General features: G+C 50.0%; 3 protein-coding genes across 19 annotated transcripts; 1 reads left to right on the top strand and 2 right to left on the bottom strand.

Moving 5' to 3' along the window:
- The first annotated feature begins 10,170 nt into the window (after positions 1–10,170).
- Tmed1 (transmembrane p24 trafficking protein 1) lies at positions 10,171–12,741 on the top strand. The gene is made up of 4 exons (XM_052754173.1): positions 10,171–10,385; positions 10,961–11,058; positions 11,200–11,383; positions 11,867–12,741. Exons 1-4 carry the CDS (start codon positions 10,206–10,208, stop codon positions 12,083–12,085), a joined length of 681 nt encoding a protein of 226 aa, XP_052610133.1. The 5' UTR covers positions 10,171–10,205; the 3' UTR covers positions 12,086–12,741.
- A 23-nt stretch (positions 12,742–12,764) lies between these two features.
- Dnm2 (dynamin 2) lies at positions 12,765–104,625 on the bottom strand. 16 transcript variants are annotated; one of them, XM_052754074.1, is made up of 22 exons: positions 104,295–104,622; positions 71,071–71,144; positions 61,893–62,042; positions 59,706–59,909; positions 56,147–56,245; positions 53,314–53,474; positions 51,285–51,427; positions 48,004–48,139; positions 43,516–43,583; positions 42,824–42,962; positions 40,316–40,402; positions 35,236–35,306; positions 34,058–34,087; positions 31,350–31,401; positions 30,432–30,443; positions 26,911–27,024; positions 20,194–20,303; positions 18,428–18,539; positions 16,798–16,962; positions 15,583–15,815; positions 14,579–14,830; positions 12,765–12,878 (listed from the first exon to the last, which is right to left on the bottom strand). In XM_052754074.1, the coding sequence occupies exons 1-22, from the start codon at positions 104,453–104,455 to the stop codon at positions 12,839–12,841; spliced, it is 2,613 nt and encodes an 870-aa protein (XP_052610034.1). In that variant the 5' UTR covers positions 104,456–104,622; the 3' UTR covers positions 12,765–12,838. The 16 variants fall into 16 exon arrangements, with proteins under 16 accessions (XP_052610034.1, XP_052610074.1, XP_052610083.1 ...); XM_052754021.1 differs by lacking the exon at positions 12,765–12,878 and adding an exon at positions 13,173–14,003; XM_052754037.1 differs by lacking the exon at positions 12,765–12,878 and adding an exon at positions 13,173–14,000.
- Positions 104,626–108,584: 3,959 nt separating this feature from the next.
- Qtrt1 (queuine tRNA-ribosyltransferase catalytic subunit 1) lies at positions 108,585–116,857 on the bottom strand. 2 transcript variants are annotated; one of them, XM_052754153.1, is made up of 12 exons: positions 116,444–116,857; positions 116,211–116,279; positions 115,981–116,119; positions 112,446–112,524; positions 112,227–112,342; positions 110,423–110,477; positions 110,188–110,255; positions 109,929–110,067; positions 109,517–109,592; positions 109,334–109,443; positions 109,171–109,258; positions 108,585–108,825 (listed from the first exon to the last, which is right to left on the bottom strand). In XM_052754153.1, exons 1-12 carry the CDS (start codon positions 116,732–116,734, stop codon positions 108,673–108,675), a joined length of 1,383 nt encoding a protein of 460 aa, XP_052610113.1. In that variant the 5' UTR covers positions 116,735–116,857; the 3' UTR covers positions 108,585–108,672. The 2 variants fall into 2 exon arrangements, with proteins under 2 accessions (XP_052610113.1, XP_052610120.1); XM_052754160.1 differs by lacking the exons at positions 110,188–110,255; positions 110,423–110,477.
- Positions 116,858–118,461: the final 1,604 nt, after the last annotated feature.

Below are 118,461 nucleotides of genomic sequence, written 5' to 3'. Positions count from 1 at the left end.
CCTTTACTGGAGGGTCGTATCCTTCTCAACTCTACAGCCATGAGCTGTGTGACTAAAACCGGTAAGCTGCCTGCTTGGGCGGAGCCTGGACTCTTGAATCTCATTTGCAGAAGCTTTCCTTTGTTTTTGCTTTTTAGGAGCAGAAATTCCTCAGGCCTTTCCCCTTCACAAGTCCGGAGTTTAGCTGGCTGGGGTCTTGTCCTGAGGGGCACTTTCCCTGACTGCACTGCGGAGCAGGCCTCTCTCACCTGGATCTCTGGTCTCTTTCAGCCCAAACCTTGGCTGTGACGCTCTTTCCCTCAAACTGCACATTTACAGCCTTTCGGCCCCTTAGCTCTTTATCATAGACCTGAATAAGAGGGATTACCAATAGCATGTGATGGAATCAAGATGAGGCCATCCTGAAGTCCCTTCCATCAGAGAAATTAGTCCATTATTTTCAGCTGAGCTTCAAGCAAGTTCTTAGGACAAGGGTATAACACAGGCACATTTTGCCAACATGACAGTCACTAGTCTAATTGCTGGTACTGTTCCCGTGGAGCCTGCTGCGCGGGGCCGGCACAGTCCACAGCTCTCAGAACTGCTGTCGTCTTCCACGTCCCTGCCAGGACGCTTCAGTAAGGTTGCCTCGCAGCATTCAACTGCCTAACTGCTTTTTTTTTTCATTCCAAATTCCCAGAGTCTTCCACAGCACTCAAAATAGCAAACAAAACCAGAGGCGCCGACATGGTCAGACTCTTCACAGCAGCAGCCCACTCCCCGACTCCCTTCTGTGTTAGTGACTTTTCATTACTGTGATTAAACACCGTGACAAAGGAACCCAAGATGAAGCTGCTAACTGGGCAGAGCAAAGGCGTGCAGGCAGGAACAGCTAAGAGCTCAGATATCCACAGAGCAAAGGCAGAGAGACCATGGGGATGGGTGAGGGTCTGAAAACCGGAAGCCCACCCCATGACACACCCTAACACTTCCCAAAAGCCACCAACCGAGGACCAAATATCCAGATTGTAAGCTTGTGGGGACTCTCACTCCAATCATGGGTGTGATCACAGTGTGGAAAAGGCTGACTCCCCGTGATGACAGTCACTGGTGAAGGGGGTCACCGTGGTGACAGTCATTGGTGAGGGGGGTTACCATAGTGACAGGGGGGTCACCGTGGTGAGGGCCTTTTCTCAGTTCTTAACGAATACACGTTCTCTGTGCTCAAATACACAAATACAAGTCATATTCTCTCCTTTTAAAAATTGTCTGAATCCGCCGGGCAGTGGTGGCGCACGCCTTTAATCCCAGCACTCGGGAGGCAGAGGCAGGTGGATCTCTGTGAGTTCGAGGCCAGCCTGGGCTACCAAGTGAGTCCCAGGAGAGGCGCAAAGCTACACAGAGAAACCCTGTCTCAAAAAACCAAAAAAAAAAAAAAAAAATTGTCTGAATCCTTTTTATTCTGACAGGGATCATCTGTTCCCACTGTCCCCACCAACGCAGGGTATCTGAGTGAATTCGAACTGAATGAAGGCAGCCCTGGCAGTGTGCACGCGAGGACCTCACCAGGTCCGTGTGCAGGAGGTGGCTGCCAGGCTCTGGCCTTTGAAGGATCCAGTGTCCCAGCTGCCGACCTCCGTGTCTCTGGGAAGTCTGGAGATTTCCACTGTAAATAATCCTTCAGAGGTTTGCACAGGAGCCCAGTCAGAAGCCACCGTTCCAGATACTTCTGTGTTGATCTGTCTGCTTCCCAGAGGAAGGGAGCAGACATTCCAGCCTGAGGTGGAGAGAGAAATGAGAAGTGCCCGCTGGTGGGCAGCTGTGAAGGGGGCTACTGACCTCAGATGTCCCAGACAGGGCCCAAGCCTCATTCCACCCGGTCTTCACAAAAGCTAGCTGACGCTATTGTTCTTATTCATGGACAGGGAAACTGAGATCCAGTCGGGGGACTGCCTCATTGAAAGGTTTATCTTTTCATTGAAAAATTTTTTCATACAATATATTCTGAACATGGTGTCCCCTTCTCTCATTTCCTCCCAGACCCTCTCCACCTCTCACCATCTAACTCCATGATTTTGTTCTTTCTCTCTTTAGAAAACAAACAGGTAAACAAATAAAAACAAGATAAAACAAAACAAAATAAAAAAAACAAAGAAAAATCAGGAGCAACACACACAAACCATTAAAACATAAAGTCAGAAACCATAATATATAAACAAAAGGCCAGGAAGGTGAAAAATGCCCAAATATGAGGCAAAGGAAAGTCTAAAAGTTCCATTGAATTAATTTTGTGTCGGCCATCTACTGCTGGGCATGGGGCCTGGCCTTAACTGTGGTTTGTGTACTCAGGAAGACTCCACTGGAGAAAACTAAATTTTCCTTTGAGTGGTTGACACTTGGAGACAGCTTCCGGGTTAGGGATGGGGCTCATGTCCACTTCCCTCTCAGTGCTGGGACCCATCTGGCTTGAACCTGTGAGGCCCCGTGCGTGCGGTCAGTCTCTGTGAGTTCACACTTGGGTCAGCCCTGTTGTGTCTAGGAGACCTTGCTTACTTGGTGTTCTCCATCCCCTCTGGCTCTCCACTCTTTCTGCTGCCTCTTTCATCGTTTCCTCATCCCTGAGGGGAGGGATTTGATGGAGACATCCTATTTAGGACTGAGTGTTCCACGGTCCCTCCCTCTCTGCACACTGTCCAGTGTGGGTCTCTGTATTTGTTCCCATTTTTGCAGGAGGAAGTCTCTGGGGATGACTGAACAAGACACGGAGTGACCTATGGGTATAGAAGGATGTAATGAGGAGACGTTTCGTTGCTACATTCCTTTAGCAGAACAGTAGTGCTTGGTTTTCCCCTAGGCCCATGGCCTGTCTAGTCTCGAGTTCTAGGCCACCTGAGCAGTGACAAGCACGGGCTCCATCTCATGGAACTGGCCTTAAATCCAATCAGAAAGCAGTTAGTTACTCCCACAATTCTTGTGCTATGGTTACACCAGCACATCTTGCAGTCACCTGTGTAGATCGAAGGGTTTGTAGCTGGATTGGTGTTCAGCTTTCTCTTCTGGTAGCATGAAGAGAACCTTCCAGTACCATGAACTCTAGTCAGTAGGGGTGAAGGCTCTAGGTAGGCACCAGCTCACATATCTCCATGTTCAATGAGATATGTGTTGTCTTCAAGGCCTTCCCAATAGCTTTTGAAGAGCAGCCTTGGCAGTAGCCTGAGTTTCTATGGGGCTGTTTTGGCCAACAACTCAAGTAGATGTAACTGATTTCTGACACTGGAGGTTTTACCTGGTGGCAAGAGATGTCTGGTTGGAGCTTTGTCTCCTGTTATTTGGTGACTCCATTTGGATCTCTTTCATGTGTTTATATTTTAAGAAACTTCTATTGTAGTAGGTTTCTGTGTGACCCCTCAAATGGCCCTCAGTGTTGGTCACCCCTCCCTGTCCTCACACCCATACCACCTTCACCCTGCCCCATTTAATCCTCCCGTTCCAGTCTCTCCATAACTGTATATTCTATTTCCCCTTCCTTGGGAGATCTCCGCACCCCAAGTCCCTTACGCTATACCTAACCTCTATGGCTATATAGTTGTAGCATGCCTACGGAAGGCTTAAAAGCTAGCAGTCATATAGAAGAGAATATATACCACATTTATCTTCTTGGGTCTGGGTTATATTTCACCTTATTAACTTCCATCATTTATCTGTGAATTTCATTATTTCATTTTTTTTTTTTTTTGGTTTTTTGAGACAGGGTTTCCTTGTGCAGCTTTGCGCCTTTTCCTGGATCTTGCTCTGTAGACCAGGCTGGCCTCGAACTCACAGAGATCCGCCTGCCTCTGCCTCCCGAGTGCTGGGATTAAAGGCGTGTGCCACCACCGCCCGGCTTATTTCATTTTTTTAATCAGCTGAGTAATATGCCACTGTGTAAATATACCACATTTTCATTATCCATTCATCTGTTGACAGACATCTAAGCTGTTTTCAATTCCTGGCTATTGTGAGTAGAGCAGCAATAAACCTGGATGAACAAGTGTCTTTGTTGTAGGATGTGGAGTCCCTTTGGTATAGGCCCAAGAGGGGTATAGGGGGATCTTAAGATAGATCAATTCCCTTCTTCCCAGATTCCCGGGGAACCACCACACTGATTTCCATAGTCGATGCACAGGTTCTCACTCTCAATAGCAAAGAATGAGTGTTCCCTTTTCCGTACATCCTCACCAGCATAAGTTGTCATTTTTTTTTTAAATTGTTCTTGGCCATTCTGACTGGTGTAAGATGAAATCTCAAAGTTGCTTCCATTTGCAGTTCCCTGATAACTAAGGATGTTGAATGTTGTAGAATATTATTTTAAGGTGTGTTACTTTTGTTTATGTTGCATTTGTTTAATTCTGTGAAGCTGTGTTACTGTGCCTGCCTAAAACCCTTGATGGTCTAATAAAGAACTGAACGAGGCCGGGCGGTGATGGCGTACGCCTTTAATCCCAGCACTCGGGAGGCAGAGGCAGAGGCAGGCGAATCTCTGTGAGTTCGAGGCCAGCCTGGTCTACAAAGTGAGTTCCAGGGAAGGCGCAAAACTACAGAGAAACCCTGTCTCGAAAAACCAAAAAAAAAAAAAAAAAAAACTGAACGGCCAATGGCGAGGCAGGAGAGAGACATAGGCAGGGCAGGGAGAATATATAGAAGGAGAAATCTAGGAAAGAAGAGCCAGAGAAGAAAGAGGACTCCAGGGGCCAGCCACCCAGGTTCACAGCAAGCCACCGAGTAAGAGTTATAGAAATAAGAGAATGGGAAAAACCCAAAGGCAAAAGGTAGATGGGATAATTTAATGAAAGCTGGCTAGAAACAAGCCAAGCTAAGACCAAGCATTTATAGTTAAGAATAAGTCTCCGTGTGTGATCTATTTGGGAGCTGGGTGGTGGGCCCCCCAAAAGAGCAAAAACAACAGTTGAACATTTCTTTAAATGTTTCTCAGCCATTTGTGTTGCATTTTAAAGAATTCTGCTTAGTTCTGTACCCCATTTCTTTTTTTTTTTTTTAAGATTTATTTATTTATTATGTAAACAGGAGAGGGCACCAGATCTCATTACAGATGGTTGTGAGCCACCATGTGGGTGCTGGGAATTGAACTCAGGACCTCTGGAAGAGCAGCCAGTGCTCTTAACCTCTGAGCCATCTTTCCAGCCCCTGTACCCCATTTCTAACTGGGGTTATTTAATGTAAAGTTTTAAGCTCTTCATATAATTTAGCTATTAGCCTTCCATCAGACGTGTAACTGGTAAAGGCATTTCCCCATTCTGTACACTGTGGTTTTGTCCTATTGACAAAACCTTTGCTTTACAGAAGCTTTTCAGTTTCATGAGGTCCCATTTATTAACCCATTTAATAACCACTGATCTCAGTGCCTGTGCTAATGGTGTCCTGTTCAGAAAGTGTTGCCCGTGCCAGTGCATTCAAGCCTGTTCCCCACCTTCTCTTCTATCAGTTTCAGTGTATCTGACCTTATGTTGAGATCCTTGATCCATTTGGAGATGAATTTTGTGCAGGGTGATAAACATGGATCTATTTGCATTCTTCTATATACAGCTAACCAGCATCATTTGTTGAAGATACTGTCTTTTTCCAGTGTCTATTTCTTGCTTCTTTGTAAAAAATCAAGTGTCCATAGGTGTATGGACTTATAACTGGGTTTTCAACTGTATTCCATTGATCAATGTATCTGTTTTTATGCCAATACCATGCTGTTTTTATTAGTATAGTTCTGAAGTACAATTCGAGATTGGGGATGGTGATAGCTCCATCAGCCTTTATTATTCTTCAGGATTGGTTTAGCTATCCTGTTTTTTGTGTATACACACACACAGCATATAGATAGCTTGGGATATGTATGTATATACAGATATCATATTTATATATCTTGGGATATATATATATATACACACACACACACACACACACACATATATATATATATATACATATATATATATATATATGTGTAGTATTGTTTCCCTGATTTCTTTCTCAGTCTGTTTGTCATTTGTATTTTTGTATGTGTGTGTGTACATTAATTTGTATCCAGGTACTTTACTACAAGTGTTTATCAGCTGTAGAAGTTTCCTGGTGGAGTTTTTAGGGTCTTTTTATGTATAAAATCATATTGCCTTCAAATAAGGTATTTTGACTTCTTCCTTTCCTATTTGTGTCCACTTGGTCTCCTTCAGTTGTCTTATTGTTCCAGCTAGGACTTCAAATACTGTATCGAATAGGTATGGAGAGAATGAACATGGACAACCTTGTCTTGTTCCTGACTTTAGCGGAAATGCTTTGAGGGTCTCTCTGTTTAGGCTGATGTTGGCTGTGGGATTGCTGTCAATCACCTTTATGATGTTGAGGTACAATCCCTGCATCCCTAGTCTTTCCAGGACTTTTATCATGAAGCAGTGTTGGATATTTTCAAAGGCCTTTTTTGCATCTAATGAGACGATCATGTGGTTTTTGTCTTTCAGTCTGTTTATATGGTGGATTACATTTATCAATTTACATATGTTGGACCATCACTGGATCTCTGGGATGAAATCTACTTGATCATGATGGATGATCTTTTTGATGTGTTCTTGGTTTTGTTTGCCAAGTATTTATTGAGTATCTTGCATCTATGTTCATAAGGGAAATTGGTCTGTAATTCTCTTTCTTTGTTGAGTCTTCATGTGATTTAGGAACCAGGAAAATTGTAGCCTCATGGAAAGAATTAGGCAATGTTCTTTTGCTTCTATTATGTGGAATAATTTGATTAGTATTGGCATTAATTCTTCTTTGAACGTCTGGTGGGATTTTGTGTTGAATCTATTTGGCATTGGACTTCTTTTTTTTTTTTTTTTTTTTTTTGGTTTTTCGAGGCAGGGCTCCTTTGTGTAGCTTTGTGCCTTTCCTGGAACTTGCTTTGTAGACCAGGCTGGCCTCGAACTCACAGAGATCCGCCTGGTTCTGCCTCCCGAGTGCTGGGATTAAAGGCGTGCGCCACCACCGCCCGGCTTGGACTTCTTTTGGTTGAGACTTTTAGTTTCTGTTTCTATTTCACTAGGGATTGTAGGTCTGTGTCATAGGGTTGCTGTGACCATGGCAACTCTTAATTGGGGGCATGCTTATAGATCCAGAGGGTTATTTCATTATCATCATGGTGGGAAGCAGACAGGCATGGAGCTGGAACAATCAGTCAGCAGACAGAGATAAAGGACACTGGCCTGGGGTAGGTTTTTTAAATTTAAAGCCCATCCTCAGTGACACACCTCCTCCAAAAAGGCCACACCGAATCCTCTCCAAACAGTCCATCCACTGGGACTAAGCACACACACATGAGACTGTGGGGGCCAGGCTCACGCAAACCACTAGTCTGTTTAAACTGCCTATCTGATCTTGATTTAACTTTGGTGGTGGTACATATCAAGAAATTTACCCATTTCTATTATGTTTTCCAGTTTGGTAGAGTGTACAGATTGTTTTTTGAGACAGTGTTTCTCTGTTTAACAGCCCTGGCTGTCCTGGAACTCACTTTGTAGACCAGGCTGGCTTTGAACTCACAGAGATACGCCTGCCTCTCCTCCCGAGTGGTAGGACTAAAGGCGTGTGCCGTCGCCGCCTGTCTATATATTTTTTTAAAGTATGTTAAAGGTTGAGATTTGAACCAGGCATCCTTTGCTCTGAGGCCTGCACTCCTGACCTTGGCTGTATGTTCAGACTCCCCTTGTTTCTGTGGATGAAGCACCCTGACCAAAGGGTTATTGTTGTTCACAATTCCAAGTGCATTTAATCAGAGCAGGAAGGTCAGAGCAGCAGGAGCTTTGGACAGCTAGTCACATCACATCCAGTCGTGAACAGACCTATGCATACAGGCCTGCTCACTACTCCACATCACACCCACAGTCGTGAACAGACCTATGCATACAGGCCTGCTCACTACTCCACATCACACCCACAGTCGTGAACAGACCTATGCATACAGGCCTGCTCACTACTCCACATCACACCCACAGTCGTGAACAGACCTATGCATACAGGCCTGCTCACTACTCCACATCACACCCACAGTCGTGAACAGACCTATGCATACAGGCCTGCTCACTACTCCACTTCCTTCTGGAGTCTTACACAGTTCAGAACCCAAATCCTGGAACTTCCCACAGTGGGCATGTCTAAGCTCTCAGGTAACACAATCCAGACAGTCACCCAGGCCAACCTGTTCTAGGCAATGGCCTATTGAGACTCTCTCTTCAGCTGATTCCACATTGTGTCATGTTGACAAAATTAATTAGCATACTATCCTCTTCTGAGGGTTTGTTGGCCTGTATCTGTTTTGTGGTGCTGGGAGTTGAACCCAGGACCTTGCCCATGCTATGCAAATGCTCTAGCTCTACCACCAAGCTATATGCTCTTAATATACATACATACATACATATACGTATATACATTTAAATTTATTGAGACACAGTTTCACTCATTATCCAGGTCAGGCTGGCCTCAAACTCAGAGATTCATCTCCCTCTTCCTCCCAAGTGCTGGGACTAAAGGCATGCATAATGCCTGACCCAAAATTTTCTTTTTTTTATATTGTATTTTGTGTGTGTTCCAGTTTTGTTTCTGTTGCTGTGATAAAATCCATGATCAAAAGCAACTTGGAGACGAAACAGTTTATTTAGCTTGTGTGTCCCAATCACAGTTGATCAGGGCAGGACCCACGAGGTACAGCTGCTTACTGGTTTGCTTAAACTACTTTTTATTTTTGGTTTTTGAGACAGGGTTTCTCTGTGTAGCCCTGGCTGTCCTGGAACTGGCTCTGTAGATCAGGCTGGCCTGCCTCTGCCTCCCGAGGGATTAAAGGCGTGTGCTATCACCACCCTGCTGCAAACTATTTTTTTTAATTTATTTCATGTGCATTCTTATTTTGCTTGTATGTATGTCTGTGTGAAGGTGTGAGATCCCCTGAAACTAGATTTAATGGCAGTTGTGGGCTGCCATATGGGTCCTGGGAATTGAACCCAGGTCCTTTGGAAGAGCAGCCAGTGCTCTTAACCTCTGAGCCCTCTCTCCAGCCCCCAAACTATTTTTCTTCCACACCCCAGACCCACTTGCCTAGTCTGGCACCACCTAGATGGCACCACCCATCGTGGGCTAGGCCTTCCTGAATCAGTTAGCAATGAAGAAAATGCCCACAAGGCAAGAGAATCCCTTTTGCCAGAATAGTTTTTTTGTCAAGTGGACACAAAAAAGCTAACCAGCACAGTGTGTGTGTGTGTGTGTGTGTGTGTGTGTGTGTGTGAGAGAGAGAGAGAGAGAGAGAGGTCAGCCTGTAGGAGTCGGTTCTGTCCTTCCACCATGTGGGTACCAGGCATTGAACTCAGGCCATCAGGTTTAGCAGCAAGGGCCTTTATCCTCTGAGACCAAATAGATCCCTCATTTTTGAAGACAGGGTCTCTTCAGCCCATGCTAGTCAGGAACTATGTAGATGACGATGGCCTCAAATTCGAACTCTTCACAACTCCTACCTCAGCCTTCCAAGTGCTGGAATTACAGCTTGTGTCAGCACAGACACACTAGGACCTGGTTGTTGCTCAAACCTGCCTAAAGGTTTGAGAGCAATTGGATGCAGGGTGAGGGCGTGTTCTACTCACTACCTAACAAGCATCCCCAGTTTAAGAGACCAAAACCCTTATAAAGTGATGGTATAAGGCACAGAGGGAACGCAGCGGCTAGCGTTGAGTCTGGGGAGGCCACGTTCATTGAACTAGCGCCGCCAGAACCTACGGACTGGAGAACCTCCAGCACCTGGCACAGGGTACGCCAGCTTGATCAATGGGCGGCACGCACTTTGAATGGGGGGTAGGACAGAAGGCGGTCCCACAAGAGGACCCGCAAACCTCATTTAGTCATCTTAATTTTTGCCTGTAAAAAAGTGCTTCATCATTTCAGGTCTGTAATTTTCCCCTCCAACTCCAGTGGTTAATAACAGATATGGAGAAGTTTCACAAAACTCGCATCAGCATTACTATGCTCTCTAGCAGATGAGGCATTCACCCGGGCCGCTCTCCTCTTTGGGGTCCTTCACACAGCATTCCGCGGGTTTGCGGCCGAACAGAAGCTCCAGCCAATGAGCTTCGCCGAAATGAGAGGTGGGCGGGACATGTTCTTAAAGGACCCGCATCCCGAGAGGAGAGCAGAGGGTGACCCGGATAATGGCGGCCGGTGTGGCCATAGCCCTGGCCCTGTGGCTACTCCTGCCATCAGTAGGAGTGGGAGAGGCGGGGCCACCGCCCATTCAGGACGGCGAGTTTACTTTCCTGCTTCCCGCGGGGAGGAAGCAGTGTTTTTACCAGTCCGCGCCGGCCAATGCTAGTTTGGAGACTGAGTACCAGGTGAGAGGGTCCCGGACTCGGGATACAGCGTAGGACCAGAAGGGGGTGTGGCCAGCAGGCAGGAGGGGCGGGGACTGGGCGTGGCCGGGATGCCTACAGTCTTGCTGCCAAGGGGCTTTCTCTGCTGGAAGTTCTTTGGGCGGGTTGGTGCCCACTAAGCTCGCAGCTAGCTAGACGCCCACCTTGGACTGCTCAAGAGGGTGGCGGGATGGCCCGATGAAAGACCTCACCTGGTGGCGTCTTAGGGACCAGGAAGGGACCTTGCAGGTGTGGATGTGAGTGCTCAGATAGGCCCTTGGGGGCAGCCAGAAGGCTCAGTGGGTAAAGGAGCTTGCAGCTAAACCCGAAGGCCTGAGTTTCGTAACTCTAAGGTAGAAGTAGAGAACTGACTCCTGCAAGTTGTCCTCTGATAGCCAGTCACTATTCCCCTCCCCCAAACAAGTACGTTTTTGTTTTTAAGATAGGCTCCTGGTGGTCTCATGTGGGTCTTTTCCAGTTTGGTTCAACCCAGGCCTTCTGTGGAAGATAGGCTTGGCTTAAACCTGCCTGATCCCCACCTCTTACCTGCTCTTCAGGTGATTGGAGGTGCTGGACTGGACGTGGATTTCACCTTGGAGAGCCCTCAGGGTGTGCTGTTGGTCAGTGAGTCCCGAAAGGCTGATGGGGTGCACACGTGAGTGAAGTCTTGCCCTGTCTTGGTTCAGTTACAGCCCTGCAGCTCCCCAGTGGCCTCGGGTTACCATCCTCCTGGCTCCACAGACCAGCTGGCTGGTCACTCCAGGGTCATGTCTGTGTGTCTCGTCTGTCTGCCCAGGGTGGAGCCTACTGAGGCTGGGGACTACAGGCTGTGCTTTGACAACTCCTTCAGTACCATCTCCGAGAAGCTAGTATTCTTTGAGCTCATCTTTGACAGTTTCCAAGACGAGGAGGAGGTGGAAGGTTGGGCGGAAGCTGTGGAGCCAGAGGAGATGCTTGATGTCAAGATGGAAGACATCAAGGTGAGTTGGGCGGTGGTGGTGCACACACTTGTAATCCCAGCACTCAGGAGGCTGAGGCAGGGTTCCAGTGAGTTCAAGACCAACCTGGGCTACATAGCAAGATCCCATCTCACAATTCCAAAAGAAGCCGGGTGGTGGTGGTGCACGCCTTTTATCCTAGTACTTGGGAGGCAGAAGCAGGTGGATCTCTGGGAGTTTGAGGCCAGCCTGGTCTATAGAGTGAGTTCCAGGCAGCTAGAGCTGTTACACAGAGAAACCCTGTCTCGAAAAACCAAAAAGTCTTTACCTAAAAACCAGCAAGAAAACATCAAGGGGAAAAAATGAAAAACAAAACAAAAAACAACAACAAATCCCTGTTTCTAGGAGAGGATGTAAGACATGAGGGCCAGAGAGGCACATTGACTTGCTGATGGTCACTCAGTGAGTGTGACCAGTGAGTGGCGTGAGTGAGGATTTGACCCCTTCCTCTCCGTGTCCTGGCAGGAATCCATAGAGACTATGAGGACCCGGCTGGAACGGAGCATCCAGATGCTGACTCTGCTCCGAGCCTTTGAGGCCCGTGATCGGAACCTTCAAGAAGACAACCTGGAGCGGGTCAACTTCTGGTCAGCTGCCAATGTGGCTGTGCTGCTGCTGGTGGCTGTCCTGCAGGTCTGCACACTCAAGGGCTTCTTCCATGACAAGCGTCCTGTACCCACGTAGCCCCAGCCACAGAGCATGAACGAAACAACGGAGGGAACAGGCATGTGTGACTTGCTGGAGGCCGCCCAGACTCAGAGAAGCTGCAGTTGGGTCCTCAGCAGTGGCCCCATGTCCCCCTTCCTGGATGAACGGGGAGTGCAAGTGGATTGCAGACCCCTTGGAGGGAGGTTCAGCAACAGTGCGTGTTTCTTGGAAGCTGGAAGTGTTGGGCACTGCAGTGTGGGGATATATGGCTCTCAGATGCCCTGGTTTTCTCCTGAAATCGTGCCTTAGCTTCAGTCTTCCAGCTACCAGGATGGGGTCATGCTGCGCAGCTGTCCCTTGCCCTTTGCCCAGTGGGACACACCCACCCTCAATGTCCCCACTTGGCTCCTGGGGTAAGACCTTTGCTAGGGTCTGGGAAGGAGACACATCTGCAGAGTTCTTGCCAGGACAGTCACTTTTATTTGATAGGAAGGAGCCCTGGCCCAGAGGGGAGCCAGCTGGTTGGGGGATCTGGTAACAGAACTCCAAGAGGGGACCCCCTTCCTCCTCTCAGAGTGCAGGACCTCAGGGGGCTGAGGTGCAGCCCCACCAAAGCCTGCCTACGAGCCTCAAGGAACAAAGGGCGTCTGTCCTGGGCACTGGAGTCAATAAATTATGGTCAGAAAAATTAATAGTGCCTGCTGACTTGGGCTCAGGGAAATCAGCCTGGGACAGACCTAGCCTCAAGCCAAGGGCAGCCAGGAAGGCGGGAGGGCACTCCCACGAAGCTCAGAAGAAAGGTCGGGCAGGAGCCGATGGAGGTGGTCGCCTGGCACGAAAGAAAAAGATCATAAAGCAAAGTTGAATGGTGTCCCCTAGAGAGCTAGTGGGGGACCTGGAAGTAGGTGTGGCCACAGTGCCACTGGGGAGTGGCTGGAATTCCTGTTTCCTATGAGCACTGTGATGGGGGGACAAGAGGAATATTTGTCCCCATTCCTGAAGCGGTAGAGGGGTTTGGAAGAGATGACAGAAGACACACATGGAAATGAGCGAAGGGCAGCCCCAGGACAGGGTGGACAGTCCCCCTTTGGGCTGGGACAGACACAAAAGGCCCACACACAGCCACCAGCGGGGCTTCCCTTTATTTTAGTTTATTAATAGGATATACAGAGGCAGGCACTTAACAGTGGTCAAACCAAGCGGTGGGAACGGGATCTGCACAGAGGCACCAGGGCCCACCCTGTGGGGGAGGCCTAGCTGGGAGCCAAGAGGCCCTTGATGTCTCCCCAGCTCACACAGCCCAAACCACATTGGGGCTGACGAGAGTGAGGCAGGCCAGAGCTGAGGAACTCCAGGCCTAAGGAAGGCACAAAGGCACCTCTGGCTGTTGAGACTGGGCTGGGCTCGGCTCAGGTTGTGTGGTTAATATGGCCAAAGAAGATATATATACAACTTGAGCCAGGTGGGTGGCCAGCACTGGGCCTACTGGGCCTGGCTCACTCCTGAAGAGCCCTTAGGAAAAGTTGGACAGTTCCTGTACCCTAAGAACAAACAAAGGCTTACAGTCTGTGTGGAGAAGCCCCTGGTAGAGTTCCCTACACCAGCCTGGATTTTTCTTTCCAGATGGTCCCAAGGATGCAGTTCCTACTGCCAACCAGAGAGCTCTCCTTGTCCCAAAGTGCAAAGTCCCCATGTCCTGCTGTCTGGGGCTCCCACCCTTCCCCGTCATTGTCATGTCCACCAGGCTAGGGAGGAAAGGGTAGGGGCTGCCCACAGGGAGCCTGGTCCCAGCATGGGGGGCAGGGCAGTAGTGGGGCCCAGACCACCAAAGCTCTCTTGCACTGTGGGTGCACGAGGACCCCCCAGAACATTGCCCCCTGCAGCCTAGTCGAGCAGGGACGGCTCGGCTGGGCGGATAATGGTGGGCCGGCTGGGCGCAGCGGGCGCTCTTCTGCTGCAAAGAGAGTAAAGACATGGGGAGGGGGAGGGTAGTGAGGCCAGAAGCAGGGCAAGAGGAGGACCCAGCCCATCCAGCCCACCCAGGGTGCTCCCAGAGGTGGGGCACCAGGAGGGAGTGTATCAAATCCAGGTTTTTTTTTTTTTTTTTTTTTTCTGGTATCCCTGTGGCTTGCTTGGGAGGAGCTGGTCCTTTCCTTCCACCAAGAGGGTCCTGGGGACTGAACTCGGCACTTTTACTAGAGGACATGTCATCCTGCCTGCTTCCCTGTCCTTCCTGGAGCTCAGAAACGGAGACCAGAGTCTAGCTCACCAGGCATCAGTGACATATGGTGCCTAGGGTTAGGGGGGCATGTAACCTGCTGCTCAGGATAGGCCAGGAGCCCTGGAGTCTGCTGATCCACTCTTCTGTGGTGCTGGCTAAATGGGGTTGGCCACTCTAGAGCTCAGTTTCTCAGCACACAAGCAGGAATGCCTGTGCTACTCTGTCTTGTTGGGGCTACACCAGAAGCCATCAGAAGCAGGGAGTCAGTCACCACAAAGGGACCCCAGGATACAGGCTGTGAGCCTTACCTGGGCACTCCTGGGGGGATACCAGGGGGAATCCGTGCTGGCCGAGATGGTATCTGAGGTGGTGCTGAGAAGGGGTCATTGTTGGCAAACACGCTCTGTGGTCCAGGCCGGGATGGGATGGGGGGTGCCGAGAAGGAGGCTGCAGGCCCCACAGGCACAGGAATCAGGGGAGGCCCTGGTGTGGGACCCCGCACTGCAGGAGGCCGACCTGGTGGGTGCACGCTGGACACAGGTCGGCGCTGTGGAGTGGGGCTGTTGAGGAGAGAGAGGCTTTAATCCGGAGGATACTCTGAACATCCACTGTAAGGGACTAAGATGGGGGGCAGAGGCCCTGGGAACCACCAGCCTGAGCCACACCATTCCAAGTTCCTGGGGGTCCCTGTGTACTGACAGTACAGCTTCGAGGGGCAAGGGTGTCGAGACTGCTGTACTTGGACACTTACAGCCCAAGACCCTGCCAGAGCCCAGTCCTGGTCCCCAATGTGTGGCCTTGTCTCTATATGTGAGGCACCTGCTGCCCTGTTCCCCACTGGGCCTAGAGACCTGAATCCCAGGTCTGGGCTCTGGTCCTCTTCCTGAAGTCTCAGTGGGTACACTGCACTGACCTCCCCTTGACTGTGGCTGCTTAGATGTCTGTTTGCCTTCTAGAACTTCCCCTGTGCCCTTCTCTAAGATCTAGGAGGCTGACCTGTGGTGACTGTCCTGTCTCTGGGCTTCTTGCCCTTGGTTTCTACTTGGACTTAACCCATAGAGAAAGCACTAGAAGATAAAAAGGCTGGTGGGGAATTACAATGTGTGTGGTTTTCTTTACCCCAAGGATCTGGCTCAGATTGGCCCAGGGAAGCCATGGCTACCCTTGTGGCTTTAGGCAGGCCAGGTTCTCAGGTCTGTGTGTTGTGCCCTGCCCATCCTTCAGTTGTGGCCTGAGGATCTCCTGATGGGACTGAGGGAACAGGAAGGGTGGAGCATGTATGGGCACGTCGGGGGCAAAATGCCCTCCAGACCTGTGACCGCTGGTGTTCTGGAGCCAAGTGTCATCAACAGGTGGGGGCACAGGCGTGGACACGGTGCTGGTACTGATGTCCCCAATGATGTTGAGTGCTTCCTTGAGGGCGTGGTACATGCGCAGCATGTCGTCCCGCCGCTGGGCCTGCTCAGCTGACTCTTCCATGAGGCTGCTCTGGTCTGCTGATGAGTACAGGTAGGCCAGCAGCTCATGGTGGATGAAGGCCTTTGTCTGAGGACAACGGTGGGAGAGGTCAGATCCTCACATTAGCCAAGAACTCAGAAGCCGAATGTGACTAGAAAAGCATCCATCACAGGCTGAGGTTTAGCCATAGAGCTAAAATCAATCCCCCAGTGAGAAGCTGGTTTAGCTGTAGAGCCCCTGCCTAGAATCCCCCAGTGAGGGGCTGGGGGCATGGTGTCATGGTAGAGCCCTATCTAGAATTCCCTGATGAGGGGAAGAGGTGCAGTTCAATAATCCAGTGTTTGCCTAACATGCACCATGCCCTGGGTTCAATCCCCAACATTACAAAAACCAACTACCCAACAACAACAAACCCAACAACAACCAAAACAAAACAAAAAGCTACCTCAACAAACCAACTTGCTCTAACTTTGCAGGACTTATTTTAAAATTAAGTTTCTGTTGTTTTCCTTAAAGATTTATTATTAATGAATTTTCTGTGTATGAGTGCTCTATCTTCATGCACACCAGAAGAATCAGATCCCATTGTAGATGGTTGTGAGCCACCATGTGGGTGCTGAGACTCTCTCTCTCTCTCTCTCTAACAGGGTTTCTGTGTAACAGCCCTAGCTGTCCTGGGACTTGCTTTGGAGACCAGTCTGACCTTAAATTCATCCTGCCTCTGCCTCCCGAGTGCTGGGATAATGTTATGTATTATTACTCTGTTGTATGTGGGCATGTGGGTCATGGTGTGCATGTCAGAGGACAGCTTTGTGGAGTGGGTTCCAGGGCAAGTGCCTTTACCTGAGGCCTGCCTTGGTTTTGATTTCAGAGACAGGGTCCTACATAATCAAAGATACCCTCAAACTGGCTATGTGTCTGAGAATGATGGTGAACTTCTGATCCTCCTGCCTCCACTGTCTGGTGCTGGGCAGGCAGGTGTACTGCAAATGCCTGGTTTTTGTGGTGCTGTGGCTGGATCGCCCGGCCAGCTCAGCTAGATCTTGGCTACCTTGGAGCTTCCACTCACATTGTTGATCATGAGGTGCATGATGGTCTTTGGCATGAGGTCACGGATGGACTTGTTGATGATGGCCACATAGGAGTCCACCAGGTTTCGGATGGTCTCCACCTGCCGTTCCAGCTGCGGGTCCATGGAGAAGGTGTTCTCTTGTGCTCCATCCTCATTCTCTGCCTGCAAGGGACACAGAGGAGGTGAGCAGAGCGCAGAAGCTGGTGTGGAGTCCCCACTCTTGGGAACTATGTGCCTGCCCTGCTGATAACCAACCCGTTCGAGTGGTTCCTGATGGCCCTGTCAGACACCAGGTGGTCTATGCTGGGGTATACTGGTTAAAGCCAGGCTGGACTCTTTTCCCAGGGATGGGAGGGAACACAATGTCCCTTCGGATGCCCAGGATTCTGTTGGGACTTCACTGCAAGGACAGGAAGAGAATAGAAAACAAGGCAGATGAGAGTCCCAAGTCCACCTGTCTTGCAGGCCATGGATTCCGCTGGAGAACTTTCTGGATCCTAATGACAAACCGAGCCCAACTCTGACTCACTTGGTTTAGTGGATGTCAACTATGTGTCCTGTGTTTTTATTTATGTGTACATCAGTGTATATACCATGTGTGTGTGCAGATGTCCACAGAGGCCAGAAGAGGGTGTCAGATCCCCTGGAACTGGAGTTACAGACAGCTGTGAGCCACCATGTGGCCAGTGCCTTTATCTGCTGAGCCATCTTTCAAGAACAACAGTACGGAATTTGTGAAGCTCTTGAAACTTCACGAAGTTTGGCTTAGCTGGAGGAGGTAGGTCACTAGGGGTGTATCCCTGGAGATACCTTGGCCCAGTCCTTTCACGTCTTCCCATTTTCTGCCTCTGCGCCTCATTATCACTGCCATGATAGACAGCCTAAGCTGGGGCCAAGCAGGGAGCCAAACGGAACACCTCTCCCTTGGCTGTATGTGTCAGGTATTTGTTGATCTGTGTTCGTCTGTATGTATGTGTATGTGAGTATCATCCCTACAAGCTGTTCTTCGTATCCCAACATGGATGGGTCTTTCCTTATCCCCACTACTTCAAAATTTATCTACCTACCTACCTACCAACGAATGACAGGGTCTCTCCATGTAACTCTGGCTGTCCTAGAACTCACCATGAAGACCAGAGTTACTTTTTTTTTTTTTGGTTTTTCGAGACAGGGTTTCTCTGTGTAGCTTTGCGCCTTTCCTGGATCTCACTCTGTAGACCAGGCTGGCCTCGAACTCACAGAGATCCGCCTGGCTCTGCCTCCCGAGTGCTGGGATTAAAGGCGTGCGCCACCACCGCCCGGCCCAGAGTTACTTTTTGAGACAAGTCTCTCCCCAGGACCTGGGATGAAGATGTGACTGACTAGGCAGGCTGGCTATGGGCTTCCGCTGTGCTGCTCTCCCCGCCTCCCCAGCACCACCCCTGGCTGCTGTTCATGTGGGTCCTAGGGACCAAAGTCAGGTCTGTGTGCTTGTGCTGCAGCACCTTATCACCTAAGCCCGGGACCCTGGCAGCTATTTTTACCACAGCAAAGAAAAGATGACTGACACTTGTGGCCTAGAAATGACTGGTCCCTTCTCCCAGGGACCCTCTGGTATGTCATCTACGGCAGGAAGGTGGCTCCTCACCTGGTCCTTCTCTGGGTAGACCCCAGCTCGCAGGAACGAAGCCTTCCAGCTGTCCACGTCTTCCTGGGAGTCACATGCCAGTTCTATCTGTCGTAGGTCCTTGTAGACATTCCTGGAGTGGGTGGCAGAAAGGGACATGCTGACCACTAAAAGCATAGACTCTTGGCAGCGGGGGCTCTGCCTGACCTGGGCATAAAGTTGGTTCTAGTAGCATCCCCAGGTTGTTAAAGGACTTCTGGGTGTGCTGCCATGTATACTATAGCACCGAGTACCATATACACACATACCACACACTACCATCAGATCAAGCAAATCTGGCACAGAATTTATTTATTTATTTATTTATAGGGCAGTGCTTGCTACACAGCCAAAGCCAGCCTCAAACTTAGAACTTCCTGCCTCAGGCTCTTGTGTGCTGAGATTAGAGGTGTGTGCCACCATGCCGGACATTCCAACTTGGTATTTGAGCTCAGTCATTTCTTCTCTGTGACAGGTGGCTTTAATTATCAACTTGACATAACCTAGAACGGCCTGAGAGGAGTCTCCATGGGGACATGTCTGCAATGGGTCTGCCTGTTGTGGGGAGACCCAGCTCAGCCGAGTCTCACTCCTGGAGGGGGGGGCCGGGGAGAAGCATGGAAGCACTCCTCTCTGTCTGTGACGGGGTGTGGCGTGCCCAGCTGTCTCGGGCTCCTCACAGTGATGGGCTGTCAGGGTAAACTTGAACTCCTTCGCTCTGGAGTTATTTTTGTCAGGGAATTTTGCTTTTTTTTTTTTTTTTGGTTTTTCAAGACAGGGTTTCTCTGTGTAGCCTTCCCTGGCTGTCCTGAAACTTGCTCTGTAGACCAGGCTGGCTTAGAACTCAGGAGACCCACCTGCCTCTGCCTCCTGACACCATGCCTAACCCTCTTTCCTGTTCTTCTGCAGGAATGGCTGCCCACCAGTCCCATGTTGGGCATGTCTCATGACACCTGCTCTGGCTTAGGAGCTCCCACTGAAGTGTCTGCAGGGAAGACAACAGCAACCATGTCTACCAGAACGTCCTACAACAGCAGGAATATACTTAACCTGCTCTGTCTGGCATCCTGACAACAGATAGCTTACAACTTCTCCATTATTATGACAATGTGTGTGTGTGTGTCCATGCGCGAAGGCCATCTTCACATACACTCTAGGGACTGAACTTAGACCATCAGGACTGCACTTTCTACTTTCTGAGCCATCTTACCAGCTCACTGTACCACACACCTCCAGATTCTCACTGGCGGACTCTAGGCAGGCAATCTACCATGAGCCCCAAGTCGGGCTTCCATCACTGAACGGTCTCTATACAGGAAGAATGTCCAGGACAAATTAGCAAGTCAGTCTGTGGGCGTGGGTGTGTGCACGTGTATGCTGGAGTCAACCAGCTGCCCTCCTCACTTTCTGGGCACCTCCCTCTTTGAGACACGGTCTGCCTCAGTGGCCTGAAGCTTACAGAACTGGCTAGACTAGCTGGCTAGGGACCACCAGGGGCCCTCCTGTTTCTGCCTCTCCAGCACTGTGCTGGTCCTCACACTAACTCCATCATTTCCACCGTCTGTATCTATGGTGCTCTGCCCTCACCTCCACTACACAGAAATACCCCTGGGACGGTTCTCAACTACACTCCCTTTCTAGGTGAGACCCTGGGGCAGGGACTCATGAGTGAGTGCTCAGGACTCTGGAAACCTGTGAACAAGGCTGCTGGCCACTTAGACCTCCCGGGGACCCCACAGGCTCCTCACCTCTGCTCTGTGTTGAAGATGGCAAACACGTGCTTGTTGGACATGAAGCCCTTCTCCACATCCCGGATTTTGAGGTTGTCCAGCGGCAGCATGTACTTCTTCTCTTTCTCCTGAGGACAGAGGGCAGAAGCCTCACCTAGAGCCGGCAACCACCTGAAAGCTACTGCCAACACCTGACTTGGTGTGCTGAGAGCTCTGTCACCCCCTTGTTCACTTGAATGTTCCCTTAGAATTCCAGGTGTCTTATGTATGTCCAGGGCCTCTGTCCAGAAAGTTCCTGTCCCAACACCCTACATTGCCCCTTCCTTGCCTTCTTAAAGTCTCTGAGCAGAAGGGACCTTAGGGCTGACCCTATCCCACCTTACTGTAGACACTATGCTTATGACCTAGATGACTGCCTGGCTGACCCAGCAGATCCCAGATGGATGCCTGTCAATTCTGTTCTCCATCCAGAGAACACATGCAGTGGGTGCTCAGACTGCTCGGCCCTAACTTCCTGTGCAATGTGACCACTCTTCATTCCCAGTGGTCCTCCCGGCTCCTGGACGAATGGACGGACGAACTGACAGCACTTAGTTATGGTGATAGTCTCCCTCACAGGGAGGGAGACTGCAGCACCGAGAGGCCAACTCGGATGGCAGAATACCAGGCCACCCATGCCATAGAAGTGTCACTGGCTTTGTGAGTCACCGTCTCTATTCCACACTCGGAATCAAGCCCAGGCTTTCGTGCACGCCAGGCAAGCACTACCACTGAGGCCAGCCCAAGCCCTCTTTCTGTATAGTCTCTGGCGATGCTGGCAACGGAACCCAGGAACTCACTCATGGGCAAGCCCCCACTGCTGAGTGGCTCAGGAAGCACTCTTTTTGTCTCATTAAGTTAGCCAGGCCTTCTTTAAGTTCCAATCCTCCTGCCTCAGCCTCCCAAGGAGCAGCAATGTTAGGCCTGTGCCAGTTAGTTTCTTTACACCTCTCAGAGCCACGTGACTGGCAGCAGTGGCCAAAGCCTCATCGATCCACTCACAGGACTTTTCCTCTTCTGTCTGCTCGGAAGAGGAAGCTGGCTGTCCAGGGCACAGAGCAGCGGCCACTGTGTAACCTAAGTAAGGCTGTAGATAAAGTCAGCTTTCTGTGGGCACTTTCTGCACCACACAGACTTAAAACCAAAGTCTCACATAGCCCAGGCTGGCCTCCAACTTGCTATACAGCTGAGGATGACCTTGAATTCCTGACCCTCCTGCCTCTGCCTCACAAGAGCTGTAATGAATTACAGGCCTGATCCACCAATCACACCCAGCTCATGAAGTCCTGGGATGGAACCCAGGGCTCTGTGCATTCTAGGCAAAAGCTCTAACTGAGCCTCAAACCCCCACCTGGACATCTTCTGTGTGTATGCTGTATGCACACGTTAGGGAAGGGAGATGTTGTCACGGGAATCCAGAAGATGTCTATTTCCTTGAGACAGGCTCTTGTACTAAACCTGGAGCTAGGATGCTGGCCAGCAAGTTCCAGCCATCCTGTCTCTGCCCACTACAGTGCTGGGGTTCAGGTACCCACACATTTTCCACAGGTGCTGGGGATCTGAACTCAGGTAAATACTCTTTTCCACACAGCTAGCTCCCCAGGCTCAACCTAGACCTCTTTTGCGACTCTTTCTCATGTTTCTGGCCGCTGTGCTATCAACCTTCTGGAGTAACCATCTCTGAACTCACCAGCCGCTATAGTGCTGAAAGGGGAGGGGGGGACCAGCCTGAGCATCGTGTGTGTACTTGTGTTAAACTCACTCTGCCTTCCCAGGCTGTGAGCCTTAGGACAAGCTGCTTCTCCTGTGTCCAATCCCCACCTACCAAAGAGGGCTGCTGAGTCTCACCATGGGGAGGGTGGTACGGGTCTGGCTCCAGATTTCCTGTTGTTGCTCTGGACTGACTCCAGTTAGCCTCACTGGGTCTGAATGCCTGCCTGGAGCACAGGCAGAAGGGCTGTGGCCACGGAGGACGGAACACCTGCACACAGACGCTACATGCTGGGAGCCCCAAACAGGGAGGGCATCCCTGAAGCCTGCGCGGTTATAAGAAACAAAGCTGGGAATTTGGGGGTCCCCGAAGGAGCTTCTGTTTCCTGAGGGGATAACTTCCCAGAGCAACTCTGTGGCCCGAACTCTATGGTGTCATGAGGCAGGAAGCCTCCCACCAGCAGACCAGGGCCAAGTAACTGAGTCACAGACATCCAGGCTTGCCACATCTGGAACTGTTTATACGTGATTCTGCCCAGATCAGGCGGCTGCCATCTCACTCACACGCACATGCAGAAGCATGCGCATGTGTTTGCTTGCAGAGTGCACAACTGCACAGGGACCTCCTTTCGTGGCATGGGCCATCGACCCAAGCCCTCCTCCAGCCTGCCTTCAGATTTCCTGAAAACCCCAACTTTCTCCAGATGTGAGCCAGTCACCCTGGCCTTGCCACGTCCGAAGAGCACAGGGTACAAGTGTGAATGGAGGACCCTGGGAGAAGCAGAGGCTCCCAGGCCTGCACAGTGGCCACCCTGAGGACTGAACTGCCATCCCTGCCATCCCAGTGTTAGACTAGCTGTTCAGCAGGCTGTGATATGTACAGTAGTCTGCACATTGGTTAGGCTGGGCTTGGGCCTGCAGCGGCAGTGGGAACAGACGACCCAAGGGGAGTGGAACCCTCTGTGCTGCTGTCTCTACCATGGAAAATTCTAAGAGGAGGAAGAGGGTGGGAAAAGCGGCCCAGGACTGACAGAGCCCTGGGGCTGGGGAAGGATGTCCCCAGCTGCACTGGCCCTCTGCCTTGCTTTCAGTTGGCACGGTTCTCTTTTTATTCCTAAAACAGAGAAAAGGTGCCTTCTGGTCTTCACCAGAGGCTTTCAGGGATGACCGCTACCTCTGATGCTGAGGGCCCTGCCAGGATCCTGCACAGCCCTGGGCCCCAGCCTGCTGTATCTTCAGCACACAGGGATCCTTTCACTCCTCTTGCTGGTGCTGTGGCCCTGTCACAGGGCCAGTCTACAGTGAGGCCCATGTGCATGGTCCTTCCCAGAAAAGGAAAGAAGCTCTCAATATTCATCTTGTCAGCTAGGCCTGGGGCTAGGATCCTCTGTAAAGGCATCTCCATGACAGGACCCTGGACAACCACACACATACCCCCAGTCTGCCCAGCTGTCAGCTTGCTTTTCTTAGAGTTCTGGAGCTAGAACCCAGAAACTCAACACCTGGGTGCCTCACCCTGGGGGACACAATCCCCAACAGTTTTAAGTGCTACAGAGAAAAGACAGCCAGGTTACTATCCTGGGCTCACCATGGGGCACTGTGCAGCCTGGATCCCTGGATATCCTTGAGGCAGGGGTCACCAAGCTCTCAGATGCAGGGACAGAAAGAAGAGTAAATCTAATAATAGCAATAAGTAAAATAACTTTTAAAAACACAAACAGAAGGGTGAAGAGATGGGTAATTAAAAGTACTGCCTCAGGCCGCGGTGGCGCACGCCTTTAATCCCAGCACCCGGGAGGCAGAGCCAGGCGGATCTCTGTGAGTTCGAGGCCAGCCTGGTCTCCAGCTAGGACTGTTTCACAGAGAAACCCTGTTTCGAAAAACCAAAAAAAGTACTGCCTCCTCTTCTGAGGTTCAGTTTCCAGCACCCATGTGGCAGCTAACAACCTCTTGGAAGAAGTCCCAGGAGATCCAATGCCCTCTTCTCACCTCTGAGGGCTGTGCACACACATGGCAGACAGACAGATATGTAGTAAAACCACCCATATGCATAAAGATGTAAAAATATAAACAAACACCACACCAAACCAACCAACCAAACAAGCCCTTGGGACCCACGACATGTCCCTGTAGATAAAGCAGCTTGCCACCAAGCCTGATGACCTGGGCTTGATCGCTGACCACTCGGTGGAAAGAAGCAACTGTGGGCCACAAGTTGTCCTCTGACCTCCATGGGTATGTGTCCCAGGGCACATGCACACCTGCACACACACATACATAAAATAAAAAAGTCACCGTAAAACTTAAGAAACAGGCAAGAGGAGGTGGAGGGCAACCCGTACCCCACCACCTCAGCCACCTCAGTCACCGAGGGCACCTGCATCTACACGATGGCCACGGGAGGTACCTGCAGTTTTAGAGGCTTACAGATACCCCAGATAGGTCCATGGTAGCTCTTCTGAGTTCACTGATAGAGTCCCTCAGGTCCTAAAATCATCCAGAAGTAAGCGCATGGCCTCCCATGGAAAAGGGAAGCCGGCCATTATCTTCAAATACCCCTGAATAAACAAACACATCTGGTCTGGGTGTGGGAATGGCCTGAACTCAGGGCAGAGGTGTCCTTCAGACAGCCACCATGAAGTGTTCCCCCTTACAGGGACCCTTCCATATTCTGTGACATGAGGCTAGCCACCTTTCAAGGCCTCAGTTTCCCCACCTAGCCATGACAGCACCAATCCCAAGGTGGGCTTGAGCACTTACTGAAGGGGACGAGGACTTGAAAGGTGGCTCAGTGGGCAAAGGTACTGGCAGCCAAGCCTGCCCACCTGACTTTGACCACATGGCAGGAGAGATGATACATGGTAGGAGAGAACAGACTCTTGGAAGTTATATTCGGACTTCCACATACTCTGGCACAGTTGTGCACATACAACTCAGATAAATAAATGTAACACATTTAAAGTCTATAAAGAAATGGAGGCCGGGCGGTGGTGGCGCACGCCTTTAATCCCAGCACTTGGGAGGCAGAGCCAGGCGGATCTCTGTGAGTTCGAGGCCAGCCTGGGCTACCAAGTGAGTTCCAGGAAAGGCTCCAAAGCTACACAGAGAAACCCTGTCTTGAAAAACCAAAAAAAAAAAAAAAAAAGAAAAAAAAGAAATGGAGGATCGGGCTGGAGAGATGGCTCAGAGGTTAAGAGCACTGGCTGCTCTTCCAGAGGTCCTGAGTTCAATTCCCAGCATCCACATGGTGGCTCACAACCATCTGTAATGAGATCTGGTGCCCTCTTCTGGCGGGCAGGGGTACAGGCAGACAGAACACTGTATACATAATACATAAATAAATTAAAAAAAAAAAAATAAAGAAATGGAGGAGCATGCCTTCTGAATGCAGCCCTGCGTGGCCTTACCTAGTTTGTGAGCCTGGCACAGGATGAGGCCTCATGGGCATGCAAGCTTTCTTTCTGTTTTTGTTTTTCGAGACAGACTTTCTCTTGTAACAGGCCTGGTTGTCCTGAAGCTCTTCTGTAGGCCTTGAACTCACAGAGATCCTCCTGTCTCTGCCTCTTTTACCCCCATTTATGTGCACTGATGTTTTGCCTGCATGAGGGCATCTGTACCCTGGGACTGGAGTTACAGACATCTATGAGCACCGTGTGGGTGCTGGGAATCGAACCTGGGTTGTCTGGAAGAACAGCCAGTGCTCTTAACCACCGAGCCATCCCTCAGGCTCCACTGCCTCTGCCGTCCGGGCACTGGGATTAAAGGCATGTGCTACCTCGCCTCCTTTCAGCTGTGCGGCTGGCCCCAGTCCTACCTACTCCACCAAGCCTCCAATGTGGGGCACCACTACGTTTGTCCTCCCAAACCTCACAGCAGTGACCAGAGAAGCCTGGGGCTGGGGGGAGAGTGCCTCCTCCACACGTACAAAGCCCTGAGCTCCGTTCTTGCCTCATAAACCCAATGTGGTGGTGCATGCCTGTCATCCCAGCACAGGGAGGGTGAGCCAGGAGGATATAGTGTCACCCTGAGCTACAGAGTGAAATCAAACCCAGTCTGTGTTTAAAAAAAAAAAGACCAGTGAAGTCTGGCCTTGCCACTGAGGGTACTACTTCAGGGGCCAGGACACCAGCTGGCCAGCTTCTAAGAAGGGACAATGAAATGTGCAGGAACAGGTTTCCTGTCACATGTGTCCCTACCATGCTGAAGTCCCAGCACCCCTTTGGTACACTGGTGATGGTGGGGTCCCTCCTATATGGTGGCTGGAAGAGCCTACAGAGGTGACCACTGATACAAAACACTAGGGTGCATGCTGGGAGCAGGTCCTGTGCGAGGCCTGGGACTACAGTGCCCCCTCAGCTCCCTCAACAGTGGGAGGGAACTCAGGCCAGGGTCCACCCTTCACAGAGAAGTATCCGCATGATGAAGTTTCATGGCCGGGAACTCCTCATCCTGAGTGTTGGTATCACAGGCATGTACCACCATGCCTGCTTTATGTGATGCTGAGTGAGGATGGAACCAAGGCTTCATGTGTGTTAGCCAGGGAGTCTACCGACTGAGCTTTACCCACATTCCATTTCTTTCTCTTTCTCATTTCTCTTTTGTGGAGGTCTATGTACGTCTTATGTGTAAGCACGTGTACATGCAGAAGCCAGAGAACCACTTTGGGTGTCATTTCTCTGGCTTTCTGAGACAGGCCAGCAGACCCTGTGCCTGCCTTCCCTGTTAGACTATGAGCACACGCTGCACCCTCCTTTTCACGTAGGTCTGGGATTGGCGTCAGGTCCTCTGTAGCAGGACAAGCATTTCATTCACTGTCGGCCCCCGGGGCCAATCAACCTGGACAGGTCTGGAACTCAGCACATATCCCAGTTTTGCCTGTACTGCTTCCTAGAGTGGAGAGCGCAGCATGTAAAGTGTGGCCAAGGGGAGTCAGTCTGGATCACCTCCTCTCTCCTCACCAGGCCACCCTTGTCCCCAAGCGCTCACCTCCTCGTCCTTGTACCACGACAGGGACTCCGCCGTCAGCACGAACCAGTACTCCTTGGAACCGCCCTTCATCAAGCTGATGTTGTTGATGGTCAGCCAGCCCCTGCGGATTACCTGGTGGGGAGGACTCATCTGAGCAGGGAGCACAACCCTGCTACCCCACCCACCCCCTTCCTCCCCAGTAAGGATGGAAGCCTGGTTCTGCGGCAGGGATACTTCCAGCCCCAAGCCAGGATCCTAGCTCCATATCAACCCAAGCAATCCCAGCTGGGAATCAGACGGGGAGCTGGGACAGGTATGGGGATGGATGGAGATACAGACAGACAGAAAGCAAATCACTAGCCCAGGGACAGAATTGCGAGCTGGGACCCTAGAAGCCCCTCTGTGGTTAGAGTGATTTGAGTGACATACAAAACAAAATGCATGTCCTAAGAATGGCAAGGGGCTCAGGCCAGGAGGCTGGGAGTAGGTCACGTGGAGTGTGACATGAAGGAACTGCACTTCCTTGGGTCACACAAAGCAAGCAGAGATGCCTTGATGGAGAACCCACACCATGTGACTGGTGGCTGTCACTTCCTTCCTGGGGCTGAGGACAAAGAGAGCAGCCCAGAACACCATTTCCAGAGACCCTGAAAGAGTCAAGACTGGGACTGTGTCCCAGCTAGCTTCAAGCACAGCGAGCATACTTTTCTATGCATAACAACTCAGGGGTCTGGGCTCGGAGACAGTCCATGGAAAGGGCTCATTGGGCCATATGTCATTTGGATGGGGAACAGAAGCCAGGACAGCCTGGGGACTCACCTGACTGCTAGGCGCAGGCAGACTGGGGGGCCACGTTTTCATGTTCCCGTGATCCCTGGGACACGGAGGCACATGTAGGCCTGAGCCCCCCACCTCCTGACCTGGGGATTCTGGGGACAGTGGGAAGAAGGCAGAGGTGGCAACAGGGATGCATGGGACTAAGGCAGGCTGCAGAGCATGTGCTGAGCACAGCCATGAAGAGTTGGGGCTCCCAGGTAGGATGGAGTACAAGAACCTAGAACAGGTTCTCTGGGGGTCAGTCTGGAGCCTGGAGTTGAGGCTTCTTCTTCCCTATCCTGTTTGCCTCCAGAGCAGCCAAACCTGAACAGGGCCTGTGTCCACCTACTCCGCTACAGTGGCCACAGGTGGGCCCCAAGTACAGACTTGAAGGCTACAGCGGCCGCTGTAGTTTCAAGGATTCCTGCGAACTACTGAAGTCCCTTCTTGGGTTGGGGACAGCATAAGCTGCCACTTGACATCCCTCATTAAAGCTGAGGGTACAGATTTTTCCCTCCTTGGGATGTCAAGAGACCTCGGATTCCTATAGATGCCTGGAAGCCCAGGGAGGGCATTGTGTCCATGCTATGAACAGAGTGACTGACTCATACCAATTCATTCCAAAATGGCCTCTGGAAGTTCAGCATTCCAGGAACACCCCTGACGCCAGGCCACCTAGGCTGGCTGTGAGGTTGGCAAGGCTGATTGCTTGATTCTGGACCATCAGACAGTCTGAAGTAGTATAGCTGTATTCTGCCCTTTCACTTAGTGTTGGCCCAGCCTCAAGAGCTTTACTGGACTTAGACTCAGTCCACCACATGTCAACCACGGGAGAGAAACTTGGGCCCAAGCTGCCACTGTACCGAAAGAAGAGTAATGCCACATGGTAGGGTCTCTGTACTCCTGTATAACAAGTATGTCATTGTCCCTTGGAGCTCTGGCCCAGCTGCTTCCACTAGGGGTAAGGGCAGCCAGAGGGGTTGACTGAGCTTCAGGGCACACGGGCTAGTAAGAGGCCCCAAGGCACCTTCCCTTCCAGCCCCTGCCTGAGTAGATACCCCAGTGCAGCTGGAGACAAAACTCTCATCCCACGAGTACAGACACAGACTGACCCCAGGGAACAGGGAAAGCTGCCTCCTTATCTCCAAGGCAGACTGGGAACCCAGCTCATAGCCCTACCCAAGGACTTGGGGGGAGAAGGAAGCAGGGGAGAGGTGTGGCAACAGGAGAGGCACCTAGGGTTCCCATTTCTGGGGTACACAGTGCCAGGAGTGCAGGCACCCAGAAGAGAGGTGGCCCGTCCTCGTGGCTTGGGCAGCAAGGTGAACTCAGCAGGAGCCAGGATGGTCTCCTCCCTGGGTGAAGACCATTTGGAAGACCAAGTGTGGCTTAGGCACCCAGAGCCTGTGACCAGCCATGCTCATGGCCTTGTGGCTGCACATGGCTTTGTGGCCAGGAGAATGGAATCAGGTAGAAACAATGGCTATCTGGGCTAGAGGGAAGAAGCAGTACTTACTTGTCTGACTTGCTCCAGGCCTAAGGATAACCTGGTCCCTGGCCCCTCTTCTCTAACCCTGGACCAGGCTTCAACCTTGACCCAGCCTGTTTTGCCAGGCCCCAGGCCCATCAAGGACCCACCACTGGCACAGAACTAGCTCAACCTTTGCAAAGGCTCCAAACCCAAAGAATATCTTTGTAGAGAAGAATGTTCGGGAGAAAGGGGACTGCCAGGGCTAGGGGTCAAGCTGCTTGCAGGGAGTACCTCCACCTAGAATCAGCCCTCAACAGGGCTGGGCCTCACACCCTTTTGACACCCCAGCTCCCAGCCCTTGTACAAAGGAAAGATGAGCTATCCACAGTTAGGATGGCAAATACGATACACATCAAGTGACTGGTGGAGCTGCCCAGAGGAGTAGAGCAACAATTCTGAGCACAGCAGAAAGAAGTGCTGGGATCAGTTAGTGATCTCTGTCCCAGGCAATGGATAAGAAAAAAAAGGGGGGTGGGTGGAGCTGAATGTCCACACTAATCATCCTATCTCCCATGGAGGCAGTAGGCTAGAGCCAACCTGATTATTTATGTCCATCATGGGTACAGGAGTAGGATATCACATGGAGAAATTAAAAGAAAAAATTACTACAATCAGTTACAACAGCTACAGAATGAGGGAGTTGATGGTATACATACTAAATAAGAATGCCAGGATTGATTAGCAATGTCTGCCCCAGGCTCACTGTAGAGGAAAATCACAGGAAGGAGTGTTGGATCATTTAGTCATGCCTGCCACAGGTACAGAAGGCAAATTTCTGCATGTGGTAATAACACATGCTCTGGTCAGTCAGTGATGTCTGCACAGAAGGCAGAAAGGGTAAGGGCAGGCAGCAGCAATAATGAATTCCAGCAGGATCTGAGCAAACTCTTCCATGGCTAGGAGGCTGAGGGGGATGGAGGCTATGTGTGAACTGCGTATTTGCCATCTCTGAACTATAGGACACCAGGAGAACCTGCTAGGAACCAGGCAGAAGAGTGTGCCTCCCAGAAAGGAGCAACTGGGTTAGTACTTTTGTGAGAGCAACAGATACCCAGAACAAGAGGTCCAGTGACAGCGGTGGCATGTGGCTCCCAGGTTAGCTCATTGGTTAGTTTTTTGAGTCGAGGTGAAGGGTGGACCTCCTTTACTATGAGACTCTCTAAGTTAGCTTCCACACTAAGCAGGTACTTACCAAGATCTCCCCCTTTGAGAATGTAAAGTTAGGGTTGTGGGTCAATCAAGAAAGAGGGAGGAGGAGGAGGAGGAGGAGGAGGAGAGATGGAGGGACGTGAAGGGACGGAGGAAAAGCGGGAAAAGCACAATGACAGGAGAAAGAAGAGCAGAGGAACAAAAAACAGCAAAAGAAAAAAATTACATGCTATTAATTATATTCACGGTGTTAATATTTAATTCATTATCTTCTTCCAAACAAACAAAAAAAAGCAACAACATATGAACTACCTATGGCAAGCGCAAAAAAAAAAAAAAAAATAAATTCAAAATCATGCAATTGTTACATTTCTTCCCAATCTGGCTCTAAATCGTGCAAGATACAATAGCACAGCACCCCACCCTCACCCCAGCCTGACATGGGAAGGAGATTGGGGGGCAGTGGCAGAAACTGCACAGAAAAAGCCCAACCAGACATGTAATGCTGGCATTATGAAGCCATTCATAAATATGCAAGGCCACTGAAGCTGGGGTAGATATAAAGGAAACTTGGGGGTTCTCCGGGTGTGGAATTCAAACCACCTCCATCTTTCCTGAGCTGCCTGGGGCACCTTCCATGGCTTCTACCTACCTGATTCACTTCTGGGGCCAAGAGTTAGGAAACACAATCTGCTTGCACACACCTCAAGGTGACTGTTACACAATCCCCTGCTTTGGGGGTCAACTCTAACTTCCACCTTAGATGTCAGATGAGGCCTTTGGGTGTTGGAATTTGCCCCCCAGGCCCTGTGGGAGCTGTAGCCCTAACAGCTGTGTGGACCAGCAGCTGAGTGAGTGAGTGGCCTGGTACTAAGGGGTCAGTTCCCATATCAAGTGCTATGATGGTGCTCAGTGTGCTGCTGTCCCCAGAAGAGAATAACAGCTGAGGCAGGGGAGCTACCTGATTGGGTATGGCCCTCTTCTTGTTCAGCTGCGTGCTCCTCTGCTGGGCACTGTAACAGAAATAGAGAAGGCATGTTCAGGTGAGAGTGGGAGGGAGATGAAGAGAGGCCCTGGTGGCCCAGGCTGGGGTGTTTTCCCTAAGGGCACACTGACCCATTAAGGCTAGAGGCAAAGACATGGTCCTTGCATGTAGAGGCCAGCTAGAGCACATGAAACAAGAAAAATGTATCTGGCTAACCCTGGCTTCTAGAACTGTCTCATGAGCACTCCAGAAGCACCAGCTGTTTCCTACAAGTCACTGAACTTAAAGCCTCACAGAGCAGGTTTAAGATGCAGGGGATGGGACAGGGAGCTGGCCCAGGGAGACCTTAGCACAACATACCTGAGGTTTCTTCACATTCTCTTCCCACCCCTGACCCTACATCAGTCTGGAAGTGGCTCTCATAACAAGCCCTCCTAACTCCGGGGCTCACACTGGCCAAGGGGCTCGATAGAAGGTCCTGACTCAAGCCAGGGACTACCTAAACCCATTACAGGAGGTTTCTGCATGTTTCCTCATCAACAGTCACATTCTCCTCCCTCACTTTTTAAAGGGGGATGCAGCAGACACATGCAAGACCTCATGCATGCTGGGCTAGCTCTCCCCCACAGACCCACAGCAATTTTAGCTCCCTCTATCACTCTCTTGAGACAGGGTCTCACCATGTAGCCCTGGCTGTCCCGAATCTCACTATGTAGACCAGGCTGGCCAGGAACTGATAGAGATCTGTCTGCCTCAGCCTCCAAGTGCTGGGATTGTGCACTATTAGGTTTACAATCAGTTTTGAGATAGGGCCTCAAGCAGCCCAGGCTGGCCTCCAACCCTACATGTAGCCTAGGATGACCTTGACTCCTGATCCTCTTGCCTGTACTAACCTAGTGCCTCCATACCTGGTTTATGAGGTGCTGGGGCTGGAACACAAGTCTTTGTGTATGCCACGAAAGCGCTCTGCACCCAGTCCCTCTAGGCAGGCCACTATATTTCCCTCTCCTAATTGGTTTTGATATATGCACTGCTCTAACAATTACATAACCACATAACCACCTGAAAACAACTGTGTCCTGTTACTTCTCTGTTGTATTTTCTCCTTAAAAAAAAAAAAAAAATGTGTGTGTGTGTGTGTGTGCGCCTGCATGAATTTATGTGCACCACATATGTGCAGGTACCCCTGGAGGCCAGAGGCATTGGATTCCCTGGAGCTAGAGTTGCAGTTGGTTGTGAGCAACCCGATGTGGGTGCTGGGAACAGAACCCAGGTCCTCTGTAGAAGCAGCCAGTGCTCTTGACCACTCTGTCATGTCTGCAGCCCCATCTTACTGCTCTAGCTGGACACTGCAGAAGACACCAACAGCAACACAGCTTGGCTGCATTCCTTGCTGGCTGCTCTGACACTGCCTACAGCCCAGACCAGCTGAGTCTCAAGCGGCAGTTCACAGAGTGCAGGCTAGTAACCTGAGAGAGGGAAGCTAGGCAGAGCATGAGTCTGAGTTCAGGTGGCCTACACAGGGAGCCTGGGACCCAGCAACAAAGCTTCAGTCAGCAGCTGGACAGGCCGAGTGTGTTTGGAGGGGATAGGCTCCTTATTCTAGATTGGTAAGGACTGGAAAACTAAGAACTGATGTAGAGTAACACCCAGTGATCTTCCTGACATTATTATACCAGGGCTTGCTTTATTTTTAAACTTTTGTCAGTTTTTTGGGAGGCATATACTTGTGCACGTGGAGATCTAACCACTCTGCGGCTTGTACCCCAAGCACCTTTACCTGCTAAGCCATCTCACTGACCTACATTTTTTTTTTCCTGAGGGAGGGTCTCCTGTGGTCCTGGCTAGTTTCTACCTCAGAAATACAGCAGAGGGTGACTCTGAACTCACCCTTGCCTCTGCCTCTTGTGGTGGGAGGATGGGTGTGTGCTGTCAGGTCCCTTTGACCTGTGCTACACTTCCTGCACGCTAAGCAAGTGCTCGACCAAACTGGGCCACCCTAGCAGCCCTCAGGGCTTTTCCTCTGGGCCCTGTCTGCCATGTTTTGAGGCAGTCTGGAGCCTAGGACATTAAGCAAAGAAGAAACATGTCCACACTGAAGGAGATGGGACCAAACTAAGCCATCACTTACAGCAAGGCTGTGCAGTGACAAGGCCCAGACATAGTACATCGTAAGTGCTTTGTGGCTCCCCCAAACAGCAGCCAAGATGGAGACACCTGTCCCCGGCCCTAACCAGAGACTTGGGCACCATGGCAGGTCATCTAAACTCTTCTCCTCAGCCCGCCTAGAGGGTAGTCCTGGTAAGGGGTGTGGCTACCAGCTGCTGTGTCCACCCTGACTTACTGGCTGATGGTCCTGCCTCCTGGTCCTCCCTCCCAGCCTCCAGCTCTCAGGAGTCCCTGGCCTGCCACTGCTGTCATGACTTCTTTGGAAGGGCCCCTCCAGGTCTCATCTGCGGCTACCCTCAGCCACCCACTCACCCCCATCTGTGTGCCCTATGGGCAGGCACTCTGGTGTCTTACCCACTGTCCTCCTCACAAGGCCTGGCTGGGGCCCTGGCTCAAAGAGTGGCCCTGCTGTAATCCAGGGGCTCCTGGAACATCCCCCACAGGCTTGAGGCCCCCCAGGGAGGGCACCCCGGGTCACACACCAGGGAAAAAGGCACACAGCAGGCAATACCCACCCTGTGACCAGCTCCTCAGTATAGTAACAGCTGGGGATGTGGGAAGGCCCCGGAATCCAGAGAAAGAAGTGGAGTGGTCAAAGGAAAAACAGGAGAGAGTGTGAGAAGGAACTGTGGATGAAGTGTGAGAAGCAGAGACACTGAGGTGAGGAAACTGGAAGCAACCAATCCGGGGGCCATGCTGTCCATGCGTGGCTGGGAGAGCAAGACTTACAGAGGCTGCCTTCCCCAGCACCTGGGCCCCAGGCGACCTGTCCTCAGATCAGAGGGGCTTCTGATCATTCATTCACTCACTTCTCTCAGCCCCCATGTGCCCAGCCCAGAAGAGATGCTTCATCAACTTTGTCCAGAGCATGACATACACTTCAAGCCTTGTGCCCAGCAGGCCTTCCCTGTTAAGAGGTCTCCAGAACCCTAAGGTCAGGCCCCATAGCCACCCTCTGGACTTCAAGAGCCCTGAACACACTGTCCTGTCTGATTTTGCATAGGAAATTCCTGTGGGCAGGTGGACCTGGTTGGGATTGCTGACTGCTCCACCCGGGGGCCTGGCATCCAAGTACACCACTAGTATATAGATGGTGTGTGGTATGATCCTATTAGCCCCATCTAAGAGAACCCACACGAGCCACCAGAAAACCCCTAGTGGCACTCAAGTCTCCCCAGCTGGTCCAGTGCTATGGTTGACCCAGGACCAATGTACCAGATACCACACCTGGTTTACGTGGTCTAACCTAGGGCTATGTACATGCTAGGCAAGTGTGCTAACAACAGAGACAGACAAATCCCAGCCCAATGTTCTGATTTTCAATTTATAGTATCTATGTGGAAAGTAAAGTGTGTGAGGTGCTCTGATCGTGAAAAGGCCAGGATTCGGACGTATGTTGGCCCATGAAAGGCTCTGAAAGGCTCTGAGAAGTCCTGCAGGGTGTGAACCTGGCTGGCTTCCCCCTTCCCTAAGACTATCCACAGAACCCCCACTTTGTCCTTGAGATATCCACAGATAGCCTGCTGGGTGAGGGCACTATCACAGAAGTCACGTCACGATTAGCCCCAAAAAGCTTCAAGGTACTCTCAAATGGTTCTGCACTTTGCCCAGCATTCCCACCAGACAGACAGACGTTCTGGTGCTGGGGGTGGGAATGGGTGCTGCCCTTGTCACTGGCTGTATAAGTACATACTTGGCAAATCCAATGAAGTCTTCATGGTTCGTGTTGATGTAGGACTGCTCAATGTCAATCAGAAGAAGAATCTAGAGGGAAGCAGGGGTGGCTGTGAGTATAGAATACAGAACAGCAAGGAAGGCAGTAAGCACAGTGCTTTCTGTACACACACAGTACATACACGGTACACACATGGTGTACACACACACACACCAGCAGGCTCCTAGGCAGGAGCTCAGCAGGAAGGCTGGATCACCAGGACAAGGGTAGATCTGCATGCAGGTGGAAAGAACCCCACAGGAAGACTGGGTTAAAGGGACGGTACCTGGCAGCCCAATGTGGTGGTCATGTGTACAGCCTTGACGGCTGATCATGAGAACTTGTGTCTTCCTTTGACCCATGACCCACCTGGAATCTGGGGCCTAACGCTGCTAAGTTAGGGATGTGGACTGGGTTCATTCTCCTCTTTTTCTCTTTTACTGGTACTGCTGGGGTTGGAAGTCAGGACCTGATACATGCCAGGCTAGCACTCTACCAGTGAGGCGCACCTGAGCCGGCTTCCCGTACCAGTGCACTGTGACTTCAGACTAGCCTCTGATCTATCTCATCAGTGCTCCTCTCACACTGAAAAGCACACACACGCTTGCAGCACACCTCCATGACAATATAGGTACATATTACATTGAACACAAAATGGTGTGGACCACATGGTGACCACTGCTGCCTAGCAAAGTTCCAGCATTTCAACACTGCAAACCACACTTCTCCAGCACCTTTTTATTTTCATTTTTAATGATTCTCAATATTAATGCCTTTCCCTTTGGGAAATTTTGTTCCGGCCTTGGTAAAAGGATAAAAATGTGTACAATGGTAGTCTCTCTACACAAAGTAATTCTTTGGAAAAAAAATCCCTAGCCGGGCAGTGGTGGCGCACGCCTTCAATCCCAGCACTTGGGAGGCAGAGCCAGGCAGATCTCTGTGAGTTCGAGGCCAGCCTGGTCTACAAAGTGAGTTCCAGGAAAGGCGCAAAGCTACACAGAGAAACCCTGTCTCGAAAAACCAAAAAAAAAAAAAAAAAAAAAGAAGAAGAAAAATACCTGCCACCATGGAATCAGGAATCCCATTGTGCCCTTCTAATTACACCAAGGACAGGAAAGTTAGAGATTTGCTAGACACACCTGATCCCAAGGACGAAATTCCTACAATTCAGATACAGAGCCTAGAGCCATTAAGATCAAGAGTTCAGTTAGTAAATAGAGAAATCAGAATGTTGCGGTATAATGGAAAAGAGTAAGACATCAGGACCTTCCCTTTTGTTATGAGGGGAACAGGTCCATATAGTAAGACTAAGAAACTGTACTGGAGTGTCTGGTCCCCAGAAGACCTTTTCCCAAGGTCAGGCATTTGGATAAAGGTCTCCATTCCTTCTGGAGCTTGAGGAAAGTTCCTGCTTGCTAAAGTGGTCAGTCTCCTTATCTCTGGCAAGAATTGATGGCCCTTTCATTAACATATGATTGGTGTCTATTGTCAAGGTCAGTAGAATGCTAGATTCCTCAACCCCTGATCTCAAGCCATACCCCAGCTCACATGCCCCCTATAGGGTACAAAAGGTGTATTTTTTTTCCCAATTAAACGCTGTTGGAAGCCATCTTGATTCATCCTCAGATGGTGTCCATCTCCGTGTCACACACACACCCTCCCCACTACTCCACACATCCTCTTTGGGACTTGAATCCCCCACGGAAAGCAGGTCTTTCTAAAAAAAAAAAACAAAAAAAACCAACACTCACAGCTATATTCTGAGTTCAAGCCAGCCAGGGTAAAGCATTGCTCTGTTTTCTTCTTTCCTTCCCTTTTCCCTTCCTTCCTTCCTTCCTTTTGGTTTTATGAGACAAGGTTTCTCTGTGTATCCCTGGCTGTCCTAGAACTCACTCTGTAGACCAGGCTGGCCTCAAACTCAGAGATTCAGAGAGCCACCTACCTCTGATTCCCAAGTGCTGGGATTAAAAAAACGTGGCTTATGCGTAGCTCTGTTTTCAATATACTTACTAAAATTAAAAGGCTGGAGGCTAGGGAGAATGCTCAGTGGTTATAAGCATTTGTTGCTTCCCCAGGACTCAGATTCAATTCCCAGCACCCACATGGTGGCTCACAACTGTCTATAACTCTAGTTCTAGGGGATCTGGTGCCCTCTTCTAGCCTCTACAGGCACCTGACACGCATGTGGTACACACACACATACATGTAGACAAAGTATTTATTCCCATAAAATAAACAAAAAAAGTCGGGCTGGGGTTCTGGTTCAGAAGTAGGCAGGGCATTTGACTGGCATGAGGCTAGAACCCAGCACCACACACAGTAAAAGCCCAATCACATCTGCAGGAGCCGCTGTATGTTTACACACATCCACACCTGGGAAGGTAGCATTCTCATCAAATCTGGCAGACAGAGATGCCTTCAGATAGTCCATTGCCAACCCCATTATGACCCTGTGTGCTGAGATGCTTCTGGTCCTGGTTTGCACAGGCTGAGGTTGCTCCATGGATATCACTGGCTCAGGAAGCTTTCAACCCTGGTCCCCATTAAGAACAGGCCAGGATGTCTGGGAAGAGGGGCTATGGGTCCCCAAAAGGTTTCCTCTGGCCCCTCTAGGTCCTCACTAATAAGCAAGACAAAGTACACAGACCCAGGAGGTGGTTAGGGAGGGCTGTGTGCTGTGTGCAGAGTCCCTGAAGCTGCCTCTGTACGGCCTGAATGCTGTCATCCACAGCCAAGTTGAAGCCTGGCAGTGTCCACGGTGGGGCACCAGGGGCTGTGTGCACAAGACAAACAGCAGCAGCAGCCTCAGGAAGGATGATGAAAACCAACCACAAGTGCTTGCTTCTGGGGGGTGGACTATTTTGACTTTCTGTTTCTTTTCTTTGGAGACAGGGTCTCATGGAGCCCAAGATGGCCTCTAACTCACCACGTAGCCAAGAATGACCTTTAGCTCCTGGTCCTCCTGCCTCTACTTCCTGAGCAATCTCACATGCACCATGACTAAAAGGTTCATGAGGTGCTGGGGATGGAACCCAATGTTGTGGAATAATCTTTTTGTACACTGTGAAGATTTGTCACTTGGATTGGTTTAATAAAAAGCTAAATGGCCAATAGCTAGGCAGGATTTTGGGGCAGAGAGGATGCTGGGAGGAAGAAGGTTAGAGACAGGAGAGTCTCCAGCCAGAGACTAAAGAAGCTGGACAGCAGCATGGGCAGTACAGAGTAAAAGGAATAAAGCTACAAGGCAGAAAGTAAATGAATAGAAATGGGTTCATTTAAGTCATAAGAGCTGGTTAGAAACAAGCCTAGGCTATCAGCCGAGCTTTCATAATTAGTAGTAAGTCTCCATGTCGTGATTTGGGAGCTGGCAGGAGGGACAGGAAAATCTGCTTACAACCCAGGGCTGTGTGAATGCAGAAGCAGTCTGCCGTTGTTTTATTTCAAGACGGTCTCACTATGTAAGGTGGTCTGTCTAGCCTTGAACTCTTGAGAGTTCTGCTCACTCTTCACACTGTAATGATGGCGACTGCACCAGACCTACATCTCCCAGGCCGTGGAAGCGAATCTAAGAGGCCTGGTGCCAGATGAAGATTTAAGGACAAAGAAGCCAGTTTCTTTGCCGTCAATGGTAAAGGTGTTTCGGGGAAACTCACCAGAGAAATAAGCAGACACAATATGGACACTTGTATTAGTTTACATTTAAGCACCTGTAATGAGGTCCCATAATTATATATTTATTTTATTTTATATCTATGTGCATGAGACCAGCATGTATTGTCTGTTCACCAAGTGCATGCCTAGTGCTTACTACATCAGAAGTAGGTATGGGATCCCCTGGAACTGGATTCATAGATGGTTGTGAGCCAACACGCGGGTGCTAGGAACAAAATCTGGGTCCACTGACCATGTAACCAATGAGGCATCTCTAGCCCCCTACCTGAAGGATTAATGACAGCCCAGGATATGGAAAGGGACAGCAGAGATTCTGCTGCAGAGGGGGCTGCAGGTCCACTCTCCTCCAGAGAGTCCCAGTCATCCTCTGGGGGGCAAGGGCAGCCCTAAAAAGGTACAGTACATTCACCATAGAAAATGCCCCAACAGCTGGGCGGTGGTGGTGCACGCCTTTAATTCCAGCACTCGGGAGGCAGAGGTAGGCAGATCTCTGTGAGTTCGAGACCAGCCTGGTCTACAGAGCAAGATCCAGGACAGGCACCAAAACTACACAGAGAAACCCTGTCTTGGAAAGAAAAAACAAAAACAAACAAACAAAAACCAACAAGCCCCAACAATGGAGAAAGTCAACCTACAGACCCTACACATTGGGCCAGGGTCGAAAATTAGAGCCACATGGAGTCTCCCCAAAGCACTGTGGGGAAAGGCCCCGGCAAACAAGAAACCACCCTGGTCTTCAGTAAATGAATAAAGATTTAGTTGCATCATAGAGCAATCTAATCTGGAGCTGTACAAAGACATTAACATCACCTGTACAATCATGTGATGGGGAGGCTAGGGTACAGGCTGGTACTGGGAATGGTGCAGACTAATGAGTGGTGGTGAGGGGCAATGTCTCGGGCAGCCCAGACTGGTGGGTGGAACTCAGTGTGCAGTCAAGGGACGGCAGGAACTTTCTGATCCTCCTGCTTCCAGCTCCCAAGTGTAGGATGACAACCGTGCACTACCACACCCTGCTTACTGGGTGCTAGCGATGGAAACCAGGGCTTCAGACAGGCAAGTGTCAGGTGTAGGCAAGTGCTACACCAACAGAGCCATGGTCCTGGACCTCAGAATGCATCTTTGGAGCTGGTGAGATGGCTTAGCAGATGAGAGGCTTGCTTTGGAAGCCTGGTGACCTGAGTTTGACCCCCCAGAACTTCTACATAAACAGAGAAGGAGCGACCCAACTCCTCAGAGATGTTCTCTGGCCTCCACATGCAAACTGTGAAAAACACATTTGAAATGAACAATTATAATAATAAAAAAAAAAACGTCACAGAACTATACTCTCAATATTTCCTACACATGAACAGACAGAAAAAGGAACAAAGAACTGGTATAATACCTGGTCCTTGGTTCTCCCCTCTCGCTCCCTGATGTAGGTGGTGACGATTCGCTCTGTCTCCTCTCGCAACCGGGGGTAGGAACTGAGCTGGGGGACAAGTAGAAAGGCTGAGCTGGCAAGGTCTTCATGGTCAAGCCAGAGAGAAACATAAACCAATGCAAGGATGAAACAGGCAAAGACATGAGGGGCACCAGGTCCCCAGTTTACTCTTGTCTCTCAGCTCAGGAGCTGGGAGACAAGGGCAGGCCGGTCGGTCGGTCGGGGCAGGTGGGGGGGGGAAGGGAGAGCGTGGCCTTGCATGCTCAGAGCTGCTTTGCAAAGCCAGCGATTGGAGGTGGAAAGTGGCAGAGAAAGTGAGTGACATGCTTCTGTCACCCAGAAGTGCCAGACATCCCCCTCCCGCCCAGCATTAGGTGAAGGCAGGACAAACTGATGGCTCTCACAGAGCATTCAAATGAGCATGGTGCCCTGCTCCAGAATAACAGAGACACAGCATCTGGGTCATCAAGCTCAGGGAACCCTTTGCTGGAAACTGTCCCCTGATCACTGTGAATTTGGCACCCATATGGCCAAGCCTTAGACCCCCTCAGGGAAAGTGAATGATTGGAGCCACACGTGTGGGGAGCCACATCTTCCCCAGCTGCGGAGAGATGCTGCTAAATGCACCCTAACACGAAGCTGGACATGCAGTGGTCAGGGACGGAATCTAGGGGTGGGAACGGCTTCACAGTGACTGTGCTTGGACATGTCAAAGGGGACTCCACTGGACCCCACAACTGAAAAAGTGGGGCCCATGTGTGGTCTGCCACCCAGAGTCTGAGGTGGAGACGGTGACAAGTGTGCCTAGCAGGGGTTCCTTCCAGGCAGGACTGTCCAGATGCTCAGGGCTGATACCAAGGAAGAAATGAGGTGGGAACTGATGAGGGACAGGAGGAGCAAGGCCTGTTACCTTCTCAGCACACTTTTTAATGACCGTGGCTAGCTCCGACACCACCAGGTCAACACACTTCAAACTCGGCTCTTTGAGTTTTACAAGCTGTTTTTTCACGATGGCTTCAAAGGCCATGTCGGGGGTGAAGAGCCCCGTCCTGGGTCATGCGGAGAAGGGCGGGATGAGGTTGAGAGACACCCAGGGGTAGTGCAGGCCACACGCACAAACGCACACATAGGACGGGAGATGGGGAGAGAGAGAGAGAGAGAGAGAGAGAGAGAGAGAGAGAGAGAGAGAGAGAAGAAACAAGAATCAGCCGGTTAGTGCATGCGCAGAAAAGCCTGCACCCACATATGTCTTGGAAGCTGTTTGGGATCAGCAAGGCCTGGGAGAGCAGAGGGCTGGTCTACAGCTCAAGGCTAAGTGCTACAGGATACTGTCATCATAGGGCCATAGGTATGTGAGCGAATCTCAATTGGTCACTTCTGTGACAACGGCCCCTAGGATGACAATCAGCAGCCACTCTAGGTTCTGGTTTTTGAACCGGTCGTGGTCTCACATAGAACATGATAGCCTCCAACTTGGCATATGACTAAGGATGACCTTGAACTTCTGATCTTCCTACTTCCAACTCCTGAATACTGGGATCACAGGTATGAGCTATCCATACATGGTCTATATGATGCTAAGGATGGAACCCCGAGCTTCGTGCAGGCAAGCACTCTACAAATTCACCCTACCCTAACCCCAGCCCTTGCCTGGCTGTTTTTTGTTTTGTTTTTTTCTTTTGCTCTGTTTTCCTGGAGAAGCTGCGGAAGCAAGTGGGGACTGTGCTCCAGTAGAACAGGCAGTTCAAGCAGAAATTCTCTGCCATTTCAGAGGGCTAGGGACGTTGAGGTCCCACAAGCAGATGCCCTCTCTTCCCCCAAGCACTTCAGCTGCTCGGCAGGAGTGTACTGTCCTGAGAACTAGCCCTCCCACAGGAGCCTGGCGGGTTGGTCGGAACGGAGACAGTTGCCCATGGAGGGTAGGATACAGGTCTTCACGAGCAGGAACACTGAGTATGGATTTACATGGGAGGGGTGGGGAAGAAACATGGACAGCATAGGGCACACAAAAGCTGGCAGGGCCACTGTGGAGCCCAAACAGCTTTGTGAATCTGGGCACTGAGTTCACATTATGCCACCAGTTTTATGCTCTTTCCAGTGCCATGAGGACAGAGAAGTGACTCTTTCCAGAGAAGCCAGGCATTTGTCATTTGTCAAGGGGGACATTAGGGGAGCTTCAAGTATCTTGGCCTCCAACAGCTCAAGCGGGGAGCCCCAATCTGCTTCCCTAGCAAGCAGCAAAGCAACACAGCCAGATGATACCCCCATTCCACCATATGCATGCTGGGCTTGGTATCAGGGTCCCAGGAGGCCTATCACCCTCCAGCTGGTTCTCAGAAGCCCAGCATTCCCCCGCCCCCTCCTGAGTGGGTCCAGACTGACACATTCCCATCCCTTCAGGATTCTTGGAAATGAGGTAACCTGGGGCCTGATACCAAGCCTGCGGCCCCATGTCCGCGGGTGCGGTACCTTGCTGGTGCATTGCCTAACTGTACTGATAAGCTCCTGGATAACCAGGTCCACGCATTTCAGACAGGGCTCTTTCAGCTTGACCACCTGCTTTTTCACAATGGCCTCGAACGCCAAGTCCGGCGTGAAGAGCCCAGTTCTAAAAAGGTCCGGACCCAGTGGGGAAGCAGGGAAAGATAAGTCAGAGAGAAACAAAGGCGGTCAGCCACTTCCTAAGCATGGCTAGGTCCCTGACAAGGAAGGCCGTCCCATCAAAGCTGGGGGTGGGATGCTGCCTAAGAGTCCCTGACTGGGGAGCCCTCACGGTAACCCAAGTATCTTGGGATGCTAGACAGCTGGGTACACTTCATTGATTGTAATTAAGGAGGGGACACTGAGAGGCTCACAAGTGACCCTGACGAAACAAGATCCAGGTTCCCATGAGCACAACTCAACTCTGTTCCCACCCAACCTCTGATTGCTATAGATTTCACCAGGAGTGAGGTCACACTCATCTATGCATTTCATCCAGGGCACACAACAAGCCAAGAGACCCAGGATGGTCACACACTATGTCCTTGGAGACCAAGATGTTTACAGAGCACTGAAAACTACCATGAACCTTCTCACAGCCTCACTACCAGGGACTCGGAAGGGTGGGGGCCCACATGGGTGGAGGGGAAGAGAACATGGGGACTTCCCATGGAACTTGCCTGACTCCGTGGATGTTCTTAATAGCGTAGCTGATCTCTCGTCGTAGATCTTTCTCATCAAACTCCATCTGAGAAGAAACAAGCCAGATACATGGAATGAATTCCCAGGGTCACCTCACAGCATAAGCAGATTCTGGGACTATTCCTATTCATGACTGTATCTCACAAAGATGACCTAGCAGCTCAATGAAAAACAACGGAGGGCCACAGAGATGGCTCAGTAAGGAAGGGTGCCTGCACTAAGCCTGAGGATCTGAGTGCACCCCAGAATCCACACGGTGGAAGGATAAGAACCAAGTCCTCCAAGTTGTTCTCTGACCTCACACACTAAATAAATAGACCACCATCACACACACACACACACACACACACACACACACACACACACACACACGGACAGCTAAAGCTGGGTATATTGGGCTGCAGAGACGGCTCAGCATTGAGAGCACTGGCTGCTTTTGCAAAGGACCCAGCACTCACACAGTGGCTTACAACTGTCCTTCACTCCAGTACTCCAGGTCCATGGGATCCGGTGCCCTCTTCTGGCTTCTGCAGGCAATGAAGTATGGACATGCTGCACTTACACACATTAGGGAAAACACTCATGAACATAAAATAAAAAGCCTTTCCAGCCAGCAGGCACAGCCTACTGGTCACATTCCAGGCAAGTGAGAGATCCTGTCTCTGAAAAAGCGTGGCTGGACCAGGGCCGCGGCTCCGAGAGTTGAGTGCTTGCCACATATGCATGAACCCACAATACAGAATAAACTGGATGCGGTCATTAACACATGCCTGTGATCCCGGCACAGGAGGATCAGAAGGTCATCACAGAGAGGTTGGGGCCAACTTAGGCTACAATGAGACCTTGCCTTAAAAAATAAGAAAGAGTGATATCCGGGGGTCAGGAGTAAGACAAGGCTGTCCACTCTCCCCATATTTATTCAACATAGTACTTGAAGTTCTAGCTAGAGCAATAAAACAACAAAAGGAGATCAAGGGGATACAAATTGGAAAGGAAGAACTGAAACTTTCACTATTTGCAGATGATATGACAGTATACATAACTGACCCCAAAAATTCTTCCAGGGAACTCCTACAGCTGATAAACTCATTTAGTAAAGTGGCAGGATACAAGATTAATTCAAAGAAATTAATAGCCCTCCTATACACAAATGATAAAAGGGCCGAGAAAGAAGTCAGAGAAACATCATCCTTTACAATAGCTACAAATAATATAAAATACCTTGGGGTAACACTAACTAAGCAAGTGAAAGACCTATATGATAAGAACTTTGAGTCTCTAAAGAAAGAAATTGAAGAAGATATCAGAAAATGGAAAGATCTCCCATGCTCATGGATAGGTAGGATTAACATAATAAAAAATGGCAATCTTACCAAAAGCAATCTACAGATTCAATGCAATCCCCATCAAAATCCCAACACAATTCTTCACAGACTTGGAAAGAACATTACTCAACTTCATATGGAAAAACAAAAAACCCAGGATAGCTAAAAGAATCCTGTACAATAAAACAACCTCTGGAGGCATCATCATCCCTGACCTCAAGCTCTACTATAGAGCTACAGTAATAAAAACAGCTTGGTACTGGCATAAAAACCAACACGTGGACCAATGGAATCGAATTGAAGACCCTGATATTAATCCACACACATATGAACATATGATTTTCGACAAAGAAGCCAAAACTATAAAATGGAAAAAAGAAAGTATCTTCAACAAATGGTGCTGGCATAACTGAATGTCAACATGTAAAAGATTACAAATAGGTCCATATCTGTCACCATGCACAAAACTCAAGTCCAAGTAGATAAAGACCTCAACATAAATCCAGTTACACTAAACTTAATAGAAGAGAAAGTAGGAAGTACTCTTGAATGCATTGGCACAGGAGATCACTTCCTAAATATAACACCAGCAGCACAGACACTGAGCACAACAATTAATAAATGGGACCTCTTGAAACTGAGAAGCTTTTGTAGGGCAAAAGACATGGTCAATAAGACAAAAAGATAGTCTACAGAATGGGAAAAGATCTTCACCAACCCCACATCTGACAGAGGACTGATCTCCAATGTAAATAAAGAACTCAAGAAACTAGACATCAAAATACTGAACAATCCAATTTAAAAATGGGCTAAAGAGCTAAACAGAGAATTCTCAAAAGAAGAATCTCAAATGGCTGAAAGACATTTAAGGAAATGCTCAACATCCTTAGTCATCAGAGAAATGCAAATCAAAACGACTCTGAGATACCACCTTACACCTGTCAGAATGGCTATGATCAAAAACACTAATGACAGTCTATGTTGGAGAGGATGCGGAGCAAAGGGAACACTCCTCCACTGTTGGTGGGAGTACAAACTTGTACAACCACTGTGGAAATCAGTATGGCGGTTTCTCAGAAAATTGGGAATCGATCTACCTCAAGACTCAGCCATACCACTCTTAGGCATATACCCAAGGAATGCTCAATCATACCACAAAGATACATGCTCAACTATGTTCATAGCAGCACTATTCGTAATAGCCAGAACCTGGAAACAACCTAGATGCCCGCCAACTGAAGAATGAATGGATTAAGAAAATGTGGTACATATACACAATGGAGTACTACTCAGCAGAGAAAAACAATGACAGCATGAAATTTGCAGGCAAATGGATGGAACTAGAAAATATCATCCTGAGTGAGGTAACCCAGACTCAGAAGGATAAACGTGGTATGTACTCACTCATAAGTGGATACTAGATATAAAGCAAAGGACAATCAGATTGCAACCCACAGATCCAGGGAGGCTACATAGCAGGGGGGACCCTAGGATGACTGTGGCTTATAATAAGTTTTGGTTTTACCCAATCACTGGGCAAGCTTTAGTGAAACATTTCACTATTAGGATAAAAATTTGTACTGTATCAAGCTGATGAAAGAAAATGCTAGCCATACTTTCTGGAGGGGAGGCTAAAATCTTTTTAGAATATGGATTGGCCTATAGAAAAATGTCTGCTGTAAATCAAACAGTGAAGGGGAAGATGATTAGGAATCTCACTTACACAACTTAAACAAAACATAGCTCAATGAACAGATGAAGATAGGTTTCTTCTGTATCCCAGAAACTAATCGATATTTATATGTATAATTCAGCTATCATTTGGCTTAAAAAGGCTTACTGGGAAATGTTATCATTTTTACTATTTTCTACAGAGAAAATATTTTACTGTTTAAAATAACCCTGGACTTTTAAATTATAATCTGTTTTTTATGTTTAAGCTATCTGTGTATTATTTCTCCTGTAGTTGTACATAAAATGTTTTTACATTAAAAAAAGGTCAAATACTACAGAATTGTGTTACATGAAATATATAGAATATACAACTTCATAGAGACAGAAAGATTAGACGTTACCTCAAGATGGAGAAGAAAGGAATATAGAGCAATGATTTCCTAAGTACAGAATCTCTGTTTTGTGTGATGGAAAAGTCCCACAAATGTATCAGGACATAATATCATGAATGTAATAAATCAATACAATTAATGTAATTAATGAATATCATAAATATAATTATTGAATGAAAAAAACGTAAGAAAGAGTGATATGGGTGTGTGTGTGTGGCACACGCCTTTAATCCCAGCACTCGGTAGGGCAGAGACAGATAAATCTCTAGGTTCGAGGTCAGCCTGGTCTACAGATGGAGTTCCAGGACAGTCAGGGCTACACAGAGAAAGTCTGTCTTGGGAAGACAGACAAACAAAAGAGTGAGTGGCAACTGAAAAGCGACACTGGAGGTTGTCCCGCCTCCAGACTGGCCCGTGTGCATCCATGCCTGTGAGACAGTCACTGCCCCAAAGGAAAGGACACAAATGCACAGTTTGCTTCAGCTTTTGTTTTGAGACCACATCTTCCTATGTAGCCCTGGCTGTCCTGGAACTCAGTGACCTGCCTCTGCCTCCTAAGCGCTGGGATTCCTGGCTTTTTTGTTTTGATTTTGTTTTAGTTTTTTGAGATAAGGTCTCGTGTAGGCCTCGTAGTTTTAAACTCTCTCGTCCTCAGCTTACAGAAGTCTGGAATTACTGGTGTAATCCCAGAATTGTATATCATTTGTATTTGGTGGATGTGCATGTTTGTAGGAGGGGCCTGAGTCTCACGAAGTCTGTGTGGAGGTCAGAGGAAACTGGTAGGAGCTGGTTCTCTGCTTCTGCTCGGTTCAAACCTAGTCATCGCTTGAGCACAGGCGCCTTCACCTGCTGAACCATCCTGCTGGCCATCACTATCTTTTCCCTCATCAGTGGAAGAAACATGGACTTTCCCACTGTCCTGCCCAGAGCATCTAAGCTGTGAGATCTGGGAAGACAGAGACCACAGGACATGTCCTTCAGGCCATGTTTACTGACAGTGGCCGCCAGCATGATTCAGAGCTTGTGATATCTTGGTTTGGGAAGAAAGTTTAAGGCCCTCCAGGCTGACACCTACCTTTACCAGCTCAAAGGGAAAGCGCTCATGAAAGATGCGATTGATTCGGGCCCCCCCAGACAGCTCCAGTGTGTCCACTTGATCTCCAGAGCCCTCAATTCTCTTCTCAAAGTCAACTCCAAACTGCTGGACCATCCTTCAAGGAAAGAAAAAGCAAAAGGTCAAGAAGGAAGTTTCTGCACAACCCTGCAACTACACGAGTCTCGTGGCAAACTTTGCTCTTTAAAATGATTTTTAAAGATACATGTATTTATTGGGTGGAGGCATGCCACAGTGTATGAGTGGGGTCAGAGGGTACTGTGCGAGTCAGTTCTCTCCTTCCACCATGTGGGTCTTGGGGATAGAACTCAGGGTATCAGGCTTGGCAGCAAGCATGTTTATCCCCTGAGCTAACTTGTCAGCAAGTTAATTTTCTTGTCTTTCATTTTTTTTTTTTTTTTTTTTTTTTTTTTTTGGTTTTTCGAGACAGGGTTTCTCTGTGTAGCTTTGCGCCTTTCCTGGAACTCACTCTGTAGACCAGGCTGGCCTCGAACTCACAGAGATCCGCCTGGCTCTGCCTCCCGAGTGGTGGGATTAAAGGCGTGCGCCACCACCACCCGGCCGTCTTTCATGTTTTGAAGACAGGATTTTGCTGTGTAATCCCAGCTGGCCTTGAACTGAAGACCCTTCTGCCTAGGCCTCCCGAGTGCTAGTATTACAGGTGTATGTATGCCACCATGTTTGGCCATTTTTCTTTCTTTCTTTTTTTTAAGTAACGTGAGTATACATATTTATTCACTTAGAGGAAGCATGAAAGTTACCATGAACATATATGAAGCTTTGTTTTTTCTACCAGAGCTCCAAATTGGAATACATGGAATCCTGAGTGTGAAGGAAAAGCTACAGCTCAGGGTGCTAATCCTTAGTAAGGGAAAGAGAAGATCTTCTAAGCCTGGCATAAATTAAAAATTAGGCCGGGCGGTGGTGGCGCACGCCTTTAATCCCACCACTCGGGAGGCAGAGGCAGGCGGATCTCTGTGAGTTCGAGGCCAGCCTGGGCTACCAAGTGAGTTCCAGCAAAGCTACACAGAGAAATCCTGTCTCGAAAAACCTAAAAAAAAAAAAAAAAAAAATTAGAATACGGTGCACGGTGTCCCATAAGCCATATTTAGTTCTCTAACAGCACAGTTACCCTCCCCCCCACGTATCTTATCAAATTCAGTGTTAAAATGTTCCTGTGTACATGAACTCTGTACCCATGGAGTACTTAGAGAGAGCTAGGTGCCATTCATGTTTGTTACAGGCGTGTAAGCACATTGACAAGGGATCTGTGTGCTAAAAGTCGATTTCAGTCCAATTTTGTGACACTGCCACAGCTATCCTCTCTGAAGATAATTTACCCACACCCCTCTAAAACAAGGGTCCTATTTTTAGTTAAATCAGTTTTGGTGGGAAATATCTTTATTGCACCTATTCATTTTGCAGATGACGATGAGGGGAGCCAGAATATAACCAGGATCACAGAGAGTCAGCTCCACAGAAGCGAAGTCAAAAGGTTCCCGGCATTTCCTTGGCCATTTTTCTTTCCTTTTAAATATAACCGTTTAACAGCCAATGTGTACATTTTTTTAAAAAATTTATTTATTTATTATGTATACAGTGTTCTGCCTGCATGTATGCCTGCCCACCAGAAGAGTACGCCAGATCTCATTATAAATGGCTGTGAGCCACCATGTGGCTGCTGGGAGTTAAACTCAGGACCTCTGGAAGAGCAATTGGTGCTCTTAACCTCTGAGCCATCTCTCCAGCTTATTTACATGTTTTTAAAAAATGAGTAAAATAGCACAGCTGCTTTGGCAAGCACTGGACACCATCCTGGTTGTCCTCATGGACAACCCCTCCCCAGGGCTCCACTTGCTTTACTGCATTTACTGCTGAATGTCAAGACAGCAGCTCCAGACAGGCCAGGGGCACCTGTCGTTTCTCCTGCCTCTCAACCCTGGCTGCAGAGGGGCTCTACCATGGACAGGCTGGAGAAGCTTGTGAAAGTGACACTGCACTGTGAGCCTCAGTTTGAGTAAAGCAGAGCAGGCGAACAGCATGAGCACTGGAGTGCTTGGCAACCATAAGAAGTAGTGCATCAATAGTTTGTGGAGATAAGAGAGAGAGAGAAATATATTTTGAGGCGGAAGGGTTCAATGAGTAAAAGCACTTGTCACTGTGTCTGATGCAAGGAAGGAACTGACTTCTCAATGTCACCTTGGACCTCCACACTCTGGGCTAAAAGTGGGGCTGGCCTTGAACTCCTGAGCTCAAGAGACCCTCTGCCTTCAGCCTACCAAGTGGTCAAGTGTGTGCCAGGCCACCACCACACTCAATTGTTCACAATATATTAGCTTCTTTTTTTATTAGAGAAGGTCTCTTATACCGCCCATGCGTGTGCACACGCTGTCCAGTGTCTTCCTAAATCCTTCCCTGTCTCATTTTTTTTTTTTTGGTTTTCGAGACAGGGTTTCTCTGTGTAGCTTTGTGCCTTTCCCGGAACTCACTCTGTAGCCCAGGCTGGCCTCGAACTCACAGAGATCCACCTACCTCTGCCTCCCGAGTGCTGGGATTAAAGGCGTGCGCCACCACCGCCCGGCCCCCGTCTCATTTTTAAGTGCGTGTATGTGTCTGAGTGGCGACTAGAAGAGGGCATCAGATCCCTTGGTGCTATAGTTCTAGGTGGCTGGAAGCTGCCATGTGGGTGCTGGGAACTGAACTCAGGTTCTCTGCAGGAGCAGCCAGTGCTCTTAACCGCGAGTGCATGTATATGTCACAGTGCGTATGTGGAGGTCAGAGGACAGATCATGAAAGTGGATTCTCTCCTTCTACTATGTCAATTCTAGGGAGGGAACTGAAGCCATCAGACTTGGAGGCAGCACTTTAACTTGCTGATCTACCTTCTCAACTCAGGAACTTCTGATTTTTTCTCCCACTTCCACCTCCCCAGGGCTGGGATGACGATGGTCTTAGATAACATACCCCATTCCAATGTGTGTCCAACTTATGTGCCACAGGCCACAGCCAACTACAAGAATGAATGTGGAACAACATAAAATAGTAACTTATTAAAACAATGTGTTTTTTTTCTTTTTTTGTAACACAAGTGCATGTTTTTGAGCATGTACCCTACAGATGACAATATCATGTTGAAATGTCAAGACTCTTGACCCCCCCAGTCATGGGCAGCTCAGGATGGGGCATGAATGGAGAGCAGAATGAACAGGGCGGGAACGAGGCAAGGCAGGGAGGGCACATACTGCAGCAAGGCTTTGGTCTTGCGTGTGGGGTCATCGGGCCGGAAATTCTTGTACTCTTCCACTTCCTTCTCCAGGGACAGCAGCTGGCTCTGCAGTTTGCTGCGCAGGGTTGGCAGTGACTCCCGGATGTGGTTGGTCAGTTGCTGTAGGGGAAAGGTAAGGGTCAGACAGGGTAGCCCAGCCTAGAGACCAGGAAAGAACACAATCCACCCTCAGTCTTGGCACCCAGAGCAGTGGGTGCACAAAACTACAGAGAAAATCATCAGGCCATGGACAGAAGCTGGGTGACAGCGCAAGGTGCTGCAGAAAGCCTGGAGGCGGATGTCGGACAACATCCAGAGTGTGCACTGCAGGACCAGTGTGCAGGCCTGGAGTGGCCCTCCAGCTAGGGCCCAAAGGCATCCCAGGAGAAGTGGGGTGGGGGTGCACACATCTGCAGGGCGATGGGAGGGGACAGAGCAAGAACACCCCGTCATAGCAGGAGGGTTCACATCAACAGAGAAGAGGAAGATTCTGAAGACACCAGCACTAGAGGAGAGGAATGAGAGACTCGTGCCTGTGGTGAGTCCCAAGCCTTGTTGTTCTCAAGGGAAGCTACAGGTCTCACAAGGCAGGCTGGATGCTTACAGCTCTGTGGTGGTTTTAAAATTCTTATTTACCTATTATTGTGGGGGTGGGTGGTCAGTGCACACGCCAGGGTGCCTGTGTGGCGGTCAGAGGACAGTTTCATGGAGTCCATTGCCTCCTTCTACCTATCCATGACTTTTGGGGATTGAAATCGGGTCCTTAGGCTTGGGTGGCAGGTGGCTGGACCTGCTGAGCCACCTGTGGACCATAATCCTGAGCTCAGAAAAGAGGAGCAGGGACAACCACTGCCCCACAAAACACCCCTCAATTCAAGGGGACCAGCCAGCCCACACACCTGGCTCTCAAGCAACCTCAGGCCCCACGGAGGGCTTTCCTTCCTACCTGTCCCTCCTCACTCTGCCCAAGCCCAATGGCCTCTGAGTTTGGGCCTCTTCCTACAAGACACACTGCCCAATTCCTGTCCCAGTTGCTGAGCTTCATCTTGCAGTAACCCCCAGCCGCAGCTAGCATTTGACTAGGACTTTATCGGATAGCTTGTTTACCAGCTGGCTTCCCATTGGACTTTCCCTAAGGACAATGGCCTCTGCCCACGGTGCCTCTGCCCCGGTCCATGCATAATGGAGGGACTTGGTTGCTGTTTTTTGATGCAGGCAGACTCTCATTTATCCCAGATTATGTAGCTGAGGACGACCTTGGATTCCTGATTTCCTGAGCTGAGTGCTGGGATTAAAGATGTATCACCACACTGATTTATGTGGTGCTGGAGATGCCCCCCAGGGCTGCCCACATGCTAGGCTGGTACTCTACAGCTAAGCAGTATTCCCAGCCCCAAACCGGTAGATTCCGGACAGGTATTAGCATGGAGCCAGAGCCTCACACCCTCACTGGGGATTCTGGTCTCTGCCCCTGTCTGCACCTACCAGTTATCTTACTGTTTCATCACTGTGATAAACATGGCAGTCCCTGGAGACTGTTCCCTTCCACACAAGGCACGTACTCTGTGCTGCACACACATGGCCTCACTGACTCCAACCCAGGAAGTAGAAGGGGTAACTATTCTCCCTCGTGGGCAAGAGAAGGGAGGCATGGCAAAGCTGGGCCAAGACTGCTTGCTCAGAGGCTGGGCCGGGCTTTCGACCCCAGCCGTCCGGACTGCGGCTCTTCCCGTTTAGCTGCAGTCGGCAGCCCTGACTGACCGTTACCAACCTCAAGACTGCCTTTCAAACAACAGCGGCACCAACAGAGTCAAAGAGTCACACTACCAGCTCATGACTCACGCATCCTCAACAGGCCTTCAGCGAAAACACTTGGGATGGGAGCAACAAGATGGACTGACGGCCTTGTTACTGCTGGAGAATGAGAATGGCCCAAGTGTAGAGCCACACTGTCGTATGGTGAAGACTGACCCACTCTACATGGTAGTCTCAAACCTCGGCTGTACCTGATTCAGGGTCTTCTGTAAGTGTGGGGTACCCATTCGGTCAGCCATGTGCCGGTAGGCTGGGTGAGAGAGGAAGAACTTCCTCTCAGCTGCCAGGGCAGCCCGGATGTCCTTTTTGCCCTCGATGTCTTTCTGGCTGCGGTTAACCACACCAATGTAGCCTAAAGAGAGAAGGTCAAGATATGCATTATGCCAGGAAGGGCTCGGTGCTGTGGCTTCCAGTGTTGACTTCACTCAACTTGGGCCAAGCAGAAGTTAGAAACACACTGGCCCCAAGAATTACTCAGAGAAGAGGTCACAGGATAGTACTGAGACCTCACTAGGGACGCAATGGAAGGCGGCTGGGGAAAGCAGCTTGAAATGTGGAAGGTGGTGAAGATGGGCAGAAAAGTCTCCAAACTGAGCTTCAAGGACAGGTATGAGGGCTGGAGGAGCAGCTTAGCAGGGACAGTCCTGCTTAGCATGCAGAAAAAGCCCTGGCTCCTACCCCAGCACCACAAAATAAAGACAGCTGTGCAGTTCAAAGCACTTCCTGCCTGTGCTGGGTAGTGTTTGTCATTACTACAAGCTGGAGTCAGCTGGAAGAGGAACCTTAATTGAGGAACTGACTCCACCAGATTGGCCTGTAGGTATTTTCTTCACTAGTGAGTGATGCAGGAGCACCCAGCTCACGTCTAGTAGTGCCACCCCTGGACTGGTGGTCCTGGGTGTATAAGAAAGCAGGCTGAAGCTGGGTGTGGTGACGCACGCCTTTGATCCCAGCACTCGGGAGGCAGAGGCAGACAGATCTCTGTGAGTCTGAGGCCAGCCTGGGCTACAGAGAGAGTTCCAGGACAGCCAAGGCTACACAGAGACACAAAACAAAACAAACCCCAAAGAGAAAGCAGGCAGAGCAGGTTATAGAGAGCAAGCAAGCCGATAAGCAGTGTTTCTCTGTGGCCTATGCTTCAGTTCCTGCCTCCAGGTTCCTGACTTGGCTTCCTTCCATGACGGGCTGTGACCTGTAAGCCAAACCAAGTCTTTCCTTCCAAGCTGCTTTTAGCCATAGTGTCTGTCACAGTAACAGAAAGCCAACTAGGACACCGCTCCTCCACAGCACCCATGTCAGTGGCTCATGAATGGCTCTAACTTCAGCCTATGACCTCCAAGGGGGCTGGCACATACCCATTATGTGAATTTTAAATTAGTGAGTTTAAAAATAATTATTAAGTTAAAAATTAAAATAAATCTAAAAAATAAAGACATAAAAATATTCCAAAACAAAAACATCATCAACAACAAAACCCGGAAAACAAGGTAAAGAGAACATAGCATATTTTGTCATATTAAGACTCACTACAGCCAGCAAATGGCTCAGCAGTAAAATGGCTAGCTGCCAGGCCTAATGACCTCAGCTTGACCTCCCAGAATTCATACGCTGGACAGAGAACTAACTCTAAAAAGTTGTCTTCTGACCTCCAAACCTGAGCTGTGGCACCTCCCCACCACAAACATCATGCATACCCCCACCTCCACATGTAAATAATAAACGAAGTAAAATAAAACCCACTAAAGTCAGGCTTGGTGGCCCATGACCGAAGTCTGAGGAGGAGGATCTCAAGTTCAAGGTGGCCCTGGGTTATGTCATGATAGTCACTAGGCATACACAGTCCTTAAAAACAAAAACATGTATACAAATAGTTTCAAGATGAAAATTAACAAAAAATAAAAAAATATATGTGCATGTGTAAGTAAATAAGCCCGGTGTGGTGGCATACATTAGAACCCCAGCTGAGGCTGAGGCGGGAAGTTCAAGTCCAGCCTGTCTCAAACACCACCACCAAAACAAAACAAAGCACCACACACACAAATAACAAAAGAGATGGGGTGCGCAGAGCAGCAGTCCCACGGCAGGGGTGAGTCTACAGAGTCGGGAGGGCCGCAGTGGACGCTGTGGTGCAGGGACCAGCCAGGGTCGTGTGCATGCAAGGCACATGCTCCTTGCATTAGTGGGCTCCAGCCCTCCAGTGGGAGGAACTCTGAAGTCTCAGGGGAGAAAAGTGAGGAAGAGCCCAAGGTCACAAGATGAGAGGATAGCACTCAGGAGTGGAGAGGAAGGGACAGATGTCATTCTTGGGAAGACCAAGGGGGACAGAGGCCGGTGACTGCCATCATGGAGGAAGAGGCGGCTGAGGCCCTCAAGTCCAAATGGATGGATGCTGAGCTCCCCTGGTCTGAGGAGGAGGCCCAAGTGTCTGGTAGCACTCGCAGCTGTCGGGAGTCGCCAGGCTCACCAGTCCTAGCCTTCCATCCCTCAGCCTCCACCAGCTAGGGAAGCACTTCTCAGCCCCGATTCCTTGCAGCCAAGTTTTCAAAAATGTTCTCAAAAATGTACACTGGAGGACAAATGGAGTCCGTGCCCCGCTCCTTCTACCTTTATGTGAATTCCAAACTCAGGTCAGTAGTGCTTTACCCAAGCTGTCTTCAAACTCATGACCCTTCCACTGCAGGCTTTTGAATGTAGGACTGACAGGTGTGTGTCCATGCCTGGCTGTCCTCCAATGTCTAAATACCACCATTCTACATGTTGGAAAGTCACAGCTCTAGGGTTCTTCAATAAGTGGAATCAAGCAGTATGTGTTTCTTTGTTACTTGCTACGTAGCCAAAGATAACCTGGAATTTCTGCTCCCCATCTCCACCTCCAGAGTGCTGGGATTATAGCATGCACCGAGGCTGGCTACCTACTCACGTCCCAATGTTCCAGAAAACAGTTGTAATTCAGAACCACTATGTCCAGATGAAAATCTCAAAACACCTGCTCCTGAGGGCCCACCCCAGCCCTGCCCTGCATACCTCTTCTCAAGGGCAGTAGCTTGTTCTCCAGGACATCCCTGGCATCTGTGCCTTCATCCATCAGGTCCAGCTTGGTGATGACACCAATGGTCCGTAGGCCTGAAAGAGCCCAGAAATCAGAAGGGGTCATGAGGAAGGGCCCTGGGACCCACTGACAGGCCGCAAAACAAGGGACAAGCCACCGTGTCACTTTGCCTGGACACCTGTTGGCAGTGTAAAATGACAATGACAGCCCCAATAATTGTCAAGGGACAAGTGCTTTCCCAATAAACACTGGCCAAGAATATAAGTGGGCCACAACAGAACCAGAAAACATCATGGAAACTAGACTCTTCCCTGCCCATTCCCAACATCATACTTGTTTCCAGGGCTCCATGTTGCCTAGCTCAAGTTCCACTCCAAGGACCACCCCATCAAAGTTCTTCCCACATCTGCCAGTCAGCACACCACACAGCAAAGCCACGCCCCTAAGCCTACTGTGCTTCCCCACCCCTTAATCCCTGCAGCCAAAGTGTTTTAGTGTGGGGTCCTGACCACAATTCACTGGGACCGTTTATAAGCTGAGCTCCCAAGCTAGGTGAGGATGATGAACTCCATGGACCATATTTGCTTTAGCATTCACAAGCCCGAGGTACCACCCTGGTGCCAGCTGAGCTGCAGAGCACTTGAAAAGGAGCCTGAGGCTCTTCCTAAGTACCCAGTTATACTGGGCTTGTTGGTGCACACCTGTAATCTCAGCACTTGGGAGGTGGAGGCAGGAGGATCACAAGTTTGAGGTCATCTTTACCTACACAGATGTTTAAGCCAACACAGACCACACGAGGTCCTGTCTAAACTAACAACCTGACACACCAGGAACCCAGGCATAGCCCGGACGCACATGTACATGTGTTGTCTGTATGTACCACATGAGCAAGACACACCAGGGGCTAACGGAGGCCCATAGAAGACTGGGGTCAACTTGGACATCACAGGTGACCGCATCAGCGGGCACTACTGTGAAGGGGACAGGCCACACCAGGAAAAGAAGTGAGTGGGGCCCTGCGGCATGGACTCCAATGGAAACACCCGTTGATGAAAACAGACACAGTGAGGCTAAGGAGTGGTAGCTCGACAATGGGCCCCCCAGAATGACACACCATCACTATAGTATAAACAGGGCTGGGCACCTGCAATCTCAACACCTGGGAGCAGAGGCAGGGAGAGATCGAATGCCGCCAGCACTACATTCTGGAACAATGACTGAAAAATAAACCAATAAAAAGCACAAAAACCAAAGCAACCACCACAAACAGGGGCAGATTACAGACACACAAAAATAAGGAAGGCTGTCCCACTTTAAGAATTAACAAAACAAAGCCGGGCGGTGGTGGCGCACGCCTTTAATCCCAGCACTCGGGAGGCAGAGCCAGGCGGATCTCTGTGAGTTCGAGGCCAGCCTGGGCTACCAAGTGAGTTCCAGGAAAGGCGCAAAGCTACACAGAGAAACCCTGTCTCGAAAAACCAAAAAAAAAAAAAAAAAAAAAAAAAGAATTAACAAAACAGTTGACCCGGCAGCAGTGGAGCACACCTTCAATCCCAGCACTCGGGAGGCAGAGGCAAGTGGGTCTCTCTGAGTTCGAGGTCAGCTTGGTCTACAAAGCGAGTTCTAGAAGAGCCAGGGCTGTTACACAGAGAAACTCTGTCTTGAAAAACTAACCACGCAAATAAATAAATAAACAAAATGTAGCAGGAAGTCTTGACCCTCCTGCCTGTACCTCTGGAGCACTAGCATTACAGGTGTGCACCTGCACCTCTGGAGCACTAGTATTACAGGTGTGCACCTGCACCTCTGGAGCACTAGTATTACAGGTGTGCTAGCACACCACCAAATGAGCTATACTCCAGGCCCAGATGTTCCCATCTCAACAGAGAGGACTGAACACTGAAGACACATGTGTCTGTAATTATAACTGTGTTCTGGGAGGGCGGTTGCTAAAGACTGGGTCTTACTGGTTTATATTTGCTATGGCTTTTTAATTTTATTAGCTCATTTCCATTATTTTTATGAGTTTGAGTTTGATGTGCATGTATGTCTATGTACTACATGCATGCCTGCTGCCTGCAGAGGTCAGCAGAGGGTGTCAGATCCACCATGTGGGTGCTGGAAACCAAGTCCATGTCCTCTGCAAGAGCAGCAAATGTTTTTTGTTTTGTTTTTTCCTTTTTTTAGACAGTTTTGCTATGTAGCCCTGGCTGGCCTTGAACTCACAGGGATCCACATGCCTCTGTCTATCAAGTTCTGGGATTAAAAGTGTGTGTCACCATGCCCAGCAGAAAGTGCTTTTTTTTTTTTTTTTTTTTTTTTGGTTTTTCCAGACAGGGTTTCTCTGTGTAGCTTTGCACCTCTCCTGGAACTCACTTGGTAGTCCAGGCTGGCCTCGAACTCACAGAGATCCGCCTGGCTCTGCCTCCCGAGTGCTGGGATTAAAGGCGTGCGCCACCACCGCCCGGCCAGAAAGTGCTCTTAACAGATGAGCCCAGATCCTCATTCATGCCTTCAAGTTATATCCCCAGCCCCTCTCTAGGCAATTCTACCACTGAGTTGTATCTGCAAACTAAGATCTGGATCTTAAATACCAGTCAAAGGCTCATGTGCTAAGCTATCTGCCTTTGAAGTGAGGTCTCTTTGAGGCTTTCTGGTCACTGGGTCCCATGTCCCTTTTCTTACTCTATGTTGTTCCCTGGGTGTGAGGTGAGTGGGTTTGCTCCCCATGTACACAGTGAAGTACTGTCTTCTCAAAGACCCAACAGCTTAGCACTTTCTGCTGGTCATGGTGGCACACACTTTTAATCCCAGAACTTGATAGACAGAGGCATGTGGATCCCTGTGAGTTCAAAGCCACCAACCACAACAGGAACCTCTGACACTGAGCCTAAATAACCCTGCATGCTCTTTAAAAGATGATGACTATGTCAGGGTGTTGGTCATAGTGATGGAAAGCTGACTACTAACTATAGCCAGATACCACCCTCCAGGGCTGGCAGAGTAGACCTCATTAATACTCAAGAAAGAGGGAATGTCTAGTTCTTTCAAGTGTTGCAAGGGATGCCCACCACACAGGGGACACTCAATCACAGGAGGCCGCTTTCTTTCTTTCTTTTTTTTTTGGTTTTTCGAGACAGGGTTTCTCTGTGTAGCTTTGTGCCTTTCCTGAAACTCACTTGGTAGCCCAGGCTGGCCTCGAACTCACAGAGATCCACCTGGCTCTGCCTCCCGAGTGCTGGGATTAAAGGCGTGCGCCACCACCGCCCGGCTGGAGGCCGCTTTCTAACACAGCCATGTGCCAGAATGTACACCAGGGAGGGGGCCTGGTACTACTAGAGGGAGGGGACCTGGTACTACTAGAGGGAGGGACCTAGTACTACTAGAGGGAGGGACCTAGTACTACTAGAGGGAGGGACCTAGTACTACTAGAGGGAGGGACCTAGTACTACTAGAGGGAGGGACCTAGTACTACTAGAGGGAGGGGACCTGGTACTACTAGAGGGGGTTGCTGCCCTGGGGCTGGAGGATCACCTTGGGGGTCCACCTCTTTGGCCAGCTTGAGGGCGTCCGAGTTGGCCAAGTCCATGTTGGCAGGTGTGACAGCAAGAATAAGGCTGCTCTCTCGGCTGATAAACTGCAGGATCATGTCCTTGATCTGGTACTCGATGTCTGGCGGCTGGTCCCCAACTGGTACCTTAGTGATTCCTGGGAGGTCGATGAGGGTCAAGTTCAACACTGAGGGTGAAATCAAGAGGCAAAAGTAGTCAGAGCCCAGGAAAGGGTTTGGAGCATACACACAGTTCCTGGAGACCCAGTAAACATCAGCAAGTTCCTCAGGGGCTCACATGTCGGGCCCACTCCTAACACTCCTACTACAACACACTTCTGTGTGTGCTTTGTGTCTGGTGGATGCCCTCATGGGCACATGCGTGTGGAGGTCAGAGGTCACCCAGGTATTGCTCATCAGGCTTGTCAGTAGGTACCTTTACCTGGTGAACTGTCTTTCTTTTTTTTTTTTTCTTCCCAAGACAGGGTTTCTCTGTGTAACAGCCCTGACTGTCCTGGAACTCACTCTGTAGACCAGGCTGGCCTCGAACTCACAGAGATCCCCCTGCCTCTGCCTCCCGAGTGCTGGGATTAAAGGCGTGCACCACCACCATCCAGCCTGGTGAACTATCTTGCTGGCTCCTACACTATATCTTTTGAGAAGGGGTCTCCTCACTGAGTCTAGGCTACCAACTGAGCTACCCATTATCTGTCCCAGTGTCCTGGTTCCAGGATTAAAGACACACAGTGTTGTGTTGTGCTGCGCTGTGCTGTGAGTGGGTGCTGTGGGGAGAATGCAAGTCTTCACATTTGTGCAGCAGGCACTCTACTCACTGAACCACATCCCTTCCTGTCACCCCCTCCCTGTTTTTGAGGCAGAGTCTGGGTGTGTAGCCCAGACTGGCCGTGAACTTGCTATGTAGCTCCAGCTATAGGGTCAGGGTTGGAGCTCAGTCGGTGAAGTGCACACCTAGCATCCACAAAGCTCTGCGTGCTATTCCTAGCACCACATAAACCATGTCTGGATGTGCACGTCTATAATCTTAGCACTGGGGAGGTAGGAGCAGGTAGATGAGGAATTCAAGGTCATCTGAACCATAAAAGGAGTTTGAGGCCAGTCTGGGCTACATGATATATTGTTTTAGAAAGAAACAATGGAGGAAGGGAGGAAGGAGAGGGGGGGGGGGGAGGGAAGAAGGGGGAGATGGGGAGAGAGAGAATAAATAGGGCCAGTGAAGTAGCTCGGTGGGTAGATTCCTATCACCAAACCTGATGACCTGAGAGCCATCCCTGGGACCTACATGGTGGCAGGAGAGCTGACTCCTGCAAGCTGTCCTCCAACCTCCACATGTGCGCCATGTGACGTGAGAACACACACACACACACACACACACACACTCACACACACACAGAAAAGAAACTTTGAAGAAATATACTTTTAAAAAAATGAGCTGGACAGAGGTGTACACATTTAATCCCAGCACTCAGGAGGCAGAGACAGGCAGATCTCTGTGAGTTCAAGGCCAGCCTGGTCTACTGAGTGAGTTCCAGGACAGCCAGGGCCACACAGAGAAACTCCCGTCTCAAAAAAACCAAAACCAAAAAAGTAGCTTAGTAGTTACCAACATTGGCTCTTTCAAAGGACCTGGGTGTAACTCCCATCATAACCACCTGTAATTCCAGTTCCGTGGGATCTGAACCCTCTTCTGACTTCCTCAGGTACTAGGAATATATATGGTATGTACACATACATTCAGGCAAAACACATACACATAAAGTAACACTTTTGAAAATCTTACATTTTACAAAGACGGAACCTTTTACAAAAAGTTAGCTGATGTTGGTTTGCATCAAACACAAGTCTTTATGTCTTAGCCTACTGAGTGCTGGGATTACAGATGTACACACCACTATGCTTGGCTCATTTTTATTTTAAATGTGGTCCTGGGGATTGACTTCTTGCCTGTTGCAAAACTGCCTGATCACTGAGCCCCAGCTTCAGCCCTAACTTTTTGCTCTTGTTTGAGATGGGGTCTTACTATGTCCTTGACCTTGCTCTTCCCAGAACTGAGGGTATAGGCATGTGCTTTTCTCAGATGCTTGAGAAGTGGGAAGATCCCACTGGACAGGAGACTATCCCAGCTGCCCTCAGTCCCCGCCCAAGCCACCTACCATGTGGTGAGTAGACCCGCAGGTTGATGGGCACCGGGGAGATGCCTTTGTTGGTCCCCGTGACCCGGTCGGTCTCCGCTTCGATCTCCTGCCGGACTTCATCAAAGTCTGTAAACTTTTTGGACTTGCAGTGCAAAAACTCGGCATATTCTGACATGGGAAGAAGATGCTCAGGTGAGAAGGGGTGGTGTACGGGGAGGAGGATGCACAGAGCATGCCGTGTGCCAGGCAGAGAAAAATGAAACCACTGCAGTTCCCACAGCAACTTGAGGATCATGGCATTTGTTCTGGCTCTCATTTTATCAGGTTGGTTTATATTCTGAAACAGTCTCACTATGTAGTTCTGGCCTTGAACTCTCAGACATCTGTCTGTCTTTGTTAGGATTAAAGGTGTGTACCACCAGGCCTGGCTGATTCTTCTTTTTAAATTCTGTGTGTGTGTGTGTGTGTGTGTGTGTGTGTGTGTGTATGAAGTATTCATGCACACATGCGTGTGGTGGCCAGATATTAAGCTCAGATATCCTTCCTCTACGGCTCTCCACCTCACTTTTTGAGAGAGTGCCTCTGAATGGGACCTAAGGCTTGTCAATTGGGCTAGACTGGCTGGTCATGTGACTGCAGCAACCCTTCCATCTCCACCACTCGGGGCCATGGTTACTAGTGTGCACCCCAACACCTGACCTTTACAAGGGTACTGAGGACAGACATAGGTCCTCACACTTTGTGGAAAACCCTTTACTGACAGACTTTTTTTCTCTTTGATAAAGGGATTTGGTCCGGGCTAATCTGAAGCTCACTCATGGTCCAGGATGGGAAGGGCTAGGTACTGCAGCATGCACCTGTGGTTTGGGGACTTAAAAGGCTGAGGAAGGAGGATAATGAGATGAAGGACAAACTGGGCCACACAGGAGATACTGTTTGACAAAACACAAAATAAGTAGGTGTTTGTGTTTGGACTGCAAGCATCAGCTACCAGGCTGGGGTCTAGATGCCTGAATTTGCCAAGTAAAAGGCTGAGGAGGTGCCAACTCTCATTCTCAAAGGCTGCAAGAACACACTCAGGCTGACACTGTGGGGCAGCGAGACCCACTGCAGGGAGGAGCCAGGATGAATACTGTGTGGAGCATCCGAGAATGAAAATCAAAAGAACCTGGCTGTCCAAATCACAGAGCCACACACAGGGCAAGCTGCCTCAAAGAACAGCAGCCTCAGGGAGCTTGGGACCAAAAGTCTGGGCTGAGAGGAGTCTCCACAGGTAGGGCTGGCCCAGTAGCTCAGCTGGCAGAACTCTTAGCAGGCATGCGGGAAGCCTGGGGGACCCCAGCACTGGACAAAGCAGTGTGGTAACGAAGACCTATTATCCCAGATTCAGGGATGTGGAGGCAGAGGAATTAGGAATGGGAGACCAGCCTGGGCTACATGAGACCCTGTCTCAATAAAAACAAAGCATGTGGCCAGAGATGACTCAGAAGTTAAGAGCCCTTGCTAGGCAAACATGAGGATGTAAATTTGGATCCTAGCACCTACATACCAACCAGGCGTCCTCACAAATCAAATCCTGGAACCCCCAGCTTCAAAGGGGACGAGGGAGAGGAGGCTCAATGGGGCTTGCTGGCTTCCAGCCTAGCAAAAACAAAAAAGCCCAGCATGGTGGTGCACACCTTTGATCCTAGCACTCAGGAGGCGGAGGCCAGGAGAATCTCTGTGAGTTCAAGGAAGGCCAAGGTTATACTGTCTCAAACAAAACAAAACAAATAAACAAAAAGCAAGCCCCAGAGACCTTGCCTCCAAGAAACAGGTGGAGAGGGCTGAAGAGGACACCTGACCTCCTCCTCCTCTAGCCTCTGCACATGTGCAGGTGCACATCAGCACACACGTGTACACTCCTGCACACAGATACACAAACTCAATGCCCATCTCACAGACGTGCAGAGAGGACATGGAGCTGACTCAAGCTCAGAGGTGGCACTGGGACTGGGTGGGTCAGACCACCTGACAGGGAGAGTGACTCTCAAACCAATGGCCTCAGCAGGACCAGGTCTGTATCTAGCATGGGTGCTGGCACCAAGGAGCACAGCGAGTGAGGGTGTGGGCAGGAGGCTCTGGGACACACTATCAGCTGACCCACTTCCCAAGGGCAGCCCTGCTCTGGCCTTCCAGGAGACAAGCGGAAACACTCTTCCTGCAGCTGCCACTAAAAATGGATCAGTTGCCCAGCCCCCACAGGACCTCAGTTCTCTTCCGGATCAAAGCTGTCGGCAAGTGTGAGATGGTGGCAGGGTAAGGTAGCAGGGCCAGGGCCAGGGCCTGGCTTGGCTCCTCCCCTCCTCTCTCTCCCTGCAGGGCCTTCCTGCCTGGCACTCTGCATCCCAGCCTCCTTTACCACCTGCACTCCTCTCATGGGGCTGGGACCTCTAGCAGCAGCAGCAGTACCCAGGTGCCCGGTGTCTGCTGCAGGTGTTAGCTTGACCAGCAAAGCAGACATCCCAACCAGATCTGTGTGAGGACAGGAAGAATGGCAACCAGCATCTCTGCCATTTAGGGAGCAGAGGACCCCAAGGTGCAATGTGGAAAAGTGCTGGGGGAAGAGGGCTCTGTCATTCCCCCGTCCAGGGAGGGCATGCCACTCATATAAGGCACACAGCACCTTTGACAGGTCCTCCCATAAATGCCTGCTTTAAGCTTGTCAGGGCAGCCAACACCTACAGGAGCAGTCAATAGCCAGAGGCAGGATCACGAGTTAGAGGACAGCCTGGGCTACACAGTGAAGCCTTGCCTTAAAAAGAACCTCTCAAGGCTGAGGACGCAGTCAGCGAAGAGCTTACAATGTGAACATGAGGGCCTGCATGTGATTCACAGAACTCACATTAATAAGACAAGTGTGGTAGCGCATGCTTGTCACCTCAGTGCTGAGGAGGCAGAGACAGGCCTCGCTGGACAAAGAGACTTAGTCCAAGGCAAAGAGAGACTCTGCCTCAGAAAAGCTGCCCTTTAATGCACATGCTCAAATGTTAAATCAAAGAGTGTGCTGGATGCCTTAAGGCCGAGCTGCCTGCCAGTCGGTCCTCAGCAGTCCAGACAACGCCTCTAAGTCACTGCCAGCTCTGCCTATCCTGGTCCCCATGTTCCCTGGTGACAAAGCCAGTTCCTCTGGTCTCTGGGCCAACACCGCAGTGTTCTGACAACCACATATCCACTGGCAGCAGAGTGCATTTCCCCTGGCCCTGCCCTGCGCAGTGACCTAGACAGGCTCTCCCAGGAGGCTCTCGGCCTGGTGCAGAGCAGGGACAAGGGAGGAAACCAAAGGTGGGCCTGGGTCGGCAGCCATGCTGTTCACCCTGGTGGGCCAGCCAGTATTCTTGGCAGAGCTCCCAACGGCAGCCTCACTGTGTGCCAGGGAACAACTGGGAAGGGGGTTTCTAAAGAGCTTTCCACCTGCCTGGATGTGGCTATAAACGGCCTGGGTGTGTGTCACTACACTCTCCAGCACCTGCTTCTGCTTCCTAAGCATGTATGTAGGTGTTGGAAGATGAAAGCAGTGAGACTTCATCCACAGCCTGGCAAAAAGCAATGCCATCTTGGTCAGCTCCTGATGCCCAGGACCACAAGATCTGCCTTCTTCAGTTCTGGCATTGGCATGCATGTCTGGATAAGAATGCCTGGGGGCTCAGACACACTTTGGAGACCCCTGGATATACCCAACAACCAAACAGGATCGATCTGTCAACCTGGAGGAGCCTAGGTGAGAAGTTCCAGTCTCAAACAAACCAACAGGAGGCTGGAGCTGGCTCAACAGTTAAGAGTGAGTGCTGTTCCTGAAGAGGACTGAGTTTGGTTCTTAGCACCCATGTCAGGCAGCTCACACCTAAAACTCCAGCTCCAAAGGATCCAACACCTCTGAATTCTACAGGCATCTACATACATACATACATACATACATACATACATACATACATGAGCACGCGCGTGCGCACACACACACACGCACACACTAAATTCATAGATCTAAAAAAATAGGAGTGGGAATAAAGTACAGTTTGGTAGAAAGCCTTTTGACCCCAGCACCACATAAACCCTATGTGGTGGCACACTCCTGTAACTCCAGCACTAGGGAGGTAGACAGGAGGATCCCGAGTTCAAGGTCACCTTCAGCTATACGTGAGTTTAAGGCTGTGCTACATGACACTCTGCCTCAAAAATAAAACAAACAAAAAACCCACAGGATTTGTGCATGCAAGAGTTTTCAGAGCCTTAGGAGCATTAGCACACAGCATTTACTATTCCTATTCATCCTACAGCTCCTCTGGGTTTGAGACAAACAGGAGCTTGTCTAAGATACACTATTTTGTTTTGTTTTGTTTTTTTTTAAAGATTTATTTATTTATTATGTATATAGCATGTATGACAGCCGGCCAGTAGAGGGCACCAGATCTCATTACAGATGGTTGTGAGCCACCATGTGGTTGCTGGGAATTGAACTCAGGACCTCTGGAAGAGCAGTCAGTGCTCTTAACCTCTGAGGCATCTCTCCAGCCCTAAGATACACTGTTACTCCAAAGCAGTCATCACTCCAACTAGCCCCTGACTTGAACCACGCCTGCTCCAGACTGTTTTTTTCTTAGACCCAGAAGCACCCCAAAGTATGGCCTAATGGCCACCCAGGCCTGTATAGATGGAAGCCACAGGTTCAGAAAAGGGCCTCCATGGCCGAACAGCCCGGGGAAGGAGGTACTGGGTAGGAAATGGTGGACAGCTCCACTCATTCTCCAGTCCTTAGCCCATGCAGCTGGAGCACGGATGAAGGATCTAAGGCCCAAGGCTGGGTGTCAGGCAAGAATGGACAGCCAAGTATTTCAGCATCCCCCTGCCTCAGCGTATCTCCCGTTTTAGTGAGGAAGAGACACAGGGAGAACACAGCCAGACATGGTGAGGCATGCCTGAAATCCCACTACATGGGAGATCAGAGTTCAAGGCTAGCTTCAGACATAAGCAAATTCGAGGTGGGAACACAGGAGCTTGAGGGGCAGTGAGGAGGCATGGCTGTCTCTGGGAAACCAGAGGGGCTGGGTTCTGCTAGGGACTAGCCATGTCTTGACATCTCTTTTCTGGCCCAGTGATCGTAGACCAGAGTCAGGGTGAAGGCTGGGGATGGGAGAGAAACCCCACCCTCACCCCCAGAGTTTAGCATGATGATTCTGGGTGAGGAGAGGGTTCACTCGTGGGCCACTAGGCTTCCTGGAACTTGTGGTCTTAGGTAATTTTTAAACAGCATTAGCTTCTAGTCATGGCTCAGCAAACCAGCCTGAACAAAAAGCCACAAGGCACTTGGGTGTCTGAAGTTCTAAGGGGGAGGACCCTGGTCTGGCCTCACGAGGCATATCTTTAGAGTCCTTAACCTCAAAGAGCAGCAGCCACTGAGGTATGGAAGGACACTGGTCTGTCCAAATCCTTGGCTCTGCAGCCAGCATCAATGTGAGGAACTTGTAATCTCTAGGGCTCGCCTATCCGTCTCCTACCTCTCCACCTCTACTCCCAGCTCTGTACCCATTACTGCTAGGACCTAGAATGTGCTCCAAGGGTCCCTGGCCCAGGGTAGATCTGAGGCCTGATCCACTTGCTCTCTAACCAGCCCAGCGATACTCTCTTCAGCCAGCTGAGTATAGGAAGTGCAGTCTGCAGCATTACTAGGCTGGGGTGGGGAGATGGAGCAGCCTGTTAACAACACAACACACCTTGAAGGAAACACAAAGGCTACTTCTCTAATGTCCCACCAAGGCCCAGCATAGTATGAGCATCTACCTGAAGCAAGGAGACTGGCAATACCACCATTAGGCAAAGGGTCAGGGGCATTCAAGCTTAGGGGACTCAGGATAAGAAAATCCTGAGACACACCCAGCCCAAGAGATCCAGCTCTGTCCCATCTCTACAAACTGTCACCCTGCCCCAAGCAGCCATGCCTAGTACCTGCTCCAGCCTCCTCCCATGTGACTGGTCATATCCCCAAAAACAGCTCCATCAAGGATCTAAGTAAGAGCCATCCTTTGTGGCCCCAGACAAGAGGTGGGAAAGTCTGGGCTCCCTCCAAGAGGGAGGAAGGTCAGGGACTGTTCTGACCTTTATGAAGGTCAGCTCTGGCCAGGTGTCCTCAGCTCAATGGTTCCTTTCATGGGCTTTTCCCCAAGACTACCCAGACCCAGAGAATCTCAGACTTCCAGCAGACTTTGGCAGCCCAGGAACCCTCTACACACTAGATCTGCTAGGCACCAGCACCCCCTCTTCCCTGCACATGCCAGTCAGGCCTTGAGGTGTGCTGTTCTAGCTACCCAGGAGGCTGCAAATGGAAGATCAAAAGCTTAAGGCCCACCTGGAATACAGTTCCAAGCCTGTCTGTCCTACAAAGTGAGATTCTGTCTCAAAATAAGGAGTTAAAAAAAAAATGCAGTTGGAGGGAGTGGGCTATAGCTCAGGGGGTGCTCATTTAGTTTGCAGAGGTCTCAGGCCCATCCCCAACACCCCGTAAAACAGGCATGGTGGTGCATGTTTATAATCCCAGCACTTGGCAGGAAGGTCAGGAGCTCAAGATCATCCTCAGATACAGTGGAGACCAGCCTGAGCTAGCAGTTCTAAACAAACAAACAAACAAACAAACAAACAAACAAACTGGGCTAGGGATGCAGCTCAGAGCACTCGCCTAGTATACCCAAAGCCTTAGGAGCATTCCGCAGTACCAGAAACATGCCAGCAGCAGTTCCAAGGTCAGCTCCTGAGAGAGGCCTAAAGCCCCACCCTCCCTGTCACCTTCCCCTCTACCCAGCACCTTTTCCCTGGGAGCACAGGGTGGCACTCAGTCTCTGGGCCCGCCTGTGATAAATTGTGAGTGCCCAATGGATCACTACTGGTGGCAGCCTCTATGACAAAAGCAGTGGCCTTCCAAAGTAGGGGTCAGCTGATCTGCTGTTCCAACAAACGTCCCTAGACAATCTAACAATAACGAGCATACAACTACAGTAGATGGGCAAGAGAGAAGACTCAGCAGGTGAAGACACCATCCTGACAACCTGAGCTGGATGCAGGGACCCACATAGCAGGACAGAACTGACTCCTGCAAAGTTGTCTTCTGATCTCCATGCACAAGCCACTGCATGTGTGCACTTACACACACACACACACATACACACACACACACACACTAAGAAGATGAATATAAAAAACAGGGCTAGAGAGATGAATCCACAGTTAAGAGCATACACTGACCTTACAGGACCCAAGCTTGGTTCCTAGGACCCAGGTAAGGTGGCTCAGGACCACCTGAGCTCCAAGAGATCTGGTGGCTTCAGACCTCTGTTTGTACCTGCACTCACATGCACACACCAACACACAGACACACATGCATACACATAAGTTAACAAATAAAATAAGGGGCTGACCGGGTGGTGGTGGCGCACGCCTTTAATCCCAGCACTCGGGAGGCAGAGCCAGGTAGATCTCTGTGAATTTGAGGCCAGCCTGGTCTACAAAGCAAGATCCAGGACAGGCACCAAAACTATGCAGAGAAAGCCTGTCTCGAAAAACAAAAACAAAAACAAAAACAAAAACAAAAAAGAAAAAAGAAGGGGCTGAAGAGAGATGGCTCAGAGGTTAAGAGCACTGAGTTCGATTCCCAGCACCCATGCAGTGGTTCACAGTGCCTGTTAACTCCTGTTCCGGGGGATCTGATGCCTTCTTCTCACCTTCACAGGGACCAGGTACCCATGCAGTGAACAGACATATATGCAGGTAAAACATTCACACAATTAAAAATAGACATAAGAAAACTGCAGACTACAGTGAGGTTAAGCATGGTGGCTCACCTAGTACTGTCATCCTAGCACCCATGTCCAGGAGGTTTGGGCCAACCTGGGTACCAGCTGTCCAAACAAGCAACCAACCCAGGTATAAAGCTGGCACTGTTCACCGAGGGCCTGGCACAGGACTAGCTTGTCTTCCCATTATCCTCACTCTGCAGGCAGGGTGCCCACAAAGGAAGCCAGCACAGGAACCTGTGAAGGCCTGCTCCCTTCCCTGCCGACCCAGGCAGGCTCTCCCAGGGTAGCCAGGGACCAGAAGCAGCAACAGTGCCAGCTGGTACCCCACGAAAAAGGGCATAACAGGGATTCTTGAGGTGAGGCAGAGCCCTTCAGGCAATGAGACAAACATAGGAAGAGCTGCCAAGGGCCTTTCCCAGTACAGCTGACTGGAAGCCCAATCCAAGAGCAGCAGCCCATCCTATCATGCATGAAGCAAAGCCTGCAAAGGGGCACTGTGCACCAAACCACCAGGTCTCAATGGAGCCTCTCCTCCAAGCTGGGCTGGTGGGATCAGGGTGAAGGAAAACAGCAGGGCTGTGGAAGGCGAGGTGGGGATGGAGGTGGGGGTGAGGGGTGAGGGGGTGGTGGCGGTGGGAGGGGTGTTAGGTCATGTTGGACTGGCTGAGGATTCCAAGCCAGTGGCCCACTAGAAATGCAGGGAACCTGGCTATGCTTCCGTTTTCAGTGGCAGGGCATGTTGGGGAACAACTGGAAGCACGAGATCATGGGCCAGGCCTCAAATGCCAGGCACACTGGTTCTTTTAATTGGGTCTGGTCTGTGTCTGCACACAAAGTATAAGGAAGTGATTTTAGTTGAAATGCAAGACTTCTTTAAAAAAAAAAAAAAAGATTCAGAAAGTAACTATGGCACCTGGTGCCCTGGTCCTGGTTAGGACTCCAGGCTGCAGCTGGGGTGCTCACTGAGCTGATTTTCAGCTTCCCTGTACATGTGGGACCTTCAAATCCAAACCTAAACACAAGAGCTCTGATTTCTCCTTAGGCCCCAACACCCTCAAGGGACCAAGTCCATTTCTACATCCAGATATGGCCTCCTCGTAGTACTTGTTTGTTATTGTCTGGAGACAGGGTCTCACGGAGTCCAGGATGGTCTTGAACTCTCGTGTAGCACAGGGTGACCTTGAGCTTCTGACCTTTCTGATTGGATCACAAGTGTGCGCCACCATGCCATTTGATACTATGCTGGGGATGGAACCAGGGTTTCCCATGTGTCGGGCAAGCGGTCTGGGAACTAGGCTGCCTCCGTATCCCTTACTTTATTTATTATTTTAATTTTTTCTTGGGTTTTATTTTGAAATTTCTACTTCTCATACCTGTTTTAGAAAAGATGAGCTGCAGAATGAGAGGCCTCCGGGTGACAATTCCTGATCCTCGTGGAAGGAAGTCCCTGGGAGAAGAGAAAGCAGCAGAAGTGACTCACAGCCCTGTTAGAGGGGCAGGACACGTGAGCACAGGCAGTGAGTAACCGTCTGCAAACCTCAGCAAACATACCAACCCCAGCGGCTCCCCCACCCCCAGGCTATAGAGGGTCTGGAGGCTGAGGACGCAGAGCTGTGTGGACAGGGCTGTTCTGGTGCTCTAGCACTTCCACTAGCCCCTCTTTATATTGTATTCAGGCAATGTTCCCCATGGCAGAGAGAGGCCCGGGGATTGAGGGAGGATCAAGTTCAAGGTCAGCTTGAGCTAAAACAGCCAACCACCAGCAACCCAGGGTGCTGAAGACTGAGGCAGGTAGATGGGACTCCACAACAAGATGCTGTCTCAGACTAAAACAAGGGCTGAAGGGTGGTGGCTCAGTAGCTAAAGTGTTTGCCCAGCATGCAGGAGGCTCTGGGTTGGATTCCCAGCACTGAAGGAAATGGACATGGTGGCTAATGTCTGTACCAGCACATTAGGAGGCAAAAGCATCCTGAGTTAGGTCACCATCAGCACTGTCAAACGGCTGGTCCATAGTTCTTTCTGTCTGGTGAATGGACATCTGCGTGGCCTGCCTCGTGGGGGTAGAAATGAGTGCAGCTGTCCTGGAGACCCCACGCACGCCCTTTCCAGGCACATGGCCCAGGCTAAGCTGGTACATAATGAATGGACTTGAACCTCAACAGCCAGAGCTGTCTCTTTCGATAAGATCAGGGAAGAGGCTTCCTTTGGAGGAACAGACAGGAAGATACAAGATGGAGCTTTCTGGGGTGGCAAAAACATCCTCAATGCTGATCTGTCCAGTGATCAGCAGTTTTTTTTTTTTATTAAGTTATCAGAATAATCAGGGTGTGTATTTAAGATCTATGTTTTACTGTATCTACATTATATCTCAGAAAAGGTCACCAGCAGGGCATGAGAGGCAGAAGGATCATATATATAGAGAGCTCGAGGCCAGCCTGGGCTACAGGTGACCATTTGGAAAAACAAAACAACTCAGATCTAAAGAATTTGCAGAGCAGTACAGGATGGCAGCATACTTGCATAGTGTGTGTGAAACCCAAGATTCAGTCCTTTACATAGCACAAAAAGAACTTAGGTTGCTCGGCTTCCAGAGACCCACGTGGGAATTCTGCTGGGGAGGAGGGAAACTCAGCAGTGGGGGGATCAGAATGTCAAGGTCGTCTTTGGCTCCAGCACAGGTGCCAGGCCAGCCTGAGCTACATCAACTGGAGCTAGAGCTCAGCATCACAGCACCTGCCCAGCATGCGCAGCTAAGGGGCTCATCACCAGCACTGCAACAGAAGGAATAAAAGATAGGAGAGGAGGGTGACGGTGCTTGCCAGCAAGGCTGATGACTGAACTTAATGCCTAGGACTGGCATGGTGAAGGGAGCGCCAACGCACAAGTGGTCTTCTGACCTCCACACATGACCATGACACACAGGAGCACACACAGATGCACATGTGCATGCACACAATAAATCAATGAAATGTAGCCTGTTAAGTGATTTACAGAGTAAGTTAAACAAAATCTCCACAACTCAGCAAAGGGGCTAGTCAATCCCGACCGTCCATCCAGAGGCTCAGGAAGCCAGACACATAAAAGAAAAAGAGCCTTTTATCGTCTCACAAGGAACTTCCTCCTGGGTGGACCAAATAGGGAAGATTTGTTTTGATATTACAGAAAACAGAAATGAACTACAACAGAGCCCATGGAGCTGGGCACCACACCAAGGAGTCACCAACTGTCTCCAACGCTGCTGACTATGTCACAGGGCACTGACTCCAAAGGGACTTGGTAAAAACAGTTATGGTCAGTGTGTTCAAGGTCATACCTGCCTACACAATGAGTCACGGGCCAGCCTCAGCTATCTGAGACCCTGTCTAAATCAATCCATTAGTTTAGTTAAATACATCCACAGGTACTGTGGAGCAGCCCCTATGGCATGACCAGGGAGGAACAGAACACTTCGCATGGATGATAAGACCCTGCCAGATGACTCAACGCCCCACCTCACGGAACTGAGTGAAGCAGAGACGAGGCCTTGCCTAAGGCTGCAGTGCGTCAGCAAAGGTAGCAACCTAGGCCGAATCACATGAGGTCCACCTGAAGACTCTGACCACCGGATCCCAGAATCTCAGTCCCTCCTCACGGTGCAGCCTCTCAGTGGGGGATTCTACCACTGAGCCACACCCGCTGCCGCCAGGACCAGTAACCACTGGTATGTATTACAGTGGCTTTACACTGGGGGGTTCTGAGGGGATAAGACACCCTGAAGACAATGGTGATACCTCAGACATCAGTCTCTGTCCCAGACAAGGGACACAGAGAGTTTCAAATGGCGACGTGTGATGCCCTGGAAAAGCTCTAGTTCTCCCAAGAAAAGGCTGGAGCCTTGGTGGCCAATAGGGAGGGCAACAAGAAGGCAGAGCCGGAGGAGGAAGAGGAAGTCGACGGCCAGTCATGTCACAGGCCAGACTGGGAGCTAGCAGCCCAGAGCTGTTCCCACGTGCCCTGGAACTGAGTACGCAGCATCCCGTGTGGCTGGACAGCCCCCAAGCTACCCACTGCAAATCCCTCAGTGTTGGTGCAGAAATGCCTGGTCAAGATGATTTCCATGGGCTACTGAAATGGCCAAGGAGATAAGGGTATCTGCTGCCAAATTTCAAGACCTGAGTTCGATTCCTGGGTTTCACATGGTGGAAGGACAGAACTGCCTCTGGAAAGTTGTCCTCTGGCCTCCACTTGCATGTCATGCCAAGTACCCCACCACCCACCCATCCACCCACCCACCCACCAACAGTAAGTAATTAAGTAAATAAATGTGCTTTAGATTTTTTTCCTTTTTTCTGGAATTGGAGCAATGGCTCAGTGGCTAAGAGCCCTGGCTGTTCTTCCAGAGGACCCTGGTTCAATTCCTAGCACCTACATGGTGGTTCACAACCATCTCTAACTCCAGTCTCAGGAGATCCCACACCCTCACTGACCTTAAGCACCAGGCACACATAGGTAGTAATTACACAGATACACATACAGGCAAAACACTCACGCACGTAAAAAATAATCTTAAAAATAGGGGAGAGGTGTTTCCTGGGCAGAGCAGCAGAATACACCCTACAAGCCTCCTACACAGTTCTCCCACAAAAGCCAACTGTCCATAGCTGGCAATGGACATGGCCTTAGCTTCATTTAGATCTTCCTTCCCCAGGCCACCCGCCTCCCAAGGCACGAGTCCCTTTCTTTGCTGTTGTTATGACAGTTCCTGTGTGCTCTGGCTGCCCTAGCATTCCAGTTTCTCACTTAGCCAGTTCTGTGCTATGTGATTTGGGTTCACTCTCAGGTCTGGGTTTCCTGGTCAGTAAAACTCTGCCAACTGTGGGGGATGGCAACAAATATATGGGGAATGGGCAGACTCGGGCTCAAAGACACCCACAGCTCTGTATCTAAGCACAGGATCAGCTCCCCAGGCCAGGCTCCACTCTTCTGTTTCTCTAGGCCTAGTACAGTGATAGAACATGATCAGTTTAGTTAGTGTAAAGTGTGACATCATTTCTCACTGTCAGACGGAGCTGTCCCCCTTCTGTTTCTTTCCTTTCTCTATTGGCACAGGGACTCTTGTAGCCCAGGATAGCCTCAAGCTCTATGTAGTAGAGGATGGCCTTGACCTCCTGATCTCCCTGTCTCTACCTCCTGGTGCTAGGATTACAGGTATGCACCACCATGCCTGGTTTATGTGGTGCTGACGGACCCCAAGGCTTGGTGCATGCTAAGCCAGCACCCTACTGACTGAGCCACAGCCCAACCCCTCAACCCCACATGGACTTCTAAAAACGGACCTCCAGAGAGCTCCCTCACAAAAGTGTTGTGCCCTTCGTAGATGCCAATCCAACCTCGGTCTATCTAGGTGCCCCAGTGGCCCTCTGAACACTTGACCTTTGCAGGGGTTGTTCCTTCTGCCAGGAACCCTTCCCTGGGCAACTGCCCACCTATCCATGGGCAGAGGCTAGAGCTTGAGCCCATCCTTCCTTCCCACTGCCACCAGCTCAGCCTCAGAGGGAAAGCCAAAGCTGGCCCTGTAACAGATCAGAGCTTCTGCACTTGGTCAGGTCAACAGCAGCCTGGACCAGCCTCACAAACAGCAGCTAGAATCTGCATGTGCTAAGAGGACAGACGTGCAAAGGCTCTTGGGCCAGATGTCTCTGTGGGCTGTATTAGGCCCTCTCTGGGCAGTGGCTCGGTTACCTGTGGGATAAAAGGACTAATGACAGGGACCCTTGTGAAGAGCTTCTCCCCCTGGGAGCCTTCATAGGGCTCTAAGCCTTATGGCTCCCTGAAGACGAAAAAGAGCTCCTGGGTGGGGACAGGAAGACAGCACAAGGGCAGGTTGTTTACTTTCTTCTGTAGAGAGCTTGGCTGCGCCCTGAGAGGAGAGGGTGGGAAACCAAACACAAGCAGGAAAGGTTGAGCCAGCCCGTAGTCCACATCACTGGAGTAGCCAGGATTCTGGCAGGATGTAGGTAAAGGCCCTGGGTGGAGACCCCTCACTCTCATTCCCAAGACCTCAGAGCCTGAAGCTACTAGATTAGAGGTCACACCAGATCAGATCCACCTTCTCTCCCTCAGCAAGCTGATTAGGGCTTCTGGTGGTGGTGGTAGGGTGGGGGCTGGGGGGCACAGATCTGGGGCTCCCGCCTTCCTATGGCCCACTAAGCTCTGCACGACCCACTCCTACCAACTCTTGCCCCTCCCTGCCAACACAGACCTCCATGTTCCCCGCCAGGGCCAGGCCCGCTTCCACCTATCAGGAGCCTTCTTCTTCCTGCAGCACTCCCAGACCTGACTGACGACTCCACCTAAGCTGTTCCTCCCTACCTCCCCATAGTCCCTACTATGCTCCCATCCCAGCAGCAGCCACTCCATGGTTAGACCCAAACTGAGCGCTCTCTCTCCCCAACCTCTCCACCCAGAGTTGGGCACACAACAGGTACAACATCACAGACCAGGAGACTGAGCTCAGGTCAGGGGCGGCGACCTGGCGCCTGCTGGGCCCTGTGAGCTCAGGCCTGGTGCTGCTGGCCTCCCAGCTTCTGCCCAGCAGTCCCTCCCCAGCCAGGAATCCAGCAGGACTCAAATCAGTCCCGCCCTTGGCACTCGGGCCTAGTGTCACCTGCTTGTGGTCATATCTGAGGGCCAGCTTGGGCGGGGAGCAGGAGCAGGAAATAGGGTGACTTGAGAGCTGTGTCTCTGGGACTTTCCAAGACTCAGATGTAATCCAGTGCTTGGATTACTTCAAGAACCTTTCTGGACAATCTGGTGAGTTGAGTGACCTCTGACTGCCTCAGTTTCTTCATTGACACCTGCCTCGAGGAGAGTCTCAGTTACAAAGTTCTTGCCATTGTACCCCACACTACAGCATTCTTGGGGTAGGGAGATGGCTTCGTCAGTAAAAGGAGGACCCAGGTGTGGGTCCCCAGCCCCCACACAAGCCAAGCAATGGTTTACAGCTGCAATCCCAGCACTTGGGAGGTGGGGACAGAAAGATCCCTGGCTCATGGGCTCACTGGCTAACCAGTCTAGCCCAAACTGATAAACCCCGGGTTCAGTAAAAGACCCTAGTCCCCAAAAATATGGGGAGAACAATATAGCAAGAGATGTCCACTATCAGTTTCTGGCATGCACACCCACACATGACAGCATTCATCTTACACAGCCAAAGTAAACTTGGGGTAACCTGTAATCACTCCTCGCTCCTAACTTTCAGGGGTGCCATGTGTTCCCCAAGGGCCTCGGAGACCCTGTCATCACTCAACAATCACCCGACTCCTTCACTTATTCCCTCTAGCTGGGTCCACAGTGAAGGACCCTCAGAGGAGCTCAGCATATTTCTGCCTCAGGGCCTTTGTTCATCCTCACACAGTGACCTTTCTTATGAAAACTCTGGCTTCCTCTGCACACTGAGGGCTCAGCTGAGATGTCCCCTCTTCAGGGAGGTCAGCTGATCCCTGGTGAGCCCACACCCACCCTGCACTGCCTGGTTTCATTCTCCTCACAGAGATGTCCTTACTAGCTTGCACTTTCTGGTTCATCTACTTAGCAAATAATCAGTTCCAGCTGGAACATGGACCTCCAGGGCAGGCAGGAGATGGGTCTCAGTCTCCTTGGGACCCCTACACCTATCATCACACTGACAGAGGGCAGAAACCCCACAGTTAAAGACCAGTCACTGCCTACATGAGTTAACAAGGACAGACGGCAACATTAATGACCTAACTGTCCAACCAGCAGGGAACAGGCTAACTCAACTTTGCAACTGTTCTGAGAAGCAGTTCAGCTCCAGGTCCAGGTGCCCCTCAGAGTGTGGGACAGTGAGTGGGCTCTGTAAGGAGGAACCACGTTCTATAAGAAGGGAACCTGCACCATATTTAGGAAGTTTGGGTTTTTTTTTTTTTTTTTTTTTTTTTTTTTTTTTTTTTTTTTTTTTTTTGGTGGCAGGGGGTTTACAAGACAGAAACTTTCTGTGTAGTTTTGGTGCCTGTCCTGGATCTCGTTCTATAGACCAGGCTGGCCTCGAACTCAGAGATCCTCCTGGCTCAGCCTCCAATGCTGGGATTAAAGGCGTGCGCCACCACTGCCTGGCGCAAGGTTTTGTTGTTGTTTGATGTTTGTTTTCTTTGTCTAGAGGTGGGATCTCATCTAGAGGCTGGTCTCTACGTAGCTGAGTATAGCCCTCTTGCCTGCAAGTGCTGGAACCACAGGTGTGCACCACTATGCCTGGGACCACAGGTGTGCACCACCATGCCTGGGACCACAGGTGTGCACCACCATGCCTGGGACCACAGGTGTGCACCACCATGCCTGGGACCACAGGTGTGCACCACCATGCCTGGGACCACAGGTGTGCACCACCATGCCTGGGACCACAGGTGTGCACCACCATGCCTGGGACCACAGGTGTGCACCACCATGCCTGGGACCACAGGTGTGCACCACCATGCCTGGGACCACAGGTGTGCACCACTATGCCTGGCTTGCGGATGGAGCCCAGGGATTTGTCCATGTCAGGCAAACACTAACCACTAAGCCCCAGACCCAGCCATAATCAAGGGGTTTCATCTGTTTGTATCTTTCTGCACAGAGGCAGCTGGCTTGATGGAGGTCATCCACGTATTCAGAATAGCACAGTATCTGTTTCCCTGGGTGTGGAGGCCCGCATGTCATCCCAGCATTCATTGGTGGCAGGTGGATCTGGAGTTCAAGGTCAACGTCAGCTACATAGTAAACCCAATCTGGGCTCCATGAGACCCTGCTTAAGAAAGAAAAATGAAAAATCCCAGAGTGTGGTACATGTATGAAATTCTAGCACTCAGGAGGCAGATTACTATCTGTGAGGCCAGCCTGGGCTCCATGAGACTTTGTCTCAAACAAAACAAGCCAAGAGTATGTTTCAGTCTCCAAGGTGACATGAATTCCAGGCTTTTGCAGTTCATTTATAACTTTATAACAGGTAAATATTTAACCTGTCATCATCCAGTTGTATGGAATAGCCAAACAACACTGTCAGGGGAGCTGTCTGAATCATGGAACCACGGATCTCAACTCTATCCTTCTAGGCCCTTTGATGGCTCAGAACTGCTAGTGAAGAGTTGTGTCCATGCCCTGCCCTGCTGTGTACCAGCTAAGTGCCCTCGGCAGAGGACTCTTTCACATCCTGGGCCAGGTGCAGGGCTGTGTAAAACAGGGTGAGCTGGGGACTGAGGCAATGACTGCCAAGTCTATACAGCCTCTGTGTGATAGAGGGCTGGTGACACATGGATTACCAGCTCAGAGGGCCAAACTGATCCCGAGGAAGGAAGGAAAGACAGGCAGCCTCCAGTCTGCCAGAGTATTCCAGAACCATCCACCCCACAAGCCGATCGATCCCTTTTGCAGACCCCTCCTCTGGCAGCTCAGCCACCGTGATCTTTCTCCTTCAGCAGCAGTCACGTACCCTACTCCAAGCTCCAAAGCAGCCTGGCAGCCCCACAAGGCCGGGGAAGCTGGTCTGCTGTGTCTCAGCACCAAGCTCCAGTAGTGTCTGTCACTGTTCCCAGAGTTCCATCCCCAGCACTGCATAAAACAGATATGGCGGACATACCTGTATGTCCCAGCACTCCAGAGATGGAAGCAGGAAGATCAGAGGTGCCAGGTCATCCTTGGCTACATACTGGGTTTGAGGCCTGTGTAGAACACACATCCCCCACAGGAGCTGGCCTGGCTGTGGGAAGGAGTCTTGCTGTGCTCCCATGGGGCTCTCCTAACCCCAGTTGGTTTTTTGGTTGTTTAATGGTATCAAAATGTAGCTCTAGCAGACCTGAACTCCTAATCCTCCTGGCTTGGTATCCTGAGTGCTGGAATTTACACGCTTTCTCTACTCACATTTGGTAGATGTGGAAACCAAGGATTCAGTAACTCAGATCAAAGCCACCCAGGTAAAAGCAACACTTCGGAGCGCTCAGGTGCCCTACCTAAGTTGCAGTGATCCTGCCCTCAGCACATCTGGGAGCCAGGATGAAAAGAAACAGCCAACTCTGAGCACAGGAAGGCCACTATGGCTTTCTCCTGGCACCAATTAAGAATGGGGCTATCACAGGCAGCATCTGCACCCTGACAGTTCAGCCACATCCTCACCATGTGTGACCAGCACAAGGACATCACTGTCCCAGTCCCTCCATCTATAAATGAGGTCCTAATACTTGGCCATGCCCTGAGGCAGAAGCAGGCAGAGGAGGAACAGGAAGCTGGGTGCTGCCACAAAGGCAATGATGTGGGGAAAGCCAATGGTAAAAACCACCACAAGCAGCACAGACCCTTCTCCTTGGCACCCCTGTGGGGATGCTAGCAGAGCCCTTCTGTGAGGTGAGGCAACACATTCCTAAATCTACTTCCTTCTCCACAGTTACCTGCTTTCTTCAGGGACTGATTCCTCAGCACTGCACTCACACAAGCCTGATGACCCTCAGCCTCTGTCAGGAGAATGACACCTAGAAACAACTAGAAGTCCATGCAAGACAATGACTGGCAGTAATGGACTGGTGAGTCAAGGAATACTGTGTGATCGTGGAAAAGAACGGGGCAGGGGAATTAGGTTATTCCATAGGTGTGGATGTCAATACCCCACTTGCTTGTGTGTGGGTAATGTGCATGTAAATGCTTGTGTGGGTGCACATGTGTACGTGAGCATATGAAATCAAGGCTGATGGCAGTGTCTTCCTCCATCGCCCTTCACCTTATTCTCTGAGGCGGTGTCTCCTGGAAACCCAGAGCTGTGGTTCAGCTAGTCTAGCCAGTCAGCTTACTCTGGATTTCCTGTCTCTGCCTCCCTCCTGATGGAAGCAGGCCACTACACCTACCCAGCTTTTTAGGTGAGTTCTGGCCATCCAATTCAAAACGACCCTTTCAGTAATTGTACAAACAGTCAGTAATTGTACAAACAGCCAGAAAGGGCCCCTGTACTCCAGGGGCTTAGGGCAAAAATATTGGAATTTCCAGACTAGCCTGGGTTTACATAGAAACAGCCTGTCAAAAAAAAAATCAGGGTGGGGGTCGGGCTGGAGAGGTGGCTCAGCAGTTAAAGAGCACTGGCTACTCTTGCAAAGGACCCAGGTTTGATTCCTAGCACCCACAAAAAGTGTCACTAGTTCCAGCGGAACCCAGCACACTCTACTGGTCTCCTCAGACACAGGCATGCATGTGGTATACATACATATATGTAGGCAAAAACTCATACACATAAAAATAAGACAAATAAATCTTGTTTGTTTTTGTTTTTTGAAATCGTTTCTCTGTGTAATCCTGGCTGTCCTCGAACTCAGAGAGTGCTGGGATTAAAGGCGTGGGCCACCACTGCCCAGCTTAATCTTTTTTTAAAAAAAAAAAAAAAAGAAACAAACGAGGCTGTGCAGGCTCGTTTTATATCAGCACTCAGGAAGCAGAGGCAGGAGGATCTCTGTGAGTTTAAGGCCAGTGGTCTACACAGTAAGTTCCAGGCCCAACAAGATGATATAGTGAGACCCTGCCCTCGCAACAAAAAGGAAAGAAAAATGAGTCAAAGATGAGTAAGGAAATAGAAAATATTTAGAGTGAATACTACCAAGAAACACCAAGGTGGGAAAGACTTGTGCCCAGATCCACCTGGCAACAGTAAGGCCCACACTCTCCGGGGGTTTTGTCTGTCTACTTTTCCTCCCTTTCCTTCATGGTGGGCTAGAACTCAGGGCCTCTTCTTGCTAAACTAGTGCTGTCCCACTCAGCCACCTTCCCAACCCTCGAGTGCACACAGCACAGTTTCCCTGCCGTGTTCAGCCCTAGCAAAGACTGGAAGGGAGGGATGCATGTTCCCCAACTTCAGCAGAAACCTAAGTCAGAACGGAATGGGGGAAGTACCAATATATGTGGACACCAGCCATCGTGTGCCTGCAGTCTGTAGAGGGAGACCCAGTAATTAAAAGCAAACTGCAGCCGGGCGGTGGTGGCGCACGCCTTTAATCCCAGCACTCGGGAGGCAGAGCCAGGCGGATCTCTGTGAGTTCGAGGCCAGCCTGGTCTCCAAAGCGAGTTCCAGGAAAGGCGAAAAGCTACACAGAGAAACCCTGTCTCGAAAAACCAAAAAAAAAAAAAAAAAATAAAATAAAAGCAAACTGCTGGGAGGTGGTGGCCCACGCCTTTAATCCCAAAGACAGAGGCAGGTGAATCTCTGAGTTCGAGGCCAGCCTGGTCTACAGAGCCAGTTCCAGGACAGCCAGGGCTCCACAGAGAAACCCTGTCTTGGTGTGGGTGGGAGGTGGGGCAAACAAACCAAAGTCTCAAGGACTGGGGTTCCATTGGTAGACTGCTCCCTGGGATACAGAAGCCCTTTCATCCCCAGTACCACATAAACCAAGCATGGTGGTGCAGACCTGGCATCTCAGTACTGGGGAGGCAGACATAGGAGAAGCAGGAGTTCAGATCTGCTACACAGTGAAGTTGAGGCCAACTTGTTTAAAAACAATGTGGGGGGAGGAGAGGGAAAGGAAAGAACCAAGACTTCCGGTTTGCGGGGGGACCAAAAATACTAGTATTTGGAATAAATGTAGGGAGATCACGACTAACCAAACAATAAATAGAAAGGATGGGGGGCTGTCGAGATGGCTCAGCAGGAAAAGGTGCTTGCTGTTCGAGCCTGAAGACCCGAGTTCCATCCCCAGAACCATGTAAAGATGGAGAGAGCTGACTCCAAAGTTGCCCTCTGACCTCCAAGTGCATCTCTCTCTCTCTCTCTCTCTCTCTCTCTCTCTCTCTCTCACACACACACACACACACACACACACACACACACACACAAATTAATATTTGTAAAGATTTTTTTATTTTTGAGACAGGCCCTGGCTAGCCTAGAATCTACTATGTTGACCAGGCTCATCTTGAACTCACAGAGATCCACCTGCCTCTGCCTCCTGAGTGCTAGAATAAAAGGTCTGCACCATCACACCCAGCTAAGATTTGTTTATTTTTACTTTATGTGCATGAGTGTTTGCTTGCATATATATATATGCACCATATGTATGCAGTGCCCTCAGAAACCGGCTGAGGGCATCAGATCTCCTGGAACTGGAGTTACAAAGGATTGTGAGCCGAGGATATGGTGCTGGGAATTGAACCCAGTCAAACAACAACAACTGCTGTTAACCACAGAGCCATCTCTCCAGTCCATGAAAAACTATTTTTAAAAGACTATGGAAGAAACAGTAAAACCTTGGAGGAATTGGAAAAAAAAAATTTTTAGAAAGGATCTGGCTGAAAGTGGTGAAATCTCTAGAGACTTAAAAGAATAAAGGATCTGCATTAGTGTTCAAAAACGTTCCCCAAAAGACAGCCCAGAGCCAACATCTTCATGGTGAATTCTAAGAAACACTGAAAAGGGAACGAACACTGACTCTTCAAAGACTCTTCCAAGGAAGGAGGAGGAACACTTCTGAGCTCATTCTGCAAGGCCAGCACTCTGCTGCTCAGGAAGTCAGACAGGAGCAGCAGAAAGCTCCCCTCCTCCTTGAAGCTGGGAGCGTAAATGAAGGTTCAGCAATGTTGCCCTGACACATTACGGGCTACTGCTACTTGCTGCCCTTGGTGGGCCAGCAGAACTAGACCTCAGACCTGTTGCTGAAGATACCACACCCTGACGAATAGCAGGTATCAGAAGGTGCTGAGAGCAGGGTGATGGTGGTGCACGCCTTTAATTCTAGCATTCTGGAGGCAGAGGCAGGTGGATCTCTGTGAGTTCAAGACCAGCTTGGGCTACAGAGTGAGTTCCAGGACAGACAGGACTACACAGAGCAACACTGTCTCAAAACAAAACAAAAACAAACAAACAAACAAAACAACAGAACCACAGTATGGTTCTGGACTGGAGAGATGGCTCAATGGTTAAGAACACTGGCTGCTCTTCCAGAGGATCTGGGTTCAATTCCCAGCACCCACATGGCAACTCAAAACTGTCTGCAACCCCAGTTCTAGGGGATCTGGCTCACAAGGACATACATGCAGGCAAAACAGCAATGCACATAAATAAAAATCAACAAATCTTACAAAATAAAATGTGCTGAGAAACTCATCAATGTCCTGCCCACAAGCTACACTAACAACCTGTCTGAAAAGATATACCCATTGGTGCAGCAATGGTATCAGGGTTATTGTTCACACCTGGCTCTGTAAAGCTTGTGGCTAGAGAGGTCCAGGCTTTGGGAGATAACTTCCTACAGGTTTTTGTTGTTTTCTTAACAGGGTCTCTATGTGGCCTGGCTGTCCTGGAACTGGCATTGTAGATCGGGCTGGCCTTGAACTCAGAGGCCTCCCACCTTTGTCTCTCGAGTGCTGGGATTAAAGGCGTGGACGGACAGACAGCCTGGCAGAACCTACTGCTACTGTTTAACTGTCAAACAGGCTTCTGAAACGCTTAAGTCTATAAGTACCGAGCAGTGCTGCTCTCGGCCTCCATCAGAGAAGCCTGCCTCTGCAGTAGTGGGCAGCTCATATAGGACAGCTGTATCAGTGCCTCCAAAGTACAAGAGACATCTGAAAGCGGAACAGAAAGATGTTAAGAAGCCAGGCATGTGCCTCTAATTCCAGCACTGAGTAGGCAGAGGCAGGTATATCTTTGTGAGTCTGAGGCCTATGTAGAGAGTTCCAGAACAGCCAAGGGTACATAGAGAGACTCTGCTTCAAAAATACAAAAACAAGCCTGGTGTGGTAGTGTGTGCCTTTAATCTGATCTACAGAGGAAGTTCCAGGACAGTCAGGACTACACAGAGAAACCCTGCCTTGAAAAACTAAAAAGTAAATAAATACATAACAAATAAAATAAAGATTTTAAGAGCCAGAGGGTGAAGAGTGCTGAGAAGTAGTGTCTTCTGGACAGGGTGGAGCTGTAGTTACTGGCTCAACTCCTGCACAGGAGTCAGCCTGCCAACATCTCATTATGCATGGAGGAGGGGACTCAGGAGGCTCCACCCCTCATTGAGGGACTACAGGCAGTGAAACGGTTCTGGGAGGCAGTATTATACGAAGTAAATAACCCCCCCCCCATACACACACACACACACACACACACACACACACACACACACACACACACACACACACACACACTCATGCCTTTGCAAGCAACCATAGCTAAACAAGACTAGTGGGAGGGACTTGAAAAGGGTATCAGTGGGAGGGGAAGAGTGAGGGTAAAGGGAAGCAAAAAAGACTGCCTCCTCCTTTTTTCTTCCAGGAGACAGGGTCTCCCTACATACCTCTGGCTGTCCTATAGCTCATTATGAAGACCAAGCTGTCCTTGAACTCATAAAGATCTGCCTCCCTCTGCCTCTGGAGTGATGTGATGGTATTAGAGGCATGCACCACTGTGTCCAGCTCTTAGCTACTTTTCTATTGCCATGAGACAAAAACACCATGAGAAAGGTGCATGTATGGGGCTGGAGAGATGGCTCAGAGGTTAAGAGTTCTGGCTACTCATCCAGAGGACCCAGGTTCAATTCCCAGCACCCACATGGCAGCTCCAACTGTGTGTAACTCGAGTTCTAGAGGATCTGACACCCTCACACAAACATACATGCAGGCAAAACACTAATGCACATAAAATAAAACCAAATAAATTATTTTTAAAAAAGGGAGAATTTAATCTGGGGCTCATGGTACCAGAGGTACCAGAGTCCATGATCATCATGGTGGGAACATGGCAGCCAGCAGGTAGCCAGAGCACTGGATTAGTACATCTGATCTACTACAAGCAAGAGGCAGAGAGAACCAACTGGGAATGGTGTTTAGAGCAAGAGGGCAGATACACAAGTTAGTTTAACAGAAGTTATACTTTATTATGCTGACAGTTATCACTCAAAATTCACATTCTAAATTCCTAATCCTAAGCCTGTCTCCCTAAGGTTGTTCCCTTGTGTGACATATCTTAGCTTAAGGTCAAGTCCAGCGTCTTACAAGAGTCTCTGATTTGAGGATCAGAGTCCTCGGGGGACTCTGCAGCCTCAGGACAGATCAAGGTGGTGTCTCCCCAGACGTGCAGAGCGGAGCATTGCTCTTGGTCTCTGCTTACACAGTCCAGAGAGTGCCATGGGGTTCTAGGACTGTGCCTGGTTATCTAGAGTGAGTGATGTCACTGGGTTCTGGTTACCAGGTACAGCCTTGGGTGTAGTGAGTTTCCTAACTAAGCTATTTTTACATGTCTAAGAGGCATTTTTACTATGCTCATTACAGCCAGTGACCCTTACTTCTTACAACAAAGCCACACCTCCCAATCCTTCCCAAATAATTCCACCAACTGAGGACTAAGTATTTAAAAATATGAGCTAATGGGTCCATTCTCATTCAAACACCACAACAACCAAGCATTCAGTATATACACAAATGAAATTCTGAAGAATTTTTTTAAAAAGCATCACAAGAAAACAAAGATGAAGTTGGACACAGAAGTCCTCCCCTGTAATATCAGTGCTCAGGAGGCTGAGGCAGGGCAATCACAAGTTTGTGGCTAACCGGGGCTACACAGCCAGAATTTACCTCAAAGACAAAACATGGGAACAAAGGGTCTATTTTTCCTTAGAGATGTGGCCACTGTTCGGCTGCCCTGTTCCAATGGATGGCCTCTCACACCCACGCACGGCATTAAAGAATGAAGACGTGAAATGTGGAGGGAATGTGGTACAGTGTTTCAGGGATGTTAGAGGGAGTAGCCGTGAATACAACCAAAACATGTTGTATAGCCCGACATGGTATCACAAACCTTTAATTCCAGCTCTGGGAAGGAGGCAAAGGCAGGAGGAATCTGTGAGTATGAGGTCAGCCTGGTCCACATATTGAATTTCAAACCAACAGGGCCACGCATTGAGACTCTGTCTCAAATAAATAAATAAATGAATAAATAAATAAAAGAATGAAAGAATGAATGAATGAATAAGTAAATATTTGAAGGCTGGCACTGTGGCTCAGTTTGTAGAGTGCTTGCCTGGAATGCAAGAAGCCCTAGGTTCCATTCCCAGCACCAGATAAAATAGGGTGCAGTGGTGATACTTGTTGCCCCAGCACTGGAGTTAGAGACCAGGCTGGACTGTATGATGAGATCCTGTCTCAAAAACCAAAAAGGAGGAGGAGGAGGAGGAGGAGGAGGAGGAGGAAGAGGAGGAGGAGGAAGAGGAGGAGGAGGAGGAGGAGGAGGAGGAGGAGGAGGAGGAGGAGGAGGAGGCGGCGGCGGCGGCGGCGGCGGCGGCGGCGGCGGCGGCGGCGGCGGCGGCGCACGCCTCTAATCCCAGCGCTTGGGAGGCAGAGGCAGGCAGACCTGAGTTCCAGGCCAGCCCAGTCTACAGAGATACAGAGGGAGTTCCAGGCCAGCCAAGGCTACACAGAGAAACCCTGTCTCAAACAACAACAACCCAAAAACAAAACAATAAAGAGGGCTGAAGCTCAGTGTGGGAGTACTTACCTAACACGCATGAGGTCAGTCTCTAGCTCTAAACAAACAAACAAACAAACACACGTCCTAGAGCTTGGTCTGGCATGGAGGAATGGTGGACTCCTGAGACCTAACATCAGGAGAGAAGCCCGCACACCACTCCTAGGAGTTCAGACCAACACACCAGAGACATTTTGCACCTTTGTCTACTGCAGCAGCTGCAGTAGCTTGGTTATGAGATGAGCCTAGGAGCCCCCCTCCCCCCACCCCTGCACAGGGGGATGGTGACACGCTATGCACACACACAGGAATACAGCACCTGCAATGCTGGAGGTGGCTGGAGCTCACCGAGAACTGGGTAATCCTATCTCAGAAGGAGAAATTATCTACGTTTCTCTTATCTGTGGCTCCTACTTTTTTTGAGACAGGGTCTCACACCATAGCCCAGGTTGAACTCTGGCTATGCTCCTGCCTCAGTGGCCCTGCCCCAGCACTGTATTTTGTCTGCAAGGCAGAACCACTCATTCTCTTGTAAGTGCGTGGGGGGATGGGAGAGTTGCTTTCAGCCTCTGGCTTAACTCTTTCTGGAAAGTGTGTCACAGGCCTTGTGATCCATTGGTTTTAAATGGCTCCTGGGGTTTTTTGTGGATTCAGACTGTGAAACCATTTCCATTAATTTCAGGACATTTTAATCTTCCCCAAGCCAAGTACTCACCCCGCTGATCCCCCCAACCTCCCCCCCCCCCCCCCCAAGCACTAGTCTACTTTCTGTTTCTGGGAACTAGCCTGCTCTGACTGTTCTTCCGAGTGGATTCACATGACTTTTGTGCCTAGCTTCTCATGTCTTTGTTTCTGTTACATTTTTTGGTGGGTTTTTGTTGTTGGTCTTCACTGTACACGACACTGTGTTCTGGGAGGGCATTTTCATGTGTGTAGTGGATGCTGATCATATATCTCCTATTAGCCGTCACTCCTCTAAACGTGCATTGGTTTGTGTTTTCATGCCATACACACATACATGGTTTTATGTCTCTATAAACTCTAGGACCATGGCGGTGCTGGTGGTGAGCGGCAGAACGCTTGCCTAACACATGGGAGAGAGCCCTGGGTTCCATCCTCAGCACCCCATAAAGCAGATGTGCTTGGTGCTGGCTCATCCTAGCACTGGGGAAGTAGAGGCAGGAAGATCAGAAGTTTAAGGCCAGCCTCCTGTAGGTCTGAGGTCTGTCTGGGCAACATGAGACCCTGTCCCCAAAAACCCCACTGCTGCCAACACAAACAGCCTCGGCCTGCCCATCCTCATTCGCTGGCCCTGAAGTCTTGTCCAGCTGTGATCCCGCTGTGAGCTAAAGTCCTCACCTCCTTTTGCTGTGTGTGGCTGCAGTGTCTCACTGTGATCCAGCTACACAAAGCACTAAGCATGTTGGTTTGATCCAACTGGGTGGGGCCCAGGTGACAGTGTGGCAGAGTACACCTGCCTCCTCTGCTGAGTGACTCTTGACTGGTGACTAAAGCCAAAGTGATGTCAAGTGACACAGGGAGATGGGCCAGGCTCCTGAAAGGCAGGGCACACCCAGGAAGAGGAACCTCCGGTCAAACAAACAGGCAGGCCAAACACAGGCTGTCTAAGTGCTTCCAAAAGGAATTACAGTGGACAGAGTGACAAGTGGTGACACAGCAGCAGAGTGTCCAGGGAAGCCCCGGGGGAGGGGACATTTGCATGGAAGCCTGCAGGAGGCAGGAAGTGAGCTGCAGAGCCACCTCAGGGGTCAGCAGTGGTCAGGGGAGAGCAGATAGCATGTCAAAGATCCTGAGATGGGCTGTTCCGGCTGAGGAGCATCAAAGCCCAGTGGGGCTGGAATAAAATAAAGGAAGGGACTATGAGATGGCTCAGCAGGCAAAGGTGCTTGCTGCCAAGTCTGAAGACCTGACTTCAATATCTGGGACCCACACAGGGGGAGAGAACCAACTCCTACAAGTTGTCCTCTGACCACCACTACCACCAACACACACACACACACACACACACACACACACACACACACACACACACACACACCCCTACCTCAAGTTTTTATGACTGGATGTGGTGGCTCACACCTTTAAACCCTACACTTGCAAGATGGGGGCGTGTGGATCTCTGTGAGGAGTTTGAGGCCAGCCTGGTCTACATAGCAAGCTCCAGAACAGCCAGGGCTACCTGTCTCACAACTATACAAAACAACAACAAAAGAGTTTTAAGATAAATAGGGACTTGGAAGAAGAGTTGGAGTCCCAGCACCCAGCTGGTGGCTCACAACCACCTGTAACTCTAGCTTCAGGAAGATGCAACACTGGTTCTGTGGGCATCTGCACTCTTGAGCATATAAGCACACAGGAGTAATAAAAATAAAAATAAATAAGCCAGGCACAGTGTTGCAAACACTTTACTTTAATCCCAGCACTCAACACTGTCTGTGAGCTCAAAGCCAGCTTGGTCTACACAGTGAGTTCCAGGACAACCAGAGCTATACACTAAGGCCTCATCTCAAAATAAAGTAAAATAAATGACCTTGAAAGAATTAATAACTATGGGAGATTCTGGGCAGAGGGAAATTATTCAGTTAGCTCCTTGTATCTGTAGCTTCCATTTTTGCAGACTCAATCAACTACTTGAAAAAATACAATTACATCTGTAGTGAACAAGTACTGATGTTTTCTGAGTGGCTATTTCCTAAGCAATACACTTAGGCCATTTCCAGCATTCCTGGGACCAGCACTGGAGCACAGGCCTGCACCACCACATGCCCCAGGGTTTGAGGCAGGCTCCTTCTATGGGGGTGGGGTAGTCAACTGGACAAGAGGGAGGCAGCAGGCAGTGAGAAGCCTAGACAGCTGATGGACAACGCAGCACTCAAAACTAACAGGAGGCTGAGGTGCACAGACAAGAGAACCCCAGATCAGGGGTTACCTGGCCTGTCCTACACAGCACTGAACAGGAGATCCACTCTCAAGGAGGTGGAAGGCCAGAACCAACACCTGGGAGTAGCCTCTGACACCGACATTCACAAACATGTGCACACGTAAACATAAAGATGAATAAAGTGAAACCATGCCCCTGCTGAGCTCACAGTTGTCAAGGGCTTGCCTGGCACACACAGAGTCCTGAGGTCTGTCCTCAGCATCACACAAACTAGCATGGGATGCAAGCTTTTCATCCTAGCACTTGGGAGGAAGAGGCAGGAGGACTAGGAGTCCAGGGTCATCCTCAGGTACACAGTGAGCCTGATGGCACAGTATACTGCTTCAACCAATCAAAACAAACACCAAGTAACAGGGCTTTATAAACAGAAACAGTATTTTTTATTTCCTTTTTTTGTGGGGGAGGTGGGGGGAGGGTGGTGTGTGTGTGTGTGTGTGTGCGCGTGTGCGCGTGTGCGTGTGCGTGTGCGTGCGCACACTAAAGATGGAATTCTGGTCTATACTAGGTCTGACTAGGACTCCATCATTGAGCAATAGCCTTAGCCTTTTATTTTGTTTAGTGTTTGGTAGAAATCCACAACACAGCTGGGGGTGGAGGCCCACAGTTTCAATCCCAGCACTCGGAGGCTGACATTGAGGCTAGCTAGCCTGGTCTACAGACTAAATTCCAAAACAGCCAGAGTTGCTTAGTGAGATCTTGACTAAAATAAATATCTCTGTGAGTTTAAGGCCAGCCTGGTCTACAGGTGACTTCCAGGACAGCCAGGGCTACACAGAGAAACAAAATGGACTGTAAAGTGGGCACCTCAAGCTGACCCCAGCACGCACCCAACTGAGCAGAAGTGGCTCCAGCTCCGGGTCAGTGTGAGCAGCAAAGTCCGACTCTCAGAACAACCAAGAGAAACACACACACACAGTCAGTATTTAAAGGACCTAGAGCATCCAAAACAATTGAGAAAAAGAACAAAGAGTGCTCACAGGGCCTCATTTCAACACTGAGCTGAGAGCTGCAGTCATATAAACAGATGTGGCTTGGGCAGATGTGGGAACCACTGGGCAGTGCTCCAGCAGCATCTATAAAAGACCATGGCCATCTGACAAAGGCCATCCAATGCAACAGAAAACTGAACACCAAAAACAACTCTCAACTTACATTTTACACAAAACTGCAATAGACAGCTAGGAGATGTGCTTCAACAGCAGAGTGCCTACCTAGAATACCCCAATGAAGGCTGGAGATGTGGCTCAGTACTGAACCCCTGCCTACAATAGTTTCCCTTTATTCCCTAAGCAGGGGCTGGAAAACTGACTCAGCAGAAGGGCACTTGCCTGGAATCTACCAGTGAGAAATTAGGGGTATTATTTAATGGTAGAATGCCCGCCTAGAATCCCCACCAATGAGGTGCTGAGGGCGTGACTCAGTGGTAGACACCCTGGTCTAGAATTGCCCCCTCACCCCTGTGAGGGGTTGGGAGCCGGTTCAGTGGTAAAGGCCTTGCCTAGCTTGTATGAGGACATGAGTTGCATCCCCAGCCCCGAGTAAACTCTAAATGAAGGCTGAGGAGATGGCTCGGCAGGCAAAGCACTTACCCTGCAACCTTGAGAGCCAAAGTCCAGAACCCCAGGACCAACCTCAACTCCACGCAGATGTGTTCCCTGCCTGCAATCCCAGTGTTTGTAGGGGAGAGACAGGAGATCCCTGGAACACACACAGGCTAGACAAATGAGCAGATTTGGACAAGCCGTGTTTAAGTGAAAGACTCTTCCACAGTTCTTAGGGAGACACTTGACATCAATCTCTGGCATCCACACATACACACAAACTCACACACACACACACGATACTTACAAAGGATAGAATATGGAAAAACAAAAACAGTGACTTTCAAGTAGGGAAATGTGACAGATGCCATGCTCAACAGGAGACCATGTAACATGTCCCTGGTAACATGTCTTGCTGGCTGACACCATGAACCTCTAGAGGATGGATAAAGGGGACATAAATAATTTTCTTACCCAAAATGAAGGAACTCACAGTCAACTGTGAGAAAAACCTAGATAAGCCGGAATAAGTTACTGTTGCTCATGCTCCTTCAAAACCCAAGGTCATGAGAAACTAGGAGAACCTGAGAGCCTAGAGATCCAAGAAGTGAGGCAGCTGGACATGTGATCCTGCCGTCAGAAGAGTGACAGGGTGATGGCAGCCATCTGACAGGTGGCTTCCATCAACAGTGACAGTGATAGTCTTAACAGAGTCTGCAGTAGGGAGAGGCAAGGCAGACACAAGCAACCTGTTCTATAATTTTATTTTGTTTTGTTTTTCAAGACAGAGTTTCTCTGTGTAGCTTTGGTGCCTTTCTGGAATTCACTCTGTAGCCCAGGCTGGCCTTGAACTGACAGAGATCCGCCTGCCTCTGCCTCCCATGTGCTGGGATTAAAGGCGTGCACCACCATTGCCTGACCCAGTTCTATACATTTTTTTTGTTTGATTTGGGTTTTTTTGTTTGTTTGTTTTGTTTTGTTTTGAGACAGGGTCTCTTTATGTAGCCCTGACTGTCCTAGAACTTGCTCTGTAGACCAGGATGGCCTCATAGAAATGAACTCATAGAAACCACCTGCCTCTACCTCCTGAGTGCTGGGATTAAAGGCATGCACCACCACGGCCCAACTTTTAAATTACATTTTATTGATCTGTTTGTTTGGAGGCAGGATTGCCATGGCCAACGTTGTCAGAGGACAATTTGGTTGTCTGTTCTCTTCTTCCACTATAGAGGTCCCAGGGTCCAACTTAGATCGTCAGTTGCTTAGGCAACAAGCATCCTTACCCACTGAACAGCCTGGCCAGCCCCTCTCTGACCCATCTTTATAACTCTTCTGTAACCAGGTGGCACATACCTTTACTCAGCACTTGAGAAGCAGAGGCTGGCAGACCTCCTGAGTTTAGAGCCAACCTGGTCTTCAGACAGCCAGGGCTACACAGGGAAACCCGTTTCTAACATCCTAAATAAATAAATAACTTCTGTAAACTTAAAGTTGAATAGGTGACTCAGTGGTAGAGCCCCCAGGAGCAATCCCCTGTACCATAAAATTATTTCAAGTCCAGTGTGATGGCACATGTAAATAATCTCAGTGCTCAGGACGATCAGGAGTCCAGGCCACCCTAGGCTACAAAGAAAAATCTTGTTTCACCAAACCAGGCTTGGGGGTGCATGAAGCCCTGGGTTCCATCCCCAGCACCACATAAGGCAGGAATTGTGGTCCATGCCTGTCATCTTAGCACTTAGAAGATGAAGGCAGGATCAGAAGTGTGAGGCTAGCCTGGATTATATGAAACTCACTCTCTCACACACACACAATTTATCTAGGAATGATTGTGGTGGTAGAGTGGGGGGGAAGGGGGGAGGGGGGTAGGACTGGTGACATGTCATGTCTGTCATCTCATCATAGGGAGGTGAAGGCAGGAAGCACAGAAGAGCAAGCCCAGCCTCAGCTACGTACTTAACTTAGTTTGAGGTCAGCAATGATGACATGAGACCTTCTCAAGAAAACTTTAAAAAAAAAAGTTTAAGATTCAGTTTTCATGCCAGGACAAAGCCCAGGTAAGGCCCTCCCTAGAAAACAACCTACCCCAACTCCTCAACAGCCTGTGCTAAGCAGTGTCCCCTGAAAGTGCCACCAAGGCAGAGGCTGCATGAGCCGGACTTCGGCTTGGTCGAGCGGCTGGTCAGCATTGCAAACGATGGCAATGGGAACCTAACCACAGGCAGGCCGAGTGAGTGGGGTCCAGGCACAGGCCACCAGCTCCTGGTCTGGCTTTCTGCTGGGTTTCATCCAGTAGCCACAAGCATCTTAGCAAGCATGCATTCCCACTCAGCACAGTGGCACACACCTAGAGTGCCAGCACTGTCGGTGGAAGCAGAGGGACCAGGAGTTCAAGGCCAGCCTCACCACTGGCAGGTTCCCTGCTGTTGGGGCAACTAGGGCAGGCATTCTAGCCCAGAAAGCTACCATCCTCTACAACAGTAGTTCTAGAACGGGGATTTGGGGTTCGAAAAACCCTTTCACAGGGGTTGCATATCAGATATTTACATTATTATTCATAACAGTAGCAAAATTACAGTCATGAGGCAGCAACGAAATAACTTTATGGTTGGGGCACCACAGCATGACGAACTGTACTAAAGGGTCGCGCACTAGGAAGGGCGAGAACCACGGCTCTAGAAAGACCTCATCTGTAAGTCCAGAAGACAGAAGCCCCACAGCCAGGACAGACAGCTGTGTACTGAGGCTACCTCTGGGGCTTTCGGTGGGGCTGGTCTGGCTGTGCCAGGGTGTATCACCCAGCAAGCAGTGTCACACCAGCTAGGACAATGCCTGCCTGCTCTAGAGCCCTGGAAGTCTTTGGGAAAATGTGTTTGGGACAGTCTCTGGGTGTCGCCTTCTTCAGCAGGGAGTGGGGGTGTTCCTAGATCGCCTGATGGCCTTGCTTCCACTGTGGACCACAGTCGGGATGAGGACAGTGGAGGGCCCAGGTGGAGTGACAGCGCCTGAAGTCCCAGCACTCAGAGGCTAAGGCAAGAGGACTGCAGGTCTGAAACCAGCCTGAGCTGCAAACAAAACTCTATCAAGAAAACAAATGATAGAGGCTGAGGAGATGGCTCCATGGATAAAGCACTTCCTCCGCAAACATGAGGTCAATTCCCAAAACGAGAGAAAAACCTGGGCTTGGTGATATATGCCTATAATCCTTCTTCTGGAGGAGGGGGAAACACAAAGACAATGAAACCAGGTTCAGTGTGAGACTCTGTCTCAAAAATAATAATTAAGGGCCTGAAAAGATGGCTCAGCAGCTAAGAACACAGACTGCTCTTCAAGAGGGCCAGGGTTCAGTTCCCAGTAAGCACATGGTGGATCACAACCTGTCACTCCAACTCTAGGGGATCCAATGTCCTCTTGTCTCCTTAGATACCAGACATGCACACAAAACACACACAGATAAAATACTCATACACATAAAATAAACAAATAAGCCAGGCATGGTGGTGCACACCTTTAATCCCAGTGCTAGGGAGGCAGAGGCAGGTGGATCTCTGTGAGTTCGAGGTCAGCCTGGTCTACAGAGTGAATTCCAGAACAACCAGGACTGTTTGTTACACAGAGAGACCCTGACTCAAAAAAAATATATATAAAATAAAAAAATAAATAAATAAATAGGGGGTTGGTTGGGGTTTAGCTCAGCAGTAGAGCCAGACTTTATCCCAGGCTCAGAAGGAAGGCTGGAAAATCCTTCTGTTAGGGAGGTCTATAGGCAAGCAAGCCTCAGGGTAAGACCCATGAGAGAAGGCCAAGAAGAGGCTAATCTCTAAACACAGCATTCATGATGGTTCTTTGCCAAGGAATCCACACTGGTGAGTGGGATCACATGCAGGGCTGCAGACGGTGGATAACAGCCCATGGAGGGCTCTACTGTCTCTCAATAATAGCAGTCATCTCTGCTCCCCAGCAGAGATGGCCCCAGGCCACCTCCACTCCGTAACATGCTGGGGTGGTCAGGAGGTTCCAAGCTCCAGTTGGAAACTACCATGGAAAGATTTCTAACAGTTGCCCCCGGCTAGAAAGCTAGCTGTGGACTCAGGGTAAGCACTTGCTACCCAAGAATGAGGACCATAGTTTGGATCCCCAGAACACACATAAACGCTAAACAGGTATGGCGGCCGGCTCGTAACCCCAACCTAAAAAGACGAGACAATGTTGGTTCTCAGAGCACACTGGCTAGCCAGACTAGCCATATCAGAGAGCTCTAGATTTGACTGAGAGGAGATTTCTAATATCAACCTCAGGCCTCCACGTGCACTCATACTCACAATACCACAGAAAAAGTAACAGAAAGTTGGTTTTATGGGCTTTTTCATTGTTATACTGTTTTGTTTTCCTTTGGTTTGTTTGGATTTTTTTTTTTTTTTTTTTTTTTGGTAATCCTCCAGCCTCAGCCTTTCAGGTGCTGGGATTACAGGAGTGAGCTAGCACACTCAGTCTGGAAAATTAGCTAAGCAATAAAAGCAGAGTGATCCGAGCTCCAGAAAATCCAGGGTGGAGATAAGGGATCAGCCCAGGAACAGCATGCACACTCCACTATCAAAGACAGACTCCAAACAGACACTGGCTCTCACATGAAGCTGGCAGAAGGGCAGGGCCTGTCACTGGTTCCCACTCTACTCATGTAATCACAAATGGACAGGCAGTGTCCTGAGTCCCATGTGTGCCAGGCTATGCCAAATCTGCATCAGGCAATCAGCTAACCAGATTGGGGGGAGGGGGGTGACTCTGTACCTGCTGCCCCCTCCCACCAGTCTCCAGTTCAACTGAGGGGCATCCACATGACAATGGGCACTCAAACCAATCTCTTACTTCTGATTCAGTGTTATCTACCACCACACTTCTCCTTCTTGGTTCACTGACTTGCTCACCCATCTTCTGTATAGCTAGGTCTAGGTCCCCATCCAGTCTCCAGCACCTGACCCGATTTAAGGCCTGACAGTTAGACACACACCTGACAACTTCACAGGAGTCTGACCTCCATGATAAACTTACTCTCCCTCTCTAATCTCAGCTTCCCCATCTGTAAATGAGGGCAGTAAAAAAGCAGCAACTGTCCTCCAAAGGCTGTGGAAACCATGGAATCCTACATCAGAGTGAGACTTCAGCAGGGCTGGGCTGGGGCTCAGCTGGTGGACCGCTTCAATTGCTTTGCATGCAGCAAGCCCTGGATTCCATCTCAGCAAGGAACCAACCAGTGATACACACACCCGGACTTCCAGCACACACGGATACCGGAAGATTAGGAGTTCAACCTCAGCTGCTTAGGAAATTCCAGGCCAGCCTGGGCTAAAAGAGACCCTGTCTCAAAAGAAACAAGAGACGGTATGAGGAAGTGACTGAGGAGTCATGGGCACCTACTGCTCTTGCAGAGGATCAGGGTTTAATTCCCAGTACCACATGGCAGTTCACAACTGTCTACAACTCCAGTTCCAAAGGACCCAATGCCCTCTCGCCTTCAAAGGAACTGTACATGTGTGGTGCACATACACATTTACACACGTACACACACATATACATAAAAATATAACAAAGCAGGTCTTTTCTTTTTCTTCCCCTCGAAACAGGGTTCCTCTGTGTAGCCCAGGCTGTTCCGGAACTCTCTCTGTAGACCAGGCTGGCCTGGAACTCAAGAGATCCACCTGCCTCTGCCTCCCAAGCCACTAGTACCTGGCTTCAATGTAGGTCTTAAAATGCTCACCTAGCCTCTGGCTGAAGCTGAGGATGACCTCACAGGAATCCCACATACACCTAGGTGCAGGAGTCTTTCTTAGTGTGTCACCTGGCTCAGGAGGCATGACAATGTCCTCCATTTGCTCAGTGTGCAGAGAGGCTGTGTTAAGCAGCTCATTACTGACTGTATTTTCTCCGAAAGCGTTGACACTTTAATACGGGCCTAATTACAGCCAGCACTTGGCCCCGCCCCTGTAAATTAGGGTTCAGCGGATGCCCACGTTTCTCCCAGCAACCGAGGAGCCTGTCATTTCGGCATTTGTATTCAAACCCGACACAGCCTAGACCAGCTGCAGCTCTGCGCAGCTCCAAGTGTGAGGCGAGGGATGAGGTTCCCTTCAGTGACCAGCCCTTACCCAGCTCTGGAGAATGCTCAACTCAGTCTGGTGTGAGGCTGCAGGCCTGCCGTGGCAGCACTGGTGGGGAGGGACAGAGAGTCACAAGCTTGGGTTGTCTATCAAAGACACTATGTATTAAAACAGAAGAAGAGCTCGTCAGTGGTGGCTCATGCCTTTAATACCAGCACTCAGGAGCCAGAGGTGGCAGGAGAGGGGTTGGGGGGATCCCTGTGAGTTCAAGGCCAGCCTGGTCTACAGATCAAGTTCCAGGAAGGGAGTGGGAGGAACAGAAGAAAAAATGCGGGTGAGATGGTTCAGTGGACAGAGGCATCTCTGCCAAATCTGATGACTTGAGCTGGTGTCCACATGCATAGGAACGTGTGCACATGTACCTGTGCACACAGCTACCAAGGCCTCCTGATCCAAATCTGATGACTTGAGCTGGTATCCACATGCATAGGAACATGTGCACATGTACCTGTGCACACAGCTACCAAGGCCTCCTGATCCAAATCTGATGACTTGAGCTGGTATCCACATGCATAGGAACATGTGCACATGTACCTGTGCACACAGCTACCAAGGCCTCCTGATCCAAATCTGATGACTTGAGCTGGTATCCACATGCATAGGAACATGTGCACATGTACCTGTGCACACAGCTACCAAGGCCTCCTGATCCAAATCTGATGACTTGAGCTGGTGTCCACATGCATAGGAACATGTGCACATGTACCTGTGCACACAGCTACCAAGGCCTCCTGATCCAAGTTTGAAAATAAGACCAGGCCCTAACAGGTGAACAGAATACAGAGAAAACTGCCGATCAGGAGAGCACAGCACCCTCAGCCCACCGAAGCATCCAGTTAAGAAATGGGGCAGTGGGCTGGAGAGATAGCTCAGAGGTTAAGAACACCAACTGTTCTTCCAGAGGTCCTGAGTTCAATTCCCAGCACCCACATGGTGGCTCACAACCATCTGTAATGAGATCTGGCACCTTTTCTGTGTACATAATAAATTAAAAAAAAAAAACTTAAAAAATATTTAAAAAAAAAAAAAGAAAAAAAAGAAATGGGGCAGTGCCTCCAGCCACTTTCCCTCCCTGCCCCCCAGGAAAGAGGTGGCCTGTACCAAGCCACACACCAATTCTTTTTTAAAGCTCATCTCACAGTCTTAGGTCCCCAGCACGCTTGGGGGAGTTTTCAGCTCAGAGCCTTCACACTGGCTATTCCCATATCCAGTCTTCAGGACACCTCTCCCAACTTCTCCCTCCCCATCTCTTCTCCAAAGCCAGGTGTCACCTGACTGCCCTGACAGCAGTCCTCACTCACTGGCTCTGCTCCTCCCCTCTACGCCCCCAGCACTGCTATCACCGGCACCAGGGTTTTTATCTAGTCTCTGCTGGAAGGTTATTTACCTCGAGGCCATATTCCTGGGCACATGGGAACTGTGCTAGCACTGGAAAACACTGTCCTATGGACACTCACTCGGCCTGAGGAAGAGTTGTTGCTACCCCTCCACCCTCAACTTTCTGTTTACTTAGCCAGGGTTTCCCTATCTTCCTGCCTCAGCCTCTTGAGTGCTGGGGTTCCAGGCCTGAGCCTGAAACTCTCTTGTACTTTTTCAGGGAGGCAGGGGTCTCATGTAGCCCAAGTGAGCAGGACTAACTATGCTGCTGAGCAGACCTTTGCCTCCACTTGGGTTTACAAACATGTCTCCGGTGTATGTGATGGTGGGGTGGAATCCAGGACTTCACTCATGCTAAGCAGTCTACCAACTGAGCTACAGCCCTGGGGCTCCCTTTTTGTTTGCCTTTAAAAACAAAACAAAACAAAACAAAAACCACTTCATTTATTTATTCTCTTTGGGTCTGTGTGGATGCACCACACAGGAATTGCTCCTCTGCTTCCACTCAGGAGATCAAACCTGCTTGGTGGCAAACCCTTTACCCACTGAGCCATCTTGCCGGCCTGATCCTAGGTCTTAAAGAGGTGGGATGCAGTCCCTTGCCAAAGGCGTCAGTGACAGGCGCACTAGAGGTGTTCCTCCAGTGCGACAACATGCACCAGCTAAGGGCAGTAGCTGGTGGGTCAAACACTCAGCTGGAATGGCAGCCCCACTTCCTACGGGGATGACTGACTCTGAAAGGCAAGACACTCACAGGAAGGAGCCAGCCTCAGCTTCCCAGGCTAGAACCCCAACTTCCTGGGCTTCTATCCAAAGGAGGAAAAAAAGAAAAATATCCAACCAGCCTCTCTTTGCCAGCCCTTAAGGCTAAACAGCAAAGGTTAGGTAGAGACCAAGCAAGCCCTCCTGAGAGCCACAGCAGCCACAGAGGGCTTGTGCACAAAGCCAAAGGTTTCCAATGCAAAAGCTTCCAAAAGGATAGGAGCAACCCTGGGTAGAGGACCCAGTGAGTTACCCATTAACTCAGTTCACCCCAGGGTCTTGGTTTTACTTATTTTGAACTTCTGGAGCCTTAGCACATGGAAGCAGGCACTCTACCCCTGCCCTGCACTGCCCAAACTACATACAGCTCCCCATCACGTAGAAGAGAAATCTAGGGGCCTGACTGGTTCACCCACAAAGCTCTGGGTTCCATCCCCAGCACTATACAAAGTCAAGCATGATGGTGCACATCGGCAATGCCAGAACTCAGGAGGTGGAGGCAGGAGATCAGGAGTTCTAGGTTGTTACACAGTCATTTCAAAGGCAGCCTAGGATACAGGAGTCGTCGTTTTGCTTTTGTTTTTTTAAACAGGTTGTATGGCCCGGCAGTGGTGGCGCACGCCTTTAATCCCAGCACTCGGGAGGCAGAGCCAGGTGGATCTCTGTGAGTTCAAGGCCAGCCTGGGCTACAAAATGAGCTCCAGGAAAGGCTCCAAAGTTGCACAGAGAAACCCTGTCTCGAAAACAAACAAGGTTGTATGGTGCTGGGGAGCCCAGGCATGAAGCCCGGGTTCAGCCTGGTACCATGTAAAAAGCCAGGTGTCATAATGCACACCTGTCACTCCAGCACTGTGGAGATCCGGACAGGTGAGTCCCTGGAGCGTGCTGGCCAGTCACCCTAGATTAATTAGCAACCCCCAGGTTCTAGTAAGAGACCATGTCTCAGCCGGGCAGTGGTGGCGCACGCCTTTAATCCCAGCACTCGGGAGGCAGAGCCAGGCGGATCTCTGTGAGTTCGAGGCCAGCCTGGTCTCCAAAGCGAGTTCCAGGAAAGGCGCAAAGCTACACAGAGAAACCCTGTCTCGAAAAACTAAAAAAAAAAAAGAGACCATGTCTCAAAAACACCAAGTAGATGGTTCCTGAGGAACCACACCTGAGGCTAACCTCTGACCTCCACATAATCATACTCAGATGTGTGCACAGACAGACACAAAGGAACCTGGGGTCCAGAGAACCCAATTCACTTGACTAAAGACAAAGTCAATCATGGCAGACCTGTGCTTGGGGGCCTCAGGCCTCCACACCATTATCATTACTCTTTAGAACTTTCTGGGTAGTTTCTGGCTCTGTAGAAATCTGGACTTGATGTGAAACTTGTCACACACATTTCAAGTCCTTGGCAGCAAACTGCATGCAGACTCCTACAAGAGGCCGGGCCAACTGTGTCATCCACATGTATACCAACATTCTTCGAAAACTCCACAGCAGCACTGACAAGCAGCAGCCCGAGTTGTCCCCAGGTGCTGAGCAGGCCCAAGCTGTTGACACACTCTATCCTTTGCTCCTGGGTGCCAACCAGATGCCCACTGGACATTCATGAGTAGCAGATGAAGGAAACAGACTCTCAGTTCTGACTCTCTTTAGTCAAATTCACAGCAGGAAATACAGAATAGGACTGAATGGGACCCACAAAAGGACCCCTCTTCGCAGGGCCCTGCAGCCCAGGGGCCTTAAGACATTCCAGAGCAAAAAGAACTTAATGCCCAGGCATGGCAGTACATGCCTATGATCCTAGCACTTGGAAAGTGGAAGCAGGAAAGACTGCTACAATTCTGGGGGCCAACCTGTACCACATGGTGAGTTCCAGGTCGGCCTGGTCTACAGTGTGAGACTGTTTAAAAAAAAAAAAAAAATCCGATTATGTTTGGGATCTAAGGAGCTACGTGGTTCTGAACAGAAGAGGAGGAAGTATGCCCGTGTCTCATGGGTTTCATTGATAAAGCCAGACCTTCAGTTTTGATGCAGAACCTTGCGCCCTGGATTTGTTGTAGAGGAATTTGAGTGTGGACACTGACTTGGCAGAGAGGGGATTTCGTGCGTATTAGACAGGGTTTCTTTTTGTAGCCCTGCTGTCCTGGAACTCACCAGGCTGGCCTCAAACTTGGAGATCCATCTGCCTCTGTCTCCCAAGAGATGTCCCAAGAGATGAGATTAAAGGCATGCAGCACCATCACCCAGCTTGCTTGTGATATGTTTTTCTTTATGTATGACATATTCTGGGAATTAATTATGAAAAACTACCTAATAAACTTATGTGCTCTAAACAACAACAACAACAAAATCCAGGAAGGGTACGCACACCTTTAATCCCAGTACTCAGGAGGCAGAAGCAGGTGGGTCCCTGTGGGTTCAAGGCCAGCCTGGTCTAGAGAGTGAGACTCTATCTAAAAAATTAATAATTAAAAATATACATAAAAATTAATTTAGTACCTAAAAGACAGTCACAGAAAGGTCTCTTTGAATATGAAGCAATCAAAGATAACATAAATGGCAATAATATTTATTATCAGTTTAGTGCTGGGGACCCCCAGGGCCTTATTCACAGTAGGCAAGTGCCTCTCACAGCTTTTTTTTGAGACAAGGTCTAACAATGAAACCCAGGGTGACCACAAATTCAAGAATTGTCCTGCCTCAGACTCCTGAGTGCCTAAGATCACAGGTGCATCTAATTTTGCCTAAATTGACACTGCCAACATTCCAGTCCCTGCATCCTTTCATCAACCAGGGTCTCATTATGTAGCCCTGGCTGCCCTAGAACTCTCTATGTAGAGTAAGCTAGCCTCAAATTCAGTGATGCTCCTGCCTCCACGAAAGACTAGTAACAACAATAACACACAACAGAGGGAGGGTGTAACCAACCCAATGCCAGGGGAGGCAGAGAGAGGTGGATTACTGGAACTCACTGGCCAGCCAGGCTAGCCGATCAGTGAAGTTCAGGCTCAGAGAGAGAGCACGTCTCAAAAATTTAAGATGGAAGGGCAAAGAATGATATGACTCAATGGGTAAAGAGGCTTGCTATCTAAGCCTGATGACCTGAGTTTGATCCCCAGGACCTACATAAATGTGGAGGGACTTCACAAAGATGATGTCCTCTGACCTTCACAAGTGCACTGTGAGACACACACACACACACACACACACACACACACACACACACACACCCCGACACACACACAATGATAATGTCCACAGCAAAGCAAATGTTATCACTGGGCACACACCACATCATTCACGGAACACTTCCTGGAATGGAGAAGTGGTGCTGTGTGACAGGCATAGGGGGAGGGACAGGAATAAATCAACATCCCTCCTTCACTCACTTCCTGGATCACAGAAACAGCTGCAAGTGGAATTTGCCCACTGGACAGATGGAACAAGCTGAGGCCCCCAGCGCTGTCTGGAGAGCTCTCCAACTGGGAAGCTGTAGTTCAGGAGCCAGCCAGGAGGTTCGGGGATTCTGAGCCAGGAAAGAATTCTAAAGAATGTTTCTTCCCAAGTCCCTCACCTTCTGTCACTCAGAGAGGATAGGACAGGCAGGACTGCCTGGGCGGTAATGGAGAACAGCAGGGCAGACTAACGGAATGGATTCACTTGGAAGACAGGAGCCAATGGCCCAAGAGAACCAGACAACAGAAGCCCCTAAAGTTCAGCCATTCAGATGGCAGAGGCCAACTCAAGTAAGCAAGGGGCACAGATGGGCATTTGCACACCAGAGGTCACCCTAGACAGCTAGCCAGACAACAGTGGACTTCAGGGTGGGTTTGGACAGATGGGACAACCAAATGGTGCCGGTAGGAAGGCTGTCCAGAACGGATAAACAGCTAACCAGACGGTAGAGAAGGTTCCAGATAAATAACCAGCCTGACACAGACCCCAGGGGTCATTCATGCCCCATGAACGGCTGGGTGACAAGTGTAGCTTCAGCAGCACGCACACTAAGATTTCCAGGTAGCAAGAGAAAAGAGGAGTGGATCTATCCCGGATCACAGGCAAAGTGATGTCAGAATTCACCAGTGATAGTTGAGACTAAAAGCACCAAGAAGGGTCTGCATTGACCGTCCTGCCCCAAACCTAACGCACTCTCACTGGGCAGTCCCTGACCTGGGTCTGCATCTCCAGTCCCTGCGGAAAGCCACAGAGACTCTTGCCCCAGACCTTACCCACTGCCACCGGTCCTGCGACGTCCGCGAGCCGCAGTTCCGCCATTCTCCGCCCGCCCTCCGCGCCCTAGGCCGCCGCCCGCCCTCCCCGCCGGAGCCTGGGAACCGCCGCCGGCGCGCTCGCTCACCGGCCCACGAAGTTCTCGAGCACCGAACTCTTGCCTGCGCTCTGGCCGCCCACCACGGCGATCTGCGGCAGGTCCAGGTGGCAGCTCTGGCCGATGGAGCTGAAGGCGTCCTGCAGCTTGTTAACCAGCGGGATGAGCTCTTCCATCCCGCGGTTGCCCATGGTGCCCGCCTCCGCCCCGCGGCTCCCCCGGCTACGACACGCGACCCCGAGGCGTCTGTGGCCGTTGCTTCCTGCCGCTCCGCTCTGCCAGCCCGCCCGGGCTCCCCTTCGCCGCGACGCCCGCTCCCGGCTCGGCCTCACAGTCGCCGCCTCATCCGGTTCTCAGGCGACACCCGACCCGAGCGACCTCCCCGCCCAGCCTCTGGGGCGGAGCCCGAATCCCTAATGCTACCTTCAATTGGTCAAGAATGCTGCCACTCAAAGATGCAAGCCAATAAAAAAGACACGAGGAAGGGCTGGTCTCACAATTTCATTGGGTTGTAGAAGTGTCAGTAATATTAGAAAACCAATAGAAGTGAAAACCGGGTTGTCACGCCCGGAAGGCGGGGTCTCGTGAAGACACCGAGGCCTCTGCTCCCTAGGCTGATCTGGGTTGTCCTATTGGTCTCTGGAAACGTCAGCCTGCCAATGATGTAAGGAATCCATCCTTAAACACTGGTTTGTCACTTGACATTAGTTAGTTCCGTAAAAGTTTCTCATTGGTTGGTATAAATATCACTTCGTTCCTCCAACCAATAAGAGAGAAGAGAGCCGCAACCCTTTTTTTCTGCTGTTTCTGAACCATTGGCTGGCCACAAACTCGAGGTGATCCTCCTGCCTCGGGCTCCCTCCTGCTAAGATTACACATACTGATTTACAGCCGTGTCTGTCCGTCATAGGAATTCTTCCCAGCTTTCCTGGCTTTTGTTGTCAGTTTGTGATATTCTCTTTAAGCAAAGAGCCACAGTACTCAGGAAGCGCCACACCTCATGGTATGGTTCCGTTGACAGTCACGCAAGCGTTCTTAAGCGCTGGAGAAAACTTGTATCTTAGAAAGGGTCACAGACTCCAGCTCTGGAAGAGTCCCAGTGCCAGTGGAAGATGAGTCTCATAGAAGGCTGTGAGTGTGGTTATTTGAACCCACTTGTTCGTGCGTGCATGTTCCTGAATGTTCATAGGGATTAAGTCTAGGGCCTCATGAAGCTAACTAAGCAAGTGTTTTGCCAGTGGTTACAACCCTAGGCTTATTTTTACTTTAAAAAAAAAAAAATTGCTCCTAGAGAGATGGTTCTGTGGTTAAGAGCACTTACCCGCTTTGCAGAGAACCCGAGTTTGGTTCCCAGAACCCTCATGACGGCTCACAACCATTAGTAATTCAGTTCCAGGAATCTGACATCCTCTTCTGGCCTCCACCAGGATCAGACACAAACATGATGCACCAGCTTACATCCAGGCAAATCACCCATGCACATAAAAAATTAATTTTATGCAAATATATCTTTTAAAAATTTACATAAAATAGCATTTTAAAGAATTTAAAGATTTTAATTTTATGTGCACCACGTAATGTGCCTGGTGTCCACAGAAGTCAGGAAGCGTCAGATCCCCTAGAACTAGAATTTTGGATGGTTGTGAACCACAATATAGGTGCTGGGAATCAAACCCAGATCCTCCGCAGGAGCAACAAATGTCCTTAACTGTGGAGCTCTCTCTCCAACCCCAAACTTCACTTTTATGCATGTGGTGTTTCCCATACATGTATGTTTTGTTCACTATGTTCATGCAGGGCCCAAGAAGACCAGAAGAGGGCGTCAGATCACCGGGAACAAGTTAGAGTTGCAAGCTGCCCTGTCAGTGCTAACAATTGAACCCAAGGCCTCTGCAAGAGCAACAAGTGCTCTGAACTGCTGAGCCACCTCTCCAGGCCCCTTATTTTATTTTTAATTATGTATGTTGGATGTATTATATGCACATGAGATGAGAAGAGGGCAAGGGATCCCCTGAAGCTAGAGTTAGAAGCATTTGTCAGCCACCTGACTATGGGTGCTGGGAACGGAACTGCAGCCATCTCCAAGAACAGCACTCAAAGCCGTATCTCCAGCCCCCAATTTTTGCACAATTATGAGCCTGTGGTGCACTGCCCTGTGCATGTGGAGGTCATAGTTTGACTTTAGGCATTTCCCTCTCTTATTTTTTGAAATAGGATCTCTCAGAGCCTGGAACTGGTGAATTCAGCTGGAGTAGCTGCTGGCCAACCCTGCCAGGGCTGGAATTACACAGGCTTACCACCCTTGGGTCTTTACTGGGGTGGGATCTGATCCACCCACCCTGGGGTCATCTTAAGGCAGAAGCCAATATTCCACAGTTGTTTCCTTGAACTTTACTACTTTCTAGACCTTCTAATTGCCTACTGGACTCCCTACTCAAATGCATTTTGGAGGAATGGTGGTGTTTTTGATAGAACCTCATTTAGTCAGCCTTGACTCAAAGCTGTCTGTATAACTGAGGATGGCCTTGAATTTAGATCCTCCTGCCTCTAACTCTGAAGTGTTGGGACTACAGGCACCAGCCACCATACCCAGTTTATTATGAACAAAGAGCTCTTCTATATGCCAGGGTCCCAGTCTGTGGTTTTGTTTACTTGAGTCACAGTCTGTATAGCTCAGGCTGACCCTTACTATGTAGCCCAGGCTGTCCTGGAACTCCCAATCCTCCTGCCCCAGCCTCTTCACTTTAGGGATTATGGCCATGCACCACCATGCCAGGATGAAACTATTACTCAATAGTAATTTGATGCTTCTAGCCACAGATGTGCCTGAGGCGCAATGGACATTCTGGAAAGCAGCTGACAGAAGGTGGTACGGGAGTTCTGCTAAAGCTGTGAGAAAGGGCGATAGAGGAAAAGACTTAGCTATAAAGAGAAAAAGAAAAAATTCAGAGCATTGAAGTCCACTCTCTTTTGCCTTATTGGCCAAAGGAATGAGATGATGATGATGATGTGTGTGTGTGTGTGTGTGTGTGTGTGTGTGTAAACCAGTGGGAACGTAGAACTTTCAGGAAATAGGCAGTATCAATGGAGAAGCCATTGTCTAAGGAACATGACTCAAACGCTTGGGGTTATAGTTGGCACTTGGTGTTGCAGACTTTATCAGAACAGCAGGAGTTGGCTGAATAATATTATATGGCAACTATAAAAAAATGCATAGGATTGGGGATGTGACTCTGGGCACAGTGCCTGTCTACGATGCCTTGGGTTTGGTCTCCAGCACCACATGAACCAGGTGTGAGAGCGCATACCTGTGATCCCAGCACTTGAGAGAGAAACAGATGAAGACAGAGATTCAGGGTCTTCCTAAAGAGTATAACAAGCGCCGGGTAGTGGTGGCGCATGCCTTTGATCACAGCACTCTGGAGGCAGAGCCAGGCGGATCTCTGTGAATTTGAGGCCAGCCTGGGCTACAGAGTGAGATCCAGGACAGGCACCAAAACTACACAGAGAAACCCTGTCTCGAAAAACCAAAACCAAAACCAAAAAAAAAAAAAAAAAAAAAAAAAAGAAGGAAGGAAGGAAGAAAAAGAAAGGGAAAGGAAGAAAGGAGCTGGAGAGATGGCTCAGCGTCAGGAGCACTGACTGATCTTTCAGATTTCCAGCCCCTCACAGCTGCCTGTGACTCCAGTTCCAGGGGATCCGACACCCTCGCACAGACATATAGGAAAGAAAGAAACAAACAAAAAACCCCAATGCATATAATATTAATTTAAAAAGAAGAAGAAAAGAAAATGGCTGTGCACACCTTTGATCCCAGCACTCGGGAGGCAGAGGCAGGCGGATCTCTGTGAGTTCAAGAGTAAGTTCCAAGATCGCAGGGCTGCACCGGGAAACCTTATCTCCAAAACAAAAACAAACACACAGAAAAGGAGCCCTGAGTCTTGGGCTGCACCTGGCGGTTCCTATCACTCCACTGGTGCTCTGGTTACTTCTTGTTTTGTTTGTTGAGAAAGGGTCTTACTCAGGCCCCGGCTGGCTATGAAACCAAGTTAGCCTTGAACTTGCAGCTGTCCTACAAGGACTGCCTTCCTAGAGCTAGGATTACAGCTGAGAGCCGCCAGATTAACCTTTCCGGACTCTGCCTTTCTTTCTCCGTCCTGGATCACTCAGGGCCGCCTCACGCATACCTAACCACTGGGCTCTCCTGCACTCCCTATGTTACTTCCTACGAAGAAGCAGCAAGACATCCATCTACAGTGAAACTTGGGACCAGGAAGAAGACAGACAGGCCACCTTCCCAAGAAGACACAAGATCTCAGATGAAAACAAAAAGCAGTAACAAAATCTTTTTAAAAGAAAAACCCTTCAGTATCCCCCATGCCCCAGCGTCCCTCCCCGGGCAACCAGGTCATGTGAGTGTGATTCCCACGGAGGCCAGTGCTTCAACGGCCCAGGCAGGACACAGGCTGTGGTCACCATACATGGTGCGCATGAAGTTTCGCACAAAGTCAGGAAAGCGCTGCTCCAAGATGCTGCTCCGAAGGGTGCTCAGCAGCTGCAGCTGCGGGGGAGGGCACCAGCATCAGTCCCAGGAGTACCCACAAGGCACCAGGTGTGCCAAGAGTGCCCCCACATCATAAACCCAAGGCAAAGAGAGACAGGTCATGTTTGAGGGACCTGTCCATGTTTGAGGGACACCCTCTAGATGAGGCACCCCCAAAAGGTCCTTAGGGCCCAGACTCATTACACCCCCAAAGAGGGAACCCCACTTGAGCCACAGATCTACACCACACCCTCAAATAAAAAGGAGCCATGCTATGCCCCTTCCCCCACCAGCCTCAACTAACTCTGTTCTCAGAGCCAAGACCCTCCCTCCCTGCCTGCCCCAGGGCCCTGCCCAGGCCACCTGGTAGGCAATGTTGTGCACGGTTAGGTGGTGCAGGGCTGCGGTGTTGTCGCTGTGCAGCAGGGCGTGCAGGAAGGCGCGGCTGTGCCTGCGGGTCACATAGTTAGAGGCTACACAAGCCTGAGCCCCCTCCCCTCTCCAATCCCCACCTTCCAAGACCTACTTCCGGCAGGTGGGACAGGGACACTCGGAGTTTATGGGACTGAAATCCTTGGCGTACTGCTGCTTCTTCAACTGCAGGTTCCCAGTGGGCACAAGAGCGGAGCCAAAGCGCTGAGGACAAGGAAGGTCAAGATCACGAGGGGCATGGGCTCCCAGCCCCTCCCGTCCCCTGCCCGGGCCTCACCGCTGTCCGTGTGGGGTACACACAGTCGAACATGTCACATCCAAGAGCCACGCAGACTACCAAATCGGTGGCATAGCTGGGGTGCAGCCGTGAGGGTGAGGAGCAGAGAGTCAGCCTCAAGAGAAGGTTTCCCAGGCTTCCCTCCACCCCCAAGTGGACCTCAGACGACAGTCAAGTGTTCTCTTTTATCTATTTTTGTTCTAAGACTGTATTTTACATTGCCCAGGCTGGCCTTTACTCCCTACATAGTTGAGGATGTCCCAGAACATTGTTTACATCAGGCAGTAGTCTATGTGACCGCTTCATTAGCTCCCCAGTAATGCTATTCCCTTCTTCCCAAAAGGGAATGGGAACCCCAGGATCTGCCCCCCACAGCAGGGCTCAGGGCTCTGTCTCCTCCGCCCCAACATACCCAACCCCCATCAGGTATCTCGGCTTGTCCTTGGGCAGCATGGAGGTGCTTAATGCCACCATCTTCCAGAACTGTGCCTTGCTCTCTCCCCCACTCAGACCTCCAATGGCGAAGCCCGGCACATCCCTCTTGGTCATCTCTGAAAGAGCAGGTGGCCCCAGCTTAGGAGGATTTAGGATTTTGTGACTTTACAAAAAGTTAGGAGTATATTCTAGTCACAAGGCTAGGTTTCTTTCAGTACAGCATTCCACTAACTTACCATAAAACCAAGCCTTGAGCCAGGCATTTGGATCCACCCTGGAATCCCAGCCACTCAGGAGACTGAGGCTGGAGGATCAAGAATTTGTCACCAGTCTGGGCTACAGAACCAGTCCCGCAACAGCATGGTTACATAAAGAAGGAAGGAGAGGGTGGGAGATGATGGGCCAGAGGTTAAGAGCACTGCTGTTCTCTCAGGGGTACCAGGTTCGGATCTCAGCACCCACAGGGCTCACAGCCATCTGTAATTCCAGTTCCAGGAGACCCAACACCTTCTGGTCTTCTTGGGCTCTGCATATATATGATATACATACATGCAGGAAAATATTCATACACAGCAAATAAAAATGGTTTTTGCTAGGCATGGTGGCACATGCCTTTAATCACAGTATACCTAGGGCTGCTATGTGAGAGACCATGTCTCAAAAATTAAATAATTAGGGGGCTGGAGAGATGGCTCAGAGATTAAGAGCACTGGCTGCTCTTCCAGAGGTTCTGAGTTCAATTCCCAGCAATCACATGGTGGGTCACAACCATCTATAACGAGATTTGGTGCCCTCTTCTGATGGGCAGGCATACATGCAGGCAGAACACTATACATAGTAAGTAAATAAATCTTTAAAAAAATTAAATAATTCATTTCAAAAACTCTAAGAAACAAAGACTAGAGATAGGAAGAAAGAAAGGGTGTGTGTGGTAACAGTTTCGGCTTTACAGCCTCAAGAAGGACTAGGATGTTCAGCAGTTTGATGTGGTAAACCCATTTTAGGCAGGGGTGCAGCTAAGTGGTAGAGGGTTCTCCTACGGGGCAAGACTCTTCAGTCTTACCACCAGCAAATGTCCCAAAGCAAATCCAGTTTCTGACAATAGTCTTTTCAACTCCGATGGGTGTTACCATCTGAAAGGTCTACCACACTTAGTCCCTAGGAAGGACCCTGCCCTGACAGACAGACACCAGGGAGGGAGGGGCAGAAGCAAAGGGTACTGCTGGGGACCTAAGCTGCCACTGCTGAATGCCTACTGACTGAACGCAAGGCTCACTTTTATTATATTATTTATGTATTCACGGGACACGAAGGCATCGCACAGTGGTCAGAGCACAACTTTCCGAGTCTGTGGGTTCCAGGGACCAAACTGAGCTTGTGAGGGTTGGCAGCAAGCTTCTTTTTATCCATTCAGCCAGCTCACAACCCAGTGCTCTCAACATTGATCATCAGAAGAGGCCCATAGCTGAAAGCCAAGTGTATCCCCAAATTTACCATTTTCTAGAAACAAGATTCCAAAGTCAAAATACTAATGCACCCCTGGGACCCTAGCACTCAGGAGACGAGGCAGGAGAATCGGGAATTCAGGGCCGCCCTGAACCCTATGAGAAACTGGGGAAGAGCTGTGACCCAGCAGGTAGTGGGCTTGATTAGTATGCATGAAGCCCTGGGTTCCAGGTCAGCAAGGCATCTTCTGAGCTTGGTGATGCATGCCAGGGATCTCAGCACTCTGAAGTGGAGGCAGGGGGATAAGTACAAGATCATCCTCTACTATACAGTGAGCTCCAGGCCAGCCTGGGCTACATGAAAGCCTGTCATAAGTCAACCTAATATTTCAACAAAATATGTGAAAAGGGCCAGCAAGATGGCCCCGGGGGCAAAGGCACTGCTGCCAGGCCTGGTGACCGGAGTTCCACCCCAGAATCCACACGGCAGAGAGGACTGACTCCCCAAAGTTGTCCTCTGACCTCCATACACACACACACACACACACACACACACACACACACACACACACACACACACACACACGGCGGGGGGAGGGAGGGAGGGAGGTGGGGGGATGGGGGAGCTAAACAATTAGAAAGAAAGATCAACCTGGGTCCAGTATTTGCCTTCATTACTTCCATTTTCTAGACCTGCCCTACTGCACACTGCCTCAAGGCCTTTGGCTCGTGCATCTTGCACTTGTGGCATCCTTTGCCATTTAACAGCTATGGCCAAAGCATCATCCTGTGCCTGGACCAGCCCCACCTCCACCAGTACCTGACTCTACCTTTCAGGCAAGTGGTCCGAAGATCGGCATTCAGTCCACCCTGGATGATGGCAAACAGGTTCTGCTTGTCCCGATGTTTATGGGCTGCGATGCATCTGTCTAGCCAGCGGACCGACCTGCAAGAGGGTCCTAGGTCCCAGAACCTCTCATGGCTAGGGAGACAGCAGGGAACCACAGGGCCCTCTTCCTCCCACGCACGCACACCGCCCACATGCAGACCTGTGCATGGCCTCCTCCACTCGAGGGCCTGTCACCGTGCTGCTCACCACGTCGTCCAGCTGCATAATGATGTCAGAGCCTGAGCGGGAGAGGGCACTCTGGTGAGGGACAAGACACAGAGACCCACGCAGGTACCACCACCTCCTTGCCATCATCCTAATATGGCTGCACAGAAGCTAGGGAACTTTTTTGTTTTCTTTTTTTCTTTCCTTCCTTTTTTTTTTTGGTTTTTTTTTGTTTTTGTTTTTTGTTTTGTTTTTTGGGGACAGGGTTTTTCTGTGTAGCTTTGGAGCCTTTCCTGGAACTCACTTTGTAGACCAGGCTGGCCTCGAACTCACAGAGATCCACCTGGCTCTGCCTCCTGAATGCTGGGATCAAAGGCGTGCGCCGCCGCCCGGCTTGTTTTCTTTCTTACATATACCCTCATGGGCCCGTGAGATGGCTCCACAGGTAAATGTGCTTTCCTCCAGGCCTGACTACCCAAGTTCAACCCCAGGACCCACATGGTGGAAGGAGGAGACTGATTCCTGCAAATGATCACCATGGATCCCAGGCTGTTCTCCAGCTCCCAATCCCCCTGCCTCTACCCCCACTGTGCCCAGCTTTATAGGGAACTGTTGCAATTATACTCTGGAATATGGGGCTATGGCTCAGCCAGTATAGTCCAGCATACACAAGGCTACAGGTTCCATCCCCAGCACTGCATAAAGTGGGTGTGGTGGTTGAGGCCTGTGGCCCCAGCCTTCAGAAGGCGGAGGCAGAAGAATCTGGAGTTTGAAGTTGGGGGCCAGAGTGCTGGCTGCTCTTCCAGAGAACCTGAGTTAGTTCCCAGAAGCCATCTGGCAGCTCACAGCAAGTTTAAAGGAATCTTATGCCCTCTTCTAGCCTTGGTGGCCACATAGTACACAGACATACATGCAGGCCGAATACCTATATACAAAAAATAAATAAAATAGGTAGACATGGTTGGCACAGAAGAAGCAGGAGGATCTCTGTGAGTTCCAGGCCAACCTCGCCTACATAACAAGATCCAGGGCAGTCAATGATATATAGTGAGACCCTGTCTCAAATCCAACAAAAATAAATAAAATAAAATCTTTAAAAATATATTTCGAGGAAAAACAGAATTTAAGGTCATTGTTGGCGACATAGAGTTCGATGCCAGCCTGGACCATGAGACCCTGTCTCAGACAAGATGGAGGCAAGGACTCATGAAGACTCACCTCTGTCTCCTGTGCTTGCTCTGTGGCGCAAGAGCACACACCAAGATACAAATAAACCGCAGTCTCCCTTAGCTTAATGCTCCTTGCTGACAATTCTGACACCCAAAGACTTACCAAATAAAAGGTTTGGAGGCCTGAGGCCATGACTCAGAGGCACAGTCTTGGCTTGGCATGGGTGAGGACCTGGGTTACACCCCCAGCTTAGATAGATAGAGACAGATTTAGATGGATAGACAAAACAGATATAAGGACTGAAGGACAACTAGACAGACAGACTATCCTAGCCTAAAGTCATCTGAGAGAAAAGCCAGCCTTAAGGAATTTCTTAGATCAGACTGGCTTGTGGCCTTATCTGAGACTGTCTTGATGATTGGCTGATGTGGGAGGACCCGCCCTCTAGAAGCAGTGCTCTCTCTGGGCAAAGACGTTGCACTGCATGAAAAAGCCAGCTCTGAGCTGAGGAGGTGGCTTTGTGTTTGAGATCATGCCGTGTTCTTCCTGAGGACCGGACTCGCAGCACCCGGGCAGGCCAGTGCTATCTGTAACTGTAGGTCTAGAGAATATACCACCTCAGGCACCGCACTCACGTGTGCACACAAACACATAAGTTAATATAATAAAAATAAGCCAGGCGTGGTGGTGGCAGCGCACACCTTCAATCCCAGCACTCAGGAGGCAGAGGCAGAAGGATCTCTGTGAGTTCGAGGCCAGCCAGGTCTACAAAGCGAGTTTCAGGACAGCCAGTGCTACACAAAGAAACCCTGTCTCAAAAAACTAATAATAATAATAATAATAATAAATCTTTTTTTTTTTCCAGAGCTTGCTAGGCAAGCGCTCTACCACTGAGCTAAATCCCCAACCCCAATAATAAATCTTAAAGCAAAATAGCTAACTAAGCATGAGCCTGTGAGCAAGCCAGTGAGCAGCGTTCAGCCATGGCTTCTGTCCAAGATCCCGCCTTTACTGCCCTCAATGATCAACTGTGACCTGGAAGCATATGCCCAATCAAAATGAATCCTTTCCTCCTCAACGTGCTCTGCTCAGACTCTCTTATCACAGCTACCGAAAGAAACTAAAACACAGACAGATAGGTGACTTTTATCAGAACCAGATCTAGAGGGTAGAAGTCAAGTCCAGGCCGAGCAACAAAGCTACATTCTTTCTCCAAAAACAAAAACCAAAAAGGCAGAGCCAGGCGTGGTTCAGCACGCCGGTAATCCCAGCAGGAAGAGAGGATCCTGAGCTCCAGCGCGGCCCGCACAGCATAGGGAGATCCTGTATCTAAAATCAAGAACTAGGGCCTTGGTGCAGTGGTAGAGCCCCTGCCTACAATCCCTCAGTGACGGACTAAAACCTGTGAGACGAAATAAACCCTCTCCTCCCTAAGTCGCTTTTGGTCATGATGTTGGCACAAGGCTCCAACATCACTCAAAAGCTATACAGTGCAAATTGTCCTAGCCTGCAGATGCAGCTCAGTGAGTAGAAAGCTTGTGTAGCGTGCCGAGAGCCCTGGGTCTGACCCCCAGATCAGTATAAAACCGGGCATGGTGGCATTTGGCTGTAATTCCACCACTCTGGATGTGGAGGGAGGAGGATCAAGAGTTCAAAGTCAACCTCAGTTAATAAGGCAGTGAGTTCTAGGCCAGCCTAGGCTGTGTAGGACTCTGTCTCAAAAATAAGACAAAATAAAAATATAAACTATATAGATGAAAAAAGGGGGGGAAAAAGAAAAGAAAAAAGGGGCCTACAATAATTCCTATCTCATGTGGTTGCCACTATTATTTCATTAAATTCAATTTGTTACTAAAAACAGTAACAGCTCAACAGCTCGGTGCGCCTTTAATCCCAACACTCCAAAGGCAGAAGCAGGCGATCTCTGTATTTGAGGTCAGCCTGGTCTACTCGTCAACAAACGAGTTCCAGTCCAGTCAGTGCTACATAGTAAGACTGTCCAAAATAAAAACAATAAGTAAATAAAGTAATAACAATATACATACATATGAAACAAAAAACAAATCAAAAAAGGCAGCTACATATCTAGCACTGTGTTCACACTGCTGATATCACGAGTCAGAGATGGGAGCAGGTTCTCACTGGGAAGCCCAAGCAGGCCGGAACCGCAACAATCTTCCCGCGAAGCAGCCACCACGTGCCTTTTTTATGTGTTTGTTTTGCTGTGTTGTGTTTGCTGCGCGGGGACTCCAGCCCAGCACAGGACCTGTTCTTTATCCTCATTCATAGATGTCCCAAACCTCACGCGGCGTCTCCGCCTACAGGCAAGGTGAAGGGGCGATGCGCCAGCCTTCTCTTACCCAGAGCGTTCTGGATCTCCACAGACCTCTCTGGGCTCAAAAGCGTCTCTTGGCCGTCGTAGGGCGAGCGGAAGCGGACGCCCTCCTCGGTCACCTCGGACAGGGAAAACAGAGACACCATCTGGAAGCCGCCGCTATCCTGGGGGGACCCGGCCGCGAAGCTGTCAGGAGATGGAGCCTGGGGGCCCTCTCACCCCAACCGGAGCCCTAGGGCGGCGACCCCATCTCACCGTCAGCAGATTGTGGGGCCAGTGCATGAAGCCGTGAAGCCCCTGGGCCTTCTGGATCAGCTCCGGGCCCTGGGATGCCGGAAGAAAGGGCCGCGTGAGGGGACCGCCCGCAGCTCCCTGGCCAGGCCCCGGGGGAGCCCGCGCGCGGGGCGCCCGCGCCGACGGACCGCATCGGAGGCGTGTCCCGGCCTGGCTGCCCCCTCGCCGCCCACCGCAGGATCGAATCCACCCACCGGCCTCAGCCCCAGGTGGTAGGTGTTGCCCAAGCAGATGCGGCAGCCCAGGCTGTCCAGCTGCTCCGCGGTGATGCCCTTCATGGTGGCCTGTGTTCCCACAGGCATGAACACCGGGGTGGCCACGGTTCCATGAGGCAGCCGCAGCTCGCCCGCCCGGGCTCTGGAGCGACTGCACTCAGCCGCCAGCCGCAGGATGCGTGGAGCGGACTCCAGCGAAGCCGGGCTGCCTGCCGCCGCCATTTCCGGTCCCGGAACCACGTGGGCCGAGACCGCGGAGGGCAGCGCCATGGTGTCTCGGATCACGTGACCCGAGAGCTCCAGGGAACTATGGCAACCGACGCCTACCTCCACCTCACTCCGGGGTGCGCTCCTTCCGGATCCCAGGGCTGTCACTTTCGCTAGGTAATGGCCAGGTGACGGCTCGGCGAGTGGAGATACATGCCGTTAAGCCCGAGGACCTGAGTTCAACCTCTGGGACCCACAAGAATGAGAACTGATTCCTGCAAATTCGTGTGGGCGGACACACAACGTATGTAATTTAAAAACACGCCAAGACATGTTTTTCTCCTACTGTATAAAATATAACAGCTCGATACGATGATTCAACTGGAATCCCAAGATTTGTGAGGCTGAGCAAAAAGGATTGTGTGGAGTCAGAGAACAGAACCAACACAGCTTTGATGCTAGCACTGGGGAGGCAGAGGCAAGTGGAGCACTGTGAGTTCAAGGCTAGCCTGGTCTATATAGCAAGCTCCAGGACTTTTTTCCAAGGGAAAAAAGACACACCTGCAATCCTAGCACTTGGGAGGTAAAGGCAAGAGAGTTAGAGTTAGGAGTTCAAAACTATCCTCAGCTATATAGTGATTTCAAGACCAGCCTCAAAAAGCAAAATAGGGGCTGGAGAGATGGCTCAGCAGTTAAGAGCACGTGTTGCTCTTGCAGAGGATGTAGGTTCAATTCCCAGCACACACAACCACCTGTAACTCCAGGTCCAGGGTATCTGATGTCCTCCTCTGGTGGTGCACAAACGTGTAAGTCAAATACTTATGCACGTGTGCATGCACACACACACACACACACACACACACACACACACACACACACCTTTACAATTTTAAGTAAAATAAAAGATAAAAGCTGACATGCATAAGGCTCCTTTCTGGCTGGCATGCGTAAGTCTCTGCGTACTTCTCCAGCATACTCACATACACACAGATAGAAACAGCGTGAGAATGGATGTATCATACATGCAGTCCCTAACTAGCCTCTGTCATACTGTGTTCATTCATTCATTTTTTTTTTTTTTTTGCTTGTTTGTTGTTTTATTTTTCAAGACAGGGTTTCTGTGTGCAGCCGTGGCTGTCCCAGAACTTACTTGATAGACTAGGCTGGCCTCAAATTCACAGAGATATGCCTGCTTCTGCCTCCTGAGTGCTGGAATTAGAGGCATGGTTCATTCATCATTTATTCATTCATCCAAAGAGCTTAGAGAAGGACCCAGCGTTCAGTCAAGAGCTCAATACACAGTCATTAGCTATTTTTTCAAAGGAATCCTAGCATTTCAAAAAGACCAGAAACTCGTCCCCCACCATTACTTTGTTCACTCTGTGTGAGATGTCTGAGTGTGTGTGTGCTCACGTGGGTGTGCATGCTCATGTTTCTCCCCACCAGCCCTCTCCCTGAACAGGAATAAAGCCAGGTGAGTTAACGTCAACATAACGCAGATGTCGCCTCTGCCAGCAGAGGGCGCCATCGTCCCACGTTCCCAGTGGACTGCTATGGGGAACCTGCTCTCCTGCGCAGGGCAGGTGCAGGTGGTGTAGGATCTTAGCGCCTCTACCCCGTGATAAGGGCTAAAGGACTCCAGCTTCCGGAAGTTGTGGGAATGGGTTTAGTCAGGCCGCTTCAGAACACCAAAGCCGAAGTGTGCCTTGTGTTTGTGTAAGAGCAGAGGCCAAAGGATGTCGAGTGTCCCTGCTGTTACTCTCCACTTTAACCCCTCCAGACAGTCCCTC

The sequence above is a fragment of the Peromyscus californicus genome, unplaced genomic scaffold (genome assembly GCF_007827085.1).
Source record: "Peromyscus californicus insignis strain IS unplaced genomic scaffold, ASM782708v3 Scaffold_11__1_contigs__length_118956290, whole genome shotgun sequence".
NCBI classification, from domain to species: Eukaryota; Metazoa; Chordata; class Mammalia; order Rodentia; family Cricetidae; genus Peromyscus; species Peromyscus californicus.
This window is presented reverse-complemented; position numbering and strand designations above follow the sequence as displayed.

Excerpts from the sequence above, each read along its gene's own strand:
- Tmed1 (XM_052754173.1), top strand. The coding sequence starts at position 10,206 with ATGGCGGCCGGTGTGGCCATAGCCCTGGCCCTGTGGCTACTCCTGCCA. Across the intron at positions 11,059-11,199 it reads AAGGCTGATGGGGTGCACAC|GGTGGAGCCTACTGAGGCTG; the intron begins GTGAGTGAAGTC and ends CTGTCTGCCCAG. Across the intron at positions 11,384-11,866 it reads TCAAGATGGAAGACATCAAG|GAATCCATAGAGACTATGAG; the intron begins GTGAGTTGGGCG and ends GTGTCCTGGCAG.
- Dnm2 (XM_052754021.1), bottom strand. The coding sequence starts at position 104,455 with ATGGGCAACCGCGGGATGGAAGAGCTCATCCCGCTGGTTAACAAGCTG. Across the intron at positions 62,043-71,070 it reads GCTCATCTTTTCTAAAACAG|AATATGCCGAGTTTTTGCAC; the intron begins GTATGAGAAGTA and ends TTCCCATGTCAG. Across the intron at positions 53,475-56,146 it reads GCTACTGCCCTTGAGAAGAG|GCTACATTGGTGTGGTTAAC; the intron begins GTATGCAGGGCA and ends TTCTCTCTTTAG.
- Qtrt1 (XM_052754153.1), bottom strand. The coding sequence starts at position 116,734 with ATGGCGCTGCCCTCCGCGGTCTCGGCCCACGTGGTTCCGGGACCGGAA. Across the intron at positions 112,525-115,980 it reads GGAGATCCAGAACGCTCTGG|GCTCTGACATCATTATGCAG; the intron begins GTAAGAGAAGGC and ends TCTCCCGCTCAG. Across the intron at positions 112,343-112,445 it reads GTGGAGGAGGCCATGCACAG|GTCGGTCCGCTGGCTAGACA; the intron begins GTCTGCATGTGG and ends ACCCTCTTGCAG.